General features: G+C 40.4%; 1 protein-coding gene across 9 annotated transcripts; it reads right to left on the reverse strand.

The window, feature by feature from the left end:
- Positions 1-7005: 7005 nt before the first annotated feature.
- Positions 7006-117213, reverse strand: MBNL2 (muscleblind like splicing regulator 2). 9 transcript variants are annotated; one of them, XM_071549279.1, is made up of 12 exons: positions 104634-104693; positions 84046-84133; positions 80634-80744; positions 78657-79489; positions 41393-41557; positions 38280-38480; positions 36867-37130; positions 30485-30538; positions 29660-29813; positions 26306-26341; positions 24851-24945; positions 9820-9934 (listed from the first exon to the last, which is right to left on the reverse strand). In XM_071549279.1, the coding sequence occupies exons 4-12, from the start codon at positions 78828-78830 to the stop codon at positions 9920-9922; spliced, it is 1158 nt and encodes a 385-aa protein (XP_071405380.1). In that variant the 5' UTR covers positions 78831-79489; positions 80634-80744; positions 84046-84133; positions 104634-104693; the 3' UTR covers positions 9820-9919. The 9 variants fall into 9 exon arrangements, with proteins under 9 accessions (XP_071405408.1, XP_071405436.1, XP_071405380.1 ...); XM_071549299.1 differs by lacking the exons at positions 80634-80744; positions 84046-84133; positions 104634-104693 and adding an exon at positions 117077-117213 and having other exon boundaries at positions 78657-78890; positions 78994-79489; XM_071549270.1 differs by lacking the exons at positions 80634-80744; positions 84046-84133; positions 104634-104693 and adding an exon at positions 117077-117213.
- Positions 117214-144179: the final 26966 nt, after the last annotated feature.

Genomic DNA, 144179 nt, shown 5'->3' on the forward strand with positions numbered 1-144179 from the left:
TTAGAGTGAACATCTGATGCAGATGGAGATGAGAGGCAAATAAGAGGAGAATTATACTGCACTTGGTTTCCACCAGCTGGCTTCTCACCACATGATATCCCATCACTACTCTACACCCTCTGCTTTCCTTTGGGTTTCCACCATACCCATGAGCTCTCATCAAAACCTTTCCTGTGAACAGCATTCACTGGGAGAGACTGGAAAATTTCTCTGGCCAAATAATTGTAATCTGATAGCTGCTTCTGCTGCTGAAGTGGGGGTTTATTTGCAGTCAAGCCTGGATTGCAGCCTGCTTGTCTGTCTTCTCTCTAACCATAAAAGGTTGGACAGAACAGGTGAGACGTTGCCTGCATGAAAGTCAGATCCTCTCCATGAAGGTTCAGACCACTCTACCTTCCATGCAAAACAAATCTACAATTAAACAATGCTCAGACTATTGTGGTTTCCTGCTTTAGTTATGAAGTCCATCTGGTCAAACCCACTAAACGTGATTCACACAGGCTTTCATAACCTTGCAAGGAACTTCTCTGTGTGCTTAAGAGCAGCATGGCTCTTACTTTAGACCCAAGGGTCTCCTAAGGAAGACCAGCAGAATCAAGTGCGTGAAGACACAAACCTCTGTGTAAATTAAGACAGGATTGTCTAATGCTTTGCTAAGTAGCAAGAGGGCATTTTCCTCCTGAAGTTTTTTTACACAGTAAAGGATTCATATTAATGTGCATGTGTAGTGGTGGGAAAAGGTATTTGATTACTGTAGAACAGGTCACTTACAAATCACCTCCTCACCTTTCAGACAGTGTGCTCAGTCTGTGATGGCAAGATAAATCAATTCATTGCACCTGTTAAAGTGCTGCAATGGTGCAAGGACCACGATGTTCTCCTCAACCACATAATGGTGTAAAATCCTATGTAATTTCTAGAATGAAAGAAAGAAAAGGGGAAAAAGATGCTTTACAAATAACAACCACACTTAGACAAAAATAAAGGCATGGAAGCTGGCAGGTGGCATGGGGTTCCTGTGGTGCATATATGCTTAAAAGAGAAGCTCGGGGGAAAGCCAGAGCAAGGATCTGGAGGCAGGAATGGGAATGCACAGCACCTCACTGTGTGCCCCAGTTTGATGGAGGAGGGATCACACCAGGCATCTCTGTAGGCAGCAGAGCTGGAAAGGCTTCAGAAGAGGCAGTCCTGTGTAGAAGTTGAATGTGGTTGCCCTTCAGCAAAGCTGCAGTCACTCTCTCTCCATTTGCTTATACAGGAAGCCTGGGGCTGAATGCAAAAGGCCTGAATTCTGTGTGGTAATAGCATATTTCTGTTCTGCCTGCACACAGAAAAGGATGCTCAGTAGAAAACTACTGCTCCTGTTGCGCACTCCATATTATGCTACATTGGACAAACAGAGTGGCTGCAAGTAAGAAAGTACCAAGTTGGCTGACAATTGGGTTTAATTTGGTTTCATTTGCTTTATAGGCTTTCTGTATAGAATCATAGAATGGTTTGTGCTGGAAGGGGTCTTAAGGGTCATCTAGTCCAACCCCCTTCCATGGGCAGTGACGTCTTCAACTCAACCAGGTTGCTCAGAGTCCCATTCAACTTGGCCTTGAATGTTTCCAGGGATGAGGCATCCACAACTTCTCTAGGCAACCTGTTCCAGTTTTTCATCACCCTTGTTGTTAAAAACTTCCATCTTATATCTCATCTAAATCTACCCTCTTTTAGTTTCAGTCCATTACACCTTGTCCCATTGCAAGAGGCCCAAGTCTGTCCCTGTCTTTCTTACAGGCCTCTAGTTACTGAAAGGCTGCTAGAAGGTCTCCCTGGAGCCTTCTCTTCTCCAGCTGAACAGCCCCAACTCTCTCAGCCTGTCTTCACAGGAGAGGTGCTCCAGCCCTCTGATCATCTTTGTGGCCCTCTCCTGGACTCACTCCAACACGTCCACATCCTTCTTATGTTTGGGACCCCAGAGTGATTGATCTAACCAGTAAGCTGGGGAGAAAACCAAAACACAACAAAACACCAAAGAAAAGTCCCATACATACCTGCAACTCCAAATAAAATTGGATTTGAAGAAATCCAGCTGCTTCCATGATCTAATTAAAAGGAAATAAAGTGAAAATCCACAGGCCACAGCAGGTGTTTCCGGCATGCTTCTATTGCTGCCCATAAACACTTACTATGCATTCCGAGATGATAGATGAAGAACGGACAGTACCATCAGCCCAGGTGATTGATCTTGGAAAGGTCACACCCAAGGAAGGCAGCACTGATTTTCCATTGGAAGAGTTCAACCTGATTTTTTTCCTTTAGAATGAGTATTTTTAAGGACAACAGAAAAATACTTTCTATCCCAATCTATAGTTAGAAAGTCTACCAAAATCTGCTTCAGGCTGACCACTTTTTTTTCTATGTGAGTCCTCATTTACTTGTACTTGCACATGTAGCTTTTCTTTTGAGCACATTTGACTTGAGGAAGAACACAAAACAGGACTCTTGCCTTTCATCATTTATTTTAAACCTAGTCATGAACATGTAGGCTTTACATAATGCCTGTCCAGGGACAGCTTGTTATCAAGACTCACAGAGAAATTAAAACAACATAACTAAATTGGATAGAGTAGGATACAGTCATTTCACATGTTAAACAGAACAATTTATTTGCATAGAGGGACAGTCCATCCCATTGCAACTGCATTCAGCCTAAGTTATGCTGACAACATCACACCTTCATTGGCAAAATAATTGAATAAAGCCCATGTGAAGGGTAAGCCTGAAGAAATTATATTACATGCTTAAGGGTTATCATATTTCTTCATTCCTCCCTACTGCATGGTAACAGATATGAACAGCTTAAATTCCTGTTGGCAATTTTCACAAGAATTCTATGAACTGCTTTTCAACTTTACCTCCGTGAGCACAGGGGCACATTATGTGACAGGAAAAAAATTTCCAGGTATCGGTAGGAGAGAAAAAGCTTAAATATTCAAGATGAATGTATTGCAAATAAGTACAGAGAAGAATGGGGTTTTTAACTATCAGACCATTTAAGCCAGTCTTATGATTCTGTGATTTCGTGTGCATGATGGTGTTTTAAAATCCATGAAGACCATTGTCCTTTGTGAAAACAGGTGGGATTCATTGACTGAACTCATCTTGAGGTGTTGGTAGAGTATCTGAGACATGTGCATGGGGCTGACAGTCTTGAGTTAAGATACCCATCTAGACCTCTGCTACTCCAAAGCACCAGCTCTAGGCCATGACCATATTTTCTGTTTTTCTTGGTTGTGAGTTCAGAAGTCTGAAGTAATCTGAGGACTGGGCAGTTTTTTCAGTCCACTGAAAGTAATACCATGAAACAAAAGGGATGTGATATTTGAGGGATCAGAGCCTCCTGGGATGGTTTTGCATGTTTGTACACAGCAAAGGAAGCCAAAAGTGGCTGAGCCTTGCTCATGCTTCATTTTAGGAGTGAATCTTGAGCAAGTGACCAAAACAGTAGCTGGATTTTGTTTCAGAAAGGGTTGTTTCACTCCAGAAGAGAGCCCAGGAACAATCCAACATTTCTATATGTGGGTGATGATAGAAGAGAGGGCTTGTGGGCAAGGCTGCTCCACAGTGTGGGCATTGAATCTTCTGCTAGTGACATTTATTGCATGAATTCAAGTGGGTAATCTGCAATGTCGGATCTGAGACTCAACAGCTACAGAGAGAAAGCTGGATCCCACCCTAACAGCTTTCCAAGTGTGAAAAACTTGCTCGCTTGCAGTCCTGAGCTGTGCTATCAGCTACCAACTTCAGCATCTCTGAATGTGCTCAACTGGCATTCAGTGTGGTGGCTACAAACATAAAACAAGGAAGTAAAAGCATTTCCTCCTTTTACCCCTGTGAGAGAAGGAGAGACAGTCATGACAAACGCAAACACAGCTCAGGCAAAGGCATGTACCTGCATGACCATCCCTGAAGACTTTTTCCTACAAGGTGAACCTCACACCAGTGTGGTCACCCTCATCACCATCACATCCTGGCATCTGTTTGGTCTGGTGGCCCTCTGAGGAACCATTCACTACACAGGCCACACCCTGACTATTTTGTGACAATTATAACTGAGGACACTCACTAGAATTTGTTTTCCTTAAAAGTAGTATCCAAATCCAGCTCTTTGAAGATGAGAGGAGCAGGGCGTCTTTCCTGTAGTGATTTTCCTAAATCATAAAGCCAAGTGTCTGTTCCTCATGCTGTAAGAAGCTTTGCTGGAAATAAGCATTGTAAAAGCAACTCACACTGACATCTTGCTTTCACATTTCTTAGTGTTGGGGATTTTTCCCTGCTACAGCAGAAGGTATTTTCATGTAATGAAATGTGTAATTTATTTTCTGCAATTTCTACAGTTTCTATAATTACAGAATTCGAAAAATAACAATTTAGAAGGAACTTCCATAATTCATTCATTCACAGATAATCTAACTATATATTGTCTATCTATTTGCTCAGTACATTACATACCAGCAATAGTAACTGCTTTAATGCAACAGCTGAGATGATTTTGCTCTCACACACTCCCACTCCAGCAGTAAACATCATCATGACCCATGCAGAAAGCCTCCGGAACTGTAAATTATGGAACATTAAAAAGGCGGGCTACTGGACAAAAAGCTTGGCTAGAGAACTGATTGCACTCATAAAGAGCATAGTATGCTCAGATGACCATATGATCAGATGCCAAGGAAGGTTTTCAGCAATTCCAGGCAACATATTTTTTTGGGTCTCATGAATTCATGCAATAAATGTCACTAGCAGAAGATTCAGTGCCCACACTGTGGAGCAGCCTTGCCCACAAGCCCTCTCTTCTATCATCACCCACATATAGAAATGTTGGATTGTTCCTGGGCTCTCTTCTGGAGTGAAACAACCCTTTCTGAAACAAAATCCAGCTACTGTTTTGGTCACTTGCTCAAGATTCACTCCTAAAATGAAGCATGAGCAAGGCTCAGCCACTTTTGGCTTCCTTTGCTGTGTACAAACATGCAAAACCATCCCAGCAGGCTCTGATCCCTCAAATATCACATCCCCTTTTGTTTCATGGGTTTATTTCCAGTGGACTGCGAAAACAGCCCAGTTCTCAGATTACTTCAGACTTCTGAACTCACAACCAAGAAAAACAGAAAATAATAATTATGTCTTATGGTCATGGCTACACCACGTGGGGCCAGGAGAGATGCAGAGCCAAGTACTGTGAGTGTGGACCTGTCCAGTCTGCTCCAGTGATGGCTGATGTTGATTAATGCAACACTGCTGCAGCCCTTGGCCTGGGGTGAGGGACTGCTCCCTGTAGGGGAGCAGTTTGGCACAAAAGCAGTGGCCACAGACTGTCCATGAGGACCTGCGTGGCAGGGGGGAATACCAAAGGTTTCTAAAGGCTCCTCTGTCGAAGTATCTTGCTTCATCTTGGAAACCCTGATGTTATCTGAAGGGAGTATGCTGTTCACAGAGAGCCGTACAGACAGCACAGGTTTGGTGTGGCCTGTGAAAGCTCCTGGCTCCCATAAGCACTTCTCCACTGCCAAAGAAGTGCCAAAGTTGATAAACAAAACAATTTTAGACAAGAAAACTGACATGTCCTGACCCTTCTTGGCAGCTGACAACTGTTCAGGGTGGGGTTTAACATAAGAAAGCATGAAAAGACAGGCTTCCTGCTCCTGAATCATTAGGAGTTGAATTTTAATAATTTGTTGATTCTGCTCTACAATGCACTTGCAGCCCTCTAATGCTCCAGTCCTTCCCTGTCCCTGCAAGTCACCCCCTTTCTCCTCTCCATCCCACATGCTCATTCTCAGCAGGCTTCTGGCTCCGTATGTCTGTGATACACCCAAACAGACTGGTTGACCTGGTGGTTTTCCACATTACTTGTGACTTTGGATTCCTTTCAAACCAGTTCCATGCTGATCAAATGTAGTCAACTTTATGACACAAACTCTTCTTGATTCTGTAGGAATTGTTTTTCCTTTCTTTCAAGCATTTAAAAAATACATCAGAGAAGGCAGTGTAAAAAAAAACAAAGTTGAAAATCAGAGGTTTTAATCCCTAGTCTGTCACTAGCTTGCCGTGTGACCTCTGCCCTTGAGCACACAGCTCCTCTGTGATGCTGCTCTCTCCAGAGGAACTAGCAGATAACAGGGGATTATTTGTTGGTGTAATACTCTCCACGATGTAGGAAAGAAAAGACGATGCAGAGGATGCGCTGCCAAAGAAATCCCCCAATAGTGAGGCAACCGTGAGCCGCACCGCTGAGATAAGCACTGCCTGCCTGCAGCCCGGCACGCATGGGCGGGCAGAGACGGCACAACACAACTGTCTGAGGCTGAAGCTGTGCAGTGTGGCATCCTCAGCACACCATCTCTGCCAGGAGAACAGTATGTGCTTCCTCACATAGTATCTGCCTGTATCCTGCACACGGGGCTTGCACTTAAGGATTTGTTACTTGAGCATGCAATTAGGGAAAAACTAAACTAAACTAAACTAAGGGTGGTCCCATGGTGGAATGGAGAGCACTCTGGACTCCGAATCCCAAGGACCTGAGTTCGAGTCTCAGTGGGGACCGTCCCCTGGCAGTTCAATGCCTCCCTCCCATCCCATCTCGTTTGCTCAGCAGGGTCAGCCCCGGTTAGTACCGGGTGCTGTGACAGTCCCGAGGACTTCACTTTCACTGTCACTGTCCAAGCTCGCTTGGCCGTGGCAGATGGACCTTGGGACTTAAACGGTGTGGCCAGTTCTGCGCACGCTGTGCCTCACCTAAAAAATCCACTGCACAGGCTGGAAGGGCACACCCACGTGGGGAGGGCCCTTCCCAAATCTTCATTGGCAAAGCCTGGCCATACATACATACAAACTAAACTAAGCTAAATATATACTTTTTGGAAAAGTCCTCCAGTTTCTTTTGGTTATTTTTTGTCACCCCAGGCCCCTTTTCCCAGAGCCGCACTACACGAAAGGATCTCCCTGACTCTGCTCTCATTTTAAAATGCTTCTTTTTATTTCAGTTGTTGTACATTGGGTGGATGAATTTAACGTCACAACAGAAGTAGAACGGCTATTTAACAGACCACTAGTAATTATATATGCTGAAAAAGAGTGAATGGAGGGGTTTCTTTTAACTGTTACCGAAATATTCATTGTACGTATCGTCAATTATGCTGGATGAGAGAGGCAAACAAAACGGTATTTCGGTGAGGTGCTGTATCCTTTGAAGAAAATAAATGCTGAGACATCCCAAGTTACTTGAAACCATGTCCCAGCTACAGTATTCACTGTCTCTGTGTTGGCCCATCTCATGGTTCTTTTGGGGGGTTGTATTTGTTGTATTTTTTTAATTAAACAAAGCATTTAAAATTTAATCATTTTCATTAGACTTTTTTTAAAATATAAATGAAGTTTTGGCAAATAATATTTATACAGAAAAATAGTTTTAGATCTTCCCAAATTTTGAAATAGTCTATAAAATTACTTTATAAATAAATAAAATGCAGAATCTGTTGTACATGTATTTGCACATCTCTGTAATTGCCTCCTTACTGTTAGCATAGGTTTGCACTTGTACAGTTTTCAGGAATATTACAAAGTCATAAAGTCGGAAAGTGGATCTCTTATTAAAAATACATTTTCTCTTTTTGTCTGTCAGTTTATCTGGATGAAAGACCTGATGTATCTGAAGCTTCGTCATCCATGGGCAAAAATATTGGATTAATTGTAAAAAACATAGAATAACAGTTATTTTGAAACATAAAAAGTTCACACAAAATGATGTCTTGAAGAGTTATCTACATAAAATATTTAAACAACATGGATAATTTACCATTTAGTATTATACAATAAGCTACCCAAATGCCTAAATTAACTATTATAAAAAAATAAAAACAACTTTGACAGATATAGGCAAGTTGCAGTGTCAACTACCTAGATATAATGACTGAGAAAGTCTACAAATATTAGTGTTTTAATAGTTTATAATGGTGATACCTTAACTGCTAAAGTAACAAGTTAAGATACATTATTTTTGCACAAATTAAAACTAATGCAACGTTACAAGCACTATGTTAATTTTACAATCGAATTGTGATTATTTTTTCTCTTTCGGATGATCAAATCTCCAGCTTTATATATAAATAGATAGTAATTAGACATCAGACAAACAAGATTTAGCCCGGAAAATAATTTCCTAGACAAATAATAATATGGTTAGTGCCTTCAGTCGTTCAGAACAGGCAGTGTTGCCAAAGTTTAAAATAGTTTACAATCAATCTGAAGAGGTTAAGTTAAAATACTGCAATCACTAATAATGTCCACATAGAAAACTTATGCTGCAAACAATTATACATAATATCCACTTATAACAGCTGTCTTGTTTTTTAAACAATAATTTAAAAACTATGTCATTTATGTGATACATGTGCAACATGTAAAATGTGAAATATGAAATATTTGGTACAATAGTGCTTGAAACAAATCTCAAATCAAAGAAATGAAATTTTAATTATACATATATAATTACCTTGTAAATCAACAAAGTATTTAAAAAAGTAAACAACATTAAAATCTGCTTCATCCATATATATGTATGTATGTATATATAACATGTATATAATTGTATTAAAGATATCTTCATACTTTTGTGACATAAAATATGTTTTTAAAGAAAAACAATTAAAAGAACTATTTTTTCTCCACTCTAATCTGGTTACAATCTTATAATCCAATTAAAAAAATGCAGATACAGTAATGATTTATTAAACTGAATCTCAATCTACATTCTTAGTGTTCAGTTAATAGCCTAGATTAAAGTCACCTATGAAGTTGCAGTGACTCAACTGAATTTTAATTAAATTAGAGTATCATACAATCTCTTTATCTATAGCCTTTTTCACCTTTTCTTTTGTTAATTTGGTCTTGTTTTGTTTTGTTTGATTTTACACTTCTAGAAGTTATTTCTTAACAGCTTGGATCTTTTGGTAACCTGACTATGAGTTTCAAAGATTATTCGCATCCGGTGAGATTTGACTGTTGGCATCAGGCTTACTTTCATCAAGTCTGATGTGACAAAATTTAGGCACTTCTGCAAAGTCTCTTTTAAAAACATTATAAATATATTCGTAAAATAATATTCTCAAGACTTTGTTCTTTTGGGGATTGAAAGGGGTATGAAGCTCATACTGTGCAAATTTTTAAAATTTTCTTCTGCTATTCTGCTATGATTCAAATGCAACTTCTCCATACAAGTCAAACACCAACCATGTGCATCTAAAGAATTTGTGCTTTCCTTTGGACTTCTTGCTAAAAATATCAGATTGGCAGGATGATGTGCAGGACACTGGGCTGCATTTCACTTCCTCTGTCTTGGAATCAACTCACCAGGGGAGCAAAACCAAGATTTTTTTTTAACCGAGAAGAACACCTTCAATCATATTTTGGGTGAAAATTAAACCTGCAATTGGGATAAGTTTTTAGCCAATACAACTCAATTATTGCTGAGCTCGAAAGATTCATAAGCAATGAATCTCACGAGACAAACTTATCTGGACCATTTTCGTTAGGTGTAGTTATGGAGAAAAGACAAAATTTGCAAGAATTAAACTATGCTTAGAAAATCTTTAAAACTAAATGTTACCCTTTATGTCTTGAAACATCACAGCTGGTATCAGGTAGTTAACTATTTTAGGTTGGAGTATAGTAAGCATACCATATTTAATATTCATATATGACATAGCAGCACTAGCTTTTTTGAGTTTTTGATTTGTCCATAAGAACAAATTCTTGACTTAGCATGCAGTTTGTGGCAACTCTAGAGAGGAGGAGACGGGGTAGTATGTACAGTAGCCGTGCTTGGCTGTCCGCAGGGAGGCTTCGTGACACTCCGTTCCGCTCCTGCCGGCTATTTCAGGATTATCTGTTAAGAGAAAGGAAAGTGTGATCGTGCTTTTAGGGGATGCAGGGAGAGCAGCTTGCCCAGATGGCCGGTGCTGGACTAACTAAGCTCAGGCGCAGCTCACACAGGGCAGCATCCCATGCGGGACAGCATCCTATGTGGGACAGCATCCCGTATCCTCATGCTGCCTGGGAGACATTTGTGTTTCACAAACCTAGTTGTCTTCCCCACATAGAGGTCCTCATGTTTATGAGAACGTGCAGAGACATTTTACGTGTCAAAATGCTGGAGGTGGTGCTGAAGGCACAAAGAAGGGCCTGGCCATAGGTGGGGTGTGCATCATCAGCGCCCTGGCTACCAGGGGAGGTGGAAGCAGCCCTGTGCCTCCTGAGGGAGCTCAAAAGTGCATCTGTGCCTGGGGTGACCCTCCAACTCCTGCCATGCTCCCAGAAAGTCAGGAATGAATATGGAAACAGTGGAGGCAGGGCCCCTTGCCACTAACAAGCAAAAAGATGTATCAGGCTGAGTGTTTTCACAAAGTTAAGTGTCTTTTCAATTCACTTACAGCAACTGCTTATTTCCTAAAAAAAATACCTTCATATCAGAGATCTTGAGAGGTTATCTCACGCTTCCTTATGCCAGGGAATGGAATTCAGGGGACAACCGTAATGGTACCTCTGTGAGCCTAACTAGTTACAAAACTTGTTACTTTACCTCCATAATGTCTCAAACTGTGGGTGGAGCAACCATTTTACAGGTGTAAACTTTCGTGTTTCCAATACTGGTAAGGTTAAATGCACAATGTGCCCAGCACCAACTCCACCTGCTCACAGTATTGGAAAATGGTCTAGATTTCCATCACATGCCTGGAATGTCTGTCAGTGAAAGTGATATCAAGCCAGGAGTGTGATATTTTATCATGCCATTGCTAACCTGTGCTCCAGACTTAAACACAAGTCAAGGAATTAAGAGTCTATCACCTGCTCTTTCTGTTTAATTTGGCACTCAGCATAATTTTAAGCTGTATTTGTAGGTGGTATGCAAGGCAGTCATTACAGCACTTTGACCTACTTGTGTATTACAAAGTTACACCATTGCTTAATGCAATATTTATATTAAAAGGGAAAAAAAGTGTTTTGAAAGTAACTTCAGCAACATACTACCTCTGACATACAGACCTCCAAAAAGAAACAGGCTTGCCTCTGTGTGGAAGGTGTTTGTTCTAATCCCCTGCCCATCCAGCCTCCCTACACCTCACAGCACCACAGCCTTGCTCTCTGTACACAACTGCTGGCTCCCTGACCCTGCCAAACCTGCCAGTTTGACAAAAAGCAGTCTTTGATTACCATCAGCACTGAAAATGTGGTGACACGCGAGTTTCCATTGTAATGATGCTGTACAAACACCTGCTGCTCCAAAGGGCTTAACATCTAAATACATCATACACACAACAAGGACATATATTTTTAATGAACTTCCACCCATTGTGAGCATGTTAGCTTATCGCCTATCTTCTGTTTCCTATTGAAATAACAAAGAAATACCTTTGCTTAAATAATAAAGCCCTGTCTGTGATAACCCTGGTCCAGTTCCAGCACAGTGATTTGATAGTACGTACAAAAAACACAGCCATGCTGAAAATAAGAAGTGACCAAGATTTTCAGCACTGATATTTTTAGCAAGTTACAACTCAACATGTCAATGTAATTAATAAAGCAGCTTTAGCTATACTGGGTTAGCCATAATCACACAAGTGTATTTAAAGGATCCTAAGGTCTCATTTAATGGGACATAACCTGAAACCTACTCAGTGTTAAAAATCCCAGAATTTCAGACACTGCAGCTGACTACACAGTCGGCCAACTTTTGTGGGGATAATCTTGCATTTTCCTGTAGCTTTTTTGCTCCCTATACAGGAGACATAACTGCCCCTTGTGCCAAGATTTCTTTAGTCAAATAGACCCACAAGACCAATGTTTCCAATTTCCTCAAAATGCATGACAGAGAAGGCAGAGAGCCTAATCTCAGGCTGCTTCATGGGAAAATGGCACTGTGATGACTGAAGTGCCACTCACCCTGCTGTGTGTGAGGCAGGACAGAGGGGTCCTGGGCAGTGTGAAAGAGCAGGCACCCCTCCTCATCCCTGCCCTGGTGAGTGGCAGTGGCAAAGCACAGGGTCAGGACTTCACTGCTGTGTCCCTGTTCCTCCTGTTTCTCTCCTGTCAAACCTCAGGAAACAGCAAAGACAATGTAAACACTTTCCTCTGTGTGTGAGCATGTCCTGTTTACATGTTGTGGGTGCTGGAGGAGCAGCTGGAGCCCTCCCTGCCATGCTTCTCCTGCTGCCACTGGCTACGGAGCCGGCCTGCTCCCACCACACAGCCCTCAATGTGCCACCCCTCGTGCAGGGGATGTAACTAGGGCATGTTGCACCCGGCTATTTCTAGTATACGTAGGAGTCCTAGGGAAAAAACCCTCAAGTCTCTCCTTCAGAACAAGCTTCTCCAGTGCAGTCGCAGAACTGAGGAGCTACATTTCTTTTTTAACCTTAGCCACGAAGTGTAAAACATCTCCCATACTCTTTAATTATATGTTCACACCCTGTTTCTCAAAAGATATCACAACTCTGCCACAGCTACATACACAGGCATCACCTTCTGCAACTGTTTTTTTTCACAGTGTCTGACAAAGAAACATAAAATGCTAAGCTAATTTACATGGAAAACACACTGTGAACCTCTTCTGTTTAATACACAAACAAAGTAATAAACTGTGATGGAAGATGGAGGCTATCTAAGCCGGCATGGCTGCTAATTGCTCCATCACTTGCATGCTGAAAAAGAAGGTGGTGTACAGAATATACGGGCAAAGGAACATCCCTGCAAACACTTACTGGAGAGTCTGCATTGCCTCGTTAGTAAGTCCAACAACCTTCATGTTCACTACTCTTTGAAGAATTACACGTCAAATACACATATATATGACTTGTCATATTTGCCATGATACTATTATATCTTTATACTTCACAGCAACAGGATATAATGTATTGACACTTTTACCATAGTATATATAAGCATAAACCCCTGAAAAACAAGACTATACAATGAGTATGTATTGTCCCACGTACAAAAGTCTACAGGTCAAGCATGGGAAAGCATTTCCTCGTGCTCTGTATGGATAAGATCCATAGGTGTGGATACAGATGTGCCAGAAAACATACCTTCTGCTGCTGCAGTAAGATACCTAATAAGAACACTATTTCCAGCATCAGCAGAATGGCCTGGCACTTACAGTCTGGGGTAATAATGCACAGAAGATTTCATAACAGGAAATGGCATTTTTTGGAGGCAATCACAGATATAGGTACCCTCTCCATTGCCTTCTTGCTTGGGACCTGTTTGAAGTGACAGAAAGCTGACTACCCTTTAGACTAAAATTGCTGAAATTGTGCCAATGATAGTTATCAGACCTCACTGAAACTAGTAATACATAGACTGAATCTCACTGTCTGCAAAATGCTTTTTAGCCACCAAGAAGCCACAAGAAGCATTTGCACTTCCAAATTTTCCATCTCTTTAAAGGTGGCATTTTCAGCTTCTAAATGTCAAGACTTTCTTTTCTACCAGAGCACGGCTCTTTTAGACCTTTACTTTCAGGACCTCTGAGTGATCATAGTAATCATTAAGCACCCTGTGCAACACAGAAAATCCCTAAATTCGGACAGGGTTGATTCTAAGGATGACAATTCTGCAGTGTCCTCCTGGGGAATGACATCCAAGAGAGCTGTTACTGCCAATGGTTTCAGCTTCTCACTGACTACCAGCCCACAGTCACTGGCAGACAAATCTATGTCAGCTTGGGATTTCCTAAGACCCAACAAAGGCAGCTGTGATCAGTCTCAAGACTTAAAAAGTAAAACTGAGAGTCTCTTAAATTCCACCTTTGTGAACTCTTTTGACCTTGCTACAGCTTTACTTGATACAGTTAATTGAATTACCAAATTACTAAGGATCATGACTAGGTACTAGAATTTCAAGAACATGGTTTGGCTTTAGATTTTCTGTTTTGAAGCTACAATTCACAAAGCTTTATTTTCTCTGAGTTAAATTTATCTTCCAGTTCCAGATTTATTATACAACAATGAATATAGAAAATTTACCATTCTGCATGAATTCCTTGTACATGAACTCTTGTTCAACTGAAGACCTGTCACAGTGGATCAGCCGGAAAACATGACTTTGCATCTACCTATGACAAGTTTCTCTATCAGAAGTTTTGAAATTATTACTCCAAATCACGCTGTGCTCTATAAGCATTAATATATTTTAAGAGGACATTAAGATTGTATTTGACCTCCACATTGCAAAGCACTTATCCCTCCAAAAATACACAGTAAACAGTTTGGACTGCTCAGCCTTCCATTTTAAAAGCAGTGTAGTAATAGGAGGTTCTTGTAGACAAGATTCATCTCACATGATTTCAGACATGAATGCCTCAGCTGGTCACCCATTTTACATCTTCCTAGTCTACCTCAGGCAACTGATTTTAGCATGAGACAGATTATCGACTTGTGATGCTTTTTTCCCCTCTATCAAATATAAGAGTTTGTGGCAAATAGTTCGCACTGAGGTATTTAACTTTTGGACACCTGCATCAGGACAGACAAATCCTTCCACAGTGACATTTTTGTTTTCATGTTTTTCACATGAGTAGCAGACTGGTCAGATATATCTGGGGTATACATTAAAAACAACAGATATTTTCAGACAGCCAGCTCATATCAGGCTGCCTCATAACTTCTCCCGCTTTCTAAAAATAAAACTAACACCAAATATTTCTTCCCTATGACATGGAACCCAAGACTATTTTTATTTCCCCAACACTATTTTTATTTCCCCATGCCTTTGGGAAATTCCTCCATTTTTTTATTTTTCATATTCTTTTAGAATGTTCTTTTGTGGTATGTGCCTCATTTTGTTTCTTCAAAATAAATCAGGGGGTTTTTTTTAAATAATTAGAAGTGGAAAAAGATGAGTAAATGTTCAGACACATACTGAGAGTAATCTCTATCATATCAGTTACGCCTGGTCATACCTCATTTTTACATAGCCTTATGGATGGACTTTTTCACCTTCTTTTCCCATAGCTTCTGCAGCAGCACCTCCATGGAGCACCATCCCAAATGTTCCAATCCCTCACCCCAAGGACTTCCACTGACACTCTCCCAAAAGGATAGGTTTTGCCCCTGTCCTCGACTGGTTAACAGCTGAGCTGGCTCCAACTCTCATTTCCATTAAATGCAGCCTGGCTTCTTTTCTTTGCTACTCCTCTCTTGATGGCCATAAACTTCATTCTCATTTCCAGCATGTTATCATTTAATGTGCTTCATTTTTCTCACTAACCATGGTCCTCTCAATCCAGTGGGGAAGGAGGACTTTATCTTACTGTTACTCAATCCAGTGCAACCTCAATACATTTGTCTACTTTGCTCATCAATAAGGTGACCTCTGATTTGTATATAAAGGGCAGAGATGACCTCTTCGGTTGCCTGCCAACAGTGCCTAACATGGCGGGGAGGGGGGGGCAATTGGGTGTTTCCTGATGGGTAGGGGTGTATTTGCTTGGCTTTTTCATAGCCCATCCTCTCACATGGTTATTCCGGTGCCTTGCTCCATCATCTTTTTTCTTCCCTAAATCTGAGTGTGACCAGTTCTGCCTGTCCCATATATTGACAATATGCCTCTGGAAAAGGCTGAGGGTCACGTGTCCATGCTGAAGTGGACACATCTGCTTGCATGTTCTCATTCTACCAGGCATAAGGTGTTGGCCATCAGAGTGTCATAAAGCTGACAAAGACCTTGTCTGAATCCAACTCTTCAAGATGATCTAAAAAAAAAATCAGGGCAATTATGGGATTCCAAAGGGCTCAAGGGCTCAGCAGCATCATTCTTTTCTTTAATATTCACAAGGTCCTGAAAGAGAGTCTAAAGCCACTTGTGCTGCCAATCCTTTAGCTCACTTAAGAGCTTCAATAAGTATTTACTCAAGTAATTTACTCAAGTAATAATATATAAAATTGAGTGCATTTTAATACGTATTTACTCACTCTGGAGAAACAGGACTAGTTGTTTTAAAAAGGAAAGCAATCTGGCTTTATTTATTCTTCTTTAAAGTAATAAATAATGCAGTGCTAAAAATTTATCATAACATACTCTAATATATTCTACCAAAACCTATTTTTAACTAGTTGCACAGGCAGCAGACAAGACTAAATAGAAATGAGAAAACTACTGCTATAATATTTTAGGAGCACCCAGACAGTGACTGTTTCGAATAGCCACTCAATTTTACCTTTCAGCAGGTCTGAGCTACTGCAATCATGCGTTTTGCACTTCCTACTTTTAGGTCATTACCCTTCTCTTTTTGAATTTTAGGAACTGCCAGAAAACTCTTACACAGAGGAACTGAGAGCATAAATGAGTGAAAGGCCAAGCCCAAGTTGTGCATTATCTGTGAAAGTGGCCATATTCCTCTTGCAGGGGAGTTATTTCTCTGACCCTGCAATTTTCCTAAGCATCCTCACCCAGTTTTCTTTTTCCTGGAACTTAACTCAGACACAGAAAGGTACCCAGCTTAGGTCCATCACTGTTACTCATCAGACAGCATGTTTATAACATTTGTGTCAGTTTTATAAAACTCATTATACTTGTAACTTCTCTGAGGAAATCTTAATCTTCATGACTTTTGACTACCTACTGCTTCCTTAATTTTCTTTTATCTGAATGCTCTCTCATAAACAGATGTACATACTTGTGTGTGTCATGGAAGATAACTTGCCTTAAAAATTAAGTCAGGCAAGTTAACAAATTTCTGCCTTCAGCTGAAAGTCATGACAGATACAACCAACCAACCAATAAATAAATAAATATAAAGATGTTTCTACTGTGGTTACATGGGCAGCCTTCTGCACACTCAAAGCCAAAGACTGGTATTTCTGGTAGGCAATTAATCATACACTGAAATAAAAATATGATCTTTGTTCAATTCACAGAAAAATAGTTGAAAAAACTAGAGATGTGTAGATGCAATTATTTCAAAGAACAGAATCCTAAACATGTACATCTGGAGCTCTGCACTGCTCTGTGTGGTTAAAATTTTATGATGGAAAAACACAGACTCACATGAGCCTTGTGTACGCACGATGAAACAAACTCATTTTCCCCCAAATGCCTACAAAATTAGATGACCTTAGAAAAATTTTCCTATGTTTAAATAATAAATATATGCCCTAAAAGACTTTTACTCCACTTGTCAAATTATCATTTGTTGAATAATTGAAAGCAAGAAAACAAAAGGAATTTTTCATGTCAAACATCAACAATTTAATTTCAATGATATGAAAGCTAAAAAGATATATAGGTATAACAGGATATAAAGCTATAACAGGAAAGGGAAATCTGTTTTGATTTTTGTTATATAAAAGAAGTGTTTTCTTACTGCTGATGTTGTGTGACACTGCCATCTAGCAGGCTATCAGAAGAAGTCAGGTTTTAATCCTATACATGCGAGAGGAGTGTGATGGGAGAATTAAAACCAAATCAGATATTTTCCCATTTCTTTCCACTGGCTTCTTGTATACAAGCATGTGATCTAAAATTCTGTATGCAAGCCTGAAGTCTGCCACATCTACAGAGAAACAACACACTATCTTAAGAGACAAAAAACTATTATTAAAAGTAGAACAAAGACTTGGTTAGAGTTTGCATGAGACTAAAATACAGTTCCTTTACATTTTCCAGGGTAATCTTTTGTCTTTGCTTCTTTGTTACCTTACAGTTTAAGAAAACAAAGTTTTGTCATAAATTTTGTAACATCAGTTTCTTCAACACAATTCAAAGGATCTTTTCCTGACACTGCTTGACATTTGTTGTGGACTTCAAGATTCAAAACTCTCACTTGAGTCTGTAAACTGATAATTTCACAAGTTACAGCTACACTTTCCTGTAACTTGGTGTCAGACAAGATAACTTGATGGAATTGAGGCTTGTGATTCCTGGTTTTCTATCATGAAAAACACAGCAGGCAGTTTAAATTTGCATTTCCTACTCTGACAAGCTATTGCTATTTAAATACCTTCTCTAGAGAATTGACTATTCATGATAAAGGGTCGTTTTGATTTGTTTCTCCAGCCTGGTACAGGTACAAGGCAAGATGTCCAGTCCTGCATTCCACATGCCAAGGCACCATAGATGGGCTTGGTAGATGCCCAGCACTAACATGTTTTGCTTATGTTTTGGCCAAGGCTGGCTCCCTGCAAGTATTCCCTCTGATAATGTGTCTGAGAAAGAAATCTGTTACTCTGCCTCCTTTCTTTGGACTTCTTTGAATGTTATATTCAATTCACCTTTTCTGTTGTTAGAACAAAATTTTCTAAAGAGGTATTTAACTTGGGACTTCATGAAATTTTTAGACCAAAACTTTCAGTCATCTTTCAGTCATAAGAAGACAAAAATTGTTTAGATACTCAGTATTCCCAGCAGAAGTGCTTTCCTACCTGTTCCCCCATTCCCTCTGAAACTGCAATTAAAGATTTTCAAATCGCTAACAAGACTTTTGCACAGGTTCTTATTTGTAATGTTCTTACATTTGTTTTCCCTTCTCACCTTCTTTTTTTCCTACTATTTACTGGATTTTTTCATTTCATTTTCTCAGTATATTGCTACTCTTCCCTCAGTTTACAAGTACAGCAGTTTTCCATGAGGAAGAAAGTGAATGAGAGACAGTAAAAGCCTGTCAGTAGCACTATGGCCATACCTCTGCCCTGCCAGAAGGTCTCCCAGGGTTAGAGAGGTAGACTGGAGAGGAGGCCTTTTTGCGGAACACCAGACAGTATTTGCAAGAGGGAACAACTAGTACTTCTGCTTTATGCAGAAGGAAAGATCAGCTTGAGTAGGTGCCACATGACATTTCAGTCCAAGAAAAATCTGCCTCCCTTGGGAGTGGTGCTGCCTTTGCAGGCACCTTGGCAAGGAAAGGTGTTCTGTTGCTGCACGTGCCGGTTCTGCTCCGTCCTGAGGGAGCTGCCACATATGGTGCCTCAAATCACAAAAATTTGCCATGTTTGTATTTTACAATATGTTAACTAGTTTTTGAATTCTGAAGCAAATATTTTAATTTTCCTTTTCTCGAACATAAGTATTTTTATTTTCACTTAATTGTATTCTAACAGATTTTGACAAAACTGAAGGCTACTGAATCATTTCATAATTAATATCTGCATAATTGCCACCTAATTCAGTGAGAACGCTGATGCATAATTTAAAACAGCTGTGCCAGATAATCACAAGCCTTAGCATGAGACAGCCTGTTGATCTTATATTCCTTTTCAGACACAGCTTATGAGTGCTTCATTCTTCTATTGCATCTGTCCTTTTAATTTTTCCTTCCTGCTAAAAGGTCATATAACCTGTTGTCACTAAACAACATCTTCAATCGGCATTCTCTCTAATGCTATTTTTATACTGTCAGTCTCTGGCTCATTTTCATTGCTACAGAAAACATAGCCAGATACTGTTCTGAACTAAAAGACTCATCATTTTGAATTTGGTAATTGTCCTCTAATAACCAGGAACTAAGGAAGCACCAACTGAGCTTGAGGACACAGAAATGCTGGTGTCTTAACCCCCCATGACACTCAATGTGGTGATACAACCTAGTCAGTAAGCCAACAAAGCCTGCAGATCCTTTCATGTGATCACCCACATTTGCTCACCAGGCTTTTAGTACCATTTGGGCTAAGGTCTCCTGCCTGTCATCCAGCTCCTGGGTCAGAAGTAAGTGTGCATATTTGCCTGTAGGTCCTGTACTGCATCTGACAAGCTTGTGAAAATGTCTTGGACAACCTAGACATTCAAGGTTATCTTAGGACAGTCTTAAAATGTCACCAGACACACGTTTAGGCAACTGGACCAAGTGCAGTGAGACTTTTGAAGGACAAGCCAGACTGCACTCCAGACTTCATTTGACTGGACTGATAAACTTCAAAGTCTACAATAGGTACACTTAAACTTGTATCTTGCATGTAGACATCCACACTCAGACACCAACACTGAAGTGTTTTAATTTTGGGCTGAGTCCTAACCTTTTAATTATGGAAGGACTCACCAAGACATATGTAAAAATGAAACAGTAGTAAGGTCTTCTACATAGAAATTGAAAGATCTCCCAAGCAGGTGTTGTCATTACTTAAAATTGAACTTCAGCCTCAATATTCAGAGTAACACCTCCTCAAATAATTTTAGTGTAAATTATTCTCTGTTATTAAACCATCTTGGGCTTGCAGGGTAGAGAAGTCACATCTTTCTGCATTAGCAATAACATGAACATCACCTCCAAGTGGGCTCTATTTAATCTTTCCCCGTTTCTAATCCTGTATTTACTTATAAAGCAAATGGTAAAACAAGAAGAGAAACACACTTCCAAATAATTTTCCTTAAGTTCTATGGTTTTTATATCATTCTGAAACTACAGCACTGTACATTCTTAGCTTAAAATCATCAATAAATATTGCTCTTTACCTCTGCAACTACCTGAAAGGAGGTTGTAGCAAGGTGGGGGTTGGTCTCTTCTCCCAAGAAACAAGGAATAGGATGAAAGGTAACAGCCTCAAGTTGTACCAGGGGATGTTTAGATTGGATATTAGACAAAATTCCTTCATGGAAAGGATTGTCAAGTGCTGGAACAGGCTGTCCAATTCACCATCTCTGGACATATTTAAAAGACATGTAGCCACTGCACTTTGGGACATGGTTTAGTAGTGACCTTGGCAGTCCTGGGTTAATGGTTAGACTCAAAGATCTTAGAGGTCTTCTCCAACCTAAACAACTCTGTGATTTTACCTGTAAGTGAAGCTGAGCAGGTAAGGTTTCCTTGCTTACTCAAGTACTGCTACCCCAGTAGCTACAGGAGTAACAATTAAAAGCTTTGTTAAAATTCTCTGACGTGTATATTTACACACAAAGACTGCATTAATACTTTACATAAGATGTTTTACCTACCTCTGTCCACATGCATGCACTAGAGGGCGCCAGGACCGAACCCTCTGTATACATGCCCTAACTGCTTCTCACCATCATTTCACATTACTTGGAACTTTGCTCCAAGAAAAAGCTGTCAGAATCCCCAAACGACACCCAAACATAAGTTCACTAAGGATCTACCTCTGAAGCGCTATTAAGCAGCTGAGGTTTCAAGCTCCATTCTGGTGGGAACGGCTGGAGCAACTGTGAAAGGGGGGAAGAAGGAAAAGAGGAAGGGCTTCTCACCTGTGACCAGCTATGCTTCTGGACTCCTCATACACTTTTGGGTGTCCACCTGGCTTTCACTGAAAAGCTGAAGTCCATGCACTCCATAACCTCTCACCACAGCCTGGCAGCTAAAGTAAGCGGGGACACTCCCTGAAGTGATGTCCTAACACAAAAGCAACACCACCACCTCTTGTATCAACATAGTCAGTTTTTAATGGGGCTTTGCAAAACAGGGTCTGCTAAACCATTTTTGCTGCATCCTGTTTACATAGCACTGAGCCAAAGTGATCCTCTTCCTCTTTGAAGTATATGGCAAGAAAATGACTTTGGTTTTAAAACCTAACCTTTTTAAGTTAGAAAAGCATAAGATTCCAAATTCTCCATATATTATTAACTGCTGTCACCCTGCACAGATGTACTACAGTATAGCTTTTAACCCTACACAATATTCTCACATGCCCCGTGCCATACATGGTACACACAGTGCCCAGAGTTGCTGGCCAAGCATGACTGACTGTGTGTGTGTGTGTGTGTGTGTGTGTGTGTGTGTGTGAGTGCAGGTGCATTTTGGGCTGTTACTTGTGTTATTTTCTGAAAGAAAGGACATAAAGAAGACATGAGACACAGTGGTTTTTTTCCCCCCAAAATACAAGCTGACAGCACGTACTAAATAATTTACTGGACTCAACAGAGTTACTAGTTTTTTTCAGCCATAAGCTGAGACTCTAACTTTTGGCGTGTTGACTCTTCCCTTCTGCTGGTGCTTCAAGGGCACCAAGATCATCACACCCAATCCAGGGAAGACCAGACATCTTTCCCAACATCAAAATACTAAGTCAAATTATATTAAACTACAACTTTCTTTTCATGCCTAGCATTGTGAGTAGAAGTTGTGGGAGCTGAAATGGGACAGACTGAAGTCTTCAGGTTGTAAAATAAAGTATGGTAAAAACACCTGAAAGAGGAAGCTGTACCCCAGAAAAATGCAAAGCAGTATGGCACAGACCAGGAAAGGAAATTTTATCTAGCTGAGAATAAAGATGTCCTTTTCTGAAATACGTGGGAGAACTTAAATGCATACACGAGGACACCAAGAATGTTATGACCATGAACAAAGTCATGTTAATAACCAAGTTAAGAACCTGCGCCTGTTGTGTTTCTTGGGCTAAAGAAATATGAAAAGTTAGGGCCAGAGTTACTGTGTGACCTCTCCTAGTGTTGTAGGTTTGTTTCCAATCTTAGGAGGTTGTAAATAAACTGAAAATTTGGGATTTTTGTCTCTTATAAAGAAGAAGTAACTACTAACTACTTACCCTACTTTGAAATACAAGGTTTTTTTACAGTAGCTGTTCAAGACTCACAGTAACTAAAACAAAGATAAGGGAGAAAAACAGAGACAGCAATGGCACGTGCTACAGAAGTCAACAAGAACAGTGCTGGTGTAGAACTCATCTCCTACACAGGCAGTGGTGCAGAGCTTTGGTAACATACCCACGTTCCTTCCACAAGCAAGACAAAGAGGCAGGACTCTCCAGGGAAACTTACCCTGACCTAACGTGGACTTCTAGAAAAGCAAATGAACTGGATGCCAGACTGCCCAATGGCTGAAGTAAAATGAAAACCCATCCTCCTGTTAAACCATCCATTAATTTCAGCATGAAGTCGTATGTATATACACATACACAAATATATGCAACTAAATAAATAGAAACAGACACTTTCTATAACTCCTGTTTTATTTAAAATGCTCTAATCTTCCAGTGTAAACAATATCTTCATTGGGAAAGGAGAGGCTCTGCCTGCCATCCTGCTAGATGAGAAAGTGCATTAAGGCACACCTCTGTCCTCTCAGTGGCACTAGTTACTTTTGTGGAAGTGTTCCCATTAATTAAAAAAAGACTGCTTACTGGTCCTTTTGTAGGTATACATGTATTTATTTTACCTTCATCCACATTTAGCCCCTCTGGCGCTCAGGAGTGCAGGTGGAGAGCTGCCCTGGCTGCATTGCTGTGCTGATCCCCTCCCTAAACCACCCCATTTTCTCATAGGCCCTTGGCATCTTCAACTCACTTTGGGATCACAAAACTACACTGGATACCACCAAACAATTTTCTGATGCAGACACTGTTCTGTGGAAAGGACCATGAAATGCACCATTTGCCTGCTGCACTTTCATCCTTATTCCCAGCATTTTTTACGAGCTATTCTATCAGAGAAGTATGCACAGAAAAATAACCCACTTTTGCTGAAAATGCTAAAGCACAAATGCCACAATGTAGGCAAAAAAACCTTAAAGAAAAAAAAAGAAAAAAGAGAAAATGGACTTTTTGTGTTTCTTTAAGAAAGTAGGGTGTATTTCAGAGGTAGTATATTTTTCCTAAATTATTATAAATAAACTCTTGGAGCAATTTCTATTTTTCTATGGGATACTTAAATAGTTTTGTGAATTACAGTAAAAAAAAATAAACCTGTTGGTATAACATTATTAAGCAAAACATTTTCACTGATTTCTTTCTAAGCCCTTGGCAAGCAGAGGGAAATGAATCAACAGGCGAGTGTTTCTGCTGGGTCTGCAACAGCTTGTTAGTCTGTCCAGGAGCAACACAAGGAAAGGTGATGGGGACATAGCCCTTTGCTTTCTGCTGGTGAGCAAATCTGCTTGCTTCCTTCCTCTGTCTGACCTCTCAGAACCTGAGGAAAAACACCTCTCTGATGGAAGTGCCTGAGCATGGTCCCAAAGAAACAGAAAAGCCAGAGTGACCCAATGGCTGTGCAAATCCTTCTCCTGGCAGACGTCAGGCACATCGGGGTGGGACTCGCTACAGCCCCAGAGGAGTCAAAGCTACACACTAAGGGCTCCAATAGATATATCTTCCCTGGGAATCAGATCCTACAGGAGGAGAGGGAGACCCTACCAAAATGAAAACTGCCATTAACACAACAAACTGCAGAAGAAGAGGAGAACGTATCATCTTTCATAGCCTGCCTTGGCCAATAACCCTCGGGGCTCATTCTAACAACATCCTTCCTTAGGGAAATGTAATTCCCAGGTTAAAGATACACTTTCAAACAGAAAGCAGGCATAGTCATAAATCTCTTGAGTGCTGTTTAGTTCACTAGCATTTCCAGAAAACATTCCATTTCTTTCTATTCATTTTTTTCCAGATGCCTTGTTCTGCTTGTGATTTTCAACAGCTCCCATGCTTACAAATTAGTCACGTCCACACACCTCATGGAGAAGGCTACATAAACACATCTGAATGTTTGAAACCTGTGATGATCTTCCTTTTGAACTTAGGAGTTAATCATAGACTTTTGTAAGTAGTCCGGTACTACGGCGATTCTAACTCCAGCTGGGTTAATTACACAATAATTAGGTACAAACATCGCAACACAAAACACAGCTACATCATTATTTGCAACAAATGTTAACTCTAAATAAGTGCAACCTGTCCCACAAACACTTGCTATAAACGACTTAAAAATAAACGTAAAATTTGATGGGGTAAACACAGAAATTAAAAAAAAATTCTCTGGGAGAATTTTTTTTGTTAAAAAAAATTAAAATAAAAATCTCAGCACTCATTTAGAGTTCAGGATCTTGTGAAAGAAAGCTTTAAAAGGAGCAAACCTGATTTGCTGTGGCTGTTGCGGCGAAGGGAACACTTGTTGCAGGAGTTGTTGCTGCAGAGACAGTGGCGGCCGTAGCGTTGTGCATCATGGGTACTTTCAGGAGGGGAACCATGGAAGCAATGAACAGGAGGGTGCAGCATTATGGTAAGAGAAGTGGTATTTTTGGCATGGTGAATATCAAGAGCAGCAAGCCATCATCATGGGTTAAACCGGCAGATGGCATGCAATCACAGTGCAAAGCGAGAAAGCGTGGCGGAGAAATAAAAAAAAAGGGAAAATAGCTTATTACAAGTACAATTAAAGGAAGGTTGTCAACACACTCGGCGATTCCCAGAAAAAAAGAGTAAGGACCACTGAAAATGCGACTGTTGTCTCTAAGAAGAAGATTACTTGTGCAAATGAGGTTGTTACCAAAATAGCCCCTTAACCTGTGAATTGTGAAATTCTACTAAAAAAAACCCAGTGGTTTGAACTGGGAAGAAAACTGATCAATGTTTATCTTAATTTTTAAACACAATTAAAAATGAATTATTTCCATGTATCTTCGTTTTGAAGTAAACCAGATACCCGCTGTCTTCCTTTATAATCCAATTTATGCATTTTCTTCCTACTAGCACTGCAGAACTGCTTGACTTTATCAGAGTTAAATTACCATCTGCTTTGCAGCAAAAATTGGGAGAGGGATGATCATTTTCCTGATATAAATACTACTGTTTGATCTAAAAGAGCAAGATCGATTTTATGAAAGTCACTGCTTTTGCTCATTTTAAGAATGAATTTGAATCAGCATCTTCATTATTAACTTGATGTTTTAAAGTCTTGATATTTTAACTGTTTTGTCTGAATAGGCCCAAAAAACCAGAAGTAAAATCACTGGGATAGGGCTACAGAAGAAAGATTTCTGTCTTAGAGGCTGGGCTGTTACATTGCACTTGCACCTTGCATGCCCAAAATGTTAATCTCAAGCTGCAAATATATATATTTAAAGGAGAAGTGAGATTCGGATCATGAGTTTCAGCAGAACCTCTGTGGATCAAAGTAGGCATTTCTGGGAAACGCTGATAAAACTTTCTAACACACAGCAAAGGAGAAATAGGCACACCACTATGAAACTTTAAAACACTGATGAAAATTTGCTGGCTTTTTCCAGTATTTTATGATTTTATAGTACTAGCCAATATAAAATATAAAGAGAAATAAAACTTTGAAAACTGAAAAGCAGACTGGAATTCATGATATTATGCTTTTGCAGTGTAGTTGTTATAGCAGGTGATATCATGTCTAAACTGCAGCTTTCATCTACAAATCTAAACACCCTGCAAAGTCAACCAGAAGGACAAGTGAACCTTTAATTCTAGTCAGTGTCTAAATCTCACCTAGGATTTTTGAAACAAGTGAATATACATCATATACAGTACAAAAAAAGAGATCAATAAAGAAATTTGGAACCTACCAATACTGGTAGCGGGTGTCATGCACAAAACTGACCCTGCGTGTCATGCAATGATAGGTGAAAAAAGTGGATAAAGGGAAGAAACAGGTTAGCTGTTTAGAGTTAACATTCAAAGTGAGATTCAAGCATAACCACAGAGAAGTAAGTTAGTTAAATGAAACTGTAAGGTCATTCATAGTTTTGCTTTAAGACAAAAAGGTGATTATGTTCTTACTAAACTCCTGAATATACTGTGTGATTTTTGGCATGTTTCTGTGCATATTCAAGATACTTCATAAAAATTTTTACTTATTAGTTTTATCGTTTCACATAGTACTTCTGCAACAACAGGTTTTTGTTTATAGAAATGTCTTTGGTTAAAGGTCACGGTACTTGGGAATTTTAGAACTCATTGCATAATTCAGACAGCTCAGTGTTGCACAGATCAACATTCACCAACTTTCTGACATGCGGCAGAGAAAGAAGTTAAAATGGAATTAAAATAATATTATTCTGCAGGGGCTTTGCCAAATTTGCCTTTGATGTTAATGTACCCATTCTTAACACAACACTGGAGGTGGAGCGGTGCTTCTGAAGAAAATAAACACTACTTTGACAATTCTCCAAGCTAAACACTACAAAATGTTTAACATTCCAGCAGAAGGCTCCCAGCATACCTCAGAGATGCTGTGGAAGGACTGCTTGCCTGCCATAGAGTTTAGTTTTGGAGTCTAGTCCATCTTTAACCTTTCTGTAATGACCAACTGAAAAAGAAGATCAGCATATTTTCAGTACATACAGCAAGCTAGTGAAGGCAAGCAGGGAAGGAGACTAATCCCAGGTACAGGCATATTTGATACAAAGTCAAATATGCTTCCTGTGTTCCTGCTTAATTACTACCGCAGCCCCTTATCGGACCCTTACAGTACTGGTTAATGGAACTATGAATGACCTTACCCAAGAACAGTCCCCAGAGAACACACAAAGTTCTTCCTCTAGAGGCTATAGAAACACTAACAAACAGCAATGGGAAGAGAGAAAGATCTGTTGTTTTTAAGATCATTCACCAAACAATAAGAAGGTGACAAAACAGTCAAACTGATGTAAAACAAAGTGCAGAACTTCTGAGGTAAGCCATGCTAAGTCAAGCCCCACACTTTTTATTAGGGGAGCCAGTGGTTAATAGAGCAGAGAAGTTATATAAAACAATTAAGTTTTATATATAATCCAGCAGCAAAACTTGTTTTAAAATTTAACACACACAAACACACACACACACACACACACACACACACACACACACAGAGATGGAATACATTTGAAAATTATACCAGTTTAGAAAATACCACATAATCATTTAAAATGCAACAGATAATGTCATGCATTGCTCCTTAGACCTGGGTAGCATGACAGTCCTTACACCCATCAAATCCAATCTTCCCAGGAAATGTGGGAATATCAGATGTAGCATCTTTAATGGAAATCTCATGGCACCCCCTCATATGGAGAGGGTTCCCTTTTCCCAACCTCCTCCCACACCACACTCCTCTCTAATATCCTTCCTAGGTGCTGATGGTGTTTCAAAAGAGCAGGAGGTTCATCACTTTGAGAAAGGTTTTCTACTCTGGGGCTTGAGCTCCATCTGTTCTGCTACATTATACCTCTTTTTTTTTCATGCACTTGTTTTGGGGCTTGCCAACAACCTGGCCCTTAAGGTTTGGTTCCAAGATCCACCCTTCCTACCATTACAAATTTGTCAGATAAAACTATAATTACAACCATTAGTTGGAAAGAGGGACAGACAATAAAAAGTACAAAAAGTGAGCTACTTAAGGAAGCATGAACTCTCCAAAAGTCTGAGAAATATCCAAATGCTCTTTCACTGAAAAAGGTTTAAACGACTGTATTTTCCATAGTTAATTTGAAGTACTTGGCAATTGCAAACTATAGCAATAAGCCCTGAAAGGAGTGCTTAAGAAGGAAAAATGCCTACTGTGCTACAAATTCTCAGGGTTTCAATGTAAAATAGATTTGTAGAATTTCTGTATGTTTCTAAGCACAGGGCAGTCTTCCATTCACGTCCAAATAGGCGGCCTCACAATTTTTTTTTTTCCAAACACTCCCATAAATGTCAGTGTATTTTCTGCCACAGATATTCTGGTGCATCAATGTGCTAAAAATACGGCATGCTATAATTTACTATTATAAATACGGGGGCAGGCTCTAAGGTTGTTACTGAGGCCTTACAGAAAAATTCCATGAAGTCAAAGCCATCTGTGTTTGTTTTTATCTTTAAAAACATATGTGAATGCTGATAGATTGGGAAATCATCATGTGTTGCATTTCATTCCTTGTTTAACTGACATTATTTCTATACACTAAAATAACATTGATGAAATGTCAAATGCATTTGCAAACACGTAGTTTTAAATGATTCTGGAAGTTCACACTGGATAACATTCTGATACTGAAATACATTATTAGTTAATTATGAATGAAATCACAGAATTCCTTAGGCAGGATATTTACCTTTGGGAAGTTTGGAGTGGGGGTGACTGACATAATTTAGAGGGTTATGTTGTTAACTGTTTAAACAAGCACCTAGCACATTCCTTCTCTCACAGTGTTAAAGAGAAGCACTGCCACCAGCCATGGTGCAGTTCAAGCCATCTCTGAATGCTCTCATTTTTACAGAGTTACAAGCACTGAAAAACAAGTTGCATTCACTCATCTTCAGATCATCCCTATGAGGAATTACAACCCCAGCTAGAAGCTTCAAATGCCAGGAAAGTTCTGGTGGTCTTCCAAAATGAGAACCACGAAAATGCATCGGAAGCCTCAAAGCTCTTCAGTGCAGCTACAGGGAGCAACGTGTTTTGCCAGTGCTTCCATGCAGGTATTCACTGGAAGGTTATAGCTGGTGTTCCCCTTCTCAGGGTGTACATATGTGGCTGGGGCAATCCCCACAGCTGCAAAACTACAGCTGAGGGAGCAGGAGGATGCTGTGGCATCTCCGGAGTGTGATGTTTTTCCCAGCATTTTTGTTAGTGGAACTTTGCCCTCTCGTCTCCTAGGTGTGTGTGCTGGCAGATACAACTCAAAATCCAGGCAATTTAAGGAAGGAAAAAAGCGGCAAACTCTGGACAGTGATGAGCAAGGCTGTGAATGTGCAAAAACACAGCTTAATGGCATGTTGAAATTTCTGCTTGAATTTTCGTCCTTTGCAAGAGGAATTAAAATAACGTGCAATTGTCCTTGTAGACTTCACCACAAGTGAAGGGGCAGGGAGCAAACCAAACCCTTCTCTTAAGTGCAACTGCCTGACACGGAGCTACCTGAGGAACACAAAATTGGTTCAGTGCGGGTATAACATACCTGTTGGGATAAACGCTGCATGTTGCTGCAACTGAGCATTGGCAAGAGCCTGTTGATAGTGCAAGACACTGGGATTGAAAACAGCACTGGCACCATTGCTTTTTTCAAGTGCTTGTCTCTTTGGTAAAGGGTGAAGAACACCAGGAGGAAAGGCCTGTAAATAAGAGAGTTAGTTAAAATGGTGCCATTTTTAAGGTGTTGTCTGTAACATATACATAAATACAAAAACTTAGTATTTTTTAAAGCAGCTAAAGATGCCTCGCCATGCATATTAACCCAAAGCACAGCAATGTAAAATGAGTGAAATTTTGTTACTGATAGCAAAAGCATGGTACTATTAACCTAAAACTGTAGCAGCACAACTACTGAAAAGAAACGTTTGCTTTAAAGCAACAAAAATGGCATTGCCTTTAAGTAGATTTTCAAATATTACAGGGAGAAAAAACCACTTGTGTTTCATTGCCAAGTATTTTCCTTTTCTTTTTAAATTTAAATATCATTTCCTATTATTATACAGATTAATGGATTATGTTAAGAGTTTTCAATTACAAAAGCAGTTTTATCTCAATTCAACTTTTCATGAGAGATTTAAAAAAGATGAAACTGTGTTAGGAACCAAACTAAATAGTCTGCGGTTTATTACGTATGAGAATGAAATGGATAAATAGAGCTTCCGGTAAATTAACGAGTATGTGAAATCATTTCCGGTTGATGTTCGAAAAGTAAAGCGATACAAATTTCATTAGTTGCTTCTCTGAAGGAAAAAATAAAATAAAATAAATCAAAAAAGCTACATGCAAAGCAAAAGGTGAAAGGTCAAAGTACCAGGTCTACAGTTGCTTCGAGAGGTCGCTTCATTGCTTTGGCAGTCGACTGAGTCTTTTAATAACAGGCAGCGAGCACATGATGGCAGTGGCCAATGGGAGTCAAGCGAATTAACATACAGGTAAACAGCAAGCAGAGGTGCATCATGGGAACGGCATTGCATTTGTGGATAGGTGAGAAGGAAAAAAATATTCTGAATGCAATATACAACATACAAAACACTAGGCATGCACAACAACAAAAATGTCTTCTAAAGAAATGAATATTACATTTTGAATTAGTACCGAAGCAAAAATGCATCTACTATACCTTAGTTAAAAGCATATAAGAGAGTAAAATATAGATGTTTGAAATTCAGGAAAGTTGAGTAAAACAGCAGCTTGCAGACACTATTAAGCATCATATAAACACTTCACAGAGATGCAGAAAGTTTTAAGGATATGCCTATAAGAATTCCTGATAAGTTAGTTAAGTCACATTTTTAACTGGGAAAATCAATTTGAGAGGCTACATTTTCAAATACAAAGCACTAGTGACAGTTGGAATGCATTATGAATGCGTTAACATCAGTGCTTACAAGGCAAGGGTCTTTTAATTTAGAGAAGTGAATCATTCAATGGATTTGGGATTCAAAATGAGACAGGTGCTCGTTTGCCAATACGAAACAGAGAATGTCACATGACTAGTTACACTAACTTATCATTAATTCCTTTTTTTTTCCTCCTACAGCTGGGTCATTCTTGTAGATTTTTTTTCCTTGTAACTTACCACATTACATTGAGAGGGAAACAAATCTTTCAGAATTGAAAATCATACTTTGTAAACTTTGCTACAACCCTCAGTACTGGAGGAGCAGAGAGTAAAAATACTGCTCCCAGCTCACAAGCGAACATTAACATAAGAGTTATACTAGTCCAGCGTCATTAAATTTTTAAAAGAAAGTATTTTGGCAGAGTACATAGGTATATACATTTATGTATACTTTAATAATAAGATCAAACTTATAGCTGATATGATGGCATTCTGTAAAAAAATTTCTCATATAAAATATTAATTTCAAGTTTTATAGTGTAAATAATTCTTATAAACCTTTAAAAAGGAAAGAAAAATTTACTTCGAAATCAAAATTGTTACTTTTGTTTTTTAAATACAGGCTGTTATTTAGCTCTTTTTAGAATATGCAGATTATGTCAACCTTGAAATCAGTATGTGGAAATAGGGAACAAAAGTGAGGGGGGGGGAAAGAGGATGAGGCACAAAATACCCAGTGGCAACAGGGTATTTTGCAGGATAGACCTAATTCTGCTTATTCCTTATTCCCATCTTTGTTGCATGAGTCTTCTCAATGCCATCCCCATCTCTCCTTCAGCACTTTTCTGGATTACATACCCTGATCTACAGGATCTGCGCATCTGTCTGTGGCCAAGACCCAGACTTAACAGGAAACATCTGTTGCAAAATGAGAATCTGGACTAATTTCTGTCTAAGCAGGGCTCTGTCCAGCCAAGGTATGATGCTCCCCACAGGCACCACTGCAGAGGACATCACTCTGCCTGCACGGGGCACAGCCTCGGATTCACTCTGCCTGCAGCACGGACTGAAGACTACACAGAGCTGAAGCAGAACAATTGAATTCAGCACTATGCAATGATGAAGTACACAAATACAGATCAACATCATTAAGAGTATAGCATTTCAGTTAATTACCTTACCTGATCTCACTTGGTAACTTATTAACTCTCTCTGTTTATTATTGCTTTTCTCCAATTCTTCTCTCTTCTGAACCTCACCTCTCTACTTTGAAGTTTTTTGCTAGCTCTCCTCTCATCTTTCACAGCAAGTTCAGCCTCACAGTTTTCCCAACTTGAAGGCTTTAACTTGATCTGTTCCTAAACCTACTCATCAACCTCATGTCCATGCAGTCTCCCACTCTTTTCAGGCCTTCAAACTGCTCATTTTTCTCTTCAACAGTCATATTTTCTTTTGTATCATCCTGATAGTAAAATCTCCTTTGCCTATTTCTGTTCCATCAGGTTATATCCTGTTTAATATTTTATTTCCTACATAACTAACAATGAATAAAATCAATAGCTACAGGTTAGGGAGGAAAAGGCTATGGAAAGGAAATAAAGATAATAAAAACTATGAAAGGTCCAAGGCACAGTATTTGTCTGCCATATGTCGCATGTCACGATACGTTATAATGTCTACTGGAATACGAGTAAGACACACAGCAATGGCCTTCATGGATATGCAAGGACCTCTTGACTAAATTCAAACGCAAGAAGGAAAGCGCACAAGAGGTGGGAGCAGGAACAGACAGCTCAGGAGGAACAGGGACACAGCCTGAAACACACAGGGATATGTTAGGAGAGTTGAAGAGTCTGGAGTTGAATCTGGCAAGGGATGTGAAAAACAATGAGAAGGGCTTCTCCAAGTGGATGAGCAACAAAAAGAAGACTAGGGAAAATGTGTTTCCACTGCTGAATGGGGCAGGCAACCTGGTGACACAGGACATGGAGAAGGCTGAGGTTCTGAAAATACTTTCTACCTCAGTCTTTACTGGTAAGACTGGCTACTGGGAGACCAGTGGGAAAGTCTGAAGTGAAGAAGATTTACCCTTGGAGGAGGAGGATCAGGGCTAGAGAACATTTAAACAAGCTGGATGTACACAAACTCACAGGAACTAACAGAATGCTCCGATGGGTGCTGAGAGAGACGGCCAATGTCACTGCAAGGTTACTCTTCATTATCTTTGAAAGATCCGAATGACTGAGGGAAGTACTCCAAGATGGCAAGAAAGTAAATAACACTCCTATCTTCAAAAAGATCAGGAGGGAAGGTCTGAGGACTGACAGATTGGTCAACCTCACCTCAGTCTCTGGGAAGGCAATTGAGCAAATCCTCCTGAAAACCATCTGCAAACATATCAAAGCCAAGACAGTGATGTGAAATAGTCAGTGTAGATTTGTAAAGGGGAAATGGTGCTTAACCAGCCTGATAGTCTTCTGTGATGAAACTGGCGTGGTGGGTGAAGGGAAAGCAAAGGATGTTGTTTCTCTTGACTACAGAAAGGTTTTCAATGCCCTTTCATCCTCATAGACAACCTTATTTAGTATGGGCCAAATGGGAAACAGGTGGACTGACAATTGGCTCAACTGCCAGGCTCAGAGGGCTTTGATCAGCAACACAGGGCCCAGCTGGAAGCCAGTCACCCATGCCATAAAACTCAGGAGTGGTGGATACACAAAATAGATGTGCTGCCGCTAAGAGGGACCTAGAAAGTCTGGAGAAATGGGCACAGAGGAACTTCACTAATTTCAGTGAAGAAAAATACCAAGTCTTGCACCTGGGGAGGAACAACCCCAGGCACCAGTACATGCTGTAGGCCATCAAGGTTTGGCAGAAAAGACTGTCAAGACCCTGGTGGACACCAAGCCAAAAATGCACCCTCACAGCAAAGGCAGCTGATGGCACGCTGGGCTGCATTAGGAAGACCATCACCAACAGGTGGAGAGAGAATCCTTCCCCTCAGCTCAGAGCTAGTGAGGCCACATATGGAGCATGATGTCCAGCTCTGGGCACCCCAGAAAAAGAACAGTATGTATGTACTAGAAAACAGACTCCATAAAGGGTCCCCAAAATGATGAAAGGACTGCAGCACCTCTTTCCTGGGGAAAGGCTGAGAGAACTGAGACTGTTCAGCCTGGAGAAGACACAGGGGTAATCTCATCAATGTATACAAACACCTGATAGCAGGGTAAATATGGACTCAAGACTCTTTTCAGTGGTGCCCAGTGACAGGACAAGAGGCAATAGGAACAAATGTAAATACAAGAAATTCTTTTTAAAATGTTAAGATTTAAAAAAAAAGTATTTTTACTCTAAGTATGGAGCAGGCTGTCAAGAGAAGTTGTGGAGTCTCCATTATTGGAGACCTTAATAAGCCAAATAGGTATGTACTGAGCACTCTACTCTAGTTCATCCTGCTTGAGCAGGGTAAATAGGTTAGGTGCTCTCCAGAGGTCCCTTCCAACACCCACTATGAATTCACATCTCATTTAGGCTGTCTTCAGTGATGTTTTATGCTCTTTGACATGCCATATGAATATTTGGGGCTACCCAAGGACAATGACAGGTAACACTGTCTTCTAATGCATTTTCACATTTAACCCACATGTACCTCTCTACGGTGTCATTCCCCTTTCTTTTTACTTCAAATGATTACGTCACCTAATATATCTGAGTAAAAATTTCTAAACCTTAGTGTACAGAAACAAAGACAGTATGTTTTCTGCAAAGCTGCGGAATGCAGAACTCACTGACCTTCAACAGCCTCACCAGCTTTGCCTACAGTGCTCCAGTACTATGAACAACTCTCACCTGTATGAGTACCCTCTGAACAGAGCAAAGCAGTAGGCTCCCCTGGGAAGGAAAACCTCTTGGACACAATTTCAGCCTGAGAGCAACTTGTAAGTGAACCCTACAGGTAAGTAATTGTATTCTGCCTTTTGGTCTCTAGATCCAACTGAGTAATCTTGGTTATTGTTGGGTGGGCTTGCAGACATGTAAGGCCATTTCTACCACTTTTTTGCTGCTATTGCCATTCTGGCAATTTTTTATTCACTCTGAGTATTTCAAGTCTGTATTAACAAAAAAAGATGAATTGTAAAGAATTGTTTACTAGTCTAAGTATGCCATTAGAATATTTTGTATGTGTTTTTCTGCGAAAAGTTACCCTGAATTACAGGTCCCTGATGTCTTCTCCAGTGACATTAGTCTGCTAGCATTTCAAATCTGTGTTTCCAAAGAAGCTTTGTCTTGCTTTGAGGCTAATGCAACTCCAATTAAGGCTTATTTAAATTCACAGAATCTACACACAATCATTACTGTAGTGCAAAAAAATTAATCCACTCATCTCTCTCCTTTCTTCTCTAGTATACTGCATAGAAATACTACACTCTCCAAATGAACAATAACTATTGCACAACAGAAGCTAATCAGAATAAAAACTCAATCTTCTTTGCTTTAATTTCCAGATGGTATTTAATTTCTGCAAGCACAGGAAACTTTAACTAAAAATCATCCAATTTGAAACAGAGACTGTTAGACTATTAGAGAAAGAATACTAAAACTTAAGAAATATTCTTCTTTTTGGTGGTTTATGTTCTTGCATAACTTACCCTCTGCCCCTCAAAAAGGTCTGGTCTTTGCTAATTTGCTAAATACAATAGCTTGGGGTAGTTATATACTGTACTGTATTGTGTTTCTGGTAGGCTTTTTACCCAGAGAATAACTGTATTGTCTATAACCACTGTATGCACTGCCCACAAGTCCACAAACCACATCTGCTTAATTATTCGTCCACTGCCAGCAGTGAGGACAACAACTCTCTGATTTGCTGCCAGCAGTTTTGTCTCCCAAGTCAGATCCTGCATGTTCGATTTATTGATCAATACCACTCTATATTTATTAGCTTTCCTGGTAGCAACTCTAAGATGGATCCAAACCTGGTAAATGGATGGGCTGACTTGTCTGAACAGTTTTAAGTAAGAGGTTAAAATATCAGAAAATAAAAGCCCTCAATACCTTTTCTTCTGACGGTAGCTGCAATGTTTTTTCTTAATGATTTCCCTTTTAGTTTACTACTTTTAAACCTCATGATTCAAGTGACTGGCCCACGATAGTGGGAGAGCCAATAAGTCTCTAGGCATCTAAGCAAAGTTTAAAAAGGTATAGTCAACACTTTCTAGTCTTTGGAGATAGTGGTATATCTACGGAGGGCAATTCTTTTTCATCCTGACAGGCACCAATGGTAGATCAGAGGAGTATGCTGGTTTTCTTCCAGTCCCTATACAGTGAGACCAAGGTGGACACCTATCTGTCTGACTGCTAACGTGGAGTACGTTGAATCTCAATGCAGGTTTCTGTTCCACTACTGATCTCTGAGGCAAACACTCTCTTTGCTTTTCTTCCTTTTCTTCCAAATTTCCACATGCATATCTGTCATCAAAGAGCTAAAACAGCATATGTGTCCCTGTTTTGGGAACACTGAAGCTTATCAGTTTTATTTCTGTTTGGAAACACTAGGGGCAAATTTTACATATAATCAAGGCAGAGAACAGTAGTGGTATAGAGTGTCATTTGCTTCACTGTCTTGAAGAGAAACATAGCATTAAAATAAGGGCATAAAGAAAAAAAGTGCTTCCTCCCATCAAGCAATAGTAATAATTTTATAAATTCTTATCTTTTACCAAAATAAAAAAATAAAAAGAAAAATTTTAAAAAAGAGGCAAAGGAGAAAAGAAAGTATAAGCAAACAGCATTAAATTGAAGCAAAATAGGGATTAAAAAAAAGGCAGCCGCATATGCCAGCACTTACCATCACAGTCGCAGCTGCCGCAGCTGCCTGGGCTGCCACTGCAGCCTGGTTGGCTTGGTGTTGCGCCGCTTTGATTTTGGCCTGCAAATGTGCAGGAGGGTGAAAATATTTGCATTTCTCCCTCATGCAACGACCTTTTATGTAATCCATACACACGGTTACGGTGTTGTCGTTTGTGTCAATCATTGTGCTGTCTGCCGGATGCGCAAAGCGGCAATCAGTCTCTCCACGTGCACAGTTTCCCCGCTGGAACTCCCTGCACACCTACGTGCAAAACAACACACGTTGCAGGGGTAGAGCTCAGTGCAACGTGAAAGGGCAAGGAGAGCCCCGCGCCTCCAAAAGATAGACCTGCCCCTTGCCCCAGTTAGTTCGAGTTTCAGAGTGAATTCAATTTAATAAACCCTTCATCTTCTGGTGGGAGAGGGAAATGCATCTATTTTACCCTTACGTGCTTGGCTCCTCAGGTAGGTCTGCAGTACAGCAGCTAAATGAACTTGTCATGCAACAGAAGCATTCCCAAATTCTTCCTGCTTAGAAAACAGCTGAGAAGGATACTTACTGAAGCAACTACCCCTACAAAACTATCTGGGAAAAACAAAATATTTGGTCCCTTTCTGACTACACTTCTTATTCTTGCAGGTTGACTGGTAGGGAAGGAGTTCCTCTAGCTGAAAAAGTTAGGAAAGATATACATCAGATGCATTGTATTTTTTATGAAGTCTACAAACAAAATTGAGAGCCTTCTCAAAAATAATTTTCAAATACAGGCAGAATGAACACACTGACTTTCCTAAGAAGAAACGTGCTGTAGACACTAGTGCTTAGGCTTTGGGGACAGGACGTTCACTTCTGCAAGAGGCATTTGGCCTTCCTGTGTACTTGGATCACAGATTCCACTGAGTCCAGCCATGCAGAGATCCATCAACACCCGGGGGCTCTGCACATAGCTGAGGGCTTGTTCCTTCCACCTGCTGCAAGGCTGGTAACATTCAACATGTCCATTTGCAGCTCAAGGCTGAAGGGCACCATTCCCCTAACATCAGTCCATAAGGCTATAAAATTCCCTCAGCATCAGTGCAGACAAACCAAGACAGAATTAATACTGAAATAAAAAAATGTGCTTGTTAGATATTTCATCAAGGCATGTATAACTGAGGTATTTTGGAGATGATGAACTTTAAGAAAGATGAAAATTCATGATGTGTGTGTATTAAATTTAAGCAAAGGCACTACCTTAAAAATAACAATGTTTAATTACTACTGGCTGCAAGTGCAGAAATCCTGTCTGGTTATAAATTTTTTATCTGCAGCACTGAATTTAAACCCTGATTCTAAACCAACAGTTTTTCCCTCAAGGATAACACAGCCTAACAGACGATGTATTTCTAGTCATGGTGGTGTCTACAGTACCTCCAGTTTATCAGTCCTGAGGAGTTTCTGAGTAGCAGTTGAACTGGGGACTGAAACCGGTGGACTTCCAGGAACAATGACAGGCGGCGTGGGTAGGATCTCAGTCGGGACTAAGCCAACTCCCGGTGTTACTGGCGTTAGGTAAGGAGCAAAGCTAATAGCCGTGTTCGTTCCTATTGTGGGACCCACTGGAAATGTGGGCTGCAAAAGGAAAACACAGACCAAGATGAAAAAAAGCCCCTTAATCAATAGCTTACTAGCTTGTCTTTTGCTTGTTCTTTCTTCCACTGATTAATTTTCTTAATGAAAAAGTTTCAAACAGCTGATAAAACACACAGCATACTCTCTTTTAATCATGTAACGCATTGGAGCAGCACACAAAAAACTGCCTTTGTAACGCTAGTATTGGAGAACAGTCTGCTGGGGCAAAGGAAGTCATACTTCGAACGTGAATCTCCATGGAGGTCCAGCTTACATTGCAGGCTTATTTACACATCTAAATGTAGAAATAACATAGACTTTATTGCTTTTTCTCAATACCTGTTTTCCTTAGGAAAACAGGCTATTTTTCAAAGTACCAGATTTCATAGGTGAAGCGCTATTAACTATATTAAAGCCGTATTTCTAATAAGAGTATACACAATGAGGTCTTTGGCATGAAACTTCCATCTGTTTGCATACTGTATTCTGCCACCTCCTGCAATTATATGTTACTGTGGCTCATACACTGGAAAAACTCACTTTTGCAAATGTTTGTGTGCTCAGCTGTCAACTAGTGGCAAGCAGAATAAATATTATAATCTCAGTTGGACACAATATTTAGAAAGGGATTATTCAGGCTTAGCTAGAGTTCATCATATGAAAAACTTTGATTGGAGGGAATGATATGGGTTTAAAAATCTTGCTTCATGCCTGCCTACAGTGAGTCAGTGAAGTCAGGACCAGAAGAAGGAACACTTGTGTGATGCTAAAGCAGCCCTGATGAAGCAGAATAGTGAGTTTGTTACCACCAGCTCCACAGGGGGTGGAGGCAGAACATCACCATGGTCAGACCACACTCAGACCTGGAGAGTGCCTTAGTTCTGCAGAGCTGATGTTTACCTCAGAGACTGAAGGTGTAACTATAAATGAGGAAAAACTATGCAAAAAACAGGACACATCTCAGATTAGCTTTGACCAAAATTAAGTTTCCAAGTAAACCAGCAGCTAGAAACGTAACAGCGTAACACTATGACTTCAAAACGTAGTAACAACAGGAGGAATGTCTTCCTCATTAAGGGCGCCTGCACAACATTCAGCACACAGAAGATATTCAAGAGAAAGCACAGGTGTTAGAAGGGGTTTTTTTCCCTGTTTTGTTTTGGGTTTGTTTGTTTGGTTGTTGTTTTTTTTTTTCCTTCTGGAACAGTTATAAGTGAATGTAACTAAGATGCTTTGAGCATGCAGATTAACCAGGATAACAAATTGAATGGAAATGGCATCTACCCGCCCTAGAGAGTTAGAAGTATATAATGCTGTGTTTTTATCAGTGATCAAAACTGCTTGATATCAAGCAACCCAGTTTACATGTCAAATGTGAGACAAATTCTTAAAAGCATAATAATGAACATTTATATGAAACAATGGTTTGACTATGTTGAGGAAACTGTGTTATGTGAAATATAAAAACAGCTTTGTATCAGACATAATTTTAAGAATCAATCCACATGTCAAATGACTTCTATGGAATTTTCTTTCACTTTTTGTCCATTTGGTCAAGGCTGAGTCATCTTAATCTGGCAATTTATGTGACACAGAGAAATAAAACCTGGCATTTTTATCACAGCAATCAGAACAAAAGACATTATGACAATTAAATTGTGAAGTTTAAATGATGAAATGGGTGAGAAAAAAATAGTATAATTTTGCCACTTCAATTTTTCTCGTAATACTAAGCGGTGGAATCTATTACTTCATCAAAACATTTTCTGGTGAAAACGCAAGCAGTAAATATCAAATATCACAGGAAATATCAAAACACATTAGGCTAATATGACCAAGATAGAATTTGATGACCATGTACCAGAAATTCATGGAGTCCTGACACCCAACTCCCAATCCCACCCAACACCAGATGTTTCAAATATAAAACCACATTTGAAAAAGACATAAGGGGTGAGCCTCCCGTGACCAAATACAGATGTATTCTTGTGAGGTGCTTACAACTTGACTTCTGTGGTCGCCCATGGAAAGACAAAGGCAAAGAAAAATCAGCTAATGTGAATGCAGATGTCTGAAACAAGCCGAGCGAATGATAATTAGGAGTGCCTATGTCTTTTGATAAACTATAAAAGGACCTTGAAAGCCCAACACAGAAGTTGATGCCAACACTCCAGATGCCTCAAGTTAGAGAAAGAAATCCCACTCCAGTGGGATGCCTTGCACTAGGCATTTAGACTGAAAAAGCAACATTAGCAGCCATGTGTGAAAAGTTTAACTCATATTACTTGCCAAATCATGCTTTGGAGCTCAACTGCAAGGGCAGCTCAGAGCAACTGATACTGTTTATGCATGCAAGACTCTAGTTCTATGTCACCTTCTGGATTTGAAGTGTCTCAGGCACCATATGCACCACCTTGAGAAAAAACCACTGAGTTTGTGAAGTGCCTGAACCACCACTTCTCTGTCCTGGAACACTTCAGAGTACAACAGAGAAAGAAAATGCTATCCAGAATGACATGAACCTCTGTTCCTGGTACTGGCATTATACTTAAAGCAATTCAAACCCATAGACTCATGAGAAACTTTGCATTCCTACTCAAATAACTTGCTAGCAAAATACTGTTATTATACAAATTTTCACCTCCAGAAGGCTTATAGGTAAAAATCTTGCAAACTCGACATGAACTGAATGAAGGGAGAAAAGATGAAAAAATTGCAAATTATTTTGGGATAAGAAAATGAACAGCAACACCTCATTTTATTTTTAGATGCAAATACAAATGAACCTATCTTTAGCATCTCAGCACTTCCTTAAGGGACTATTTTTATTGATACTAGTTTAGAGAACTTTTGCAGGTCAATACAGTCTTCAGTTTTACTTACCATTAACACCATCAGAGAAATACACTTACCACTGGCTGTAGTGGTGTCCCTGGAAACATGAACTGCATTTGCTGGGCAAGCATTGCTGCTGCAGTTTTTTGTTGAATTAAGTTGTTCCTGCCATTGATTTCCAGCTGAGTTTTTAAATGTGTTGGTGGATGAAGGTACTTGCAGTTCTCTCTTGTACAACGACCCTGGAAAAAGAAGTCACACTAATCGGTCTGCTGCTTTTGATGATAGTTTAATGCCTTCAAGCAAAATATTGCACTATAAACTAAGCAAGAATTAATGAAACATAGGGTGTATCCTGGGAACTATGTAGCACGCTGGGAGGAGCTGATGGCCTTGAGCTCTGCCTCAGCCCACCGCCTCTGACTGATCATTTAGGCTATTTGCCACAGGAAAAGAAAAAGCAAAAAGGCTTTGAATTAGCATTTTTATTGTTAAGTACAGATCACTGCTATACAATTAATATTCTGAGAATTATTCAGACTGCCTGAACTGCCTCTTATGGCATCTTTGCTAGAGTATGTGGTGTTACTGCAACATAAAAGTTTTTTTAATGACATCACATTACAAATAACAAACTGAAACCTTCTTTAAGAGAAACTCAGCTCTTAAGTACATCGTATTAAAAATAATTGTGTGTGTTCATGGCAGTAAGGATCTAAAGTGGCCACTCACTCTCTGCTTGTGTTCTAAATGTTCACCCTTATTCCAGTTCACTGCCTTCTAGCCTCCTGTTTTTATTACATCAGCACAACTTTGAACTATTTCTATTCAAGTATAAAAGAACAGAAGTAAAGCTGGTACTTTTACAGACTAAATTTAGAAGCACTGCATGAAGCTAAATCTGAAGGTACACAGCAAAAGGAAAGCACCTAACCAACACGAAAGCAGGAATTTTTAGACAGTTATGAGATAGTAAGACAACAAAAATATAGGTGGGCTGTCACCTCTGAGGTCACTTGTGTTGGAGGGGGCAGACATGGAGCACAACTCTGCAAGCTGTGCATGCTGACCACAAACGTAGGTAGAGTCACCTAAGACGTGCCAATATATTTTCCCACAGAAAGGGAAATTGTAGGGTGCACCAGGAAGTTGTGCAGCTGCAGGGCAGGACCTGCTGAGATCAGAAGCTCCTTGATGACACGGCTCACAAACAATCAGAGAATTATTTTAAGAGCTGTGACCAGAGGGCCTAGAGCATTAGTAAAACTGCATTTGATACACTCAACTTGTATACGGTAAGTTTCCAAAGTGAGATGTTTTTAAGAAGTGCTTTTTAAACTTGCCATTCACTGGTATTAGGGCTTTACTATTTGTACTCAGGCAGGAATATCCTCCTATAGCCAAGAAAGCATCAAGATCCCTATGCAAGAACATCACACAGTACAGACATACACTCCGTGTATGCATCCTCACACACATATTGCTACAAAACTTTCAATACACTTCAAATGGCCCCAAACAACAGTGTTAATGTTACACTTTTTACTTAAGACACCAAAACACCTCTGATTCTGCCTCTAATCTGCTATAAGGATGTAATAACTAGCTGTATGGGAGTGAATTAAACATGTTCAGGAGGGTTCTCCTGCCTTGAGGCTGACAGGAATGCAAACAGCTACTTCCACACTATTAAACAATTGAGAACAGCCCTTTCCTGAACTGCGCCTGGCCACTCCTTGGGATATTCTGAACAGCAGAGGCCAGAAAATGTCAAGAAAGCCAAAAATTTAAGAAAAAACAATAGTCTCAATGCTCTCCTTCTATTGAGCAAATCACTAATGCTACCTGGTTTAATGAAGTACACAAAAGAAATGTTGTTTTGTCAGCTGGCATAAGCAGAACCAGAAATAGTTGCACTTTGACAGACACGAAAGAAGACTGGCTCTTTCAGTTGGGGAGAACAAGGCCTTCACCTCCGTAATGTTAAACTGGGGAAGGTTCAGCACAAGCAATGACCATACACTTTTGTGTTGGCTGATGAGGCCAACTGATTTAGACATTTTTAACCAAGATCTATTTTACTGTAATCTATTTTGTCTATGTATGGTTCATACAGCAAATCTAAAAATTAAAACAGCAAAATCACATCAAAGTAGTATACCCGATGGAAATATCTACCTATTGAAACAAAAATGCTTCTTAAATAAGGATTGAGAGATACTGTTCACTACAGTGGCTTTTGAAGTACCTTCAATCTGAAGAGTGCCTTCAGTTTTACCTGACACAGCTACTGTATACCATCACTTCAAGCTCTGCAAAGCAACCCACAGGGCACAAAAGATTGGTTATTTCTGAAATCTTTCAAAAATAATCCAACCATTCAAAAATGCAGTGTCCTCTCTAACCTTAGTCATGTCTGTGCCTCATTTACTAGTTTTTTGAGTTCCCAGTTAGCAATGAACATATGCACTATAAAAGAGCTGTGTGGTCTCACTATGCTGCTATAGAAAACCCTCTAAACAGATCAAGCCTTGTTGAAATTAAATGACCCAAAATAAACTGCAGTGGAATGAGCACTCAAAATAGTGAGCAGATTAATTCAGCCCTCACTACCAAAATTAAATAAATTCTGAGACCAGCTTTTACTTTTTGGACCTACAATGGTACCAGGAAAACGCCTATAAGCAACTTTTCATTCCTTTTTTCCCAAATGCTTCATGTCCCAACGACTAATCACTGCACAAACAAAACCTCAAACTTGTACTATCATTTCAGTCAAATGGCACCCTGATTTTTTTTGTTTATTAAAAAGTCAAATATGAAGTTCAACTGACATGACAGCACATATCAACCAAACAGCAGAACTGTACACAATGCACCGGAATATTCAACATATTGGTTGGGTCAACATCAGTAAGAGTCCACTTTGGGTTCTTGCAAAATCTACTATGCCAGCAGGCCACATGATCACAAATACAGAGACAAAATTGAGTACTTTAACTTCAGGGTGCATCAGTATCAAGCCTCTGGAGTGAGGCTTCATTCATTACAACTCTTAAACCCACAGCAGTTTAGGAGCTGTTCCGCAGACATTCAGTCCTTCCGGCGTATGACGGCACAAACTCAGCAGGATGAGGCAGGTGGCAGGGAAAAATAATTGCTTCTTACAACTTTCAACCTGCTCCCAGATATGAGTCAGAGTCCTGAAATTGAGGACACAGACAGATTGGTTTGAAACAGAGTGCCTAGAAACTCCTGTCACCCATGAAGTGAAGGTTACCAACAAGCACATCATAAGCAGTTGTGTGCTTCCTATAGGAGTTCATGCGAAAAAATCACTTTCAATGAGCTGTCTCCTTATCGGCAATGGATAGTAACAATGAACAGACATCAGATTAAATTCCCAGCAGTCTGTTACTCCCCTCTCATCCTGGAAGGATGGTACCTTCATTTCTCTGCCTTTGTCCTCTACTAGTCTAGCCTAACGCATAGCACGACATTTCAGTCAGGTAATAGAAATTTTTAGCAGAAAAACTACTTCTCTACTGCTAATTAGACAGACAGAATATTTGTGGCTCGCATTGGGCTCTGCCACAGCCTTCATTCCAGTGAAGCAGTGGGAGAGCGAAAGGGTGCACCAAGGAGATGGGAACTCAAAGGGCTCCAGTGTCCATCACTGGGGCACAGCAAGGAGAAGCTCTGCTTCTGCAGGGGCAATGGTTTTGGGAACTGCTACCTGACTGGCTTCATTTCAGAAAAACATCCCTTAACAAGCCAGTCAGACTACTGACTTTTTTTTTTTAAATCAGTAAGTTTTCCTGTTAAGAACAATAAGTAGTTTGTCCAAGATCAATAGAACAAGATAGCCCATAGACTAGAGTATATTAAAAAGCTAGGTATGTGCTTAGAATTTTAAAATCAGCAAATGAGGTGAGTGCAGAAGTAGCACCCCATAACTTTGCATATTAACATACTAAGAACCCATTTCCTGTCTACAAGTTGTACAGTCACATCTCTGTCTTGAGTATTTTATAAATACACAGCTTTTTCAGTATTTTATTATTGCTCTAATAGTAACAACAATAATGATAATAATAATAATTCATCCAGACTTGGGAATTCCTTATGAATAATAATGGATTTGTTTTTACTTACTAAAATTACCTTTATCTTTCATAAAAATGTTTGAATACAAAAAAAAAGGCAAAACAATGTTTCTTTTATCTCTTAAGCAAAGAATCAATTAAAGCATCCATAATAATTTTGCTCAGGTATTGACTCCAGACAATTTACTGATGCTACTAGTGGGAAAGAACACTCGTGCCTTCCCCTCACAGCATAACCTATCTAACACAAGCATCACATCCCCTTTAAAAGACAAGTTATCTGATGAGAAGCAGAAACAGGGAGGCCCCCATTGCCTTGAAGATATCTGTCCTTTGTTCTGAACCTTCTTCCCCTGGTTGCTTCCAGCTCCCTCTACGCACCTCTTCTCCATAAACTCCTAGCTTCCTCCTGTACCCCACCTTCATCCTTCCTTCTCCTCCAGAACACCCTCCCACCTCTCCTAACTATAGACCAGGAAACAATTCAGATGATAAATATAACTTGCTCAAGCCCTGCACATCCTGAAGAGCCAGCCAAGATGTGCGTGCAGTTGGCAGACCACACTCGGGAGCAGCTTAGTGCCCGCTCCAGCCTCTTCCTTAAGAGGGTAGTACTTTGGATCTCTCTCGTACCCAGACACTGATTTTTGCAAAACCAGTAAGAACTTTGAGATATGTCTTTGAGATGTCTGCTTCTTTGCAACTTCGCCTCAATTTGGCTGGGATGTTCAACAGTTATTAGGGTGAGAGGATGATAGTGGCAAAAATATGGATAATGCAATTAAGCAAAACCTGTTTCCTCAAGAAAACAAGCTAAAACTAACAAATGCAAATGACATTGTATGATCTTTCAGGATTAAATATGCAATCTAATGGAGGAGAAACAAAAGGGTATGACTTCTAAGACATGAATGGTTTTAGAAGGCATCTGAGTAACTGGTTCTACAAGGGAAAAAAGGTTTCCTGGTTTCCAGCTAGACACTCTACGATCCCAACATTTGCTGGCGTTAGAAAAGACACACACACATCCAAATTTTAAAAAAGTAATCATCACCTGATGGCACAATTAGCTCTCCTACTGGAAAAAAATTTTGCCATTTTCTGCTTTATGCAGCGTCAGCAAACTTGCACGTCTGTAAAGATCAGAACACGTTTTTATAAACTTGCAACTGTGAGAATGCTGCTTAGCTAGACATCACCTGCTTGATGGTGATATTAGATACCTGAGCATATTACATTGTGTTCAAACCTTGGCAGAGCAACAGCTAGCACAGGCTGCTGTCCGGGGCGGTGGCGGCACACAGCAAGAATAGCCACAGAGAGAGCAGTGTCAGCAGCTGTGAGGTACCTAAGCCATAAATACTTCTCTGGAAGAGTTTCTGACAAGAGCGAAAACTGTTTCTTCTCCTTTGGGATTCCTCCTTGGCAGCCCCTCAGCAAATTCTGGTTAGCAACATGTGTGGCCTCACCCAATCAATTTAACAATTTCACCATTGCATAAATCAGGAACTTCACAATTCCGATAATCCTGTGCTCCATGAGGCTAAAAATAGACCCAGTCAAGAGGAGGGCAGGTATTTCAAGATACTTAAGCTTCTGTTCCCATGTATAGGCAGCCACACTAACTCTGCCACCCCAAAACATCCAGTTCAAAAGTTATTTTTGTAAATGCAGAAATAAGAAAAAGGGGAAAAAAACCACTAAAGAAAACACTGACCATGTATTCATAGTAGAGAGGGATGATTTCTCTTGTTCTACAGGACATGAATGTATGCATTACCCTATATATTTTAGTACATGAGAGCTCAATCACCAACAGCACTTGCAACATTCATGCAACAGCCTCAGACGTCAGTTTGGACTGAGTTAAAAAGTATTTTCCATCTAACATCACAATCCATGGATTCAATTTTCCTATGCTTCCTAACTCTCTCAGAAAGTAAAAAAAAAACAGAGACCCCAGCTCCATTAAAGTATTCCCTTTGCACTTGCTGTGAATATGGACCATCTCACACAATCTGTCGGACTCCACAGGCTCGCAGAGTTATGCATATTTGCAAGGACTTAAGGGATTTAGTTAAGCCTTAAGAATGACTAGTCATAGGCTTTTAAAAACATAACGTAGCATTTTATTTCTTCCTTAAGGCATACAAAAAGTTTCAATTTTTTTTTTCAATTTTGCATAATTTTGCATCTAGAGTATGTTGGCTTGCAAATACACACGCTTATGAAAACACAATTCCTTTAGCCTAAGCAGAATTGTGTTTCACTTTATAGGAAGAAAAGGAGATCAGAATAAGATCTCTTATCCTGAAAATAAGACATATTTGAACTATTTGTGAAATTGAAAAATAATTTTAAAAGGACCAAATTGTACTAGTAATAGAAATATTAAGCTTTTGGTGAAGAGCTCAAATACCTCAGACTTCACTATTTGCCATACATCTTACAAACACAAAGAACTCTTATACTACACTTGAAATAGTTCAGCTCTTGAATCTGTTTTCCTGGAAAAAAACTCTCAAAACCACAAACAAAAGTCACCAAACAAAAACAACTTAAAAACTTTGCTGAGAACTTTGTTCTGTATTTCTAATGCCACCTTGCAAGTCCACCCACCAAAGTCAGTGAGCATGGATACATATTTATATGCACCTACACACTTCCATTACAGAAAAAGTAGAAGGCAGATGTCGAAAAGAAAAAGAAGGCAAAAACCTCTCAGGTGATTTCAGTCTGATTCAGTTTCCAGCAAGCTAAGAGAACCCATTCGCTACTCTTTTAATGACTTCAATTTTTCTGGAAGAAACCAAAAGCTGGTAAAATAAAAATGAATCATTTTATTCATAAATTTAGAGAACAAGAACTGCCTGTAACCAACAGAAAAAATAGAAAAATATTGAACAAAAATGGAAGTCTTACAAAAAGATGGAATGTCTAAATGATGTAAGAGTCTTACCACTAAAGACTTAATAGGAGATATTTATTTAAATGGAAAAAGACAAAATGTTCCACTGAAGAGCACATTTGCAATGCACAAAGAGCTCTGAGTCCCTCAAGATGCTCTTTCAAACAAATGTTGAGCATAGCTATAGAGAATGGTTTAATAATTTGCCTTGCAATATCAAGGGAAGTGTATTCAATATTAAATTGCTCAGAAGAGAAAGAACTCAAGCAGATACTGTAGACACCAAAACGCATTTTTGAAATTTTAAGTAGTTTGACAAACATTCTTGCAATTATCCAAACAAATAAGAAAAGAAAATTCAGACAGAGAAACAACAGTTTAAACTAATATCAATTTATTTTATTTCTGTGTTTACTGCCTTGAAAATAATTTGAGAATAATAGGGCAATAAAGATTGTATCTTCCCCGATTACATTGCTCCTTTTATTTTTCTTTTTCCATTTCTCCCCCAAACTGGCACTTAAAATCAACTAGTTATTTTTATCTTAGCTTCAAGTTTGGCTACCAGCATCTACCAGCAGTACATCACAAGCAACTGTGGAAAACCCTTGAAACAAATCTTCACTCTAATGCACACTGACAATTTTCACAGAAAGAGGCAGCCAACATGTAGTATAGAAGAAAAACTCTACAGAATGAACATCAGCAAAGCAGAGGGAAACATGACCTTATTTAGATAAAATTCCTCAAATATCTGTTTTCTATCACATGCGTGGTGAGACTTCACAGGGTCCAAAGTTGCCTTGTGTAGGGCTCCAACAAACACACAACTCCTCCCATGGAGCCAGCTCCTCCCATGGGGCCTCCCATGCAGCCAGCCGTGGGACTCAAGATGGGTTTCAATAGCAGAACAGCAATTTAAGCCCTCCAACTTTGCCCAGTCAGAGAAGTCAACATATTCATGGATTCCTGTATTATAGAACAAATGCCTGAGACCTTTACAGATCCTCACAATATAGCATTACACACAGTTAACTGATGGCTGGGCAGCTTCAATGCACCTGCTCATCTCAAGGATTGAGTGTTTTTGTGGAAGACAGAAGAGAGTTGTGTAAAATTGCAGGTGGGACCACATGGTAAGTCAAGGTGGCACAGATTTCTGCTGGTAAACAACATACTCCACCATTAAATTTAACTTAACTGAACTGTAAAAGAAAAGAGCTTGGGAAAAGGTAATTTTCTTCAAATTTTCTCAATATCTTCAGAGTAGACAAAAATAGCCATTCCAAAAGTAATGACAGTAAAGAAAGGTAAGTTGTTTGACTGCGGGTCAGCTGGCAAAAGAAAAGGCTACAGTGGTGTGGGAGAATGGCAGAAGACACAACAAGAAGACAGGCATGGTATGGTGCCACTTCCTGGCCTACCTCTTTCTTCACCTTCTTTACAATTTCCATAAAAAGCCATCAAGCAGATGTATGCTGACTTTATTGCAAGTTTGCTCATACAAACAGGACTGAGATTAAACTCCCTTGGCTTGGAAACACCACTTTGCAGTGAAAAGGTAGGCAAAGATAACTGCAGAACCAGGAGTCAAGCCCTGAGACACCTTATTTCTCTCTTGGTGGCCTGTAAAGCAAAGTCACTGTGGCTCAGCACTCAGACTACATCCTTCAATGTCCATACTGTATATTCTCCACCATATCCAAGTTAGAAAAGAAAGAGTGAGTAGCAAGGACAAGTCTTTGCTGCAGGGCTGCCTGAGAGCCCAAATGGTGAACATTCCAGCAAGGACCAGACATTAGGCTGGCATGCTGGCAATAGTTCCCTAAACAACACACCATGAATTTTAACAGGCCTCAGGAAAAGCAACAAAATCAGCATCCAAAAAGAGCAGGAGATATGCCTTAGCAGTGAGGAGCCTGGTTCACTGGATCAGAAAGAAAGCAGGAGGAGGGTGCTGAAAAATTAACTACATTAGCTTCCTACACCACTTCACCTGGCCAAGGGAGCCTGGAGAAGATGCTTCATTTGAGAGTTGCAGCGAATTAAAGGAGATTTGGAAAAGGCCCTTTATTTAAAAGAGTCCTATCATATGGAAAAGACCATCAGCATGATGCAGCAAGTCCATTATGTACCAAGGGACTCCACTGGAGTACTGAGATTAGCTCAGTTGGTTAAAACTTGATTGTAATAATGCCAAGGTCATGGGTTCAATCCCCTATGTGGGCCATTGACTTAAGAGTTGGACTCGATGATCCATGTGGGTCCCTTCCAACTCAGAATAGTCTGTGATTCTATTATAGAGAAGGGTACACCTAACACAGCAGGAGCAAGTCACCTTGGACACCAGTGTGTCTTGAGCTGGATGCCCAGCAGCCATGAGCTGCTAAGGTGGTGATGTGAAGTGCCACTGCAGAGTCTCTCTGCCACTCCTCCTGAGGATGCTTTAACCCCAGCCATGCTGCCCTGTATCCATTCGTGTTCTGGGGCTGCCTGTCCAGCTGGGGCTTCCTGGGCCTTTTCTCTGTTGGGGATTTCACACTTTCTCGGTCAATCATTTTGCAAACAGAAGAAAGAGGAAAGGCTGAGTTAAATACACAAATCACTGAGGACACCTTACATAACTGCAGAGGTGAAAAGGACACAGTCTTGTCCCTCTGCAGAGGAGGAGTGTTTACCCGCTCTCAGCGGCAGCGCTGGAACTGCAGCTGCGTTATTAATAAATCATCGGCCTTGCTCCCAGGACTCGCCAGCAAGGGCTGGACTTTGGCATCAGCTCTCAACTGATTGGAAAGTTGCTGAAAACAAACAGAAACTTCTCAGTGTATTAGAAACACGATGTCTTTGGAACTCCACTGAAGAGCAGGAATTAAAGAAAAAGACTCCTAAAAATGCATACATATGCGTTTTCACGGAAAAATCAAACATAAAATCCCCCTTACCTTCTACAACTGCTGAGAAGCAGCAAACAAATTATTGAGATGAAAAGACACCATATTGCTACAGGGCTGCCTATAGAGAGCAACCAAGTGTGTCTGACCTGAAAAGTAACGAGTAAACAGGCCACTTCTCCCCCCTTTTTTGTATCTAGTCCATGTTCCTCCTCTTCTGGGAATTGGTTTCTTAACATCAGGGAAAAAGTTTAGTTTATCTCTTCTTGCAGTTTGACACCATTTGAATTTTTCTCTTCAAGGAATGGGGAAACCAGCACTACCAGCAAGAGAGACAGTGAGACCCTTGCTCTGAAGGAGCAGGACATACACAGAAAATCAACCAACTTGAATCAGCTTTAAAAAAAAGGGTGGAAAAGGTTCAGAAATTCAAGGAAGAGGAAGGAATGAAGCCCTGGCAACCCAGTACGCTAAAAAAACCCTTTTCTTTTTGCTGCAGGGTTATCTATCCCCTTCCACCTGATATTAGGAAGGTTCCAGAAGACCTAGCAAAAGTACAAGAAGTATAATGTAGTTACATTTATCTCAAATGGTAGCTTATGGAATTAGGCAGCTAAATCACATTATGAGAAAAGATAAGAGACATTAGGATATTTTATTTCCTTCCTTGAATGCTATATTCATTCCAATACTAGAATATGCGATTGTGGTCTTGAGAGTGCTTATACCTTCTCAATATTGTGTTGAAGGAGCAGATAATTATTATCTTCCCTAAGACAGATTCAGAGCTGACTGAACAAAATTCTAGGTTAATTTCAAATTAAAATATTGCCTCTAGGTTTTCCAAAGCATGTATCTCTGACTTTTGGGGGAATGCACATACTAGACTCGCTGCCATTTTCTATACTGTAATGACATTGACAGTGTATTCCAATCCATGGTACCCCTCTTCATCAGTGTTATCAGTAGATGCAGTGATACCCCAACCTCAATTACATGATTGTTATCTACTATTTTTTTTATTTCGTATGACTACTAAAGGGTGGCCCTGTGGTGTAATGGAGAGCACTCCGGACTCTGAATCCCAAGGTCCTGAGTTCGAGTCTCAGTGGGGACCGTCCCCTGGCAGTTCAATGCCTCCCTGCCATCCCATCCTGTCACATCTCGGATGCTCAGCAGGGTCAGCCCCAGTTAGTACCAGGTGCTGTGACAGTCCCGAGGACTTCACTGTCACTGTCCAAGCTCACTTGGCTGTGGCAAATGGACCTCCGGAGTTAAACAGTTGGGCCAGTTCTGTGCACGCTGTGCCTCACCTAAAAAATCCACTGCTCAGGCTGGAAGGGCACACCCATGTGGGGAGAGCCCTGCCCAAATCTTTGTTCACGAAGTTTGGCCATACATACATACATGACTACTAAACTACTATTTTATACATTCTTCTTTCCCAGACAGCAAGTAGGCAGTCAAATGGCATTTCTTTTAAGCCCGACAGTCAGTTGGTACTAACAGTCTAACACATGTTCATCTGCCTCCTGGCCTGAATGCAAGCTACTCACTCCTTTTTGGGCCTGTGCACCAGGCTGGCTCTACAGGATCACATTAGGAATGGCTCTGTTGAAATTATTAATGGATTTCTTGGTCTCATTGTGATACTAGAAAGCATTATGCCCACTCTACGTTGAATAAACTGAGACCAAGTATGGTTAAAGAGTTGAAAAGTGCCTGTGTCTGTAGTCTTTGGCTGCAGATGTCTGTCCTCCTTCTACTTTGCCACTGCATCCATGTGGCACATGCAGGTGCTCCACCCATTGCTCTTAGGTTTGGGGAGTTCAGCCACCTCAGGGCTAGAAGCAAAGACGCCAGTTTCAGGGACTTGCTCACTGGTCTCCAGAGAAGTGAACACCTGGCCAAGAGGCCTGTCAAGCCTCATGCTAGCTCTGCCACTACCTGCCTCACCTGCTGCACCAGCACTTTTTGGGTGGAGACCTGACCCCCTCCACACGCCACCCTCTCTCCAGAAAGCTGTCCGTGATGTGCAAACACTGAGGCAGAGGAAACTACAAGGCTGGAAGAAGCACCCACATTGCCTGGACAGCTCATCTCCAATACATTCTCCTGAACTCTTGGCTCCCAACCAGTTCACCTGGCTGAACTTCCACCTTGTCCCAGCTCTCCTCTCCCTGTGCATTTTCCCATCTTCAGCCTTGCCTCTTCTCTGCTCCTGTCACTAGAACCTGATACCAGATGGAGCTGTGACCTCGGTCTCAAGCTAGCTCAGTGTGTGTGGATCTGCCTGACCTACACGCCAGCCCATGCACACAGCCTTTGCTAGGTGTGCATAAAGGGAGAGTTTCCACATTTACAAAATGACCAGAATTGGGTGAATTTCACAAAAATTGCATAAAGCAAATTACTGATATCAGAGCAACCCTCCTGCTGGGTCTCGAGGTTCTGCTATAAACAATGAGAAATCAAGTTTATTACTGAACCAGTTTTAAAGGAGGAAAAACAAGGTATTTATGTCTCAACTGTTTTTCAAAGGCAGTTGAAGTGTTTCACCAAAACTTTAAATAAACACTCTGAGTCAGTCACTCACAAGTTTCAGTCCAGATAATTGCATTTTGAGAGACTTACAAACCACAGAAAAGAAGGATATTATTTGGCAAGTGGTGGGGAAGATTTAATCCAGGCGACAATAATGGCACACTGTTTGTTGGTAATAAAACACTCACGTGTGCCTCATCAACAGGCCTGACCAAAGTAGTCACAGCAACTTGAAGCACTTATAAAGAAATAAAAGTATTTAAACACAATGGCAGTAAGCAAAACATTCTTGTTAAAAATTAAATTCGCTGGACGATTCCTCAAGAAATACTTTAACACAAGCAGTCATTACAGTTCTAAGCTGATGCACCGTACAGACAGAATAAAGAGTTACCAAACAGCATTTTGAAGAATATAATGTCTATAAGCATAAAAATGTCATTTCAAGGCAAATACTTTTTTATATTTCAAATTGCATTGAAAGGGATCACATACTAGTTTACCAAGTCTTACCCATGTCACAGCAAAGCCCAAGGATCTATGTAGAATGAAAAAAAAGTCATGACCATTTGACTTGAACAAGAACTTCTCTGGTTTCTTCAGCATTTTGAAAATGAAACCTTCCTAACTCTTAGCCAGGAAAAGAAGTTCATCAGGTATTGATAGGCAATTACTATAGATCGACTGTAATATGTGCAAACCCATTTGTATAAAGGAATCAGTTTTGTGACTTGTTCTTCCTTCCCCCTAAAGTTTCTTCGGGAGGCAAGCAGGGTCCCTCCACTGCAACAGTGACAAACAGACAGCTTTGAGTGTCTATCTCTTGGAAGCTTTCGCAGGTTTGGCATCACACTCATCTGTTTCTCAGGAGAAACTAACTCAGGGTCTGACATACTGTTCTCCAAACAGGAACCCAAGTACCACATAATTTATGACTTTCCTTTGTGGGTAAAATGTTTTCACTGCCTGCACCTTATCTGAGCAGCAGTTACAAGACAGAGATTCCCATCAAACATCTTTTTGTCAAAAGTTTCCTTTTGTTTGGGTGCCAAGGGGGAAGAAGCAGGATGCGGTCAGAAGCCAAAGGCACAGCCAAGGCTTCCGTCACTGCTTTTTATGCCAAATGGCAACAACAATGAAATGAGAAACTCCAGGAGAAGATTATACAAACTTCTCCCTCTCTGCTCCAGAGCAGGAATGGAGAGTCCAGAAGTGCTGAGACCTTTCCTCTCTGAAGTAGGAAGGAGAAGACCACAAACAACAAGGCCTCAAAACTCCACGCTGACTCCAAGAAGGTACCCAGCACATGACCCACCCAGGCAGCATGGCTGAACCATGTCTTCATCATTCCCAGGAGAACCATTCATCACAGCTACACTGCAGGACTTTGGTTTAAATAATCTTTATAAATGTCACCAGGCTGAAGAATGTATTAAACTAAAACTCTGCAAACCAAAACAAAGGTTTATGGAAGAAAAGACATACATAATGATCTCATGCTTTTCACAAGAGCAATTGTTTCATAGCCAGGAACCATTAAGTATTTGTTTCTTTTTTATATTTTTATTTGTCTGACATGCACATAAAGTGATTACAATTGTCATGGCATGTTGAATTCAACCTGAAGGACATACAGGTTAAAATGTAGTACAGTCAGAAATGTTAATCATAATTGAAACCCTTTTGATTCAGACTTTCCAAAAAGCCTGGGTCATCTGGAAAAGAAGTATTTAAATGGCCAATTCAGTGTTTTTCCCCATCCTGCTGCTTTTCAGTGAAGAAAAATTGTGACGCATGAGTACCATTCATCAGGAGAAATAGTCAAAATATGAGATCTCTAACCAGAAACAGACAAGGTTTAGTCAACTCCCTTGTTTAATCACTGGGGATTCAGAGTCTGGATGGAGAGAGGGCGTGAGGAAGTTTAAATTATTCTACAACTTAACACTAACATATTAAAACAATTTTAAAACATAACAACCATTCTAATCAGTCTGTAGTAGCTAGCATTATTCATCATGGGTTCCAAGCATAGCAGAGAGGGGGACTCTCTCAAACAACAGTGACTGCACGAAGACTGGCATATGTAGCACTAAAAACTATTTTGCCATGTCAGTAAGACAAAGTCTAGAGTTAGGTTTTCTTAGTTAAATGTAATCTAAAATCATGTCCAAAAGATACAGTTCCTGATAGAAGTCATTATTTACTTCCTACCATCCATTCACAAGGCAACCTACAAGATACAACTCTTTAGGCTATCAAATCCTTAGTAAATAAATAAATAAAACAATGAAGGACAAAAGAGGATCTATTTTCAAAGATGCTTTCACACCTTCAGGCCAGTCTTGGAGCACATAAGTTGCTCTGTAGGCTGAGTATCAGGGTACCAAAAGGCACAGTATGGGAACATAAAATTCAATAGGGATCCTCTAGAAGACCTATGCCAGATGGAGCATTTTCATGTGAAGGCAAAGCTCTGACCCAAGGCACTGCTGAACAGAGCACAAACAGGTAAAAGATGCAGGAGGCTGGAAGGACTGCACTTATTTTCCCTCATTGGCAGGCAAGCCACACGCGACAGGATATTTGGATTATATATGTAGGCACACCAACCATATAGAAACAGTGATATTTTTGTAAGAGTACCTTTATACCTCTAAAAATATGTCCTGTGACACAGAGATTGCTTTGGAAAGGAGTAACTTGAATGCAGCCCAAGCCCATCGTTATTTGCTTTACAATGATTGAGTTCTATTTCTTTTTGTAGGTTTTTAAATATCTTAAAAGTAGACTGGCTAGAAGTATCTTGCCTTCCTACAGAAGATTTTGTGGAATATAGTAAATAATCTCAATCTTTCTTGACAAGTAACTTCAGTAGAAAAGAATAAACTGTCAATGGGGAAAATGTCTTCTGAATAAATTGCCAATGGGGAAAATGTCTTTTAAATAATTTTAAATTGCCATTAAGATTACAGAAGCACTGTTAACATTTTCAAAGAAAATTGTCTCCTCCAGTAGATGTCACAGGGCTTTTTATTTATTTCACTTTACCATCCCACACTGAAAGTCCAATGTTTTATCACAAGTACTTATCCAAATTCTCCTCAGCAATGGTAGTTCCTGTCTTAAAGTTTCAGTGAATAGAAAACAACAAATTAGCCTTAAATGCCAACTCTGCTTTACGATGAGGAAACAGTGAATTTTAAAGGTATAAAGGTCTCAGTAGAAGGTATAGCCACCCATTACACTGCAGACCATGCTTTATTAGTTTTCCCATGCTACAATCCTGAGAACAATGAAATAGAGACAGCAAAGAATGGGATGCATGCCTGAAGGACTCCCTTGTCTGGCTGTATTAACAAATAAAGTGTTCAGTTTTAACTAGTAAAGAACATTTTATTAGCATATCATAGAAACCAAAGAAAAGGTAAGAGCTATGAAAAACCTTTTCAAACATCAAACAGAAATGAAACAAGCTTATAAATAGAATTGCCTGCAAGCAAACAATTTCTGGAATGTACTGGGGAAAGCAAGGAGGAATCCCACAACAAACGAGATTGCAAAAGTCAACCCAGTTTAACAAGTGGAATTACCAGTTTGGAGACTACAGCAAAACAATACAAAACCACCAGCAAGTCTGATACAAAGAACTTTTCTCAGCATTTAATAAAAACGCCAACATAAAGGCCAATGGCTAGGTAGTTAAACATGGCTCTTTGGAAATGTAAAGCCCTACTCAGACTTGTTAACTACTCATGGAGTACTAGAATTAATGAGGAACAGAAACTCCCTTGGAGTAAAGCTGAACAATTTCAGACATATCTGATCACACTGGAAAATGTTAAGCTATTTGAGTACCAGACAACAATTGATATAGCATCAAACAGCTGTCTGCCAATTTATCATGTACTTCTTGCAGACACACAAAGAGCTGATAACCCATAAAGATCTCAAAAACATGAGTCTAATGCTTTAAATTTACCTTTTATGTATGTGATTAAAACCACATTCCCACATACACATTAGACCCTAGATGTACAAGGAATTATTTTTCAGAACTCTGACTGCAGCCAAGAGGATGATGTTGTCATGCTGGAAATGTGTTGTTATCACTGCCCCCCAACACCCTTAAAAACCCCGCAAACCCGCTAAGGCTGTAGGACAGTATAGGTGGTGGAGCACTTGCTAGTCTGGGAAGGAGAGGCTTATTTTGTGAAATTTCTCCATGCCCGTGCATGGCCCAAGCAGGCACCGTGGCTCATGGATCCAAGCAGCAAGTTTGTGGAAATCCTTGGCTGTTTGACACCACACAAATATTCAATGCCCCCAAGTCCCATTGCCTCTTTCCACGGAGGGATTAATCCAGGATGGTTCTGAGTAGCTGCATCAGGAACTGTGGGATAGCTGGTGGTGTCTGCAACTGAATGCCCATCTCTGAGGAAACAGCAGAAAAGCCACAAAGAACCCTATCCAACTGAACCTGACTTCCCTCACCTCAGTCCTGACAGATGCCACAAGACACAGGGTGAGCCAGCCTGAACTTGTGTGTTCAGATAATTAGCTATTTAATGGTCTTCAGATAAACATCATCTTCCATTCCGAAAGGTAATTTATATACAGAACAAACTGCATCCTGTCTTGTCTTTCGATCATGTTCATGAACAGATCAGGGGCTAACACTGATATTCCCATATCTTTTTAACTGACCTACAGTTAGAAAAAACCAAAATCATAATCCAGAAGTTTAATCTCTTTCTTTGTTCAAAGTAAAAATACATCTAGGCATTCCTTAACATGAAAGTGCTTCAAGGACAGTGGAGTCAGATAAAAATATATTGCCTGTTGGCTAGTTCACCATCACTGGAGAAGTGAAAACTCCTCACAGCCAAGAAGTATTTAGGACAGATAACCAGCCAACTTCAACTAACTCCTGAGCAACAAGTCAACAAAGTCCAGTATCTGTAAATGCTCTGACAATTTATAACATACAAAAAGGGGGAAGGTTTACAAAATTTCTAGCTCCTTTCAAAAAAATATAAAAGAATATAAAGGTAGAAGGTGTATGCAACAAATAGGAAAACTTCTGTAAGTGAAAAACTAACCTTGTGGAAAATAAATAAATCACAAGATAATGTACTTCACTAAGAATCAGTTATGATGATAAAATGGGTAAAAGTACAGTGAAAGTAAAGTCTAACTCTGATGTTCAAATGTAGAAACTGGCTGAAAATTCCGTGAACAGAAATACCAACACCAACAAAACTTCTATGTTTACATATGGCCACACCAAAAGGTAAAAGATCCTGTAAGATTCCTAGGTCTCTTAAGTAATCATTGTAAAACCATTTATTACTCCAGTGTAATTAATAACAGTATTTCTATGATTCTCTGCCACATTTGGGCTCACTGCAGCATATCACAATCTGTTATTAAGTAGTATATGAATTTCAAATACCAAAAGAATGAACACTACAAGGCAACAGAGCTCACATTTCTCTGTGTGCTTCTTAAAAAAACAAACAACAATAAAAACAGCACTAACTTTTTAACATATTAAAGGATAAAAATTAATATTGAAACAGAAGTTTCAAAAAGATTTGAAAGGTTTTAGTTGTGGACCTTAACGTTTTGCTGACTATTTAATAAAACATTTACCACCTACAGTTTTGATACAATATTATGGAATTTTGACACCTCCCCACCCTCAGTTCTCCTCTATTCCTCTTCCTGAGCAGTAGCAAGAACAGCTACCAACACTGGGACAGATTTTGTTCCCCTCTGGCATTCCTTATTTCCCTCCAGAGCGCAACCTGGGGTAGCTTCCCTCTTTCGCTGCTGTTGGGGTCTCTGTCACTTCTCCTCAAACATCCAGACCTTCTGCAAGTCACACATTTCACTGTAATGCACGCTCATTGCCTCTGCACTCAACAGAAGGTTACAATTAGGAACACTTCAGTAATTACTTAGATGAGCTGTTGTACACCTCTGAAATTTGTCTTCATATTCTCAAGAGCAAACCACAGACTCTGCTTCTCAAGAGCCACTGAAGCTACTTATAAGTAAATAAATAGAAGTCACATTTTTGACAAACGATTCAGTGCTTAAGAAAATAAAACAGCTGCACTGTGTTAGACCAAGGTCCACCTAGCCCAGTATCCTGTTTCCAAAAGCAGTGAGCAGCAGATGCCTAGGGACTAGTATAAGAACAAGAAAACTATTTAATGATATATATTGAAAATATTTTTCACATATCCTTGATGGAAAACAGAAATGGAATTTTGACAGAAGGGAGGAAAAAAGCAAAAGAAAACAAAGAGTCCAACACACACACCCTTTGCAAAAGCATGAAATATTCCTTTCAAAATAAAAAGATAACTGAGATGAAGATAAATCTTACAGATATCCCTTTTTTTTTTTAAAAAAAAAGCCCCCAGGAGCAGATAAAAAACAGAAACTCACTTGCTTTTCACAGAAACAGTGTAAGTACATACTGGTGCACATCACTTGTCAGATAATTTTCAAGAATGCTTGACTATGACTGTCATGTCTTGTCAATGGCTTTTCTCCTGTGAAAGGGTCCTCGTATGGGAAACCTACAGGTAGGGATTCACATCACAATACCACAGCTGAGAACTCCCAAAGTATTTAAATTAGTGACTTTATAAATACAGCTTCAAAAAGTATACACCTTAGTCAGAGGGAAAGTCTATTCCACTGAAATTTCCCAGGTAGGGGAACAACCACTGAGGCACTGTACTGGAAACAGGTAAATCAGACTGCACTTTGAAAAATACAAGGAATCATAGAATCATAGAATCGATTGGGTTGGAAAAGACCTCCGAGATCATCAAGTCCAACCCTTGGTCCATTTCCAATCCATTAACCAGATCATGGCACTCAGTGCCATGTCCAACCTCCTTTCAAAAACCTCCAGGGATGGTGAATGCACCACCTCTCTGGGCAGCCCATTCCAATGCCTGAGCACTCTCTCTGCAAAGAAGTTTTTCCTGATATCCAGCTTAAATTTCCCCTGGCAGAGCTTGAGCCTGTGCCCCTTGTCCTATTGCTGAGTGCCTGGGAGAAGAGACCAACCCTCGCCTGGCTATAACTTCCCTTCAGGTAGTTCTAGACAGTGATGAGGTCACCTCTGAGCCTCCTCTTCTCCAGGCTGAACAACCCCAGCTCCCTCAACCTCTCCCCACAGGACTTGTGCTCCAGTCCCTGCACCAGCCTTGTTGCTCTTCTCTGGACCTGCTCCAGCACTGTGTGGGGACAGTGAAGTGCCCCATGAAATCAGCTGGAGGTTTATGAGCGGCTTAGTTGGATACGTGATCTGTTGCAGAAGTCATCCACGGGGACATGGGCTAGAGGAGCCATAAAGCCACTGATGCAGAAACAGACTGCTTTGAGTATACTGTTAAGCTACACATCTTTGGGATACCAGATTCGTGTTTTTCAGATCTGTGTCTTTCAGAAGCTCCAGAGAAGCTAATGAAATACAGTGATGACTCTTGCTTATTTGGGAAGGGGAAGAGATAAGCATCAGGGTATGACAGAAGATGACACACTTGAAATCCAGAGAATAAGCACAAACATGAAAGAAAGTATTTCTAGGCAGTGACATGAGCCCCATACATCAGTGCAGACACAGATCTGAAGATGTTCAGCTATAACCTGGAGATGGCGCTGGCTATGGCAGAAGAGAACATAATGGATGCTTTATCCTATAGTGACCAACAGCAGGGTCACAGGTGTGACAAACCACAGAAAAGGCAAGCACATCCCCAAGATGCATTGAACCACGACTGTCTAGGAAAGGCAGCAAGGTCCTCTGGTAAGGCTTCTTCCTCTCCTGTGGCAACTCTTGACTTGCAGTGCTATGCATGTTTCTGGTCACCAATGTCCACATAAGTTGGATTTGACCAGAAGCAGGAACAGGCAAAGGCTGCCAAGGTGACACAAGGAAAGGAAAGCCTGCCATAAAAAGAGAAACAGAGCATGGCAGGTTTTATTGACTGAGTAAAACAAAGGCTAAGGAGGCATACGTCTGTTTCCAGTGAATGTCCCAGGAGAAGTTGTGGTGGCACAGAGGGGTGATGGGAAGGAGGAATGTGGCTTCTTCAGCTGCAGAATAGCAGTGGCATTTAGCTGAATGGAGGTGAACTGGCAGTGACACTGGAAATGTGAAGAACGCACATGAGAAGAGACACCACAAGAAAGTCTTCTGATGGAAGCAAAAAAAAATCCTCATAAAAAAACTCCACACACATTTAGTATGGAGATTACTAAATAGCAAGGAGGTGACATGACTGCCCATGATAAAAAAATCAGCATGGAAATCCCTCGAACTTATCTATTTCATGAATAAAATAGGCATAGATAAAATAGAATCACATAATGATAGAATGGTTTGGGTTGGAAAGGAACTCAGGAACTCAAAGATCCTCTAGTTCCAACACCCCTGCCATGGGCAGGGACACCTTCCACTAGACCAGGTTGCTCTAAGCCCCATCCAAACTGGCCTTGAACACTCCCAACATCACAGCTGTTCCAGTGTCTCACCAACCTAACAGTAAAGAATTTCTTCCTAATACCTAATCTAAATGTACCCTCTTGCACTTGGCCTGGTTGAACTTCAGAAGGATGCTTAAGAGAAAACCTTTGCTGAGTAGGGTAGGGCAAAGGAGAGAGAGAGATAGATAGATAGATAGATAGATAGATAGATAGATAGATAGATAGATAGATAGATAGATAGATAGATAGATAGAAAATAGATATATGCATACATATCATATATATATTACAGCTATTAAAAATTAAAAACAAACAACTTCACTGGATTTTTAAGCCTTCAAGCTTGCACAGAAGGGCTGCATTACAGGTAAAAACTGAAAAAGGTGAGGAAAAAGTGTATTCACATGTTACCTGATATCTTTCAGGAGTCAGTTTTGATGACTAGGGAAAATCTCAACAAAACAGCACACTTTGCCACTCAGAAGTTAATAGAGAAGATTAGATACAGTTTCAGTAGATACCCTAGTGTGACAAGAAAAGCACAGTGTGTTTTATAGATTTTGAGAATCTCTGGCATGCCTTATTTTTAAAAAAGTCAGAAATGAAGTCTCACTTGCCGTGGGAGTTGATGTTAAGTCTTCCAGCGCAAATTGGCACTTTTAACCTGCAAAGCCTTCGGGGTAGCGCCAGGCTGTGAGTGTGCCGTGAGGTGGCCAGGAGATGTCCCTTGCTCAAGAGGCTCTCGTGCAATCTGCCTCCACTTTGGGGAGCCCAAATTAAACAACTGGGGCAAAAGCTCAGAAGGGAAACCTGACTTTAGGTGCTGCATTCAGGAGACCTAAATTAATGACTTGTTTTTCCCCTGAGCACTGGATTCCAACTCCCATGTCAATCACCAAGCTGCTAGAGGAAGAAAAAAGTCCCTTCATAATTCTGGGGATCTCTGAGCTGCAGAAGCAATCTACAGTGCTCTTAATTCCTTTACACTTTGCCTGCCGGTTCTTTGGGTGTCAAGAACTCATGGGCAAATTTCCACTGCCCTGCAGGAGTGACTCTACATTCAAAGCATCGTGGGTTCACCTCTCTAATTCACAGCATGTGCTAAATATTTCATGTGTGTATCTAAATATATACATATATGTACGTGATCTATGCATTCCTGGACTCTTAGGTGCCTAATAAGTTGTGTCAGAAATGCAGCCTCTTCCAGATATTTTAAAATACATTTTTTTTTACAAATGAGTACTGACAGGCACACTCTGTATTTCCAAAACACTCTATAAATATGACATAAAGAAGGGTTTGTGAGTACAAAAGTTGATTTGCTTTTTCCCCAGCTATATTAGCAGGTCTAATAGAAAGTATTGTCTCTCCCTGATAACCTTGAACACCTCACTAATTTCTCCTACTTTTGAAAGAAAAAGAGAGGATAAGTAAAAAAAAAAAACAACACAAAACTGAAAAACCCAGCTACATTCCTTTCACAAAGGGGAAAACAAAGTGGTAAAGTTGTTAAACAATTTGCTTCAAATAACACAGCACATTATGTCAAAAGCCACCACTTAAAAAACCATCTTCTAATATCCAAGGTTATGTATGACGCAAGTGGTTATTATGACTTGTAGACTGAAGACGGACTATTTCAGCTGAAAATAGGCAGATTCAGTTACTTTGCAAGAGGTGTGCTTAAATATAAGACTGATATCTTCTGATTTACCATTCATAGATTTTAAGACTGGTGTGAGAGAAAGCCATAGTCATTACAGATTATAACTAAGATTTACAAATACTGTAAATTTACATAAATTTTTAAGAGGTTTGTACTGTATTGTCAGACAAATGCAGCCCTATAGCGAAAACAGATTAAAATATCACCTTTAAGAAATTATAATTACATAAAATTTAAGGACATCCCCTCCACATTCTTTGTGGAAGGAAAAGCATGCTAAAGTTGCTGTATTTATATTGATAAATTGTGGTTATCTGTTTAAATTGGGGCTTTAATTGGACACAGCGTGCACATAAGAAATGCAAAGTCAAAAAATCAAACTAAATTTTAATAATGATTCTGCAGATATCATATAAAAAGCTTCAGCCTCTGTTCAGAGCACATGAGGGCTTTTTTAAATTTTTCTTTGTCTCCAGTTGCATGGTAATTTTTTTTCCATTTGATAATGCTGTTCTCCAAGCCAGTCTAAATTAAACAGTCAAACCAGAGAACATGCAATACCATCTAAACACGCTCATAACAACACCAGTATCCCCATGCTCTCTGTACCTGCTTTTTTTGGTATCATACCAGAAAACAATGAGTTTAGAGAGAAAGTTGCTTCATGTTACACACAACAGCAGCACATCTGTCTGCAGCTTCCCCTTTCTACACATCTGCTTTATTCTATGAAATGTCACTGAAAACCCAGCACAGTTTTCCAGACGGTTTTGTACTCTCTGTGGTTTCCTTCTGGCATGCACAGAGATGCAGGGCACCAGTGCCTATGGCTGGGTCTGATACCTCACCAGTGTCATGCTCTCTTCCTTTGGGCTGCTCTACTCACATCTCATGTCAAGTGATAAAGCCATCTAAGATCACAAGGACAGTGGGATGAACAAAAACATTTAGGTATATCACAGTTGATTAACTTCCATTGAACAGAAACAAAAATCAATTTGCCACCATTTCTTTATGGCCTCTAAAAATGCTTCACATTTATTAACTTACTGCATTACTTTTTCATTTGATATTTCCACATCTATTATCAGTAAGTTAACCAACTAAATAGAATTTGGCCATGTATATAGACACGTTATGAATTAATTAACCTTCACTTGCTACTCAATTAGCCAGTGATAACATTTCTCATTTCACATTAAAAACTTGCTGCCTACTTTCACACCCCTGATTCTCACATGCATTGCCGAGATGTGCAGCTGCTTTACAGCAAATCAAAGTACACTGAGATACAGCTGACACAGATCACAGTGGATCTTTTTTGCAACATCCAGGACTGAAAGGCAAATAACTAATTAGAAAGAACAGCCTTATTCAATTACCTCATACTAAACTCCCTTGCTCATTAAACACATTACATATATTGTAACAGCTGGCATGTGGAAATATCTGATAAAGGGAAACCTGCTTATAGTACTGTTGGTGCTTTAGGGAAAGCTGGGGTAAACGTGTTTTTTTATAGTAGTACTTGTTTAAAATATCATCTACATAAGGAACAGTAGAGGACTTAATTATACTGAAACAATATCAAGTTTGGGTGAAGAAAGCAAGAGTGAACATCTCTTAGGCCAACCTTGAGTAATTCCAAAGACCAGCTTACTCCTGTACCAGGACTCAGAAAAGCTTCATAGGCTGCGGCCCCAAAAACAAAATAAGATTCTATGAGTTCAGGACAAAACAGCATATGGTTCTTACATAAAAAACACAGTCATTTTTATTTTCAGGACACTTTTCTGGGTTTTTTTTCTTCAAGCAGCTGCCTAAAGAAAAATGCCTCAAGAAACCTAGCAGCAGAGATGGCAATCACAAACCCTCTCCTTCCAGATGAGCCATCACCACAGACTCTAGTGTGTTACATCTTCTCTTGCTGTTAGTGCCTTTGTAACTTCAGTGGTGCTTCCCAGGCAACAGCCAGCTTCAGTGAGGGCTGTCACCTTGCCCATCTATCATCCTAGCCTTTCACTGCCTTTCACACCCATCCAAAGAACTAAGTCTGCATTTCTAATGGAAATTTCCTTGTCCCTAAGAAAAGAAGTTATGGTAAGTACCAACAACCCAGTAAGACAAATCTGCTATTTGAAAAGACTGAATAAGGAAAATATCATGAAAACTACACTCCACAAGCAAGCAGAGGCTAAAGGTAAGATCAAGTGGCTGTAGGCCATCCTGTGGCACAGTTCTGACTGTATCATTAAATGGGTAGTGCTGCAAGCACTGGCACAAAGGAAGGCAGGGGCCTTACACATCGGATTGCAAATCCCAAACCCCAGCTTCCTTGTGTTTAACTGAGTTTTAAGGATCACCTCTTGCCTGCACTCTCTAAGAACCCCTTCCAATTGGAAGGGCTTATTGGTGTCTCTCCACTCTAGTATCAGGCTCCTTGATTTTACAAAACTTGTAGGAACTTAAATATCCTTGAGACTATGATCTTTGTCAAATATGGCTGAAACTGGCCAGTGGGTTCATGAGCTAGCAGGGGAGGAGGGACAGAGAAGCTGACTGACTGTGTAAGCCTCATTTCCTCAAGAATCCAGGCTAAAACCAATTATAGCCAGAAGGTTCAATTAAAGAAGGAGACTCATAGATGTTTCCTGCACTTCAAATACAAACTGGTTCATGCATACTAATCAGTTAACACAGCTCTTATTGAAGGAATGAGAGTTTTGCAGCAAATTAATATTTATATTGATAATATTTATATTGATTTATACCAAGAACTGTGGAAGGCTGGAACTTCAACAGCATCAACATGTTCACCATGAAGCACACAATCGCTTTCATACTAACACTGTAATTTATGCCCACAGTATCTCCATAGCTATATCTGCATACCTCCAATTTTGCACATACAAATCCCATGCCTCCATTTTTAGCAACACTGACATACATGGTATGTCCAGTGCTTTGATGCTCACAGGTAAGATAAAATACATTTGGGGAATTGCCTGCATATTCATGACATTTGTTATTATCCATTACTTTTGAAAAATCACCATTAAGGTATTGTTTGAAAAGCAAACATTTTTCCCCTTTTTGTATCAGAAATCAACTACATGTATAGAAGAGGAGGCTCAGAGGTGACCTCATCACTGTCTAGAACTACCTGAAGGGAAGTTATAGCCAGTTGGGAGTTGGTCTCTTCTCCCAGGCACTCAGCAATAGGACAAGGGGGCACGGGCTTAAGCTCTGCCAGGGGAAATTTAAGTTGGAGATCAGAAAAAAATTCTTTACAGAGAGAGTAATCGGGCATTGGAATGGGCTGCCCAGAGAGGTGGTGGATTCACCATCCCTGGAGGTTTTTGAACTGAGATTGGACGTGGCACTGAGTGCCATGTTCGAGTAAATGGACTGGAGTTGGACCAAGGGTTGGACTTGATGATCTCGGAGATCTTTTCCAACCCAATCGATTCTATGATTCTGTGATTCTATGATATTTGATGGCATTTGACATGTTCACATGATCACATCTGCAAATAAAGTAATGGAAAATTATACTCAAGAGAATGGGATTTCTTTGTTGTAACTTTCATGTTTTTTCAAATGCATATTCTGGTTAATTTCTAGCTTTAAAATCTTCATGAAGCAGTAACAGTGGTTGCTATTTAATTTAAATTTGCAAAAGGTTGCCCATCTTTTTATTTTTAAATAAGCTGAGTTCACTATCATAACATACCTGTGCCTAGAAAGATTTTTTTTATCATAGATAGCGAAAACTGAGCCCAGTTACATGGGTCACAACAATTTCAAATTAGTGAATTTACGTTAGTTGTTCATGTTGATAATGGTAAACTGTAAATTACATGCAGAAAATGTTCATCCCCTTCATGGTCTCCACAAGGACATTCTGCTTGCTACATGAGACTTTTTTTTCTGGGAAACCTATACCCCAGCTTTCCTATTAGCCAGGTTATCACTGTGGCAAATGCACTGTCCACCTTTTTATTCAAAGCAGTTCATGTCAGAGTTTCCAGTTAGTAAAAGAGCTAACACTACCCCTCAAGAAGGGCTTCACTCTGTTGCCACAGAGAAGTCAGCAGGACCATTTGGAGCACCCTGGGATATCCTGGACTGCTGTATAGTGCAGCAGATGTGACACACTCTCTGACATGTCACTGAAGAGCCATCAAGAGTACTCTAGGGCATGTCAAATAGAATCAGATGCTTCTGATTGGGCAGCTGAATCAAGCTCAAAGACTCAGGTCCTATCCAAAACAAATAAATACATAGTAAGTTTAAAGTGATGGTCTAAACAAATAAGTGATCTTGGGGGGGGAAGTCTCTTGACCTTCACATGTTACATCTAGCTCAGAATGTTGGAGTTTGCAGAGTGTTTTACTTGGCAGTGGCTGAAGGCTAGGGGCCTGTTTGATACAGCCAGCAGGACTTGGTCTACTGTCTGACATGCTGGATTTTATTTTTTGGCTCGTTGTGAACCAACAGAGAAAGTCCCAGCAGCTCAGTTACCTTTTGAATTACAGCTGGACAGTTCTTACTGCTACTGTATCTTTACAGGTGCCACCAGATTACACTCAGTAAGCTCCCCTTCTGACAACATGCAAGATGGTAAACTAACCCTTTCAATAAGAGGCATAGCTTCACTGTGGAATGCTCAGGGCCCAAACTGAATTTCAAGCAACAGTAAATAAACTGGTTTTCTACAAAGTTTAAAAGTTGCCTGGCCTATGGGACATGCAGATGAGGTGGCAGCAGCACACCTGATGGGCTGCTAGCCCAGGCCATCCATGTAGCTACCATGACACTGCACACTGTATATCCCCTCACATTCAAGCAGGTCCTGTCAGGAAGCAAGGGCTGAGAACTTGTAATGCCTCATGCAAAAGGGTACATCAACACTGCACTGACTGCACCAGGTCACCTGTCAGTCAGAAGCATAGCATGGCACAGTGTCCTGCTGCAGAGCAATGGGTGAGCCCACAGCGTGACAGAAGCCCCCAGGGAGCAGGACAGCTCCCTTGGCTCCTTGAGCCACCAAGGGCACACAAGGGTGCTGCACCACAGCTGCTACATCCCTCATATGTTTTCATGCAGTTTTCCACTCATTCTCTACTTCTTCATTTTTACTGCTCAGTGATTTGATCTTTCCAAGCACTGGGGCTCTCTGACTTTTGAGGCACTGCTCACAACATCTTGTCATACAACTCATTAACAAAGCAGATGAGAAGACACTTTCTTTTCACCCTTCTTAATTTCTTCTTTATTGTAGTCAAGACATTGCAGGAATCTAATCCTGAGTGGCAAAGTATGCCCACAGCCACAAGGCAAACATCAGTGTGGAAGAAAAGAGACGCTTATAACTTCCTCCTGCATTTCAGTTGTGGGGCTGCTACCTCACAGCAAGCTTTCAAAGATGTATTTTAACATCTCTAAAACCACAACAGCTTTCCTGTTATTGCAATAGGTTTCCAATAAAGACCATGTCCTCAAAAACAAGGTGCCAGTCTTCATAGGAGGAGATATAAGTTGGGAGACAGTACAGTTGTCAAATAGATTTGCAAATAAACTCTCCAATTCTTGTGTTCATTTTTAGATTTAAAATATCTTTCCAGTGCTGAGAATGATCTGGACTAAGAGGAAGACAGGTCTTGCCTCTGATAGACTTTTCCATTAGGAAGCTCTCTGCATCTCAGCACAACTCTGTCTTTTGTATTTTATGATGCAGTCAAAGTATAACAGCTTGGGAAGAACAGCTGACGCCTGAGCTGAGTGAAAGCTACGTACACAGGGCCAAGGGGAAAAAAAAGTGCCTGGAATGAAAGAGGAACCACCTGCCAGAAAAATAAAGGAGTAGGTGGGGAGACCTGGAGAGAGCAAGCCTGTGGGAACAGTGAGTGACCTGAGTTAATAGGGAGCGTGGGGGAGGAGTGGGCAATGAGCAATTGCTCTTGTGTTCAAAATCCTAGTGATGGGATGAGTCAGAGACTCTGATTGAATTTTGCCTTCACTACACCCACAAACTGGTTATTATAAGGCTTAGGGGAGCATGGATTGGTGCAGCAACAAAAAGTACACAGTGAATTGATAGGTATATAAAGCACCCCCAAGTGCCCAAAAATCTGAAGAACATCTGTTAAACATCATGCCCTTTCATACAAGGTTTCCTATGGTTCTAACTAATCTGCTTTGTGGCTCTTCTTCGTGTAATTAGACTTAGACTGATAACTGAGCAGCAGATGCATTTCATATGAAGGGGTATGGCCGAATATCTGGGAATGCTCTTTGCAAGTCTCTTCTGGAAAGAGCAAGCTCCAAGAGTTAACCCAGCAAGACAACTGCCCAGGAACTACTAAATACTCCTTTAGTCCTGCAGGATAACATGACTGAGGAAACAAGAAGACAGATTTGTATTACCTCCTTCCATGACTGTTCTTTAACTGCATTTGCTTTCAACCATTTCTGCTCCTAGTGCTCATCCTCCTCCTCCTCCTCAGGCCAGGGGCCAGGCGAACTGCTCAGCAAGATCTAATACACTGACACCAATAGAGGGAACTGCTGGTAACACCCACTCGCTCACATCGGGCAGCCCTAATGGGGGCCAGAGGACACACAGGCTGTTGCAAAACAGCCCCTGCTCGTGAAAACCATCTTCTCTGACCATCGAGAAGCTTTGCCACTGAACTGCGTCATGGGGAAGAGGGGCTCCCGTGACTTCAGGTGGTCTGAGTAACTCAGTGATCAGGTACCCAACCACAGAGTGGAACTTAAGTTAAAACAAGGTGCATAGTTTTAAAATCTGGCAGGTTAGGTGGTGACATATGATATTAGTAACAGCCAGGATGACTTCATGCTCTCAGTGTTGCTGCTGAGAGGGACAAATGGGGAAACAAAACAGAGTCCTGAAGGAGACAACCAGCTTTTTTAACAGGCTTTGCAAAGAACTTCAGCTGGTTCAGCTTCACTGCTTTTGTAGCTCCAGTCTGAGGGCAGAGATGTGGGCAGTGGGTTGCTCCTCTGAGCTGACTTGATGGCTAGTGCCCCTCTACCACCGAGGCCAGCCCTTGGCTCAGTCCTGGCAGTCCATCGGGGTTCCTACATCTTAAGCATCCTAGGCAGCTGGAATGAGCTGTACCTCCAGACTGTGCTCTTAGACAGATGAGAAATGTCCCTCTCAGAAGAGAGACAAACACTGGCGAGGAGCACAGTCCCCTCTGCAGCAAGCAGACATCCACAGCTTTTCAATAAAAATTTATTTTTAAAAATATAACAAAAAAACCCCTAAACACTGTGTAACACAACAGTTAAAGGCTTATTGCAGTTTCTCTCCTAACCAATTTAAACCAAGTTCATGGATTTTTAAGTCTGTCAGTCCAGCAGTTCAGCTACTAATCTTACCTTCCTTTTAACCCTTCCAAGTCAGAAGAGCTGGCTTGGAGACAGCTGCATGAATAGACAGGATGGAAACAAATAGGAGTAAGGAAGTGTTAAAGTGTGCCTTCTGGGAGGACTACTGAGGAACACTCAAAACTAAAGATTTTTTTCAGAAAACAAATAAGAACAGCTGACTGAATACACAGGGACTACAAAAGAGGCCTGAAACTCAGAGATAAGGGAGGGGGGGTGTGTCTGCGAAAAGAGACTGGCCTTTCTTAAACCTCCTCTCAATTTATGCAAGATGGTGCTGCCTAAATTCGTAGTTTCATCTTACACTTACTATAGTTTCTCCCTTGCCTTTGAATCAACTCCAGTTGTATGGCTGTATGATCACCTGAACAGAGATAAAAAGGGGAACCAGCTGTGATAGGACACAGGCCTGGATGTAACCCTCTCTTTTTAGGAGCTGCTCACAGTTGCACAGGTTGGGTAAAAGGTAAAATATACTCTTAGGAAATAGGATGTTATCATTTCGTATAGCATGTGACTTGCACTTTATTCTGAGCACAAAAATTGCCATAGCCCAAAAAAGCAGGGCCTTTGGGAATCATACCTGTCCTGGGAACGCTATTTTCAAAAAACAGATTTAAAACAATGAGCCTTTCCTCATGAGGCTTCCTTTGATCTCGGTGGGGAGAAATATGCCCCTTCCAAAGAGAAGTCAGTGGATAAAACCCACCCAGATTCATCCTTAGGACAATGCACAGAAGATTCTCTTCTGCTTTTCCAGTACAAGAACTGGGAACAGGCATGAGACAAGGAGGTTTGGAAAGAACAACCTAAGTTGGTTTCCACATGGTACATAATAAAGTTGTGGAAGTCCTTGCTGTGGGTGCTGCAGGTGTACATGGTTCCTAAAACACAGGACAAATCCAGAGGAAAGATGGTCACTGAGAGCTATTAGGTATAAGCATACCATGCCTGGCTCTCAGTGTCCCTGGACAGCACATCACTAGGAGCCAGCAGAGCACTTCAGGAAGCTATTGCATGTTTACACACCACCTCTGAGATGTCCACTACTGGCCACTACTGGGTCACTGGGCTGAATGGGACTTTGGTCTGCCCCAGGGTGGCCACTGATATTCTGAATACAGAGGAACCCTACAGAGTTAATTCTCAGTCATCTAAAACTGGCCTTGATTGACACTTTCTCTTCACACCCACACTTTGCAGCAACTTAGACACACAAAAGCTTCTGCCAGGCAGTGTTCTCAGACTACCTGGAGTTTACTGAATTTTTTACAAGAAAAAACAGGGGTGGGTGAAAAGAAAGTTATTGCTCTGCAGGAAAAGTGAGATCTGGATCCTGCAGCTTCCACATGTCCAGAGCCCACAGCTACTAAAAAGGGCAGCCTATACCCACCATTCTGCTGAAATTGGGTCACTGTGCAGCAAACCCAGCAAAATTCATGGCCCAGAAGGTATAAGCCACTCTGTTGCCCAGGAGTGTCACCCATTTCACTCATTCTTTCCCACCAGCTGTAGGCACAGTCCTTGAACTCTCTTTGAACAGTGTCACATCACGTAACTGGGTGATAGGCAAAAATTCAGCCAGTTAGGACACTAAAAACACCCATTTAAATACTTTCCAGTACAGACAAAACTAGCCTATCCCCTTTCCATGCTCATCTATAGTCTATCCAAAATGCCTCATCTACCATATGCAAGCAGGTATTACCTACTGTAAAGTGTGAGATATCCTGAGTCTCTGACTTTTCTAAAACATTTAGACCCACAAAAGGAATCACAGGAAGGCAAATGAATACCTACTGCCTCTCAGCTCTGAGCTTGCTACAAACAGCCTGCTCACTTCACAAAGACTTTTTTTCCGCTTCTTCTAAATAAATCTGAGGCCATCTTAAACAGATTGTTTTCAGGTCCAGATATTTTCAGCCAAGTGGATGTTCCTAAAATTTCTTTTTTTCCCCCTGTAACCCTTTTAACTTGTTAAGCAGGTCTCTCTGTACAGCTTTCAATTGCTTTTTATTCTGTGGTGCCAAATGAGACCAGATAGGCATATTCTTAAAAGGCTTTCATGAAAATGCAAATGAACAGTCCACAGTAGTCTGCTGGCTCAACAAACAGAGGTGTTTGAAGTCTTTAGACACTAGTAAATAGCTAAAAAAATACAGAAAAGGTTATCTGTAGCTCTAAAGAAGCTTTCACTTCCTTGTTACCACCATAAAACTTGCAATGACAGTATCTTCAAGATACCTTCTCTGGTATCTGTGTTAGCTTAGACAACATATCCTTCTAGTAGACAACCTACAGAAAGGGTATAAATCTGAGTCAAGAAATAACACCAAGATTGAAAATCCAGACTTGCCTTTGAACACAAGAGTTAACTCTCAGCAAAATGAGCGTGATTGTATTTTCTTATCTGCCAAGCTTTTCCCCTTCCCCCCTCCTGAACATCATCATTCATTTTAATGTTTGGTTGGGTTTTTTTTTAAATTCCAACTCAAATACAGCAAAGTGTTGTGTATTCTTGTCCACACACATTATGCTACATATTGGTATTCCTTTGGAAGGATTCTGTTCTTTACTACTAGCAAGACAAGAAATCCTTGAAAGTGAGTTTGCTTATAGTATCCACCTTGGAGGGATCTAAATGTGATGCATTGTTATATATACATGTTCTTCACTTTCAAATTAAGGTACTTGAACATGGACAGAAGTATAAAAATATAAATGAAGCAGTTACTGAAACTAAAACTTTCCTGTTAGGTCACTTGACCAACCCTTTCAAAGGCATCTAAAAGGAGAACCTGCAAAGGCTCCAAAAAGGTTTCAGGAGGGCTTAAGGCAGCAGACAAGGCTCTGGCTCTGGCAGTGCTTCCTAACCACACTATATCTTGTCACCCACTATCAGAGCTCAGGGCCTTGTCATGAAAGCTCCCCTCCATTCACCTCAAGCACAGTCAACCGGATTAGCCTGGAGACACTTTCATCCTCACATTAAGCTCTGCAAGGTCATTGCCTGGTATAGTTTTGGGTGTGCCTGTGTGGCCACACTACCTGGCCAGGTCACATGGGGTTTCTGCGGGACAGAGCCCCATTTGCAGAGGAAATGCTGTGGCCAGCTACAGGCAGGCATCTGTCTGACTGCTATATCCATCATGCGCTGGCTGATGACGATGATCCACCTGCATTCCAACACTCCAAAAATGCCCTGTTCAGAGCAGACTAGACTCTGCCCTTCACCAAGGAGGGAGAAACAAATGCTGAGCTGCATTTCAGAAGCTCATGCAGCAGAACCTGGCTTGAAACCAGAAAGTTTCTGGCCTGAATCTGACCCAGGCTCATTAGTCTTTAGCTATTTCTGTCTAGCCTGGAGCACCTCACAGATGAAGGATATTCAGAGCCCAGTCAGTCTTCAACACTGAGCATTTTGGATCCTCAAATCTGTCATCAGTCCAGTGGGTTGCTGTTGCAACTTTTGCTGGGTTTCAAGTCAAGTACTGCAAGGACAGGTATTGCAAGCCAAAAATCCCTTCCCAGTTAAAAGCAAATAAGGTTTGTTAAATTCTGTTGACCTTTTATACTTGGAACCATCGGACCTACAGGAAAATTTCGGTTCTGATGCAACTATGTTACTCCAGAGGCCCAGCCTAGGGCCACAGTACTGTCACTGGCAGAAGTAATGCAGAGCTCTTCTGGTGCCACACAGTCCCTCTCCCTTTTGCAGCAACAATTTAGGTTCCCAACTCAGTGCACTGCACAATCACAACGACAGCAGTGGGAGCACAAAGGAGGACACAGCACAGCATAAAGGCAGGTGTCCCTGGTTGGGATTATACTCTTCAGTCACAAAGCCAGATTTTGCTAGCTTAGAAAATCCTAAAGCTACAGACAAGTCAGTGTGAAGACAGTCACAGGTTAGATGAAAGTTGAAATAGTCCTTTGGATGTCATCTGGTCTAACCCTTTTGCTCAATCAGGGTCACCTAAAGACAACTTCCCAAGGACTCTATCCCAGACAGTTTTTAAGTATGTCCAAGGATTGAGAATCCACAACCTCTGTGGGCAGCCTGTGCCAGTGCTCAGTGTGCAGTGACAAATCGTTCTTAGATGTTCAGAGGGAGCCTCCTGTGTTTCAGTTTGCGCCCATTGCCTCTTGTCCTGTCACTAGGCACCCCTGAACAGAACCCGGCATTGCCCTCTTTGCACCCTCCCTGGAGGTATTTACACACATTGATAGGAGCCCCCTGAGCTTTCTCCAGGCTGAACAGTCCCAGATTTCCCAGCCTTTCCCCATGGGAGGAATGCTTCACCACCACTGTGACCCTTCACCGGACTCTCTCCTGTAGTTTCACACTGGTGCTCCAGCAGCCTGAAGGAGCTGGCAGATACTGATACCATGCTCCCTTGTCTGCCCAGGAAATCTGGAAAAAAGATGGCATGCAGGGGAGCATACATCCCTACCTAAAAGAGGAGTTATTTGGATCAATCAGTGTGTAAAGGAGAGTCTGTCTCAGAGTGCTGTATCTTGTGTTTGACAGACTTCTTAGGGAGCAGCTGTTAACTACCAGGCACAACCAAAATGTAACATAACTCCATCAGAGACTAAAAAAAATTTCTGTCTTCCCTGGGTAGATGTTTATTCAAAGAGACTCAACATACTCAATATAATTTATTTTTACAGCAGGTACACCAAACCCAGACAGTTAAAAGGTTAAGTCTCCAAAGCTCTAGATACTATGTAAATAAATGCTAAATAATGGCCTGCATTAAAATGCAGTTCAGTGTTCAGCAAGGAAAACAGTGCTTGGCTTTTTTAATTACATTCTGATTTTATCTATAATCCTAGACTGTTCTGTTTGTTTATTTACATGAAAAGTTATCCTGCTTGTTAAGTGCCAAAGCCTTACTCTGAAACTGTATGACTAACACCAGTATTTCCAAAAGCTACACATAAAGTAGGTTTATTTGACTAATGACCTAAGTCCTTCAACCAGCAATATACACAAACCAAGCTAACCAAGCACATTCTTGCTGTACATATGTCGATTTACAAACACTCTTTGGAATAACTGAGATAACGGCTGTGAGAGCACCAGTCAATACAGTCCAGAGCCCTGCACTCGCAGTGATCCCTGACAGCTTCCTGTGCACTGCGGGGTCAGGTAACACCCCAAAAGGCACAGCTCCCACTCATGCTCAGAGGCAAGAAGCTGCAGTAGAAGACACTATCATTAAACTATCAGATTTCTCTCTGCAGGCAGCAGGGTTGGCAGGAAGAAACCTGTACCTCCACCTCTGCTGCTTCAACCCACAATTTGGCTTCTGAGTATAATCCCATCTTTACAGCAATTTAACCCACTAAACTCAACTAGAAGACACAAGACAGAAGGCACAGGTGCATGCTCCCTTCTTCCAGTTGGGAAGAGTGCGATGATGGGCAGTGGGACAGAGCAGCACCACTTCAGCCACCAGAGATGGACTGGAGTGGGCTGGCCCCTCAGGGCAGATGTCCTCCCACACCAGGACAAAACACATCTGCTTGCTTTAACTACATTTTTTACATGGTTTTCGACTTCTCCACACTGAGCAATGATGCTAGTTGTCAGTAAGTTATCCACTGTGATCTCTCAGGATTTCTCTTCATGGTATTATTAGCTTAGTCTGTGACTCCAGTTTTTACTTGAAAGAGAAGTCTGAATAAAAGTCTCCTGCTTGAATAGCTGGTACCTCCACTGTGAGTGCCCAGCACTACCAGGGACAGACAGCAATGATATCCTTGGCATCAAGGGCAGGTGCATCACTGCTTTGACCAGGACACTGCAGCGGCCGCAGATCCACCTCCCTGCCAGCCCAGAGGTGACTGAGCCCTGCTGCCTGTCTCCAGCCTCCCAGCCACATCCCTGAGTCTTTATAACACATAAAAATAGCACATTAAAAAAAATCATTCTACTGACCTGTTTATTTTTTGTAAAAGCAGAGTATTGCTCACTTGCTGCAGACACTAGTCTGCCTGTTTAAAAAAAATTATCCCATTGGCAGACAATCAATATACAAGAGCGTCTACAAAGAAGCTGTTACAGTTTATCGTCCAGTAATCCATGGATTAAGGTCATTAATAGCACTCAATGACATACTGCCATGACTCCAAAGGTGCTCCTCTGGCTGACAGGACATACAGAACATAACCCCCTCATAAACATTTCCCCTGAGATTCTTTCTTTTAAATCTTCAAAAGAAGATAAGGAATGAGAAAAAAAAAAAAGGAAGATATCTAGCACAGTATCTTGCATTGCATATACAAAAAAACAGTGATAATGAAAATAAACAACCCTGAATTTTCTTCTTTCACATTGATGTTTTCACAGTAGTAAGAGTTCTTGGTAGCTGAAATTTTGATCCCCAGAGCTAAATTTAAAAAGCAAGTCAAGACATTCTTCCATGCCCAGAAGTTAAAGCCACAACTAAAACTTTGAAAATAAAATCTGCAATGCTCAATTCTGTCCTTTAATTATTTACATGAAATAAGCTTTTTCCTTCTGTTGACATGGGAACACAAATGTATCATCTTGGAAAACACTGTGTACTCCTCAAATCCCATGGGGTCATTAATCTTCTTTTATGCAGTACAAAAGGCATTTTCACAGAACCTTTAAAATAGTTTTCCAAAGTGTGCCTGATGTTACTAGGAAATCAGAAACTGATGACCTTACCACATAATTGCTAAATATCCTCTGAAGGAGAGAATCCCTTCACTCTCTCCTAAACTTATGCTATCTACACTATCCATTCACGTAATTACCAATGCTATTAATTTGTGTGTCTCCAATACCAAAAGTAAACAATCTGTTGTGCTAAAATTGAAGTAATGGATAGACTTTTCTTGCTTCTGTTGATCTAAATGAAAGAATCTGCACTCTTTCCATTTGATTTGTTTCATTAGGATTCTGGGAATGGCCTAGTACTGTGCCACTGTGTATTTTCATCTGCCATGAAACAATTATAATTCATAAAATGTACTCAGGAGAATACAATAGTCCTACCAGTTGGAAGCAATCCTGTATCCCACAGTCATATGCAATTTTTGTAAACAACATAGTGACACTTGAAAAAAAAAATCCTTAGAAAGAAATCTTAAAGACTTGAAGAATATGACAAACAACATTTGTTTTAATATTCATCTTACAGAGAACAAATCACTTTCTGATTAACCTGGTTTAGTTGTAACTCATAATTTCACATTTTACTTTCCGTACAATGTAGTAGCATTTTCACTACACATGCAGCTTTTTTTTCTTACCTTTAAGGAATCAAAGCAGGCAATAACTCTTCCATTTTCAACCTGGCAACTTTTAGGAGGGTGTGCAAATTTGCATTCTTCATCAGACCGTGAACAAGTTCCCCTCTGAAACTGCCTGCACACTTCTAATGTCAGCCATTTTGTGTCTCTTACAGGAGTAACATTCAAAGCCATGATGAGAAGTTGATTTTGAACTTCTAAGTTGCTATGAAGTGAATTATGCTGTAGAAATTTCTAAAAAAAATGATGAAGGAAAGGAAGAGGAGAAACAAAAAGATCAGAAAAAAAACTTCAATTCCAATTGAAAAGAAAGTTTAAAAAAAAAACCAAAACCCACCAAACAGTGGGGAACGATAAACGATGTCCAACACACACAAAGCAGAATAAGCAGAGAAAGTTTAGCAGCAAGCAGTCACTCATCAATCATTAAGTCCCACTTGTAGACTTTTGGCTGGGAAAATGCATGCTCAGATGCATTTCTGTCTGTACAACACGTGGGTTTGTTGATTGTAATCACGGATGCACCAGATTTAAGCCAAGGTCCATCAATGCAATGGCACTCCTTGATAGAAGAGAAGTTCTCCGACGGTTGCTTGCCGGTATTGATCACACGAGAAATGCAATGTAGTCATTTGTTCATGTCCCAGGAATAATAATAATTCTTCTTTCAGTTTCCCATCAACTAATTGGCAAATAGAGACAGCTGAGGTATCTTCCGCCAGGTGTAAGGTGAAGGCAATGTCTGGCTGGCAAAGACAGGATTTTGAGAACACAGGCGTAGCAGTCCTCGCTCATAAAAGTGACTTGGCAAAGGCACTTTTTAAGTCACTGACCTGACAAAACAAATACAGCATCAGTTCACGTGCAACTCATTCAAATCAACATTATGAAACCTATCGTCCCTTTTTATCAGATTATAAACATACTTTAAAAAAGAAAAAAAACATTCTTTAAAAAAGAAAAAAACAACAAACCAGAAAAAACCCCCATCCTCCTTCATGAAGTTACACGAGACAAGGGAATAACCAGTAGAAACACAAACTGCAGTAATATTCTAGGCAGCAATCCAAAGTTGGGAATGATTTAAATAGATGAATGTGGCAGACACAATAATTAGGCCCACTGGTTGTGAAACAATTCAATGTAAAGTGCTTAGTCTCCAAAACAATATAAAAGAACCCATTTCCATTAATTTAACACTTGGCCATTTAGACTGTGTTACTACACTGCAAGTTGTTACTCGTTATTTGCTCTTCCTTAGCAATGAGGCTGGTAGTATTCTGTTCAGAATTTTTGTCTCTCCCTCTATTTCTCAAGAGAAACAAAAACCAAAACAAAAAAAGTTACCATTCCAAAATTACAGGAAAAAAAACCTTCCATATGCCGACAGTAGAGTTAGTTTCCCCATTAACCAATAGGCTGTTTCATAAAGGCTTCATGAAAAGCCTCACAACAAAGTCATCATCCTCAAGTGAGTCCTTTCAAATATGAAGCGGTCTTTATCTAAATATTCCCTTGATTTGATTAGCTTTTGTGTACCTTTACAAATATATCATTCAGCATCAAAACCTAAGACTTAAATATGGCACTTAAGCCATTTGGGGAGTATAAAATATCTAGGATATTTTATGGATAAACAGATCTGAAAAATCAAAGGGTTAGATATGATAAGTATTTTTAATCACTAACTATATTTTATCTGCAGACAGTGAAGTCATGGACATGATGTTTCCTTCTATTTAGCTTCAAAGTAACACAACTTTTACTTTGCAGATACCATCCAGAAACAGTTGATGAATTATGTTTGTGCAAGAAAAAGGGCAGAAGGACTGAAATAAGTGAGATTTTAAAATGAATCAATAAAAACAGGTCTAAAAACACTGTCAGCTTTTCCAGGCCAGAAAAATTACCATTCTGTGCTTGGATTCATCTGTCTTAAAGTCAGTATTGTTAGCAATGTGAGTAAGAATTACTCACACACAGTTCCAGCAACAAATCCCAGTTCTGACTGTTAGGTCTTCACATTTTCTCTTACTTGGCAATGCTACCAGAAGGGTTTTACTCCAATACTTCCACCAAAATCCGCTACTGCTGGATGAATAAAGGGGAAATGAAAGCTAATGACTCAAAAATCCAAAGTGCAACAGACAATAAGATGGGTCTGGATGACACTCAGCTTTACCTAGTCATAAAAAATAACGAGTTCCAAAAGAATTAGTACATTTTTAAATAATTCTATGCAATTACAGTACCGTACATAAATTAAAAATTCCTCTAATTAAATATTCCATCAATGTTGTTCAACAGCATCGATGAAGAGTGAGATTAAGCTGAACACATACAAAGAGGTGAGGAAATACTTCTAACTGATGAAAAAGGAAAGAGAGGAGGAAAACCAAAGAGAGATACTTCACATGAGCCTGTTGAGCTGATAGCTTGTTGGGTGATGATTTAGCTGGCTAAAAGTAAAAGAGGAAATACTCTCCCTGGAGCCACACATTCCAATTCAGAAATGTCAGTAATGGTTTTCAGTAATAGATGCAGGAGACAGACTGAAATTTTGGAAAAAGGGTAAATGTTATACAGCACTCTGCTGAAAGTCACAAGTAGTAATATACTGCAGGGCTACATACCATTAAAATTGACAAAGTTGTTTCTGAAGTAGTAGGTGTTAAGACTGAAAAAACCCAGACATCGCACATGGCAGCAAAGCAAATAGCACACAATATAGAAGTGGCAGTAGGCATGGTTTTTAAAAAAATGTGCACAGTGGAATTATATAGGAGGTTTGTGAGACTGCAGCAAGAATTCATATCAAAAAGCATTTGGGGGTGGAGGGTAGAAGAGTGAAATACACTCTCATCCTACTGCTTATCTTCTTGCTACATGAAGATTTTCTAAAGAAAGGGAAGCATGCAAAGGTTGTCTCAAAAATCCATGTCTTGTCAAACGTAACAGCAGCACTATCTGATTTCTCAAGAATCATCAAGTGCTTCAGAAGTTTCTACTGGTGAAAGCTTAAAAGACAGAACTGAGACCTTTCTGAAGGAGGTCACACCTTCTGGAGGAGGCAAGTGCAAACATGGTGAGGACAGAATAATTTGGAGTGCTTCATCCCTAGCACTTACGTGACCTACAAATTTGGGACCACATCCTAAGCAGCTGTCATTCCTCCTCTGCCCATCACCTGCACCAGGAGGATGAAAGAAGAGATGACACCTTGAAAGCCTCAACATGAGGGAAGCAAAACAAAGAGAAGGGAAAGAAAAGACAAACTAGAGAAAATAAAATCAGGGGAGGGGCCAAGGAAAGTAAAATTCAGCATATGGAGAAAGTGCTCAAGAAAAGGAAAAAACAGGAAAGGAAGGTAGGAAAAGGAAATAGCCAGTTATGGAAGAAAAAGAAAGGGAGAGACTTCACAGGAAAAGAGTTCAAAACAAGACAGGTATGGAAGAAAGATGAAAGAATGATGCGAACACTGGGGGAGAGCAGGACAAAAAGGAATTTCAGAAGGAAAGCAGAGGAGGCTGTGGTTACAGGGGAAAATCCAGCAGTTTGGGTAAACAGGGAAGTAAAGGAGGGGAAAGAAATTGGGATGTAGATAAGAAAATTAGTAATTAATAATCCTCAATAAAATGCCTCCCAGGTCACAGGCCATTACTAACATCACAGCTCACCCTGACCTTCAGTGTTGCAAAACTCACCCACCTGGAGAAAACCAGGGCCTCCAGCAAATGCAAACGCTGCTCTCCCTTTCGCTACTTCTGTTTATGTCCCAACATATCAGCCAAAGTTGGCTGTCCTGCCAAAACCAACAGGACCTCATCAGCCTAGAGCTCTCAGTGCCAACACCAGTCCTTACCCAAGCAAAAGGTTTGCTTTGTTATTTGTTTAGGAGTTTTGTTTAGTTGTTCTGTTGCTATTATCACTAACATCCCAACTCAAGACCCGTAGCTAAACAAAATGGCAAAACTTACACACTGACAACTGAAATACAAAATGTTCTAACAAAACTGAAGAAAGTACTCAATGTAAGTATAAAAGAAGAAATTTTGTTTGTTTTTTTTACAATTATCAATTATTGTTTATTTTCAACCTCTCACACAGTTGGATCAATGGAAATGATCCAGAACGGACACTTACAAATGCAGCTTTCTGTATGCTAAGTGGAATAAATTCATGGACTTGTACAAACTACTTAGCTTTAGAGCCTTCTTCTCAGATAAGCATCACTTCCCTTTTGCAGAAAGCTAGCAAGGCATAGAGGAGTAGGAGGCTTTTGCCATGGTTAAAAAAACCAAAAACATTTAAATTCTTAAACTAGACAAAGTACACAGACACTAGGAGGCCACAGAAAAGGTTCCCATTCTGAGGAACACGAGGCAGCCAGCAACTTTAAGAATTGCAAATGAGCACAAAGCCCTGCCTTACTACAAACCAGGTGCATCTCTCAGCTGGAAAATAGGGGCTCTTGCTATCTACAAAATATGGGGTGCTCAGACCAGTAGTTTTATTTATCAAACAGATTCCATGCCAATGGATTATGTATTGGGTGTCTAATGGAGAAGCTGGACTTCCTGGACATGTTGCATTCATGCTTCAGTAGATAACTTGCAGTAATATGAAAAGACCTCATTTTCAAGAAGTCAACTCTGCAGCTGATGACTTCCAGTAAAGAAGTAGAGTCCTCTACATGGTCCCACCCCAGAGATCTTAGAAAGTGTTAAGTTTTACATTTTTTTGAGATTTAAGCACTCTGTATTACTATTCATCACACTAAAACCTTCAGTAAGAGGTGTCAACACTGGGGTTCAATTTGTTGCTCCTCCTGTCAAACTTCATCAACATGATCCATGTATTTCTTCTATAAATACACCAGAAACTCAAGATTAAAAAGCTAGAAAGCCCTCAGTTCTACCTAAGAGGGACTATGTAGTTTGAAGTATATAAACTCTTCTTTCCAAGCAAGCCACAAAAGACATTCTAAACATACTCAGCTTTTGAAGTTTGATCATTTACAATGCTGTGTTTTAGGCATAGGGAAAAAAAGAGAAAAACCCCCAAAACAACCAAACAACCATCTCCAGATGCCTTGGGACGTCCAAAACCAAGGATTAACCAATGTGCCTCTCTCTACAGGTGCATCTTCAGACTATGGACAAGCATTGTGTTCCTTCAAAAAAGTACTGCTCCTTCAGTCGTCAACCGTATTTGCAAAGGAAACTTTTTTTGCATTTCAGTATATTTACAGACAAAACCCAGTGGAAAGATTTAACATGTAGGAATCCTTCTATAACCAGATCAAGTTAAGATACATTTGAAGACTGACATCTACTGAACCCCCACCCTTAAAGCAACGAATAGGCATCCAAATCCCACAGTGTCATACCTCTTGTGTGCAGCTGCACACTGGACTCCACTTGCAAAGCACTCAGGGCACAGCCATGTATTTAGGAGATGCTGGCAGGTGCTTTAACCTACAAGATGGTGAGACTTGGTTCAGTTTTTCAACTAAACCTCATTTTTATACTCCTAAATGTCTTTTTTTCTCCCCATTGTCTGAGCTTTAAATAGCATTCAAGGCATTGAAACAGAAGAGAAGCTGCACACCAAAGGATAGCTCCAACCCCACAAGCACACTGCACTGTTGCTTTAAATTCCAGCTACCTGCCATTTCCTCGACTGCCCTGTGCTATTTTCTCTTGCCCTGCCTCAGACTTCCTGCAGAGGAAAGCAAGGTTGCAGTTTAATCTGACGCTAAAGCTGGATCTGTTATGATTTGCCTTATCAGGTGCAGAATAAAGCCAACACAGCAGTATAAAGCACCCTGCATCACATGTGATGACCAACTCAACAGAGACGTGGCCACATGCTTGTGCCCTGCTGTGGGAATTGGTTTACAATATTTGTAATGGAGAAAATCCTGCCAGAAATGGATTTGTGAAGAAGATCAACAAGCCATTGATAATGCTTTAACAACTGATGTTTTTAATGATGTTTGAATGTACAAAATGATTGTCAAAATGTCTTTGTGCAAAGTCACTGCTTCTCCTTCCCAGAATACCCTGTTATCTCAGGGCTCTAGAGGAAGGTTGCAACATGCCTGGTACCTGAACCCCCCTCCTATTGAATGTAAATCCCCTTAGTCCCATTGGCCCAGAGCCAAACCCCTTCTTGTTTTCTATTGGTGGGTTTTGGATCCCTCCAAGGCCCATATAAACCCCTGACCAGCAACAAACTCTTCTTCCTCTTCCTCTCTGGTGGTCTCTGTGTGTCCTTCTCAGGGGCTCTCAGGGGACCACATGAACAGGGGAAGCGGGGAGCACATTTTCTCCTAGGTAACGGAATAACCTCCAAGACCAAGAGAATCATCCAAACCATTGCAGATTGCATCCCTACAACAGACAGCAACACAGAGGTAAGAAGGAACCCCCAAAGGGATACCCCGCACCTGAAGGAGTAAAGAGCAGAGCAAGCAAGACAGAACACCCTCCCCGTGGTTGGAGTGGCTCCTCTCTGCAAGGTCCTTTACCTGGAATGCTGTATCCCACAGGACATGCTCCCTGGACCTGGAAAGCAAGGCTGGCTCTCAGGCGTCACCGGCTAATTTAAATCTCACTGTGTAAAATCCCCCACTAACCAACACAGAGAGGATCTTCCATCAAAATATGGTAATGTGAATAAAATAAGAAAGAAATTTTATGGACCAAAAAAGTCGCAGTCAGCATGCTTGTTAATTACATTTGAATAAATTATATCTTCAAGAAAGAAAAAGCAAGAGATTTCGTGTGGTGTACAGGCTCTTCTCATTGCATCAGCTTTCCAGATTAGGAAACAAGAGCAGAAGTGATGAAATAGCACAGAGGTATCATTTACCAGTGAGTACTATGTCAGCTTTGTGTTCTTCTCTTTAAACTAATTTCTAGTATTCATATTTTTTATATGTACCCTAAGATGAGGTATCTAGTAACATAGGACAATATACAGCAGAGTTTAGTAGTGTCTTTGCATAGTTCTGTAAAAAGATAGCATTAAAACTGAAATCAGGTTTCTGGCTCTTTCCTGAACTCTTGTGAAGTCACAAAAAATAATATTCCCTAAATTCCAGAAACAAGAGAAAATAGGACAGATTTCCACAGATCATCCCTTCTTTAATGGCAAATATGAATGGAAAGCCTGCCTGTCACCATAGCACTTTTAAGAAAAAACATTCAATTATAGTAGAACACAATGAATGCATTTTCTTCTACAAATTTCAAATGAAACTTATGAACATTTCTTTAATAATTTTCAGGGGTTTTTCCACTTTAAGATGTTAAACAGCTTCCATGAAGCAAACTAGCATTGCTCAAACGAGGAAGAAGCCAGAATTGCCTTATCAGAGAAGCAGACCACTGGTTTGATCAGGTGGCTGGGAGCCAAAAAGACTAAAATTCTAATCCTGGTTCATGTATTAATTTGACGTGAACCCAGAGGAAGTCAAAAGTGTCCTGACCTACAAAAGAACCATTATTGATTTTATTTGCATGACTTGGAGATTAACTATTCCAACATCTCTCTTTGCCTGTTATACAACCAGAGATTCATACTTGTGAACTGCAATTCAGATGAACACTTTACTCACAGACTACTTTAGTTAAGCCGACAGAAGTCCGGGGACAGACTAGAAAACATCAGTCTGTTTTATTTAAACTGAGCATGACCTTCAAATTAGTTTTGCTAAATGAGTCGTATTTTCCTTGTCAAGATCACTAATGTGCCAGGTTCAGGCTTTTTAGTATGTCCCATGCTATTTACAGTATGGCAACGAGCTTCTCGTTAAAACCCGCCGGTTCCCTTTGAAGTTGGCTTTACAATATAATAACACTAATGTCCTTTGTACCCAGGGAAGCAGGTGAGGAGGAAGGTGACTGTGAAACAACAGACACGGCCTGGGACCTTTTCAGCAACCCACCATACTACTTTGCCAATGGACCATGAAATATTTCTGCTGAACTTTAGGTCTGTAAAGAACTGGAGCCTACGAGAGTATTTTCTAACATCAAAGTGCTTCGAAGTCATGAAAAAACTAATGGTTATTATGCTTCAGTTAAAATGCAATTGCAGAAAACAGCTGGGGGGTTTTTTAGAGTTTTTTCCAGTGATCTTCATCCTACTCCACTTCACCTTCTCCTCCTCTCTTGGTTTGTACCTTTTGTAATTTAAACACTTTCTGTTTCAAAGTCCAAATTAACCTGATTTAATCCTCTAGGTGTATGAATTTCATACACAGAATTCTGTTCCCACCTTGACAAAAGGGCAAAAGCAATTTCTGTTTCTGTGCCTCGGCGAGCAGAGTTAATCATCCCCGGCAGCAATGACGTTATCACTTGGCCTCTTGTGGACACAAGTGTTTTGCTTTTGGCAGAGTGCAGCACGTAATAGCTATTAATCAAACCCAATTCCCCGGGAAAGGATACCCCAGTGCATTAGGAGCTTCTACCCACACCCAGCTGCAGACATGCCTTGTATTTATTTTTTTAGGGCTGTAAAATATTTATAGAAAAGTGTGCTTATGTACTGTGAAATTTTTATAGACTGGGATGGAGGGAGCACGTGATCAAATGACTGTTCTCACCTGCCAAAGGACCGATAACATGCTGTTACACAGGAGCGCAATTTAAAAGGGCTCAGGCTGTTGTCAATTTTCTATTTTTTCTACTTCAGTTTCGCACTAAGCCAAGAAGGCAGAATTCTTGCAAGGTATTTGTTTATGTGACAAACAGCATCCCTTTGCACTGAAAGACAAGGGTAAGTCTGAATAAATTAAGGACTCCATGTAAATTAAGACATGCTGAAATCACAAGCTGTGTTTTAAGACTGCCAACAGTATTATTAATAATATTCTCCAACAAATTACCCAGCTCTGGAAAGCTGCATGGCACAACCAAACCAAGCTCCCAAGTTGAGGGCAGGAAGAGCACTGCAAAATGCTAATTCCAACTGCCTCTTAAGTGCTAAAACCATTCTGCTGAATGGATTCCCTGCATGGAATCCAAGCAGCATCACTATTTTGAGATAAAATACCTGTATTTCTGTAATGTTCTCTCCATTTGCATTTCACCTGAGAACATGATAATAAAACACAAGGATGACCTTTACAGGTCAGCCAAAAAGTCCATCTTGCCCTAAATACAGTCAGCAACTATGGCCGATACCAGATATCCAGAGAAGAATATAGAACCAACACAGGCAGAGCTGATAATTTCCACAAATTTTCTCCCAGCAACCTGTAACTGATGTCTTTGTATTTAATAGGTCTCGCTGGATCTTTCTTCCATGGATTTGTCCAAACCCTTTTATATATGCTGCTCTGTTAGAAATGTCCTTTATCATGTGCATGAAAAGTAGGATACCAAGACGGAGCCTGACTGGTTCTCGCAATTGTTCACAAAAGCATAGACTCTCAGGAGAGGAGTGCAGATATGGAAGGAAACTCTTCAGGACTTCTTTGGAGATTCACAAAAATTTGAAAACCGCAAATGGAGCTGGAGATTAAGATGATTGATTACAAAACCCCTTCAGAAAACCTGTGTTGTTACTGCTTTTGCATTACCCCAATGTGTTAACGAGAAGAGAGAATGTTCCTTTTCCTCCCAGCAGAAGTGGAGCTTGGGGATAAGCACTTTTAAAATCTACCATAAGGGGAAGAAACACCAAGACCCCTTCTTCCATACCCCAAGCTGCATCACACCTAGGAACACTTCCAGAAGCAATTCTTTCTTAGCAATCCAACAGAGAAGCAAGAAAACCTGAGAGATACCCCAAGGAGCCCAAGCAAGGCACTCCTGCGTTCTGCCAGACTCAAAGCATTGTACAACCCTCTCAGACACATTTTGGAAGGAGCAACTCATCACAATGACAAAGTGCTTTCAGAAGGGAAAAGAAAAAACCTCAGTAGTGTCTTTAGTACTCAAAGAGCTGCCCAAGCAAACCTTCATCAAAGTCCATTTTATTACAAGGATTCAATTCCCTTTTCGCTCCATTAGTAGCATGCACACAACACACAACATCAGTTGTATTTACTTCCAAAACTAAAGCAATCCTCATGAAGCAGAACATATGCAAGTGCTTTACTTCTTACATATCTCATGGGACACAGTGCAAAGCCTGATTAAGTGCCTATGCCAGCACACTTTATATCTTACAGCAGTTAAAAAGACAGAACAGCAACCTAGCTCTAAAGTCACCTATAGAAAAGAAGATGGTTATCAAATACCTTCAAAGCCAATTTAATTTTATATTTTTTAAATAATGTTTTTATGCTAACATTCAGAGAGCAAATGTTTTATAAAACAGCAGCTGAAATCTCTCAGTAAAAGCCATTTTTTGAAAGACCCTTCCAGGTTAAGAAGAAACCAGTAATGGAGTTTCTGGCATGGCTCTGAATTAAAAAAAAGGTAGTACTTAACAGATTATTGGTCTCTTCTGAAAGAAGGTTGCCTTTTGTGTTGTAAACAGACATAGCTTCCTGGCTGATTATCTTTGGCCCTCCAAGGCAAATAAAATATTTAATCAAGTTCCATGTGAAGATGACAGTAGGAGATCTTCTTTTTAAAATTCATGCCATTATTTGTACACAAAAACCACAAAACACCACCACCAACAAAAAACTCCTCAAATCCAAATAAACCCAACATTTAAAACTTCAGAGGCTACCTGTGTTATATTTGACAATACATGATGCAAATTCATTCTCTCCAGAATAAAATAAATTTGCATTTAGAGAACCACTATTCCGTTGTCAAATAACCATCTCCAAGTTCAGGAAGTGAATGCTTTTCCTCTAAAATTGAGGGTTTTTTCAAATGGCAGCAGAGAAGCAAAGAAGAGCTTTTTTCTGTTTTCCTGGAAATCTTAAATACTTCTATTTAATCCTGAGCAAATAATGGAGTTACAACTGGAAGGACTGCAGGGTAACTGTCTGCAGACTTTGCCTACCAGAGTAAACATTTTTCTTCCGATCTCTACAGTGATGAATTTTGGTTTTGGTGTGCTGTGCTGCTACTGACCTTCCTTTTTGCTTGAGCACCAATTAAGAAGCACTGACCCAATAAAAATGGGTCATATCGATCTGTTGTTTTGATTTGTGTAACACGTCTCCCTCAGTCCAAGAAGCTCACCCCTGGTTGAAGAAAGTTACTTTTTAACTCAGTTTCATTTTAGAAAACAACCTTTTTTTTTTTTAAATTTATACATAAAAGGAGACAAAGTACTTAAACACAAAGAGGCTACAATGAAACAAACTCAGATTTATTAGGCTACAGTAAGGACATCGATGAGTTCATACTGATTTTTCTGACATGTGCATAGTTCAGTTGACTGCAACACTAAAGGGGGACATGAACTACATTCATATTTCTGAAAGAAAAAAAAAACAAAACCAAATTACAACAAAAAACCCCTTGCCACTATCTTTGAAAAGCAACTTCAATATACAGAGTCTTCCTTTTAATTTCTCTTAGCTGAGAAGCTGAAAAGGGACTGGATTCAGGCAGCCATACTGACTGGTTAGGCAGCGTTTGTGTCCCAGACCCAAGGCATGTCCCTTCCTTAAATCAAAAATTTTCTCAATATTTAAATTACAGTCTCTCTCTATTTTACCTCTGCTATTTACTGCGAAAACAGAGCAGTAGGAAAAAAAGTCTTTCCTACTTTCAATTAGGTGTTGCTGAAAACTTTCCTTAAGGAAATTTCAGCATTTCAAGGCCTCCTCTGACTGAAAGGTGAAAATACTGGAGGGCAAAGGCAGAAGTATTTTAGCAACATTGAAACAATTCCACCTCAATAGTTTATTTTCATATGGTTGAATTATTTTATTGTAACTTACATATTACCATGGAGAAGAAGTTATTCAGGAATATACTGTAAATTGTGTTTCAACAGGGAAGTTGAAAAATCAAGTTCTTTCATCCTTTGACACAACAACTTGCAATGTTTCTGCAGTGAAAACTGAACAGATTTCCCATAAAAGTTTTGACAGAGCACTTTTCCAGACCTTTTTCTACTCTCTCTGCTTACCTGTAAGTGCAGAGATTTCTCCCTCCTGCTGGGGATGGCAGCACAGCTAAGCACAGCCTGGCACTTGCCAGCGCTCCCAAAGCAATGGACACTCACCTGACACTGAGCACTGGCTCTTGGCAAGAGAGAACTTTCTGCTCACATTGCAGCGGAAAAACTGGACTGGTTAAAATATGTCTAGACATTTTTGTCCTTTTCAGAGCCTTAATTCATTTGTTGTATTCAAGTTTAGTCACAAAAGGATATTTAAAGCCACACTCTGTTTTGCACTTTAAAGTATGTATTACCTTGCACAATTTCTGTGTTAAATCATAATTCAAGAGGTTTCTTTGACAATGCACAGACATAACCTTGATATACAACACTGTTTGTGAAAGACATCAAATTTTCTGCATCACAAAGTATTAAATAGCAAAAAAAGAAAAAAAACCACCAGGATTTGGTCAAATAAATAACATCAGCAACAACACTGACAGAGAAAAAAACCTGTTCATAGAATCATAGAATCGATTGGGTTGGAAAATACCTCCGAGATCATCAAGTCCAACCCTAGGTTCGTATGTAAACATAAGAAGTGGACTGCTGCTGTTATGCTTACACACATTTTTATTCCAAGAACATTTAAAAAATTACTTCAATGTGTGTGTTGAACATGCCTCATTTTAATGCAGTATTTGCTTAGTTTGTAAATAAGAGATTTTGTATCTTCTAACCTTCAGTCTCTGTACACACTCTAATCTCTGACATTTGATAGGACCTCTTTCCATTTCATATAACATTTCCAGAACAAAGCAGGCAAGATATATAAAATCAAATCAGACTAGAAAATAAAAACCAAACCAAAATAAAGAAATAAACTAAAAAAAATTTAAAAAACCTCACTCTCAGTCAAAATTATGCCCTACAATAATTCTCTGCAACTTTACGGGCTGAAAAGTTTATATTACCAATATTTACCTTTCACAGAGATACACACTTTATTACAACACACAGACTCCAGAGATCCTGAAAACCTTTTTGAAAGGCCCTTCTCCACATTTATCCCTCTGCCCATCACCTGAAACAGTAGTAACCATGGTACCACTTTATAGCAACTGAACAGAACTGCTTGTCCTCTACAAAAAAAATGCTATTATACTCTGAAAAGACTGAAAAGTGAGAGACAGCAAAGATGCAGTGGTATCGCAGCTCTGTGCTTTTAGGATTTCTTACAGAAAAAGTTCACTCAATTTACATATTGAGGAGTGGGCATTTTTTAAAAATTTTAATTATTTTTATTCTGTAAAGTTGAATGGAAACCTACAATTTAAGGTCCCACTTTTTTTCACTGGACAAACAAGGTCTATTAGGAAAACAATTAAAGAACAAGCCTGCTGATGCACGAAGCACCATGCAACCTAAATTTCCTAACTGCAGCACTGGAGTCAATACAGTCATACAAATAAAAGACGTTAATATTTTTAAATCAGAAAAGTAGAAATTTGCCCACCAGTCCCATTTCAGGGCATTCATATTTACCTTCCAGTGAAGCACTTGAAAGATCTTTCCCCTAAGTGAAAAGTTTGCTGACTTTTCAGCTGTTGGAGACCCAGGCAGGTAAGATACAGGTGGTTATCTTTACCAAAGCAGAGTACTACTATTAAGTCTGGTTTCATTTAATTTCACTTCTCATTAAGAAAAAAACAAACAGACAAAAGAAAACCACAAAAAACCCTCATCAAAAACAACCAAGAAAAAAAACAAACCACCAACCACCTTACATATGACAAGAATCCTCAAGTTCAAGGACCCACTACAGAACCCCACTGCAGCTCAGCTACCTCTTGTCCACTTCACTGGAAGGCTGAAAACATCAGGTACATTTCATAAAAGCTTACCACCTACAAATATGTTTACAAGCAACTACCCATTTTTATTAAGGAATACAATTCTGACAATGGTAAGGAAAATCTAGAAAATACAAATCCTAAAAGCTCAAAACTAAGCAAAATGAAAGCAAAGGTATTATCTTTGTAACCAGATGATTTTTGTGGAACTCAATTACTGTGATGACATAGGTCTTACAGATGTTAAAAGAAATTTATTTTAAAAAGGTAGCTAAAAGGGCTAAGCATTTGCAAACACTATGAAGACTGAAGTCTGAGCAAAAGTTCAGCATCAAAAAATTCTACAAAAGTCCTCAAACCCAACAAACTCACAAGATTAAATATCATGGGTTTACTTCTAATAATCTACTGTAATTTTCATAATTAAGTTGGCCAACTTCCTCTGCTATGCAACATCACCATGAACAATAAGATAGTTTGCAGTTAAATTTTTGCAAAGTCATATCTGAAGCCAACTGTGAAGAGTTACAAAAGGGTCTCATGAAAATGAGTACACTGGATGATAAAATGACATCAGTTTAACATAAAAATAGGCAAAAAAATGAGGATGACAGGAAAAGCAGACAAGTCATGAATAGTATATACACAACACTAAGTTCAAACAAGACACTGCTGCAGAGGAAGGATCATATGGACATTAGAAGCAATTAGGTGAAGATTTCTGCAAAACATTCAGCGGTTGATGGAGTATAAAGCAAGGAAAACACTTGGTACTATCAAAGGAAAACAGAAAAGAATTATGCTACTGTGTATAGTCACAGAGCATGTAACTCTGGAATGATAAAAGAGTGAGAGAACAGCAACAGCACCATCAGCACTGCAGAAAGGCTTACATATACAAAGAGGCAACAGGAAGGCTTTTGACAACAGAAGGAATACAAAATTCATGCAGACTGATGAGAAGGACCACCAGATTTTGACTAGGATGCAGGGGTGACTCAGAGATTTACCGGTGCAAGCCATACAAAAGACAGCTATCTTTGCACACAGCAAACCAGACAAGGGTGAAGTTAAATGGCAGGTGACAGGCTGAAGGTCTAAAATGCGAACAACTTTAAAAAATAGCTTTTTGGCTTAAAAATCAGATTAGTTCAATAGTCATCACAATCAAAAATGCCTACCATGGTCAAGGAGGAAAGCCCTCATCAGAAAGCCTCTCACCCCTGGTGACTGAGGCCATGCATCATTCAAGGCACATACTGCTGTCCTCAGCTTACCCTTCTGCCTTCTCCACCTTGGGGTGGCAGCTTCTTACAAGCAGCACAGTTCTGCAACCAAGGCTGGCTACAGGCCCATGTGGACATGCTGATCTTCAAGCCCTCCTGTGAAAAACTCAACCCTTTCATCCCCTATTTCAAACAAACTGATTTCACAGAAAGCAAACTCATCCTACCTAGCTTTCAGCAGTTAAATTCATCACTGGTGACCAAAAAGCCCAGTCTACTTCACCTTCCTCATGCCAAAGAGGAGACAAGCACCTCCAAATGATGATATTAAGAACATGAAGGCACAGCTTCATCTCCTGGGGTCACCATAAAGCCACCGACCTAACTGGACAGACACATACCTAGAAGGACCAGCAGATCACACAAGAGACTGTGCCATCTGCTTTGCACTCCAGAGGAACAATTTACCAACTTGGGAAGGCAAACAAACCCTTTCCAGAAACATGTGTTTGTTCTCAGGCCTTACTCCCTTGCCTTTCAGTTGTGTCCTCCTCTTCAAGAGACTGGAGAAATAAACTGGGACAGAACAAGAGTGGAAAACCAGAGGATGACAGGGACTGCACCCCTCACACCCCATGGAAGTGTCCAATGACTTCCAGCTCAACAGGTGAGGACCAGGTCCAGGAGACCAGCTCAGTTCCAAGTATTGCTCTCCAGCTTCTCCCCCTGACATGGATGTTGTGGCTTCTCACCACTTAGGACCCCTTACACCAAAGATTAAGCTGACGGCTAGTTCCCCACTGGCATCTCTACTTCAAAGAGCTGCTACTGTGGATACCAAAGCCTTTGAAAGTGGCCTCACTGCACAAAGTCCTGAGAGCTAAATGAGGTCTTTAAAAAAAAAAAAAAGGCGGGAGGGGTGGGGGGTGAGAGAAAATGCATTGGCTTTATAAACACATCAGTGGGTCCACTTGCAAAGCTTTTCATGCCTTCTCCAACGTGGCAAAGAGAATCTTAGGGGTTTTAGCCAGGGCACACCTCCTCAACCCCTTAAAATTATGGCAATAAAGCAATCCATCCCTGTAATGAGACCCAGCATTAGCAGAGGGGAACTAAACTACACAAGGGAATTGTGAAAAAATACACACGAAGCAAAAAAGTTTTTCAAGCCAAGCGCTAGAACTCCAGGACAGCGGCGCGCCGTGCTGCCGGAGCATGTTCAGCATGCCAATAAGGACTGCAGCACTGCAATCCCCAGCACCAGCAGCCCACGCACTGGCATCCTCCTCTGCAAAAGCCTCTTGCCAGCTGGAGGAGCTGCCCCAAGCCCCACCGACTTTTGGCTACAGGGTGAGGAGATGAAGGTGGGAAAGCTGGCATTGGTCTCCTCGTGACAGACAGAGGCTGTGGCTGGGGATGCTGTGCCACAGGTGAACACAGCCATCAGGAAAATCCCATACATGTTATTGCAGCCTTTTGAGTAAAAAAGAATGAGGCATTGCTGAAGTTCTGAATCATTAACTGGGCACAGAGATACACACCTGCCAGCAGTGAGCCCGCCTGTCCCACCAGAGGCACAGTCAGAGGTGTCTGCTGACAAACCAATGCAGCTCTAGGCTTGATCTATGCATACAGCTGCTGATAACAGCACTGCAGACCATCTGAAAAGTGGAAAGAAATACTCCAAAAAGACAAAAATGGACTAAAACCAGGCTTTGCTGTTCTACGAGGCAGCCACCTCCCCACCTCAACATCAGGAGGAGTGTCCCACAGAGAGCTGCCAAAAGAGTGTCAAGGCACAAACCCTGCATTGAAAAATCATCCTTCTGAGTACTTGAAAGTAACAGAAATCTTGTTACTTGGGAATTTTAGTTTAGTTTTAAACTAAGTTCAAAACACTGTCCGTAATACCTGTAAAGTGCAAAAATCATGAGAGACTCAGGAAATTAAAGAGTGGGGGGCTGTACCATTCAGTGTACCTGAAACATATATATCAGAGAATTTGGGGGAAAGAAGTGCCAACAGCATTATATTCCTCAGAAACCCAAGGAAAAGGTATTCAGTCTGGATAGCAGAGCGCTCTAGAGGGTTAAAAGCAGAATAAATCATTTTGTAGGCCTATCTCTTAAAATCAATCATACACAAAAAACATACTGAAAAGTTGCCTTCCGAATTCCCACCAAAAACCAAACCAAACAAACATTTCTAACCAAGTCCTAGCTTTGTCCTTCCATAAAACTACCAAGGGAAAATATTTCTGCATTTTTCCTTAGCTGTACTCCCTGCAGGAGAGAAGATTTTACAGCACATGAACCTCCAGACTGACCTTGTCTCTATTTATGAGTTCAGCAATGTGTGATACCCAGATCTTCCCAAAAAACTGTTTATTATCCACTCAGAAAATGATAAAAATAAATCCTTGATCTAAAATAGAAAAAATTAATAGACTCTGAAATGAACCATCTGTTCCTATTTCTTGATTCATTTCTTTATGCAATGACTGTACCACTAAAACCCTCCCACTGTCTTTATTAGCTCTTTTTTTGTGTTACAAAAATCACAAAGATGAAAAAACATGTTTTTATGTGTGTGTGTATACATTTATAAACATACACCTAGAAATGAAAAAGGGAGCAAGAGAAACAAGCAATTAAAAGAAAAATACTAATAATTTAAAAAAAAAGAGTGTGAACTTCTGTGTTTATCACTTTGTTTACAGCTGAGCTCTTCTAACTGGCGAAGTCTTGGGTATCATAAGCCCACCAGGTCCTTTGCCAGACTTATGACTGCAGGAATCCTACAGGTCTTCTGCAGAAGCAGCAAGCTGAACCCTGGCAGTTCTCAACAGCTTTAGTAATCATCAGTAGCAGAGTCCCCTACAAATTAGTATTCCTTTGTGCTAGTTGTAAGGATATTGCATTTCATCCCTTGTTAGGTATGCTCTTCCATTTTCACATCTCCAAGTTTTCCTTTTTTAGCGTGCCTCAAACACTGAACGAAGAACTTGACATTGTCAGCATTATTTGAGGGAGAGCTCCATGTTTTAACAGCTTTATTACAAAAGAATAATAAAAAATTGTGGAGATTAAGAAGTTGGCAGATGCTAGAAAGGGGCTGCATAACTTCTTTCTCCTTATCTACTCTCTGCTCCAAATAGTCTCAAACAGTTTTTTTTCTAAAAGAAGACTTTTTTAAAAGAAGACTCCCTATATCAATAACCAACAACTGTCACTGCATTTGCTAATACTGTATAGGAAGATTACTTTAATTAGTCAAGCTGTTAATACTGCTATTATTTGAACTAGTTTTCAGCATTGACACTCTCTTGAAATGAGTTTTGTTTTCCTCAAGCTATGGTTTCAGCCTGATTCACATTAGTTTAAACCATAACACATTATATTAAACACATCAAATTAGCTTCACAACCAAAGGTTTTAAAAAGAAAATACATATAATAATTTCTAAATCAAGTGATTTTATTCTCTTTTGCTACAATTTTGTAACAGCCATACTCATAAAAAAGAGGAAAAAAATGATTTAGCTTGAAAATGTGTTTCTTTCCCGAAAGAGGAAAAAATCCTCAAAGACAGAAATTTCTAGTAACATTAGGAAGGATGGTACCACTAATAGCTATCACATGCAAGTTAAATCTTAGCAATGTGTCTAATTAATGATTTAGGCAATTGAAATTGTATGCAAAATCATTAATAAGGAATTTCAATTGAACACTAAGTCTTTTTCTCATCTCTCAATACTGTAAAAACGGAACACTTTACTGAGCTTTTACAAATAAACACAGTGCAGATTATTCCTAACATACTCATGAGCAACAGAGAAGATTCATTCACAGCACAGGTGAGATCAGAGTGCCTGAAATCTCACATAACATTGAGTCACTTTTCTTGCTCAGAAAAATAAAATTGTAGCATATCATTATTTTACATTTCTGTAAAATATACACTTACAAAGGAAGAATTTGATTTGGCTTTATAAACATCCTATAGTCAAGCACCATAATTCAGGACCTGAAACTCATTAGAAAATTCTACCTTGGGAAAATGAAGAGAATAATTCTAAACAAAGTAATTATTCCTTGAAAACAGACAGACTGCACACAGTAAGACGTTACCACACTAATAGTGCTGATGAAATCCACACAGCAATTAAGCGGAAAGATACTACTAAATGAAAAGAGGCACCAGAATCTGGTCCAAAATACTTTTAATACCAGCTATTTGTATAATAAATGTGAATACAGAATATTTACTACCACCTCTACCCTTCAAGATGAAGGTTCACTTACCTATCCATATGAAGGACTAGTACACACATTAACCAGGAAGGAATTTTGAAAATCCTTTTGTTGCTTGATTGTCTGTCAGTAGTTTGATTCAAACTATTTGACTGAGTGATGAATGCAAATTTTCTCTTTAGCAGTCAGGCATAACAAGGATAACTCGAGATACTGTGATCTCCAAGGTATGAAAAACAGTCACTTAAATCATTTGAAACTAAGAGACTGTCTCAAAAGAGGAGAGTGAAAAGTTTTCACAGGAAGCTGCGTATAAAAATTCTTTTATTTTCAAAAACGGTAAGTTCATCTCACATTTTATAGCTTGAAAAATTATTTCACTTGCTTCTAATTATCAATCTTTGCCTTACATGCTTAACAGTCTGCACACAAACAACACATTCAAGCATCAATAGTGATAGACAGTTAAACATACATATCCATACCCTATGGGTTTGTAATAATAACGCTCTACACCCTGACATGTTTCACTTGTTGCAGAGCTTGAAATTCTCAGAAGACACAAGGTTGATTTTATTTAGAAGACTGCAGCATTCACAAATAACCAGTTCATGAACTAAATACATGTCAACAACCTCACTGCAAGTACTTGGCCAGCAAATGGGGTAGTCGTATCAACCTCCCCTGAGCATAGTCAGCTCTGAGGAGCTGGGAGGGGACACTGGGAATTCTCAGAACATGTCCTGTACTACTTGAAAAATGGGAGTGGTGATGGACAGTTGGTTTTGAAGGGCCTACTTAACACAATTACCTTTAAAATCAGTGTAACTCATTCCTAAGATAAATCTTTAAACTTTCCCAAAAATTACACCACTGAAAGGTTTTCTAGGCAGTAAAAGATTCTTTTACCTAATTCCTCTTTAAAAAATTGATCTTTAGTCTTCCTCAGTCCATACACTTTTTTCCCCTCCCTATGTCCTATTTGAATACAAATATCTATATGCAATATTCATGGATATTACAGCAGAAAAAGATGACAACATTCTCTTGCTGTTTCAACTGTTACTCTTAGGAAAAAGAAAAAAAATTAAAGAGCTCTATTATAAACTGTACATATAAGTGATGCTTCTATAATCCAACTGAAGTCAGTATGTTGATTCAGGTCACTAACTGGGTGAGATTCTGAAAGACACTGAGCACCATCAATGCATATGGCAGTCTGAGAAAGTTCAAGAGGCTTCAGCACATCACAGGATCAGGAAATGTTCTCAGTGCCCTCCTGCAACATAATGGTAAAGTTTGCTTTCTATCTAATAAATAATAACTAATAACTACTCTACTGTTCTCGAATTTCAGACTCCTGCCTAATTATCTTTTCCTTCTCTCCAGAGCATTTAACATAAATCTTCACCATTCCTTCTTGAGGCTCCTCCTCTGCAAGAAAGTTGATGTGCCTTAGCACAGTGAAATCATTGCTCTAAAAGCCAGCCTGCTCATTAAATTATTCTGCTAGCTGTGTGTTCTCTCATTAAAAATGTATAAAGATCAGATAAATGCAGCACATATTATTAACCTTGTTTTCCTTGCTTTCATGTACAGGTTCTGTTTTGCTGTTGAGACAAAGACCAGGAAAGGAAAGGGGAAATGCTCAGCTAAACTACAATATGAAAAACTCTCCCTGCTTTCCTTCCAGAGCACACAAAATCACAGTGCAGTCAAAAATGCCCATGCTTTTACAACAGGGTAAAATACTGTAATCTCATTGTATGGCTCCTACAAGTCTAAAACAGGCAGTCTTGGCTTTAGTTAAAGCCTCTGATAGGGAATTATTTAGATCAGCCAGCCTAATTCACCTAAATCTTCAAACATAGCTGCTATAAACTTCACAGATTTCCAGGCTGGCTCCTTCTCCTCCTGCAAGCCAGGCAGCACTTCCAGACAACAACCCAGCTAAAAATCCAATTAGGGTAGCAGCACTTCTGAAACATACTGACCTATTTCTTTTTTTACTTGTGTTAATATGCATATACTCATGTTCTATTTCTGAAGAGAGCTATTTACACTGGAAATTAATACCCTTCGAAAACAAGTTACCATAAAACCCACCTATTGCACCCAGACAGGATCTACTCAGCAGAGGAACACCATTTCCCCGACTCCCGCAAGCAACACAGGCAGTCTGCAGCATACTGCAGCTAACTCTTTAAACATTCGATAACAGACAATGATCCTCCTACCTTGTTTAGCCCTGTCTATTCGACACATTCCCAACGTGAACAGGAACATCTGATATAAACAAACAGCCATATCTTCCCCATCGCTTCATGGTAACTAATTCTCATGTGAGACGATGAGCAGACTGTATTTTTTTTTTCCCTCAGAAAGCCTTGTGCCTTATCTGGGGATTTTTCCTTAGATGATGAAGCAAAGACACAGCCTAAACTCTGTTGCTGAAAGACTGCAGCCCTTCCTTCTCACAGAGCCCTCCCAGCATATGGCAGCCAATCACACCCAGCTTCGTCAGCCCTACTGCTCTTAAACTGATCCTAACAGGATGATTGACACAGCAACACAGCACTTCTAATGTGTAAAAACAATGCATCCATACCGACGAACTAGGAATTTCCCTCGCACAGGGAAGGAGTTTTACTGGTGAGGTAAAGCAATACCTCCATGAAATCACATACGCAGCAAAAGCAAACAACTCCCTTCCCCTCCACTGCAACAGGAGCTATACCATTTCTTGCACAAGGATTTTCAAAGCTTTTGCTAATTGTAAACACATGCACAAACAACGTTTCTGTAACTGCAAAACTGCAATGATGCTGGTTTGGCTGTAAAGGTGGGCTGTGTACCATAATAAACCATCTATCTTTTATTTTAACATGCAGCCAAAACGCACTCCGATTCACACAGTAATATTCTTATTTTAATACTGCATAATCTTATATGCAACATCTGCATTTAACAGCAATACAAGCATAACATCTTCCTGAGTATTTCAGACCAGTTGGTAGGGACTGCGAGTATAGGATGCTTCTCAATGAAAACATGAGCTACATGATGGTGTTTTAATTCAGATCCGTGGCAGACAAATCACATCAGCAGCATGTGAACTGCAGTTCGTGCAATTAGTTGGCATTAGATGTTCATTTGCATCAAGGTTCTGGCACAAGGACTATGATATCAGTTGCCATTTTCAAGTCAAGCGGTGGGGCAGCTCGACACACTTGGTACATAAGGTCTGGTATCAATCAACTCTTTCACAAATATTACTGAAGTTTTAAAACACGAGAACAAAGCAGCCAAGGATTATTGAACAAGAGTTGCAATTAAGAAAAATACAGAAAGGAGCTTAAGCTGAAAGTCAATCTTTATCCAGAAAGGGATAAAGATTGCAGTGCAACACTACTTTAGACAGCAGTTTAGGCAATTCAAGCCATTACTCAAAAAATGTGTAAAATGTGTTTAAAATGCCACTAAAAGTTTAGAAATATGAATAGACAAGAGGAAAACAAAGCTTTCATTCACTGGCAGCTCTGTCTCAAGGCCCCATTGTTTCCTATGGACTATTTTGCATATTATAAACACAGCTTCCCAAAAATCCATTATTCCTCTATCCTGCAAGCAACAACTCTCCTTTGGGCTCCACCATCTCCCACTTAATTTGTGAAAACCCTCCCTCCCTTTCCAGGCATGGCTGAAATGTGCTCCTGCTGAGAATGCTCCTGCCAGCCAGCCCTTGCTTGCTGTTCAATCAGCCCCTCCATTCTGCTCTATTCTGTCCTGTAAAAAAAAACCAAAACAAAACAAGCTCCCCCTCTACCACCCCGCCCCCGAAAAAAACCCAAAACCAAATAGTTAATTCTGGTGGGTTTGAGAGACCCTGGAGACAGAGGTGGTAACTCCACCTATTACTGAGATGGCTTGGAGCATCTTGTCAGGATTTTCCACATTCTTTTGACTTTGCCAAACTCGAACTGCCCTTGTTAAAAATTTTCCATGCTGGACATCTGCTGCAGGATTTATTTACTTTTCTGCCAAAACACAGTTTGCCTGTTTCTCAGTTAGCCTGGACAACAAAATGTTCTTCTGCAGTCCTTTAATTCATTCACTGGGGAACTCTGGCTTCTCTGCCCATCTTGGGGCAGTCTTGAAATTTGACAAAGAGCTGGTAATTGGTGGGGTTTTTTTTGTTTTGGATGGTTGATTTTTTTGTTAAATCAAGGCTACATTTTTGCTATGCATATAAAAATATTTTCCTATTTGACAAAGCTTTAAAACCTGCTAGCATTCGGCTGACTCACAGCATCTTTTTAATTTTTGTTTCTGACCCCTACAGAGCAAACCTCAGAAAAGGTTCTACAGTGAGCGTCCGTCTCCTTCAGCCATCCACCCACATGCAGCTGGAAAGGCACCAGCCCCACAGTGTGACTGAGCATGTAATGGGCTCAAGTTACAGGAGATTAGCAGGATTTCCCCTGTAACTGCTGCTCCCATCTGCCAGAGACCAGACATTGGAGCTGACAGCAGGAAGACAACCTCGCCTGTTGCTCCCATGACCCTTCGGCTGGTGCCCCAGGGACATGCCTGAGACTGGCCCTTGAGAGAGCACTGCAAAAGGGGTGTCAGAAAGGTCAGGTGGGCCAAAGCATGGCTTGAAGTTGGGCAGAAGTGGGAGAGAGCGATGAAGCGGAGAGGGAGAAAGGGATACAAGAGACAGGAGTCTGGAAATTCTGGGTCTGGTCCAGCAGAAGGTTATAACACAGAGGAAGATGGTGCCCAAGCCAGAGAAGGGAGAGTAAGCAGCACAGGCACCACCAGGAGCCAGTCACCCTCTCCACAGACCATGTGAACATTGATATCATACTGCAACACATGAGAAGAGCTTCTGTGGTCTGTCAGTTTGCCCCTAAACAGGAAGGAAACTTTCAAGTTACCTCAACCCCAGCATCCACAAATACAAGTCACTAACACAACAACTCAGAAGGCGAGGGTTCAGCACTGCCTGCGCAACCCCACTTCAAGTGCCACGGCTTCACAGTGTATACGCTGGTCTTCAACCACTGTAGAGCTTTACCTGCAGACAAACAGGGTCGAGGTGCTCCCAGATACCATCCCTAGGACTCCTGAATCCAATCCGCAAAACTAGCAGCCAGGCACCCACCCAGATCCTCATGTGGATTGTTATGTTTTAGATTCTCTTGTGACAAAGGATCAAAAGCCCCTCAATTCAGTAAGATGTACTGAAAAAACATCCCATCCCATTTGTGGGCCTCTTAGCTAGGACTCATCAAAAAGTTCAAGACAAAATATAAGCTCTTTCTCAAAAATTGTGCTTTGAGTAGTGTCATAACAAGGCATGAGTTCATGGACTGAAGAAAAAGATATATTTAAAAATAATTGCTCTGTACATTGAGGAGTGAATACTTTCAAAGTGACTAATCTTAAACAGAGATGTGCCCATGCACCCAGTAATTTTCCATTTCAGTTACAAAGAAAAAGGCCAGAATTTCAATTTTCAGGTCAATTTATACAACCCTATTATATATTTAATTGCAAAACAACATCATCTTAGAGAAGCTGAGAAATTCACATGTCAAACTCAACAAAGAATAACACACAAAGGTAAATTCCCAACTCAGAAAATGCCATCTGCTCTGCTTGACATGATCCTGTAATTAATGAATCAAGGGGAAAATGCTGTTAAATATGACTATTACACATAATTTTCTGAATGATGTTGATATAACTTTTGAAGAAAAGCAGACTATTTTGGAAGTAATAAGGAGGAGGAGAACTGAAATATGCAGAACCCACACAGTTATTTTTCCTTCTTTACTCTGGATTCACTGGGATTAGGTTTAATTCCAGAAACAACAAAACTTGTCAACTTAAAGAGAGTTTTGCAAGAAGTGTGGACCATATGTAACAGTAACACTGAAGTCATCAAGCAATTTATGTGACATTCAGTGCAGCAGAGATGATTTTGAGCCTTGCACAGATGACCTATGGAAACAGTGACATTTTGGTTAAGTTCAGCGATGACAAAAAGAACTGCAGAACTATTTCCTGTGTCAGTAATAGACTCTTCCTTTGGTAACTTCCCACAACTGTTACTACGAGCAAAATTCAGCCTTGGTAGCTATGGTCTGAATGACAGCATAAAGAAAAGTCAAAGCAGCTGCCAAGATTTTAAAACTAGGCACTCATGCATAGTACTGCTGATGCCAGCCTTTGCAAAATACCTCAGTCTCTGTATCAGGGTTGAAGTGATGGTAGAAATCACAATAAGTTACAAAAATTAAGACTAATGTAAAAATTCCAAGTTACTGACAGGAAATAGATATGCTCTTCTGATAGGACAGGTTTAATTTTGGTTTTTAAAATAGGTTTATCAGAAGAACTTTAAGTCCAGCTATTCAACTGTTTTAAGTTCCCAGAACTCAGACATCCCAAAATCTCCCTAACCTAGGAAAACTGGAGATTGACTGTACACAGAAATGAAAACAGACTATTCTATTTTCATTATATATGCTGAGAGAAATATAAAATGAAAGCACACCACAGAAGCAAGCACATATTCTAGTTATATGTTAAGAATCAATCTTACCAAAATTAAGGTGGCTCCTGGAGGCCTTCCAGATGCTCTCCCTCCTTCCACTGCTCATGTAAGGAATTTAAGCCGTGTCTAAATTGTGAGATCCAAACACATGGGTTCAGACATGCATCCAGTCTGCATCCTGACTTTATTTTAGGATGACACCGATTCCCCATAAGGATGAAAACTAAGTACACGTGCACCATTCCTTCACAGGGTGGTTCCAGTTGGGAAGGGTGATGAAGCATCAGCCAGAGGAGAACTGCAGTACACTCCAACCAAGCTTTTGTAGCTGAATGTTTGAGACACATACACCGGGTGCCATGGAGAACTGAGCTGCCTCTGGATTGTAGCCTTATGCACTTAGCTTGAAATATATTTGACCAAATATACACAACTACATTTCACTGAGTCATTTCACTCCCCCTCTCTATAGTCACTGAAGAGAAATAGGTATTTGTGGGCTATGATTCATCCTATCCCAAAGCTGCTATATTAAGAGATTCCATCATATCCTAAAAGCATCTGTGTTCCTCTATTGGTTACCTGAGATGGTCACACTTAGGCTTCTTCCATCATGTTCTTCATTAAGCATTTAAGAGATGAAATCTTACTACAGGAGAAGCTTCATTAGGAACATAAATGTTTCGACACTTCAGTTACATGCACTGGATAGTCCTTTCAATTTGCAAATTCATTTCAAATATCTGAAGACACCAAACAGCAAAAGGACACCTGTATTTTGACAAAGTACAGTTACAGCTTTGGTGTAAATCCTCAGCTTGCCATAAGCATGTTCCAGCTATGTTACTATATAAGCTACATAAGCTTGTTCTCTAAGCTATGCAGAACAGGTTCCAGGGTTTTTTTTTTCCTCCCCCTGATTGAACACCAGTCCTTGCACTCACTCACACCATCCTCCTCTGAACAACCAATGGACACCAAATTAATCTAAGAGGAGTTGGACTGGGATTCTCCTGATTTTCATTTTGGAGGGGGACCTTTCTGGGGAGAGGGAAGGTTGGTAAAATAACCAATATCTTGCTGGCTCTATAAGCCAGGTAATATAAACTGGCAAAATAACAAACTAGGTAACATAAATTGGCAAATCACCTATATAGCCCTAATCTTAGAACACAGACTTGTGCAAAAGTTTTTTTCAGGAAAGTCCTTCTATTATTCTTCTTGACAGCTAAAAACAGCCATTTGCAGCTTGCTCATCTGAAATACCAAAGTATTAAAACATTAAAATTTAAATTTTAGTCATCCAAACCCAGATATCTAGTACCCTCCTAGATGCCCTAGGGAATTCCTGTTGGCCTTCAGTGGCCACTGCTGGAAGGACTGGGTTACTGGGATATCTTATCTGCCAGCCCTACGCAGATGTCTTATATAAAATTGTCTAGTGCCATTTTAGATGCCATATATTTAGGTACTTTTACCCAGCCAAAAATGTAACTATTTTCTCTGAAATATTCCTATCAGAACAGATCTTCCCAAATCTTCTAGCAGAATGTAAAAGGGTTACATACAAAACAGAAACCCTTTACCTTCAGCTGCTGAACCCTACTCAGAATATGTTTATGAATCACAAGGAATCACAGGGTAAAAGCACAAGCACTATTTAAACCAGTAATATGTATTGTAAATTCAAGAGAAATCCTTCTCTCTGCTAACTGACTTCATGGCCCTCTAGTTTGTACAATATCTACCACAACCACAGAATTACCTTACAGAAGCCTCCCAAGTCTTTGGCTGAAATTAACACTACATGGTTAAACCTTTAAAAAAAATGTGTTTTAAATCCATGTAGTTATGAAGAATACTTTCAAAATGTGCCAAATTAAGAAGAAAGCAAGTGTTACCTTTAAGTCTTTAATACCCATCTGGAGAGGTACAAAGCTGTAAACCATCACTACTCATTGATGCATAAATCATCTTTAGTGAGATTCCTGTGTACTGGGAAGTTCTTCTAGTGCTGATAAAAACATGCTCCTTCCTCATCAGATCCCTCCATGACTAATTTCCTCCACAGCCATTGTTCTGGCCTCAGATTTGGAGTAGCTCCTATTCAAACCCACAACAGGAGGAAACCATTTCATAAATCACCTTTTCATAAAACCTACTAACCTCAGCCACAAACTCACATGGGCATAGGAAAACCCTCTCGTGTTTTGAGGAGCACAGGTGGAGGATGCATATATTAAACTTCTGCCCCTTATCTTGTGGAGTTCCAACCTTCAGAGAGGACAGAGAAGCAACGTTTGTCCTCCAAAAAGTTCTTAAATGACCAAAATTAATAGTTCATGTAACTATATGAGAGATGTATTCCAATTAAGTTTTCTGCACATAAAACTGAGTATTTTTTAAATCTTCAACGAAGCTTCAGTTATCAGCGTCAAATGTATTCGAAATCCTGCATGTAATTCACGCAATGGTTCCAAATAATACATCGTCCAACCAGTGATGTAATGACAACTCTCTAATTATCCTTTAAATCCAAAAGCTCTATTTTATTACTGCATTATAAACCCAAAGAGAAAAAGATGCCACTGAAACCAAGCCACATTTTGAATTTTCCCATCTTCAATTAGCACAAAAATAATTCAACTCACTCTTTCTAATTCATTAAAATTACTCTATTGTTTTTGTACACTACTGCAATACAGGTATAAAACAACCCAATGCTATTTAACAGGTGATGCTGCCTCCTATTTCCCTACAAGCTGCCACTTAACAGCCTGAGTCTGCAGGGTAGATGCTCAGGGGCATGCAGCAAAATCAGCAAGCAATCTCCACTGTAAGCAGAAAAAACAGGCTCCAGGAAACTTCACAGCAAATGAGAGCCAATTGGATAATTTTTGTTTTTTAAGATCAGTAGGAGTAGGATCCAATCTCTCACTCTTCTAAAGCAATTAATAACCTACACATGTAAGAGCAGAGGACTCCATATAATTAACAAAGCGTTACTGTGGCAAGAGGAGAAGGCCTGGAGTATGTAAGCACAAGGTTTTATTTCTTTCTGTGAAGTATGGATGACAGGTAGGAGAAAGCTATGCCAAGTGAACTGTTGGCAAGCAACTAGTCTTTTGCTTAGCAGGCAGCTCTGTTTTGTGAAGTGTATGACTGTGTGTTCATATGGGCCAGCTTTTCTTTAAACATCAGACTTACATGCATTTAGTCATGAGTTTTGCACCAAATTTCCATTTGCACCTCAAAAGAGGTTGCTTTGTTTCAGCTTGCTCTCTGACTACTGTGAAGTGTCGGGAATACTTTGTTGTATAATGCTTTTAAACATTACATGTGGATTTTTGCCTAATTACTCTGCCACATAATAGTATATACATGAACATGAACCTTCATTTCTCCCAAATGTCACGTAACAGAAACCAAGAAGTAAGTAGATGTACACAAAAAGAGAAATAAGAATTGTTTTCACACTGAAAAAAATAAGCAAACAAGTAAGAGTAATGCAGGACAAGAAACAAGGTCCTCTAGCAGAAGCACAGTGTGGGATAAAGTGGCATCCAAAAGCATGACTTCTGAAGACAGAATGTTTCAAGTAGAAGAAAAAATTAAGTAAATTACATAAATAATGCCTCAAAAATCAAATTCATTTACCAGAGATTCAAAGATGGAAGGAAGAGTTTATTTGTACGGAAATGTCTGTGAGGCGACAGCATCCATCTTTCTAACACAGTGTACTTCACCTCTTCTGACCCTGGCAGTCAGCAATAGGACAAGGGGGCATGGGCTTAAGCTCTGCCAGGGGAAATTTAAGTTGGATATCAGAAAAAAATTCTTTCCAGAGAGAGTAATCAGGCATTGGAATGGGCTGCCCAGAGAGGTGGTGGATTCACCATCCCTGGAGGTTTTTAAACTGAGATTGGACATGGCACTGAGTGCCATGATCTGGTAAATGGACTGGAGTTGGACTAAGGGTTGGACTTGATAATCTTGGAGGTCTTTTCCAACCCAGTCGATTCTATGATTCCCTGACTCTCTGCTTTCTTGCTTTCCCAAAAAATTTAAAAAGTGTTACAAATTGACAAAGTCATTCCTTTAGCTATTCTCCCTCATACCAACTCTAATAATGATAAAATATGACCACTAATACATATTATTAGAGCCAAAACAAGATTAGAAGATATGCTGTCTGCTATCTTTGACTTAAAGGTAGTATAAGCAAAGGGGACTGCAGAGAAAAAGCACAAGATGAAGAACCCACAGATCTTTTGCTGTGGGGTATATAGTCTTACGCACTTAGGATCCTAAGTCAAATTTCACTGCAGACCACCTGCCCTTTTGGCAATTGTAATGCTATCTCCTTCCCCAAAGTTATCTTCAGCAGACCCACAGGTTTGCCTGTTTGGGCAGTATGAACCATCAGAGTTCTGCCCCTGCCCTCTGGGACAGGTGAGACCAGAAGAAACCTGTTGACAAAAATATTCTGCTGCTACTCAGGTCATGAATACTTTGGCCAATACGCTAATCTCAGTGTAGTTCACAGAAACATTATTGTATGAACTACAAAAGCTGTACTGAGGACATGAAATTAAGTTTACCACTAAGCATCCCACAGTAACTGGTCAGCTTGATCCAAAGTTGTCTAAAAAATTCTTCAGTTGAGCCAGTCTCTTAGAAATTTTCATTCTAAGAAACCTCAGGGGGGTTACCTAGTCCAGCATCCAACTCAAAAGAAAACTATCATCAAGAACAGTTTAGGTCAGCTGTGGCTTTGCCTTGACAAGTCTGAAAAGCTCAGAGGGCAGATACTGCTCCTCTGTATGACCTGATGCTATGCTGCAGTACCCTCCTAGTTACAAGATCTTCCCAACATCCAGCCTGGATATTCCCAAAGAAACAAGTTGCTGTCAATGTCCCTTGCTGCCATCTGGCACTACTAAGTCGAGTTTGGTCCTATTATCTTCATAATCATCCTCTAATAGCTGTAAACAGCTACTGGATTGTCCCTTAGCCTACTTTTCATCCAAGAAGTCAAGGTCCCGCAACCTAGACCTTCCAGACTCTCCAACCAGACCCTCCAGACTCTTCACTGGAGCTACACATAGCAACAGGACTTCATCTGAACTAGAAGTAGTGCCTTCAAGAAAAGCTGTGATCATATGCTCAATTCACAATGGCTGAACTGGAGAGACTTCTAGCTCTCTCTTCCCTTCACTGTTGGCAGTGTATACAAGGGACTATCACTCAGATCAGATGTTTTGCATTTGCTGCTTCTGATTCCTCTTTGTACTGCTGACAGAAGGGATAGGTTAAAAGCTCTGGATCCTGTACAGAAACATCCACAGAATTTTAGACCATTCTATTTCAGTACTCTCCGATATTTTGCATATTGAATGCACTTCCATTTTACAAAGACATCCACGACCAAACCACCTAACAATAAAAAATGAAGTTACCAGTGCTTATCCCTAAGAGTTCTTTGTAAGTCCTTAAAAACCCCTCCAAAATTTCATGCAGATTCTTCCAATTATGGCCATCTCCTAAGATTTCTTTAAGACAAGGTAACTTCAAAAGTATTGGCAGCTCAAAAAAACCCTTAAGCAACTCACAAACAAACCCCCTAACCTTTACAGCTATCCCATTCATCCCTTTTTTCAGTCTTTTATGCAGAAAGCAACAAATAACTAAGAACCCACTGACAGAATCTTGCAGGAGTAAGCAAAGTAGAACTACAGCAGTTTCAATTATTCCTCCTGTTTAGAAAATTCATCATTTCAATCCCCAAAGACTTCTGCACAGTTCTGCAGTGACCGACATTTTCCCCATCCAAGTTTGTTTCCAGCAGCAGACTCCATCAGGGACTCAGCAGCAGAAAGGACCAGCTTTAGCAGGTTCAGAACTGCTGGTACCACATAACAAAATCCATTTCAATCATCTTTGAAATTTGTAAAGAAAAATGCTGTAAGCTTTTTAGAAAGCAAGAAGAGTGGTGTAATAATCCTCCTGTCAGCCCCAAGGCCATCGACACAATTCAGATGACCAAACTGCTCTGCTGCTTCATGAGGCAGGAGTATTGAGCTCCACCCAGCTCTGGCCTCCAGTTACTGCCATACCATTAGTCAAGAGGCCTCTTTACAGCTCAGGAAGTGGACAGATTTTTCTTCCCCCTTCCTCTAATTCACAACAGTAAGGCTATGTTATTTAAAAAAAATAAAGGAAGAAAAAAGACTGACTGAAGCCACCAACACCACCTTCTTCTGACAGAATGTGCCTTAATCTCACCACTATGCCCTCATCCTTCCTGTCCACACTCACCACTGCTCCCACAGGAGGCATATCCAGGTCTAACCATTCCCAAGAGCTTGTGTCTCCAAAAAGAATCACATGCCTCTTCTGTGGCACCCAGCAATTCAAGTAACACACCCCATTTCATCTGCCATGGTACAACCTGGAATGGGCTTTTCAAGGAATTAGGAAAAAAAGCAGAGAGATCAGATACTTTCTAATAGCTGCAAATAGCAGCAGAAATACACTCCACCACAAACAGGAAGCAAAGAGCATAAAACATTATGAAATTAATTGAATGAATTGAGTAATGTAAGACGTACCTCTAAACTGCCAACAAGCAATACACAATCCCAAGAGTGAAATATCTGATACACATTGCATCACCCAAAGCTGTCTAGATTAGATATGTATCCCATGTCCTTTCTTCCCTCTCCTCACAACACAGAGTCCGAGACTTGAGCACAAGCAGAAGCAAGAAGCACACTGCTCACCTGGTCTGTAGACATTAAATCTAAGGCGCCTACAGTAAGGCACCTTTATTAGATTTCATTAACCTGAGAAGTCAAAGCTAACATTTATTCACTTTAGGATCACAGTAAACAAACAGCTTTAGGAAGAGTAGCATTTATAGCTTGCAACAGAAGATAGTAAAACGTCCCAGAAAAATCAGTCTTGGGAATTTCAACAGATACACTGAAAAAGCTGAACATGCTGAAGTCCTTCAAACTCATCTTCTATTTTATTATGAAATGCCTGTTTCCTCATAGTCCCCTTGGCACCTTCACAGATCACACCTGCAGAGCCGATCATACTTTTGACCTAATGCTTGACAGAGGAGTTGAACATTATGGATATCACAACACTATTGCAGTTATGGAAAGAGCCTCATTCAAGCAAGTGAAACCATTACCAATTTCGCAGGTACCAGAGAAAGACTCAACAAAGACTGAGAAAATCCAAAATCTTTTGGTGCTTACCAGTGGCAGCAGGGCAAGGGCCTGAGGGCTCAGACACACACACATCAGCAGTGACGAAAACCACAGTCAACTCCTGACAAGCACTACTGCAGGAACAAACCCCCAAATCACCTTGATGTTTTCAGTATCTCACCATCCACACACATAGGACAGAAATGCCCAGCTTGAGAATGGCAAATAAAAGCTGAAATAACTAATGCATCAAAGCCCATGATAAGGCCTTCCATGATCAGGGCCTATGATGTCCATACAGACATACCAGACAGCAAGCAAGTACTCCACTTTGTGAAAACCTTGTGCACAGTCGGAAAGCCCTCTCAGGAAACAAAATCATGCCTCACCTTTATCCACCAACAGCCAAATTATGAAGCTCAAGTTGAGTACATTTAGACATTGCTGCACCTTAGAACAGGCTTGCTTTCTCTCTGAGACCCGTGAATGCAACACGTTCTTCCAGTCTTAAATCATTAACAAGATGGAAGTCTTCTTTTCCTTGAAAATGTAACAGTCCTACCACTGCTGAAAAAACTCACCATGGATATACTGTCCTGGGCAATCACTGCCTAGTGCCAAGTCTCTCGTTCACGAACACAATAAGTAACAAAGCCAACTATCATCTCACTTAAATAAGCCTAGTTCTGTAGATCAGGAACATCAAACTAAAGAGGACAGTGATCTTCCCATACCACAAACTACCTGCTGTCAGAGGAGGTATGGGCTGGTTCAACCTCCCAGACCTCCTTTTTGATACCATCAGGAATGAAATTTTTGTCTCACACCAGGGAGAGGGGGACACCTCAAAAGGGCCCACAAAAATATTAGAAAAAGTTTGGGTCCTTCCTAGGTAAACTAAGGGCAGTGGAGAAACAAGCAGCAGTGAGAAGCTGCTCCCCCATCACTTGATCCTTCTCCCCGTAGAGAGACCTACAAAGCTCAGCTTCTCTATACACTGCTTTCTAATATCAGTGTCAAACCACCAGGTGAATCAGCTAGAAACAGTCTCACATTCTCCCAATGTGGAGACACAACAGACCTATTTACCCTTCCTTACAAACAGCTGCAGCACCATCCCAACAAGGAGGAGTAGCTGAAGTTAAACCTAAACCTGGAATTCAGTGGTAAGCAGAGGAAAACAGTCAAGAGTTTGCAGCCACAGACAGACCCTGGTTTTGTTGCTTTAAGATACATGATCCCAACTGGTCATAGGTCAGAAGTATTTCTGGACTTTACACTGACATTATACTTTAATAGTGAAACGCTACTCAATAACAGCATTGCTGTCTCAGCTCTGTGTAGGCAAAGAGTGTCCCCAGTGAACTGCGGGCAGCCCATGAAGCCTTCCAATCTTGGAAATCTGATTACTCCAGAATGTGTTATGTTCTTTCCCAGTAACACAGCTGCATACCATCATCCTGCCATCTTTCAGGCTCCATCCTCACAGTGTTGAAACACCTACCTGCAATCTCACAGCTTTTTGTGGCCCCAGACCTGGGCAGCAACAGGGCTACCCTGGGCTCTGCAAAGGAACAGTCCCCGACAGTCATCATTGCCGTTAGTCACTGAATGTGAGCTAAAAACACTGGTGTGCAGCTGCAAGGCAAGATAAACTGCTGAGTTCTTCAACAGTTTAAGCTTTTTGAAGAGGTCTACCTTTCCTTTGTACCTGCAGTTGATTGAGCCATAGGCTTTTAATCCAAAGTTAGTTGAGTGTTTTGATACTGTGTTTCTCTAAAGCTGTAAGCAAATCGATTGTGTCAAACCCAGTTGTCAGAAATAATCTGACCAACAATGATCAAGACAGCAAAAAGCATGGGGGAAGTATCAGCAGCAGAAAAGAAAGAGATTGTTTTTAAAGGTTTATTCACCAGAAATGAGTGACTTGAAACTGAAAAGCATTTTTGATTAACACTCTGCCTGACTTTCACTTCAATGACATTTTAATGAACATTTTCTAAGTAGCTCTACTTGCAAATGAACGTGGGAGAATACTGAACAAAGGTAATGGGAGGGGAAAAAAATAATCCATCAGTCATTTTATTTCTTGGATGCCTCTGAGAAAATAAATAATAATTCACCAGGAGAAAAGTGATCCAGCAAAAACTCAATTGTTAAAAGACACCTGGAAAGAAATAACAAGTAGACTGAAAAGTCTGAATTAAGATAGAGGGACATGAAGAAAGATACAGTGTGATCTGGAAGCCAATTAGGTTACTTTGTAATTCTTCAAAGATGAAGGGAGCACATTCACATCCATCCTGAGTACTTCAGCCACAGAGCTAACAATAAACTGTCAGAAAAAAAAATTACAGAAGAGGAATAAATGTGATTGTAGGACTTGCTGGAGCCATGTGAGGTGAGATTTCTACCCTGATAACTGACAGCATGAAAATACCTTCTTTGATAATGGGTTTAATATGGATCATGGTTCTTTATTTCTGTTTTTAATGTCAGGTTGGATCAAATTCTGAAACCTTTCAGTAGAACTATAGCAAGACCTGTGAGGGCCTATTAAAAGGGGGGTGGGGAGGAGTAAGGGCAATATAAACAAGCAAACTGTTCATTCACCTAGCACAGCATGAGTTTCAGTTAGAATACACCAAACCTTAATAAACTAGGCTGTATAATTTTACTCGGCAGCTAATCATGCAGTGTTGCTGAGATTCCAAGAGCTACTCAGAGGATGCAAAACATCTAACACCATCAGGCAGCAACGGGAATACCAATTAAATACGCTTTTTTTTTCTTCCTGCCATAAACTGTTAACAAAAATTTTTCCAATGTCTTGTAATCAAGCTTTTAACCCAAGGAAAAGCAAGACTAAGAAGGTTCCCCAAATGGCAGTCACATGCCACTGGTGGCAGGATTCATGTACTGCTTTTGCTACAGCAGGTATACCACAGTTTAAGAATTCCTAGGTTAGAAGAACAAGTAGTCTATTTAGTATTGCACACAATTCTAGACACTCTGCAACCAGCAGAAAAACTGCAGAGCATCTGGAGTATAAGTGATGAAAATTTCACCCACCAAGTGTTAGCAGCAAGTAGACTTTATTTTTAATCTTCTTATGACAACTGTTATTTTGTATAAGCCAAATTTAAGAAAATGATGCTCAAATGAAGATTTCATCATCACAATCCCAAACATACCAATGCCAAAGATTTATGATTTTGGCAGATTTTCTGTTGACTAAAACCAAGCCATTTCTTGAGAGAGGGGGCCGTAAATAATAAAGAAGCTTAGTGTCAGAGGGAAAGTATGTTGAAGTGACACATGTTATGTCATCCACCCACCTATCTGCACAATGCAGAAGTACCACTCCTGTGGTGGCAGCAGTGATACCACAACAAAACAGCCCTTCTCTTCAGCTGCAGGAAAACATTACTGTACAGACACTGTTCTGCAGGTTACCTTGCATGGACAGACAGACCCCTACACTAGTGTGTATTACCACTGTGGCCCACTGCTCTTTCAAATTTCACTCACATGTAGATGAGCCATAGCATACACCAGTCAGCAACTATGGCAAGTGCCAAAGACTGACATGCCCCAACTGGGAGCTCCAGCCTGTGTCAAAAGTTCTGTTGCTATGACCTCCAATGAGCAACACTTGCTGGCACCCCATCACCAACTTATCATAGAGAAAGAGAAACTGCAGGGCTCTCTCTACCCAGGGGTTCATGCATGCTCTAAAAGCAGGAGGCTGACACTATACAAAAGGGCCTTGTCCATAGTGGGAAGAATTGCATGCCTCCCAGAAGCAGCATCAGATATACTGGATGAATGCAGAGCATCAACACCAAATACAAGTTACAAATTGGCATAATTGATGATGGAGCAAATATTTTATTTTTTTTAAACATCCTCAAAAACTGTATGAAAGATGTTTTCCTTGAGAGTAATTTTAGAGCATTTCCCAGAAGAGTTTAAATATGTATTTGGCCCTAAAGACTACCACAGGTACCTTTTTCATTTGCTCAGTGTGGTATGTGCACACACAAAGGAAAAATAGAGGACAGATGGTTAAATCTATGCATATTTACCAAGGTACAAATACCACGTTAAAATCATAAGCACTAGGCCAAGTCACATGTTTAAAATTAATTACACTTCCGCTACTACCTACAAGTCCACACTGCTTTAAAAATCTACAAGTCTGAACAAGATGCGTCAGTGTGACATGATCGCTTAAGTATATTAATCCCACATGGATATCCTCTGCAGCTGAATTAAAGGCACTCAAGTTGTTCCATGCTACTGTTCAAATACATATTCAGCCACATTACTGCTGCCTGTTCTCCTCCCAGCAAAAATGCAAATATGCCCAAAAGAAACAGAAAACAAAACATCTAGAAACAGAAGCCTATAGGCAATGTTGTCATAGTTCAGAATATACATGTGTATATTCTTTGTATTTGTAGACAAATATAAGTACGTACAAGGAATAAATGTATAGGTTTCCACGAGAAACTAGCACTAAGCAAAACACTTAATTTCTGGCAGTGTTTCTCCCCGCCAGACTCACCTTCACGGGTGGCAGTCCCGTACCGTGCCCCCCCTCCAAGCGTGCCCAGCGCTATTCCCTGCCGGCCGCGGGGCTGGAGCGGGCATGGGGCGGGGAGCGGGCATTCGGAGGAAGCCGCTGGGGCGGCCACGGCCCCATGGGGCCCTTTCCCTTTCCCTTCCAGAAGTAACACAAAGTTATGACTCCTGCTCGCCGCTCTCCCCGCTCGCACGCCGTGCCAAATGCTGAGTTAACAAAACCATAAATCACCGCTGAAGCAGACGCGCCGGCCCGGCAGCAGCGCCCGCCGCCTCCCGCCCCGTCCCACGCCGCGGCGGCTGCCCCGGGGAGCAAAGCGGAGGCGAGCTGCGGGGCCGGGGGCACTCGCACCGCTGCGGGGCTCGGGGCGCCTCCCGCGCCCTCGGCGGCGGCAGGAGGCACCGAGAAAGATACCAGGTGCGGCGGGACAGGCAGCAGCGGCAGCTCCCGGCGCACGGAGGCGCCGCGGCCACCGCCAGGCTCCCCCGGGGCCGGCGGCAGCGCTGGCGCGGCTGCCCCACGGGGCGCGGGGCACGACACCGACCCGGCGCCGCCGCGCACCACCCGCGGCCCGGCCCCGCGGCGAGGGCACACGGGCTGGCCCCGTGCCCTGGCCCCGCCGGGCAGGGGCGGACTGGCGGCGGCGCGGGGGGACCTGTCGGCGGCGCGGGCGGCTGCCTTACCTCGGAGCGGGGCGCGGAGCGAGGCGCGGAGCCGGGGACGCGCGGTTCTCCCAGCCGGGCGGAGGCGGCTCCGCGCAGCGGCGGCTTGTCACCTCTCCCGCCGCGACCGCGACGGCGGCGGCTCCTCGCGTAGGGGCGGTCCGGCCCCTCCCTGCCGGGGCCGAGCGCCGCTCGCACCGCCCCGGGGCCCCGCTGGTCCCGCCCGCCGCAGCCCGCGCTGTCCGGGTGCAGCCGCTGCCGCCGGCCTCGGGCCGAGGCTGAGGCCGGGGCCGGGGCAGTACAAACAGCACAGGCGATGGGATCCGGTGTTGGCGAGGGTGCGGGCCGGCCCCGCGGTGTTTTGCCTGGAGCCCGGCCCGCCCTGGGGACGGGCCCGAGCGTCTCCGCAAAACAACGCGGGCAGCGCCGGGCGGTACTGCAGGGCGGCCAAAATCCTGCTCTTGCGTCGTGTTGTTCGGCTTCCTCTTGCCCGCTGAGCAGTGGCGTGTCACCGCTACCGTGGACGATTTTCTGGAGGAAACGCGTGGCTTGTCTCTCAGGGCTCATTCTTCCCGCATTTTGACCTGAATTCCTGAGCAGTTTCTCCTTCCGTGAAGTGTTGTTCAAAGGCAAAAAGGAATCCCTCCCCTCACCCGCAGCAGCCAGCGCTGGTCCCCCCGTACCCCTTTGGCCCCTTTCTCCCACAGGCCGCTGGAACAAGAGTTAGTTAGCTCCTTTCCGTAAAAAACATGGAACGTGCGCGTTCCCCATCCAGAAAGAGGGACAGCTGCAATGATTCCTTGTTTGTCTCCAGCCCATCAAACTGTGCTTGTGCGCTTCTGCCAGATCAACCTAAAGGTGGGGTTCAGAGGAGCTCTCGGAGCACTGCCGCCTCTGGCCCCCCAGGATCTCAGCGAACCCCCGTTGTGTGGGCCTGAAGGGCTGAAACCCTGTCTGACAAACCCTGCATTCACTTCCAGGCTCTCCAGAAAGCCAGGCAACATTCAGGGGTGAGACCACAGCTACCCCATCCTCAGCGGATCTTAACTGCTGCAGCATCCCAGCATAAGGGCAGTGGTGCCGGAAATAAATCAGAAAGCAGCTGCACTTCAATTTCAACTCAATTCCTTTAGTCTGTCCCTGAGGTCTTCTGCAAGAATCAGTAACTGAACATTCTGATTTCTGCTACTGAAAAATGTGCTACATTTTGAAAAAGAAAGTGACCCTTTCAACGTAGCCACATCATTTTGGTGTTAAGAGGCTGCAAAAGACTAAAAGAAAATCCTTTCGAGTTTTTTTTTTTTTCAAGTAATGAGCAGGGTGATGAATTAATATTTTAAGGCTAATTGGAAACCAGTTCTAACCAGCCTGTTTAAGGCGACCCCGCGGTTAAATGTGTTTGAACATACCCGATGAGCAAAACTATGGTAATATTGCTCTACATTGAAAAGGAAATAGAATAAATGGAATAAACACAAAGCCCAGCCAGAGCCTAACTGAGGATGCCACCAGGTACAGTAAGCACTCTCTCCCAGATGGTAGGAGGAGACAATGGCTTTGAAAAGTGTGGGAAATAAGAAAAGCAAAAACAATCTGTTCCTGCTGCTCTAGCTTAACCCATTGCTGAAGCTGGTAGTACCTAGGCGACCAGGAGCAGCAACAGCAACATCGCTATCCATTCCTTCCCTCCTTTTGCATGATTTTGATCTTGGTGAATGGCAGTTCTGTGAAGGAAGGTAAGTGGAAGCAAGGTCAAGTGACATGGGAAGAATGCTGCTTGCTGCTGTAGGGAGAAAATTTGTGCAGCTGTGGCTGGAGTTGAAGCCGGCCAGAGATGTGGGGGCCAATAAAAAGAGTATTTTCAAATATATTAAGGACAATAGGCAGTATAGAAATATCATGGGTCCATTACAGGATGAGGGTGATCACCTCACAAACAGGGACAGAGACAAGGCAGAGATGTTTAACACTTTCTTTGCCTCTGTCTTCAACCCACATGATGGACCAAGGGGGTCTCAGTGCCCTGAGCTGGAGGTTGGGTCAGGGGAGGTTTAGGTTAGATACTAAAAAAAGGAAAAAGGTTCTTCGCCCAGAGGGTGGTTGGGCACTGGAACAGGCTACCCAGGGAAGTGGTCACAGCACCAAGCCTGTCTGAGTTCAAGATGTGTTTGAACAATACTCTCAGGCACATGGTGTGACTCTTGGGGTATCCTATGTAGGGCCAGGAGTTGTAATCAATGATTCTTGTGGGTCCCTTCCAACTCAGCATATTCTTTGATTTTTTTGAAGTGAGATTGTAAAATTCTTTTCCTGGTACATTGTTTTTTAATCTTCATTAAATGAGAGAAAGGAGAAATGAAGAAGTTGTTCAATATGCAAAAAGCCTTGACAAGGTGTTCCATAAATACAATTTTTGTGCACAGCTGATGTCATAAAACACAAGATCTCCTGAGGCTTTCTATTAGCCATCTCCTCACAGTGAAGCAGGATTAAATATATTTCAGGCCAAATTCAACATGAGTTTTTACCCTGCTTTTAAAAACCTCAAGTGAAGTGCCTATTCTCTTCAGACAACATGATGTGCCCATTGACTGTTTTTAACAAGCCCCTCTTTCTGCAAATTAACCAGAGTAAACTTTGTCTTCTTCTGATTGTGAAGGACAACTGATATTGTCCTATTTACAGCATTGTTTTACATATACATCTAAAGCTATAATGAGCTATATTTTCCCTTCAGACCTCTTTTTGATTCAAATTGTCACATTTTCCAAAACTTCTATCATTCTTGTTGCTCCCCTCTAGTCACTTGAATGTAATGTCCACAATAGAATACTGTAGACCAGCCAAGCCTCAGCAGTAATGAATAAAGTCGAATAATTAATGGTGACTTACATAGAGAATTTTTGCCAATAAATCCTTCAATGAGATCTGTTCTTGTTGCAATGGCAACTTTATGCTGACTCATTGAGTAGTGGGCCAGTGCCGACAGCACCCTTTCTTCACCAGCTATTCCCTGTAGGAAGTTCATGCCCAGCCAGCACTTGCCCTCATCTTATTCATTTTGCATAGCAAATTGAGAGTATTTTTGAGTAGCAATAGTTTATTAATGTACATTCTGAAGTGGCTTATTGATACTAGCGCATGGATCATTAATTTTGCATTTTTCTTTAAAAACTTATTTCTCAATCAGTTTAATGAGGCTTAGTCAATATTATACTACTTTGAAAGGTGCAGCCTTGAAAACTGATGAGAAAGCAAGACAAAGTTAAATTCCATTAGCTCTTTAATATTTGCATAGCTTTTTTTGCCTTGTTTGTATTGTTACTTTTCACTAAGAGCATACCACAGTGACTGAACCTTTCTTACTATTTAAGCAAGCTATATGCATAGAGCTATTCATGTTTTACAAAATTATACTCGGAAATTTTGCTGAATTTTGCTGAAATTTAATAGCTAATCTGTCAAATCTTTTAACACCATAAGGTCCATTTTTCTAGCTTCCACTCTCCGCTTCCCTGCGGCACCACCTGTACTTCAGGGGCTTGCCCTGAGGCCACCCACCATCCAAGTCCCCTGCCTGGAGTCCAGGAGCATCCTACCAGCTCGCCTGTAGAAGGCGCCAGCGCACATCCATTTTCCACTCGCAGCCATCCCCCCGCCCAGTGGTGCCCTCATGTGTCTCCACACGTGAATTTCAAACATTGGGATTCCAGGAATTTCTTCAGCTAGAAACCTGGCATACACAATCTATGCTGTACAGCACCTTTTCCTGGAGCCTCAGATCAGTTTGGGAATTTCCTGCAAGGCAAAATGTATGGAATGAAATAATATGACCTCATACTGGTATAATCTGTACTTTTAATTGCATAATAATGGCTGCCAAGAAAATCCAGCATCTGTTTCAGATCATGGCAAAATTCAGATACGAATTCTCTTTGCCCTGTAATTTTCAAGGCTACCAGTATAAATGAACTTTACAGATTACCCTTTTTAGTATCTATATATTCATGTGCTGCAGCAAGGGAAAGTTGGCATGGTTTCACTGACATTATGACTGCCTTCACAAGTTAAGATGAATTTCCTGTTTCAAAGGCTATCAAGCCAGTTCAAGCCTATCTTATTTTTACAAAGAACAGAAAAATTCAGCTGAGTATCAAGTTTTCTTATATGGGGACACCTATATATGTACATGCAGAGGCCATTAGGATTCATAGCCAGGGCCACAACTTATTCTTTAATATTTTTTAATAGTAAAAAGAAAATATGAAAATTTGCCTATGAAGTAATGCAAGTTAATTGAACTAATATTTTATTATTTGATGTTGGAGCATCAAGTTCTATAAGGAATTAACCCAAAGTATGTACAATGCCATCATTCAAGGAAACAAAAGTACAAGCTGCTGCTTCTACACAAGTTTTGCAATATCATTTTTTCATGTATGCAATGTTAAATTTGTTCCTATGACAATTGCAGCATCTGCCCCATCTGTTCAGGATGCTCTTGGGAAATAATACTTTAAATACATTCATGATACATTTATTAGGAAGTTTCATGGACTTTCATTATTTCAGCACTCAAGGCCATACTGAATCAATAGATTACAGACACCATGCGCCACAAGAGAGCCAGCACAATGACATTGTTCCCCATCTTCAGCAGTCACAGCAGAAGCTATCTTATCCCACAGCAGACTCAGCTATGTGTGCTATACTCAAAGAGAAGGAGAAACTGAGGTTGGCCAAGGGCCTGGTAAGGGCTGGCTTCTTCTTTAGTCTGTAGTGATCTCCAGGTGATCCTAAGAGAAAACCCATGCCCTGTACTTCAGAGGAAGAGAGGATTCCCCTGATATGAAGCAAATTATTTCCTATTTTTAACTTTGTTGAACTCTGGCACTTCATTCACTGTGTGAAAAAGGTGTACCAGCAAGCATCTGACAAGGAAGGTTCTCCTTATGCTTTCAGAAAATAAGTGCTTTCCCACCAATGTTTCAGCTTATTTCCAGTGTGTCAGGGTAACCCTCTACAATTGGGCTACTGTGCATCAGAGAGCAGCCTTTCCATACTGTGACAGCCAACAAGCTGAAGCCCAGACATAGAATATTTAATACATTCATCTAATGAAGAGTTGTAAATGTAACTATCATGCTCAGGGCAATACAGTGCTCATATCCTCCAGCAGGACTGGAGGAAGATCTCCGTACTACCTACATATGACTCTTCTTTGACCCCATGGTCAAGTGACACTGTGTGTTACATGCACATGGCTAAGCTTTCTCCTGTGCCCCATAAAGCCAGCCACCTCAGTCTCTGATAAATCACACACACTGCATTTCTCAAGCCCCACACTGTAAAGCTCTTCTGAGCCTGAGTCTCCCGCTCTATGGGTACACCTTATGTTGCCAGATCCCATGTATAATACATTGTATTTGGCCTTTTTAGTTTGACTTTTTTGTTGGCTTGTGGCTCTCAGTAAGATGATTCAGACCCACTGGCAAAAGCAGCACACACTCTTCAGTATTTACTATCATCTGCAAGCTTTGCCATAATATTTTATGTTATCGAGATCATTGATAAAACTATTAGGCAAAAAAAAATCTGGGAAAAAAGCCTCATTACAATAACATTCTTTGTTTATGTCTTTTCATTAACAATAACATCTGGAGATCAAACAGAAAGTCCGTTTTTAATCTGGGTAATGTTAATTTTGTATGATGGAAGTTCTTTTAAATCAAAGTGTTGTTGTGGTATTGACTGGAAAGCTTTGAAGAAATCAATGGCTGTTATGTGAACACAGTCATCTCTAGCACTCAGAATTACAGTTTTCAAAGCAAGGGAGGAAACACAGACACACACAACCCCAGCAAAAGAACTGTAGTAACTACTTTCTAGGATGCTGTGTTGACTGATCTTAATTATGTTTTAACCTCTAATTTTTGTTAACACAATCCCGAATTAGCAATCTTTTTTGCTAGGGTTAAGAATGACATCATTATTTATTCAACAAGTCCTTTCAAGCTTTTCAAAACTGATGCAACTTTGACAATACTCTTCTGGAATTACCCTTGACCCAGGCAAATGCCTTATTAGCAGCTGAAGACAGGTACGTATCTAGCTCTGTTACGGCTGAAGTTTAATTTGAGCAGATCCTGGCCTGCTTACTTTCTTGCAGGCAATTTTTTTTGGCCTCTTTCTCACATGGAAAGAAATACCAAGAAAGCTCTTATACTGTTTACTTACTGTATTTCACATATACTTATGTAGGATTCTTCCTACATAAGCTTTCCTCCTACAGCTTATTAGAAGTGCCCTTTCCTGCATTTAATCCAGTTGCCTGCTAGTACTCCAGCAAGTAACTTTTTTCTTGTTACTTTTAATCTCTGTCATTAATTACTTTGTTTCCCCATCTGAGTCTTTACAAACTGATTTGCCATCGTCTCATTTCCTCATTTCATTTTTTAACCAGGGTGGCTTTCTGCCCAGTAAAAGCTTTACATGCTAATGAAATCACATCTATCTACATATCCACCTGGCTATCTTTGAACAACTGGCAGTTTCTCTTAACAGTTCCTACTTCAAAGTCATGTTCTTTGTCCTTTATGCTGACAATTAGTCTAAGATGAGGGTAATTATCTCCTTTAGAGTTTCATAGACAAATATTGGTGCTACCATTATATGTTTAGGCAAATGGGGTGTAATCAGATTCTAATCAGAAATACATAAACAACAGGGTAATTTTTAGAGTGAGAATTAACTATTCTTTGTCAAGAGAAGGTCTATAATGAGTCTATAATACCCCCTCTGGGAGCAGGGACACTGCATTAAGAAGAAAATAATCCTCCTTGAAGTTCATAACTTTTTTTTCCCCATACAAACTATCAAACAAACATTTCCTAGTTCAAATTTACCAATGGTATCTGTCTTCTATCTTGATGTTTCATATGTAGATTATAAGCTTTAGCATAAAACATATTGTTATTAGGTAAGAACCAAACATTTTGACAACTCATATATAGGAGAAAATATTTCAGGTGTGTTTTACCCTATAGCTTTTTTAATCTAGTAGAGACAACAACAATGATCCAACCAAGCCTGCATTAAAATAGGATTTCCATGCAGACTACATCCCCCTAAACTTATAGCATCAAGAGGTCAGACATTGAACCAGTGAGTCCTACTGCCATGACATTATCTAAACCAGGGCAGAAGTTAATTTGGTAGGTTCTCTGCTAGAGAAGTTGTAATTTTTTTAATAACATTCTTTTTTGTTTTATACAAAATGCCATTGTATATCTGTTTAATCACATGCCTTTTTAAAATATAATTTTGTCTCAGGTTGGCCTAGTGTTTTTACCAACCCTGGACTGCCTCCTCCCTCCCCCCAGAGTCTTCCCAGCAAGGGAAAAAAAACTGAAAAGAAAAGGACTTATAAGAAACTGAACTGAATTAAAAAGAAATTATATTTTCCAACATTTGCAAGTACATACACAATTTGTACACACTACGTGGATCCCCGCCCCAGGGTGGAAAGGGAAAAGGGAAAAAGAGGACTGGTCAACCAGAAATAGGAAAAAAAACCAAACCCAAACCAAAACAAATGAAACAGATAAATACAGTTAAAGACCTCAGGAAAGGAGAACAAGCATGAAATAATCTCACCACGTCCTGGGATAGGAAAACCAACAGAAACAGAACAGTCTTCTTCTACTCCCAGCTCCCAGAAGAAGGGAAACTACCACCCCTTCCTATCATTTTTATACCTAAATGTAACCAAACCCTGTAACTCTGTAAAATGACCACTCACATATTTTTAACTATTGTTAGTCCCTTAACAGAGAAGTTTTCTTAGACTCATTAGTAAGGTTGCTAAAGTTCATACTGTAGTTTCACCTACATCTATTTAATAATTTACACGGTGGGAATTGCATCACTGAATTCTGTTTCAACAAAGCACTTAACTTTAAGCATTTGTTTATCACTATTTTTCAGGCCACTTAAGTATGTCTTGAAGTTCCAGTGGAGCCTTGATATGTTTAAATGGCTTGCTGAATAGACATAAATTTAAGAACACACATTTGTTTTCTGGGGGGGTTGTGTTTTTGTTTTGGGGGGATTTTTTGCAGGTTTTTTTGTTTGTGTGTTTGTGGAGATTGTTTGTGGAATAGAGATTTATTCTGCAGTTTAGTATACATTTTCAGCATTTCTCCTATCAGATGTCTAAGAATCGTAGATGTTTAAGAACTTTGATTTTAGAATTATCCAGGAAAAATATGCAAATATTTTTATAGTTTATAATTTGAAATACAGAACAAAGTATTGGAATATCCAGTGCCTTATAAACTACAGCAATTCTTTTCAATGTGCAAGTGGATTGTATAGGGATATGCTCAATGAATAGTTAACGGACCCTTATAGCTACTGACACAACTTGACAGAAGTTATGTCAGAATTTTATACCTATGCAACACTGCTGCAAATGAATAAAGTTTAAATAATTAATTTCCTTCTACATGCAATTCATTGAGAAGCATAAGTGCCCTCCTAGCTACCTGAGCCTCAGTTACACTGTGAAAAAACAGGTGAGAGTCTCTGGAAGCAGAAAGGTACAAACCCAACATAATAGAACCTTTAAGTTTGAAAAAGACCTTTAAAGATCCTCGAGTCCCACTGTTAACCCAACACTGCCAAGCCCACCACTAAACCACATACCTAAGAACCACATCTACAGATCTTTTAAATGGCTCCAGGGACTGGGACTCAACCACTACCCTGGGCAGACTGTTTCAACGCTTGACAACCCTTTTTGCAAGAAATTTTTCCTAATATCCAATGTATACCTCTCCTAGCATGCCTTGTGGCCATTTCCTCTTGTCCTGTCACTTGTTACTTGGGAGAACAGACCAACCCCCACTTCTCTACAACCTCCTGTCAGCTAATTGTAGAGAACAGTAAGGTTTCCCCTCAGACTAAACACTCCCTGATCCTTCAGCCACTCCTCATAACACTTTTGCTCCAGACCCTCCACCAGCTTCATTGCCATTCCCTGGACATGCTCCCTCCATGTCTTTCTTTTACTGAGAGCCCCAAAATTGAACACAAGATTCAAGGTGTGGCCTCAACAATGCCAAGTACAAAGGGACAATCACTGCCCTGATCCTGATGGCCACACTATTTCTGACACAAACTGGAATGCCATTGGCCTTCTTGGCCACCTGAGCACACTGCTGGCTCATGTTCAGCACTTGTTGACCAGCACCTCCATGTCATTTTCTGCCAGGCAGTTTTCCAGCCATTCTGTCCCCAGCCTGTAGTGCTGCCTGGGGTTGTTGTGACACAAATACAGGACCCAGCACTTGGCCTTGCTGAACCTCATACCCTTGGCCTCAGCCCATTGATCCATCCTATCCAGATCCCTCTGCAGAGCCTTCCTATCCTCCAACAGATCAACATTCCCACCCAACCTGGTGTCCTCTGCAAACTGATGAGGGTGCACTTGATCCCCTTGCCCTCGTTGTCAACAAAGATATTAAACAGGGCTGACCCCAATACTGAGCCCTGGGGAACACCACTAGTGACCACCAGCTGGATGTGACTCCTTTCACCACCACTCTCTGGGCCCAGACATTCAGGCAGATTTTAACCCAGCAAACACTGCACCCATCCAAGCCGTGAGAAGCTGGTATCTCCAGGAGAATGCTGTGGGAATCCATGTAAGAGGCTTTAGTAAAGTCCAGGAAAACAATACCACAGTCTTTCCCTCATCCACTCATTAGATCACCTTGTCATAGAAGGAGATCAGGTTGGTCAACCAGGACCTGCCTTTCACAGACCCACACTGGCTGAGCTTGATCCCTTGGCTGTCTCACATGTGCCGCATGATGACACTCAGGATGATCTGCTGCATGGCCATCCCCAGCACAGAGGTTGGGCTGACAGACCTGTAGTTCCATGGTTCTTCTTTCCAGCCCTTCCTGCAGATGGGTATCACATTTGCTAGCCTGCAGTCAACTGAGGCCTCTCCAGTTATCCAGGACTGATGATTAATTATAGGAAGTGGCTTGGTGAACGCTTCTGCCAGCTCCCTCAGTACCATGGGATGCATCCCATAGTGGCCCATAGACTTGTATGTGCCTAAGTGGTGTAGCAAGGCACTGACCATTTTCCTTTGGATTATGGAGGCTTCATTCTGCTCTGCATCTCTGTCTTCCAGCTTGGGGGGGGGGGGCTGGGTGCCTCTAGAACAACTGTTCTTACTATTGAAGACTGAGGCAAAAAAGGCATTAAGTACCTCAGTCTTTCCCTTCACATCCAAGAAAGAATGGAGATTGTCCTTAGCCTTCCTTTTATTTCTAATGTATTTATAGAAACATTTTTTATTATCTTTTATGGCAGTAACCGGATTAAGTTCTAGTTGGGCTTTAGGTCTTCTAATTTTCTGCCCTGCATAACCTCATGACCTGATTTAATGAAGTAAGTCATGTAAATTCTGACATGAAAAATGAGTGTTGAAAACAAGAGGCAGCCAATTCATTTAAGTTTTCTATGCATTAAAATAAAATAAAATAAAATATCAGAATTTTCCTCACTGCAATGAATGCCCCAGTTCAAATGCCATCTAAGTTGGGTATTGCAAATCTATCTCTGCAGTGAGAGAATAGAAGCTCGTAGAGGCCAGTCAGGAGCTGAAAACAAGACAATCACGTTTGGTGACTCTGGAAGAACATAGAACTGGAACTGAGCAACCAATTAGAGCAATACTAGTAGAGTTTTTATTTCCAAATCAATAGAGCAATGCAAAGTAAAGCAGCAGATGGGAAAATGATACATGCTCTCACATCTATATATTTCACCACTAATGCACAATTCATAAAATTCTTTCTTGTAGATGAATCCAACAGTGCACAATTAGGAAGCAATGCATCTGTATGTTAACTTATATAGTATCTGGCAGTGAACAGGGAAACCTTGTACTTTGTTTTACATCTTGTGCTGATGTTACATATGGAATAAAATTCTGATTTGTCAAAATCTTATTTCTAATTGTGATCTGGACCAAATTTACAGCATGTAAGGTACAAATGGTGCCTTTAGGATGTTGAATGTATGCCTTTAGATTTAATTGTCCTTCTATACTGTGTTTTATAATTCTGAGGAGCATTTTATCTTTGTCTCTGCTCTGATATGTTTTATTCAGTACCTTTTTTTTTAACCAATCCAAAAGAATTCAAGAATTAAAGTGCTCTGCTTACCCAGGTTAGAATCTTCTTTATGCTAAAAACTTATATGGAATTTTACTGGAAAAACAAACAAACAAAAAAACAAAACACCAAAACCTAAAAAAATGCAGCTGTGAAACCTGTTTCACCTGGAAACATTATGGGAACATGGTACTTCACCAGTGAAAGTTCAGTTGTGGTTTGTAATACTAGACTAAATGATCTTAGCTCCTGTATAAACTATACAATATAAACCCATTTTACCTAATCTTATGAATAAACCACCCATCTTTAAAATATGCTTATTTTATAGCATCATATCTTAAGGGAACTAGGTAGGGTTGAAATTATATACAAATATTTCTGTTAGATTTTGTTGGATTTCAAACTTGATTGTGAAAACCAGTTGCAGCTAAAAATTGCAATCACATGAATTCCTGCGTAACAACAAAGGTTATCAGGATTTAGCCCTTCTTATTCTGTGGTTTTACCATTAGTAAATGTACCATTGTTGGGGCACTTGAGTTGTCTGCAAAGAAAATTCAATTCAGTGCAACTATAATCCAAAGGGAGAGTGGCATCATAGGAAAAATGAGTCAGCCAAAATGGATATGAAATCACTGGATAATAAAAAAAAATACACTGTGTATAAATTGAGGGAGTTGTTATATAACTATTTCTATTGCAAATCTTTCTGATAAACTTGGAAAACTGAGGCTTATACAGAATTATTAACTTGCTGGAAATCTCAGTTTTGAGCTTCAATTTCTCATTGCCAAAATCAAGAGCTGATAGTGAGACTGATAGTGTCTTTTTTACCCCCAAGGAAAACTGCCACAGTCTTTTAAAATACTCTATAACATCTTTTTCTTGCATGATCAATACTTCATAGCACTTTGCCTCCTCAAAGTGCAAAGCAAGTGCTACAAATTCAATATAATGCTAGACTAAGTTTAATAGGCCAAGGATTATATTCATTTAGGAGAATGTTATCAAGTAAGAAATTACATTAAAGTAAGCCTTCTTGTTTGTGTTATTGATTAGAACTATCTGTGTTCTCTTCTAAGTCTTCTATGCCCACCTACGTGGGTCCTGTCTATTTTAACAAGACTAACACCAATCCTAAACTGCCTGATTTCTTTTATACTTTCCCTCCCTGAGCCATCATACAGTTTGTACACACCTCATACCAATACTGCAATATAAATAAAGTCTCTGCACCTTCAAAGAGGCAATGGCTCATGTACTGAACTTAATTCTTTGTATTGGGTAGATATATGAAAAAATTGTCTCTCACAATATCCTCTTTTTGTCTTTTTCTGTCTTTTAATATGGATGCATGTCTCTATACTAAAGGGTTTTCCTATTTGCTCCCCTTGCATCTGCAATAAATGCAGCAAATATTAGTAGTAAATATTAATTTATTAAATAATAATGAAATAAAACTTATTATCTTAGGTATAGGTTTCCTGAGATAGTGCCTCACATGCCAGAAGGAAAAGGCAGCAATGGCATATTTCTCCTTAGGACAAGACATAAAAGCTGCCTGGATGACAGCCAAACAGCCTTGGCACACACACAGCAGGTGCATATTCTCAGTGCATCAGGCTGCCTGGGCTCAAGAGAAGTCTAAGCAGAAGGAAGACTTTATTTCTAGGCCCTACAAAGAAATTAAAAAGCAATATACTAATCCAGAGCCAGAGAGCAAGAAGCAAATGATGGTTCTGAGGAAACATGTATTCTCCAGGGGGGAAATGAATGTGTATGACAGAGGCTCTGTAAAGAGAACAGTTTTGTCCAGATCCTAAAACATGCTGGGCTGTATGTAAACTGGATTTGTCAATTTCCTGTATCTGAAGAAGGCCACCCCAGTAATCAGGTGAGACAAAAAATGTGTGTAGGTTCTTTGCTAAAGAACATAGTTCCTAAGCTTCATTTTACTTGATTTGCTAATAATTTTCAGCTTGCTTTCAGGACTTTTTCTCATCCCTGTCATGATTACCATGACAATGAGAGGTTGACCGAGGACATACGGAACCATCTGATCCCAGTCAAAGGGGAGAAACGCTAAGGAATTCCACACCTGCCCATGAAAAGGACTAGGGCCTAATGATTCAAAGCATACACTCATTTGCTCTTCCAAATCGCATGCCAATGCTTTACTGTATTTTATAAAATCATTGCACATTATATGGAATTAAAATAGCATCATCTGGGAATTGTCTCAGAATTCCAGATTTCCATATAATCCTCAGCCATGTATTTTCTATTCATACACTTACCTTTGATACCTTTCCAATTATTTACAATATCTACTTTCTACATTACAAAAAAAGCCATCTATGTGGTTCTTCAAGAATTTCTTGGCTTGCTATATTTTTCATTCCAACACTCAGGATCAGAATTTTATATCCTTTTTACCTACAGCAATCTGTGCAAGATCATCAGTACCATTTCATCCTTGTATTTAAATCCCCATCTAAAATTTTCTCTGGTAATATTTTTAATAATATTGAAAGCAGCACCTAGATAGCTGTGTGTTTGAATTCTTGCAGATAACTCTGAAGACCCTTACATGTGTTTTGCATCTGTGTACTAGCACTGTAATGCTTCCAGCAGATTCTTCAGCATTTGGCACACACACACACATAGAGAGTCTGATTCATATTCTCAGTCCTTATAATGATGGGTGTTGGATAAACAGAGAAGTGGATGTCTAGAACCGTTTCAGGTTCCCAAAGAAACATGTAAATGAAGCCTGTTGTACAAGTTCTTATGTCTCATTTGATAGATCTGTAAAAAAAAACAAAAGAGAAAGGGAGAGATCTGGACACAACATTTTATTATGCTGGGACTCCTTCCATGAGGAACTGTGATACCACAGTCTTCCTGAAATTGTCTTCTGAAGTATGTAAAATGGCAATGAGCAGTGACTGATATTACGTTTACATTATTTACAACTCTTTAAAAGGCAGATTTAAATTATTCTTTTAGTTTCTATGGTAATCCAAGAGACCTGTGCAGCCTCCAGCTTTCCGAGTAAGGAATGAACTGGTGCTTCAAAGCACTTTCAATATTGCTACAGAAGATTATTTATGATGCGCACTTTTTTTAATCTTTTCCTTTTATATTCATTTGGTTGGTAACCCATTAGATTGCTGTCATCTGGAGTGGTGACTTCAACATAATAATTCTGGCATAAGACCCATAGATAGCAAGGGTTAAAGACTTTTATCCTCATGTGTAAGGATGTAAACTTAAATTGCCCCATATCAGATCATAAAGGTACTTCTGATTAATAAAATATGAAGCAAAAATTTGGAATTTATTTTGTTATAATATCACATAGACTATTTTTTTCTTTCTTTTCTCTTTTTTTATATCTTCATCAGAGGATTTATATTGGAGATAAGATTTAAGTTACCCTTACAGATACACTTTTTATGTTGAAACTTATGAGAAATGTTTACAAGTACTAACTCTGAACTTCACTGGATAGTATTAAACATTGGTAAGCTGCTTAAAAATATTACTCTATTTTCATGCAACCTATAGGCAAATAAATATTTTTATGTTTTTTAAAAGAATGGTGTGGCTTTGAATGGTGAGGGACTGAGAGAGCCCTGAGATCCTAACTCACAGAGAAGGTGTGATGCTGAGTAGTATAGTACTGCAGGTTTGCATATGTTGTCTCACCTTTCTGCCCAAACCTTGACAGAAAACAGCAGTGGACTCAAGATGGTGTTTCTGTTTCTATGCTCCTCCACCTGCTTACTGTCCAGGTCCCCAAGTTATTTGTTAGGTCTGGTGAAAGGTTGAAGTTTTGTGATACACCCATCAATCTTCAAGGAAATCAGCCTGACATCATCTATTTCAGGGAATGCTCATCCTGATGATAACAGCTTTCAGACACTACTGACTTGGATTTGATTTGAATCACAGGATTAGCTTTCAACTTGTTTTCTAGTTGATATTTTTGTTGTTTGAATGTCAGTGGATATAATTTGTGTTTCCTTCATACTTGGCACAACTCTCAGTCTTGGTGAGAAATTATTATCTCAATTAAACCATTTACTTTTAAATTTTCTGCTGTTGCATCTTTCCTAAGTTCGAAAAGGTAGAGGCTGTTAAGCATTCAAGAGGCTTGGGTAGGCTTTGCATTCAAATCACTTTCTTTGTCCAATCTCCTCTATACACCACATGGAAAAATGCACAAAAATACAACATAACCTATAAGTTTGTGTAAACAATCACATTGCAGTGGTAGTCACCATCTCAGGACTTCTGATAGCTTAACTTGTTTACCTGGTGTTTAAATCCATTACCCATGCAAAATCACACTGCAAGTAAAATTCATATTGATACAACTCACGCTTCATTCCAGAGGAAGCCATTAAAATAAAATATGTGGATTTTTCCACCTCATTATAGCCCATTCTTCAATTTCAAGGAAGTCTTATGTGCTCTTTCAAGAGAAAGCATATTGAATGACACTGGTTTTTGAGTCGTACATAAATTGCACACATCTTGTTGACCTGAAGGAAATGTTGAACAAATATGCAAATATAATTAGAAAATTAATTAGGTTGTTTCTACACTGAGATTTTGGCTTGAACCCTTAAAACAATTTTGAATCAAATTCCCCTGTTGGTCACACTTACTGCATGGTTTTGTATAAAAAGAATGGGGCTTGTATATGCAAACTAGATTTCCTTCAGAGAGACTAAATCTCAAACCCCAAATGTGCTCCATCCTCATTCAGGAGTCCAAACCACAATGCCCAAACCTAACATCAGACAGTTTATAACCACATGTGCACCAGAGACATTTGGTCCAGAGCACCCCATTAGACCTATTCTGAGTCAAAACTTCAGACCACATTTATTGAAGATGTAGAAGGCTCAGTATCTAACAGTAGATCTATTGATCTGCTCCTAATGCATCACGTTGCTGACTGGCATACACATGGCCTCCGCTCTCGCTCTGCATGTGTAGGTCTTTGCTGCCCGAAGGAGGGATATGTTGGCATGCCTTTGTGCAAAGCCATGTGCTGAGACAGTGGCTGTGGTTGACTGAATCACAGCTACTAAACCTTGCAACAAGCCGTGCTGATTCCCACACCAGCACTGCTACAGGGCTACTGCATGGCTCTCTGTGCAGGCTGGCTCACGCCTGCCCACCAATAACTGTGCGTCCATTCTCAGGGCACTGCTCCATGTGTGCTGGATGTGATTCTGCATGGAGCTTCCTTAAGAGCAGGAAGATCACCCACAGACACTGCTCCCAGGCTCAGGGACCGTTCCTTTGCCCCTCGGAGGAATGTTCTAATGATGGCATGCAAAATTATACAACGTTATCAGATTTCAGCCAAATCAGACCATAGGTCACGTACAACACAGAGATGTCTGGAAAACAGATGCTCCTCATAACTTTGGTTATCAAAATGTATGTAGTTGATTGCCTTTTTCATGTTAATGAATAGAAATCATGGGAAGTCTTCAGATAAGAGATTAAAATAAATATGGCTATGGTGGGTCCAAGAGGTCCAAAGATGTTTTGCAAACACACTTAAAAATGCAACAGCTTTGAAACTACAGCGAATACTTGACACAAAGAGTCGTCTCTGTCAATATGCATATTATTTCCCTTATTGTTGTTGATGAGATATTCAAAATAAAATTCTGAGGCTTATTTTTAAGCCTATTTGCAGATTACTTCCAGCAAGTTGGTTTTACAAAACAATCTTAACAAAAAGCACACGGTGTAGCTCTTTATAGCAATAAATTTCCTATTCCTCTTTTTTATAGCTACTTTATAGTCCGCCCATCTTATCACATAAAAGGAAAAACACTTTCATTTCTAAGAACTGACTTTCATATGAAATAGTATAACTCAATACTTTTGTTCTAGGTAGGAAAATTAATCCTCCCTTTTTAAAAAACAAACTCCTGTTTTCATTTCACTCTTTTCTCTTTAACAACCAAAGAAAAGATTAGCAAACATCAAACATGTGCTCAGTATTTCAGGTAAAAATCCACTAGTGTATTTGGAAAAGTCAAACTTCAAACAGGCCAGGAGAAAATTTCTATCTTGTGACACAAGTTTGAAGGACACTTACTAGAACACCCACTTGCTCATCCAGAAAAACTTTCAGCAACCAGAAATGACAATCTCTACAGCCACCATGGAAAAGAGCTTTGTTTTCTCTTTTTCTGTCTTCCAGTTAGTTCAGCTGCTTGCTTGTACTCCTCTTTCTTATCAGACACAGAGACAATGTAAAACTAATATCTATAACAGCTTGTTCAAAAAATATCATTATTCTTGCAGGGTACAGAGGACTGGATGGCCAAGCAGTAAAATATGTTACTTTGAGATCTATTTCTATAAAGTAAATGAGGAAGAAGGCAAGCAATTATTAACATCCCTTGAAAGATAAATTCTGAACACAACCTTGAAATGTTTTCTAGCATTTCACAGAATTCCATTTTCATAAAACTGATCTTACTTCTTAAAACATCAAGCAAATAAAAGGAAGAAAAAGCTGAAGTTAGTAACTACTGAGTGTCCCAGCTAAAGACAAGTAATATTCAGTGTTCTAGAGATAGTCACTGAAGCTATTTGTCACTAGCCAGAGATTCAAAGTCATCGTATGGCTCAGGGCATTTTTAAGGGGATATACAGAAGGAGCATTGTCACAGAGGTATTTTAAGGAGATATACAGAAGTAGAAGGTAGTTTACTCTAGTGCAACTCAATAGGAAAAAAATAGTTAATTGTAGGTAAAAGAAAAAAGGGCCTCTCACCCTCAGCCATTCTTCAAGCACAATTGCCGCACAAATGTAAACACTCTCTTACTGTTTTTGAGAATGAGTCTTAAATCAGCCAAGATGGTTCAGTTGGAGTCAAGCAAAAATCAACACCACCTAGTCCTAATGTGACCTGTCCTGTGGGCAGGTCTGCCCACCCATGCTTGAGAGAGAGGGGCTGAAATTCCAACAGTTGCAAAGGATATTCAGAGAATCCACGGAACGGAGAGCTTGCTCTACAAGAGGAAATTAAAAGGCCTTGGATTGCTTAGTCTAGCAAAAGGGTGACTGTGAGGGAATATGATTCATGTCACGTGCTTGGGCTTGTTCCAAGCCGTGTGGATTGTGACCAGCAGGCTAGAACACACATGCTCATTGGTTAATGGGCAAGCCGAACAGATCAAAGTCACACTGGAGTCTCTCCAACAGTGGCCTATTGATATGCCTGCCTACCTAGAGAAACTTTTACTTCCTTAAAACCCATGAAAACCTGAACTTTCAATTCCTCTGACAAATTCAGCTGAACCTGAGCCATGGCTTCCAAAGATACTGAGCCTGGAGCAGACTGAAACAGACTGACTGACAGAGACAGAATCAATAGTTTCTTAGGAAAGCAGCTATGGACACCTCAATAAGAATAGTGACAGCAAATATATCTTAAACAAGGAAACAATGCTGAGGCAGAAAGGTGAGGGGAAAGCAAGAGATATTTTCATGTATTGAAAAAGCCAAGAGAGAAAACAACTCCCTTGCAACTTTGATCAGCAGGAGCAGCGTATTACCTTTTGAGCTTCTCCATTAAACAAATGTAGACTGGAAGTAGGAACAACTACCTAAAAGATGCAATAAACAGTATACTACATTATTATTTCAGATTACAATGATCATATTTTAAGAAATTGCACTGAGAGAAAAAAGTTTTACATTTTAGCATTTATACTGGTATTTTATGAGGGCTGGTTCACTAAGGTACCCCAAAAAAGAAAGAGGTGAGTGTCTCTGAAGACCTCTACACCTTAACTTAAAAACCTCAGTCCTTACTTTGGCAATGGTGATTCAACAGGCATCTAAAATTGAGCTACAAGTCAAATATCCAATATGCATGAACTGAACAGTGCAAGTATCTTCTCCAGTCCTATATATTTTTTAAATCAATACCTTACTGACTGTAAGAAACCACTTACTTCCATTAGTTTTACACATGCATTGTGAACAACACTTTCCTGGTTCCCAACATTCTAACATATAGATCCCTCTCACATACATTCAGCATTTTAACCTAATTCTTCTATCCAGTTCAGGAGGCTGATGGAATTATCAAATAGATATAACTTTCTGCTGCTGTCATTCATGAGTTTATATAAGAAAATATTGGGGGTTTCTCCCTTATATGTCATGATGGAATTGAAATATTTTTTCAGTAGATTTATTTACAGGAGCAAGATAAAAATTTAAGACCCCAGAGAGTGCCCAGCTGGAAGGACTTGTATGTATGTATGTATAGCCAAACTTCGTGAATGAAGATTTGGGAAGGGCTCTCCCCACGTGGGTGTGCTCTTTGAGCCTGCACAGTGGATTTTTTATGTGAGACACAGCGTGTGCAGAACTGGCCCCACCGTTTCAGTCCCAAGGTCCATCTGCCACGGCCGAGCGAGCTTGGACAGTGACAGTGAAGTCCTCGGGCCTGTCACAGCACCTGGTACTAACCGGGGCTGACCCTGCTGAGCATCCAAGATCTGACGGATGGGATGGCAGGGAGGCATTGAACTACCAGGGGATGGTCCCCACTGAGACTTGAACTCACAACGTTGGGATTCGGAGTCCGGAGTGCTCACCATTACACCACAAAGGACTTGTAGTCAAGAATTAAAGTCTATTTGAAATACTGAAATATTATTGCCTTGTACTTATGGATTATAATCAGCAAGACCCATTAGTGACACGTTCTGCTAGTGCCCAGGGTTACCTAGCACTAGGTATCAATTGCAACAGGTTGTCAGTAACATACAGGAAGATTTTCTCAGGGGGTGAAGGCAATGAGAAATGGTAAAAGAAGACTTTGTGAGAGGGTCCTGTACCACCTGCAACAGGAGGAGTGCAACAAGAGTTAGCTTCTATGTCATTTCTGTGGGGCATGGCTTCTGAGACATATACTCACAGCAGAGAACTGAAAAAAAAAAAAAGAATGCAGGGGATCCCATGTCACTTGTGGCCAACTAGAAGGGGAATTGCTGCATCTCATCAGTCTGCAGAGTGATGTATGCAGCACTCCTGGTGGCTGGGAGACACATTCCTCCAAGCTGCTGAAGATGACCTTCCCAGTGCAAGAGGCAGTGCATGCCAAACAGACTGAAATCCAGCTGCTGAGAGCTCTCTAGTGGCCCTTGTCTTCTGCATTTCTACCAGAAAACACAAGCATAACAGTAAACATACCATATTCATCTGACAAACATGTCCCTGTGAAGCAACCATATGGACACACAGAATTGCTGTGGGGACTTCCTTTCAACAAAATCCTAACTCCTTAAAAAAAAAAAAAAAGAAAAAGAAAAATAAAGAAAACAAACCAACAAAAACCACCACGAACAAACAAATTAAAAAACCCAACAACAAACAAAACTCCCAAACCAAACAGCCTATACTAGACTGTTTTGAGTCCAGTTCTCCACATGATGCCTGTCTAAACTGTCTCACACTGACTCCAGGTCAGTCACTGGATCTGTGCAGGAAGACCAGGGAATTGCTATAAAGCCACACTGAACTGCACCACCATCCCAGATCAGGTCTACCTATCGCTATAATTATGGAAAAGTTTTTCAGATGAACATGATGCATTTCAAGGAATAGAATGGATTTAATACTTACAGTATTCTAGCAATTGTGTGAGACATTAGAGAGTGAATAGCAAAGCACAGTCTGGGCAGATGGACTGGATGATCCAATATAACGCAACACTAATTTCTAACATCTGTAATAATGTCTCTATTTCAGGCATTTGTGACAATAACTTTTACTTGCTGTATTTTGGATTACTTATTCAAGTGATATCCTTTCCAAGTATTAGCAGACAGAATAATAATAGCTCATCATTGTAGATGGCAGCAGGCGTAAACAGTAGGAGACATTAATTATCACCCTCTTGGTTTACAGAAGTAGAGACCACCATTAAAAGGAAAAAAAAAGCAGAAGATAACTTCACTATCAAAGCTTCATTTTCTGACAAAAGGTGACCTAAAAAAAAAAAAAAAGAGAAAAAAGTTGAGATTATGCCAAATTTGGGTTCATGTTTTGGGGTTTTATTTGTTTGTTTGTTTGTTTCTCTTGGTTGGTTTGGTGGGTGGGGTTTTTTAATGAAGTACAGAGACAGTCTGGTAAAACATTTTTGATCTGCCTACTGGCAGATTACTTTTGAAATTATGATGTGTAATATGTAGAGAAAAAAAGGTACTGTGGTCTAAGAAGTACCAGTAGATAGTAAGAACATACCAAGAGTGTTTGCTTATCTGTTAGTAGTGTCAGAATAAACTAGGACAAAAGGACAGATGGCATAAAGCCTAAAATACTGCTTACACCTTTATTAAAACATTTTTTTTTAATATGGCCACATTATCTTTTGTTTGGTGTGACAATAGACTAATATCAACTCTTCCTCATTTGCACTTTTTTATTTTCATTATTGCATTAATAGATCTGCTTTTTATGCCACATATATTTGGGGCATTATTGTAGGGAAGACTTTCAGAAGTGCAGTAATTTCTGGTATCAAATCAATTATAGCAGTTGAAGCAGTGTCACAATCATCATAAGCATAAAGTTCTCTATCTGTGTCATGCTTCCCAACTTTATTACTGTTTCTGTGATTAGGCAATTTTTGTCAAGGTTTTAGAAAAGGTAATAAAAAGATCATGTCAGCCCTGAAGTCTCGCTTAGAAAGATATGGATTAGGGAATCTTCTCTCAAAAGGAGATATGATTAAAGCAGAGGCTATAAGAACACACTAGAAATATTTTTAAATGATAGGGATAGAATTGAACTGAAATCATGTAATGCTGCTTTACTCTGGAGATCTTTCAATGCCGAATCTGCATCTTGAGATAATCCTGCAATAATTCTGTTTTAGCAGTTTCATCTATTTTAGATTTTCTATTTGTAATCCTTAAGTTGACCAGAGGTGTTGGATATAAAGGTTGCACAGAAGCCATTTGGGAAGAAATATGCATGAAAAGAAAATCTTTTATCCCAGAGAAGATTTGACACTGATCCAATTGACCTATAACAGCATAAACAAATTGCTGCTATACCACATGAGGTTTTGCAAAACTGACCTATATGATTTATTGGATTGTGCATTTGTGATCTCATCCTCTAAGTTTTCAAGGCTCGTCATTCTTCATTGGCCTATTGCTGGAAGTTTCCAAAAGCCCTGGCTATGTATCTGATGTTTCATATACAGCAAGCCAATTCAATTTGATTTTTAATGCAGCACCCCAGCTCTGCTTTTCAACAATATCTCATACCAACATTTGGATGGAGGTTCTTGAAATCTCCCTTCTGATGGGATTCCAGGGAGGGGAATTCTGGGTCACAGAGAGGCACATACAGCAAACCCCACTGCAGTGGGTGCTTTATCTGAGATGTTCAGCCTAGGTATCCTCAAACTGTTTGTTGATTACAGATACTTCTGCATAAAGCTTGTTCTAAAAAAACCATCATTTTCTATTCTTAAAAAAGGCTGTAAGTCAAAAAGTGCGTAACAGTTTAGGATAGCACTGCTGCTGAAAGAAGGAGTCCCCAGTCTGTGGCTCTCTCCCACCTCTACACTACTGCCATCTTCTTGTGAACACAGCTGCTTCCACAGCTACATGTCCAGTCAGAAGGGACATCAGCTCAGGCCCTGGGTCAGCTTTCAGCCTGGTCTGTTACCCAGCCTAGTCCATGGTGTAACCACACAAATATGTATGGCTCTATAAAGCAGGGAATGAGCAGCTGGGGACTAGTGAAAGCTTATTTTGGCTTAAAGAGTTCCTCAAATTACAGACTTGGCTACGAGCCACACACAGTGATGACTATGAAGGCTGGTCAAGTCCTGAAAAGACCCCTAGGAACATCAGAGGGAGTTACCCTAGTGAGGCAAACAAATAGCACAGTGCCAGACTAAGCTCAGTGTCACTAGATAACACACATGTGAAAGGAAACTTGGAATTATTTGGAATTCTTATTCAGGAAGGACACCTGTTTATCAGTAGGGACAGCTCAAGTGAAAGCTTTCTTCAGTAGGCAACTATATTCAGAAACAAATCCCATCCTTAGATTGCCTGCATGCTGAGAAAAAAACACAAGCCCCCCAACTAATGTACCCATTATATTAAAAGAAAACAGGTTGCAGCAGTGATTGCACCATCTGCCAACAGAACACGGTACAAAACAGAGGTTGTGAGTATTGAGAGGAAGGCAACAGGAATGATTAGAAATACAGAAGAATCATGCACAAATAGATTGAAATGATTGGGATTGTTCATTTCACAAAGCAGACATTTAAGAGAACACTATAATAGTATTTAAAGTAAGGGATGGTACAGGCAAGATAGATAAAAACCTTTGTTGAGACAGCTCTTTTCCCTGGTTCAACACAAGACTATGGAGACATTCAGTGAAATTGTAAGGCAGCAAATTAAAAACTGATAAAAACTAACACTTTTTAGTACAATATGTAATTAGAGGATGTGGGGCTGATGCAGGCTGTGGGATGTATGAGGTAATTTGAGGTTTCTTACCCTTTAGTGAAAGAATAAGCTACTTAGCATGCACAGTAAGGTAAAAACCAGGCAGTTACTACAGAGCAACCAGCTGCCAATTGACCTGAGCTTGCTGTCTTTCCTGCCTTATAACCATCTGCCTCTTCTCTTGTGGAGGGGTTTGTAATTTGACAAAGAACAAGCCTCCTGTCTTCTGAATTCTGTGAGAGGTGTCTATTCAAAGGAAGTCAAGTACATTCACTTTATGGGAATCAATGTATGCAGGCAAGGAACCACGTGGAAAGGGATTTTCTGAGAAAGAATGGTCTACAAAGCAATTTTTTTCTGCACGTGGAAGAGATGCATCATCACAGAACATGTCTGTTCAGCTCCAGAAGAGAAAAACTGTCATGTCTAATGATTTAGGGCAATTTGATGCACCCAGCCCTGGGTATTGCGCTGAAGTGACAGCTCCTGTTGGTTCCCACTGTTGGACAGACAGTGAAGACCAATACATGCAGTCATCAAAATAAAGCACTTTGGAAAAGAGCTAAGGCTGTATTTGTCATAATTAAATGGGAAAAAAACCAACTCTGCACATAAAATACTTCACGGGGAGTGGGGGGAAGGGCCACATTTCTGCTGACAAGTGACATTATGCTGTGACCCGCTGAAGACAAATTACTCGCTGCACACAGGAACGCTGGGTGCAGCTCCATTCCACCCGTGCGTTCGGGGCACACACCGCGCAGTCTCTATCACAAGAAGCGTCCGCCCGTGAGTCGAACCCAACGAACACTGTCCCGGCACGTCCCTCCCTCCGCAAAGACCGACCACGCCTCCCGCCAGCCCCGCCGAGGCCCGAGGGCCGCGTGGGACACTCCCCTCGAGGATGCTCCCGGACAGCGCGGGAAGGGGCGGCGCGTCCGCGGCTGGTACCCGGCTCCTACCCCGCGGTACCCCCCCTGTGAAAGGTAGGAAAATAGCAGTGGCTATAAGGTTAGTCATGAATTTGCTACTACTTTTTTTTAAGAGGAAGCCACATCCAAAGAAGCAATAAAAACTGTGTTGGTTTTCTCCCTTTGCTGTCTCATCAGCTCTGCCCACTTGTTCTCTAAAATTCTCCTCTCTGATGAGCTGGTTCAAACAGGTCAGGCATTCTGCTTCCCCTCAGTCCCTGCCACTGATGCATCCTGCAGCTATGAGGGTTGCTCTTTCCCCTTCCTCATCCAAAAATGAATTATCACACAATCACAGAATCAATTAGGTTGGAAAAGACCTCCGAGATCATTGAGTTCAACCTTTGATCACCACCATATCAACTAGACCGTGGCACTAAGTGCCATGTCCAGTCTTTCCTTAAACACCTCCAAGGACAGTGACTCCACTATCTCCACTGGCAGTCCATTCAAATGTCTAATAACCCTTTCTGTGAAGAAATTCTTGCTGATGTCCAACCTGAACCTCCCCTGATGCACCTTGAGGTTATGTTCTCATATCATGTCACCAGTTCCTGGGAGAGGAGTCTGACCCCCACCCAGCTACTAACTCCTTTCAGGAACTTGCAGAGAGTTGTAAGGTCACTCCTGAACCTTCTCTTCTCCAGGCTAAACAACCCCAGCTTCCTCAGCCACTCCTCCTAAGACTTGTGCAACCTGACTTATGGTAGCAACTCCTTTGCTTCATTTTGGAATTACCTGCTGTTGTCTCTTTAAGCAGCATAGCCTTACATACATGATTATCTGCTCTCTTCCTTAGCCCAGTTTTTACCTTTAATAATGTTTGGGTTTTTTTGTTCTGTTACGTTACTCTGGTTTTGGTGATTTGGCTTAGGAAGGAGCAGTTACTTTTGGTTTTGCCATCCTGTAATATAATGTTGAATATATACATTTTCTGATTTCTGTCTTCCATCCTGTTTGTGCAGGACAGAGCAGCCCTGTGGTAATTTTTATATATATGGTATGCAAGGCCATCCCATGCTCTTGGAAGTACCTAAGCATCGTCTATAACAGGGCTGCAGTAGGGCTGAAAGCACTTGAGGATCTGAGCTTGCACAGTCGCAGATAACTTATGTTACTTTAGTTTGGTAGCAGTTTGTTGACAATCTGTGAGAACACAGGCAGAAGACAAGATAACATTTATAGCAATGTCCTTGCAATTTGATATAGAGCACAGCAACTGTCCATAGAAGGTTAGGACCTATTTGTTGAAGAGCTCACCAAATAATTTTTTGCTAGCAAGGTCAAGAACTCTATGAAATGAACTAGAAAACAATCTAAATTGGTGAAGACACTATGGAGACCTGTGGAGCTGTTTGTGCAGAACAAGCACCTGACTGGAATGCTGCAGAATAATCTGGAAGAGTACATTGTTGAAGTTTTATGATGGCAAAGCTTTGCCAAACTAGGTACCTGTATTGTCATCATAGTGTTTGGCGAATGGCAAATCCTTCTAAATTATCCTTTCCCTTGACTGTTAAAATTTAATCTCTGAATGATGTTTTGATAAAACCATCTTGTGTTCACAACCTGCTAAGGAGAAGAGTTACACCCAGACTGCCCGTGTATTTGGTACAGAAGTTAATAGAAGAAGAGGCATCCTGAAGTTGTCAGACCTCACACTTGATGGAACATGCCCAGATGGGAGAGGAGGCAGATTTCTTGGTACTAGTGGTGCCTGTGTCAAGAACTGTTGAAGTGTCTCGAGTTAATGGAAATGCTGGCAGTAGCACTGAATGGTATCTCTATGTTTACTGAATGAAGGGACAAGAGGGAGAGCACAGCAGTAGTAAATCCAAATGACCTGTTTGGAAATGTAGAGGTCATCACATTCATTTTGAAACACCTTTTGTTAAGTAATATTAGCTATATAAAAGTGCTTAAAATTGATGTTATTCTAGGCATGTTTCTCTCTGAGGAAAGCTAAAGACCATTTTGGCTCCTAACCTCAATGTATGTCCTGTCACTTTTTTGAAGGAGAACTACAATAAGCCAGTGAAATCAAGCACAAAATACTGGACATAAGTGAGAAAGATAAAAAGAAATGCACTGTTTCTCCACATGGCTAAAATAAACCAACACTGTTTGATAGCTGAAAAAGAAGCTGCCTGTTTTGTCAGCAGAAGCACAAAGTTAAGAGTTTACTAATAGAGCCAAAGTAGAGACAAACTGCCTAAATTTGCAATGTCAACACAACTTATATTCAATAATTAAGTATGAGACTGACCTAACGAGACAGGCAATAACCGTATTTCAGGTTCAGCGGTTCTCAATAACAGCACTGGAAGAATACAACCGAGACTGGGAGAAGAAGGTTATTTTTAGAAGCATTAATACTAGGGCAGTGATTAGAAATAAGGATCCTTTTCTCAG

Source organism: Pithys albifrons, chromosome 1 (genome assembly GCF_047495875.1).
Source record: "Pithys albifrons albifrons isolate INPA30051 chromosome 1, PitAlb_v1, whole genome shotgun sequence".
Lineage (NCBI taxonomy): Eukaryota > Metazoa > Chordata > Aves > Passeriformes > Thamnophilidae > Pithys > Pithys albifrons.

Coding starts and splice junctions, on each gene's coding strand:
- MBNL2 (XM_071549299.1), bottom strand. CDS start 78,830: ATGGCTTTGAATGTTACTCCTGTAAGAGACACAAAATGGCTGACATTA. Junction 30,539..36,866: donor CGGCAGCTGCGACTGTGATG/GTAAGTGCTGGC, acceptor TGTTATTAAAAG/ACTCAGTCGACTGCCAAAGC. Junction 29,814..30,484: donor TCGAAGCAACTGTAGACCTG/GTACTTTGACCT, acceptor TCTTATTTACAG/GCCTTTCCTCCTGGTGTTCT.